At 48.4% G+C, this 112884-nt stretch overlaps 1 protein-coding gene across 1 annotated transcript; it reads left to right on the top strand.

Moving 5' to 3' along the window:
- Positions 1–7488: 7488 nt before the first annotated feature.
- LOC138994643 (myosin-13) lies at positions 7489–56597 on the top strand. Its single transcript, XM_070394661.1, has 37 exons — positions 7489–7700; positions 9581–9724; positions 9807–9963; positions 11679–11706; positions 11793–11904; positions 13186–13278; positions 15179–15242; positions 15333–15431; positions 15549–15652; positions 17995–18133; positions 20500–20618; positions 21323–21472; positions 21589–21759; positions 22553–22862; positions 24672–24745; positions 24838–24925; positions 32200–32317; positions 32706–32829; positions 34170–34306; positions 35913–36168; positions 37824–38066; positions 39809–39985; positions 41556–41701; positions 41801–41891; positions 42967–43356; positions 46145–46271; positions 46355–46473; positions 48133–48329; positions 48911–49094; positions 49461–49626; positions 50364–50488; positions 51402–51710; positions 51799–52002; positions 53349–53474; positions 53766–53936; positions 56168–56272; positions 56349–56597. The coding sequence occupies exons 1-37, from the start codon at positions 7497–7499 to the stop codon at positions 56595–56597; spliced, it is 5820 nt and encodes a 1939-aa protein (XP_070250762.1). The 5' UTR covers positions 7489–7496.
- The last annotated feature ends 56287 nt before the right edge of the window (positions 56598–112884 follow it).

The following is a 112884-nucleotide window of genomic DNA, read 5'->3' on the forward strand; positions in this document are numbered from 1 at the left end:
ACCTTGGCTAGAAGTGGTCTCTCTAAGTCCCCAGAGCACTTCATTTAGACTCTTACAGAATTAGCTTATTCTTTCTTGTTTGAAGATTTACTTGAGCATTTTTCTTAATTAACCCTTATTAATTCTTTTTTCATTTCAGTAGGGCAGATACTGTCTTTTTTCTACTTTGTATCCCCTTAAGAAGTTGACACCCTATGTTGCACACACAGAAGATATTTAAATAAGCATTAATCAAATGTTGTAATTGATCAATTTATTTAAAGAATGAGGATTTAACCAAAGGGGAAATTGGCAAATTTTTTCCAACCCATACCATCTACTGTGTACCTACCTAAATGTAGCTAAACTTGGAACAAGTAGTTTCTATACTTATTTAAACTCTTTGTAATTCATTTGTTCTTTGTTTTTGTTTGTTTTTATCTGAAATAACCCCCAGAAGACGCTTCATTCCTGAAGGACACTGATCATCACTTTGGGAAGGAAGAAGGTAAGAGTTAATTCAACTTGCTTGGGAATACAGTAATTGAAATGAGCAAGCATTGTTTTACAGTCTCATTCTTGCTGCACTCATAAGATGCTGAAGTTGATGGAATGGAAACCAATTACTCAAGTATTGCTAAGGGCAGATTATAAAATATGCAGGTTTTACCCAGAGAAGAATGATTCCTTAGCTTTGCTCATTACACTAATAAGTATTAAATACAGTGCAGGACTTTGAGATGCAAGCTCCAGGTCAATATAGTGAGTTGGGCCAGAACATGATGCTCATAAAGGCAGGATTCGGTCTTCACACACAGGCTAACTTTGCTGTTCCTCAAGCAGAATCTGCACCCCTGAATACACCCAGTTGTGTTCCTAAGAGAATAAAGAGAAATCAGTTCAGCCCAGCTGGACCTGGCTCAGTGACTGAGTATCGACCTATGAACCAGGAGGTCATTGTTCAATTCCCATTCAGGGCATATGCCCGGGTTGCGGGCTCGATCCCCAGTAGGAGGCATGCAGAAGGCAGCCAATCAATGTTCTCTATCTTCATTGATGTTTCTTTCTTTTCCTCTCTGAAGTCAATAAAAAATTTTTTTAAAAAGAGAATTGATTCAAGCCCAGTCCCACTACCCCTTCAACCACAAAATCTGTGTTTATTAGAGGCAATTCTAGATGAATTAGGACCAAGAAAAAAAATTATGATTGAGTCATAACAACACCACTCTTACAAGATACAGTAGCTGAGAAATTTCCAGGAGAGGGTTGAAAGTCAAGAGCAGTGTCATGATGCACTGACAACAGACAGAGTCAGGGAGAGCACACAGAAGGGAGTGATGGAGATTAAGTGACTGGTATGGCCCTCAAGTAGAAGACCCTAAAGACAGTGGTAGAGTTGGTAGTTGAAAGGACATGGCTATGTAGGGTTGGAAGCAGGTCAAGGTCTCAGAACAGAGAAGAGGCTAATTAGGGGACTTTCTGGGAGTGGCATACAAGGTCACCATAAGCCAGACCTAATAAGTGCTTTCACCCTTGGGTCCCAGAACACAGTTGCATAAATATGGGGAGAAGATCTGACTTAGCAACCGCACACCCACAGAGGATTGAGGGGCTTTGCTCACCAGTGAATGGTGAGTCAGCAGTGTGGTGAGGCTGCCAAAAGGCAGTCACCACCTCAGGCATGACACCTAGGTCAAGAGAGGTGAGGGCAAATGCTGATGGAAGACGACATGTGGTTTGGATGTCACACCTTAACAGATTAACAGGAATGGGTTCACCGTGATAGTAAAGATTCAGAAGCACATCACAGAAGAAGCAGTTGAAGATGGAGCTGGGGCTATTTAACATGGAGGAGATAAAATGAAGGAGAACACAGAGCAGCCATCAAAGGGGTGAAGGGGTGTCTCATGGGAAGAAGATTTGAACTCTTCCTGCTGTTACCAAGAGCTGGAATAAGGATTAGTCATCCTGAAGTTACTATGGAAAGCCATATTTTAGTTTAAAGCAAAAAGAATATTTTGCCTATGAAACCTGCTCAGAAGAAATTGTGAAGGTATTGAGTAGGCTGAAAAGCACTTTTGCAAGAATATTGCTGAGACAATTCTTGCAACATCTATGTAGTAAAATTAAAAGATCCAGTATTCTCCCCTGGCTGCTGTGACTCGGTTGGTTGGAGCATCATCCCACACACCAAAAGCTCATGGGTTTGCTTCCTGGTCGGGGCACATGGCCAGGTTTCAGGTTTGATCCCATCAGAAACCTATCGATGTTTCTCTCTTTCTCATCCTCTCCCTGCCTTTCTCTCTAAAACCAATAAAAACATATTCTCAGGTGAAGATTGGAAAAAGAAAAGATAAAGAATTCTGAGTCACTATTGGAGTCATGAGTGAAAGGAGAAAATATTTCCACCTCAAAACTGGTAGTGACTTGAAACCCAGGTGGAAAGTTTTCCTAGGATGCCTAAAAATACAGTTTGACTGTGAGCTACTGTAGTCTTTCCCAAACTTCAGGCTTTCTTCTAATACTATCATCTCAGAATTTGCAGTATTCATCTTAACACCAGTGTTATTAATTCACTTAGTATTTTTAATTACATTGATTCCTTTTTTTCCTTAGATGTGTTGCTTGCTATGAAAGTGGAGCATCAGCATCTGCTAGGCATTTGTTAGATATTCACAAGTTCAAACACTACCCCATACCTGCTGGGTCAGAATATTATTTCAACAAGACTCTGAGTTGAATGTAGATGCACAGTAAAGTTAGAAAAAAAAGTGTCTTATACCAACCAATAGTATAACACTATAACACACTCTCAGGATGGGAGGCCTATATTGCCTATTTTATCTATTTTAATTTTCTTCACATTAAAAAAAATCTATCTCTGAACTGGAGATGCATCTTACAATCAATGGAGGGACTATTGTAATTAGCTATGTTTTTTTATCCTTTACTTTCTGGAACACAACATTGTCTGTCTTACACTCGATGTCATCTTAGATTTTGATAAATAAGGTAATAGACTTTGAAATAAACATATAATTATTAAAATTAAAGAATATTTGCCTAAAATCATGTTGTGTATGACCAATAGGACCATGGTTTTGAACAGAAAGGCTTTAGGAAAGCAAAATAATGCTTCAAACCAGGGGTTCCCAAACATCACTGTGTTTGAGGCCCTTGGGAAAATGGCAGATTCCTAGGTCCCATCCACGGATAGTTTTGATATGTTTCATCTTCCCACACTTTGGGTACCATGCTTAACATTAAGTCAAGGTAAATAATATAAGGTTGTAAACCTGTAATCTAACAAGATTCCCTCATGCTAACCTGCAACTGTTCTTAAAGTGTGGCCCATTGATCCTTGGAGAGCACTAAGAACTGTTCAGGAGACACATGAGGTCAAAACACTTGTCATAGCACTACCCAGATGCTAGTCACCTTTTTCACCATGTTGACCTAATAATGCAAAAGCCAGATGTGTAGACATCTGGTTATTATAATTGAAGGTATGGCACCCAACTGTACTACTAGTCATTGTATACTTCATGCCATACACTAGCCCTGAAAAAAAATGTTTAATTTAAAAAGCCAGCATCATTTAAAAATGACTTAAATTTTGTAGCAAGCAGTAAAATGTATTGATTTTATTACAGTTGATCTTTGAACAACACAGTATGAACTATGCAGATCCACTTATATGCAGATTTTTTAAAATAAATGCATTTTCTCTTCCTGATTATTTTCTTAATATTTTCTTTTTTCTAGCTTACTTTATTGTAAGAATACAGTGTATCATATATACTTATTAATAGCCTTCTGGTCCACAGTAGGCTATTAGTAATTAAGTTTGGGGAGAGTCAAAGTTACCTGCGGAGATTTTACTTCATGGGGGTCGGTACCCACAACCCCTCGTTGCTCAAGGGTTGGCTCTATATGTCAATTCTTGCACATCCATCTTCATAACTTTCTATATAATGAGATAAGGTACCCCTGCCGCCTCTGGTGTGCGGGCGGTTGTCTCGAGATAAAGCACATGCACAGATGTTTGAGTTGCACCATGCACTCACCAATCCTATAAAATAAAAGGCTAATATGCAAATCAACCAAATGACGGAATGACCAGTAGCTATGACATGCACTGACCACCAGGGAGCAGACACTCAATGCAGGAGCTGCCTCCTGGTGGTCAGTGTGCTCCCACAGGTGGAGTGCCCCTCAACCAGAAGCCGGGCTCATGGCTGGCGAGTGCAGCTGCAGTGGTGGGAGCCTCTCCCACTTCTGCAGCAGCCTAAGCCATCAGTCAGACATCCCCCAAGGGCTCCAGGACTGCGAGAGGGTGCAGGCCAGGCTGAGGGGACCCCTTACCCCCAAGTGCACAAATTTCATGCACTGGGCCTCTAATTTATTTATGAAGCACAATTCTTATTTGAAAACATGACAAGTGGACAAACTATAGTTATTAAGACTTGGCTACTTAGCAGACATTTTCTCAAAATGGAATTAAGTATACTTGCCACTTTGAAAGAAAAAGACTTGCAGTGTGTGTTACTAATGATTTATTTGAGTTTTCAAACAAAAACTTGAATTTTTGAAAACATACCACTAGCTTAACAACTTCCTAATATTTGCAGAATCTCTAATGAAGTCAGTGCTGATATTAATGATTGTAATTGCTTTATATTCTATAATGAAATGTGTCAACATTGGAAAGTTCTACAGTGAAGCAATATTTTTCAAATGACTAAGATATGATGTTTCTACATGGGAAAAAGATCCATTCAAAGCTCAAATACAGACCAATGGATTTTAATGTAGTAGAGTACACAATTGTGGATATAATTTCAGATTCCACATTCAACTAGTCTTAAGAATCTACCACTTGTCAAGTTTTGGCATAATATTTAAGAAAAATATCCACAATTACTGGAAATACTCTTTCTTTTTTCAAATTACATAACTTTGTAAGGACGATTTTTCTTTCTTGTTTTAAAGAAAGAGAGGACAGGAGAGAGAGAGAAAAAACAACACATTGAAGTGAGAGGTTAACATTGATCAGTTGCCTCTCTCACACACCCCAACCAGGGATCGAACCTATAACCTTTTAGGTATAGTGGACTAGGCTTCAACTAACTGAGCCACTCTGGCCTGGCCAAGGCTGATTTTCTATAATTACTTCAACAACAAAAACAATGAAAAATAACAACAGACTGAATACAGAAGCAAGACATGAAAACCCAGCTGTCTTTTCTATAACAGATGTTTAAAAAGTTGCAAAAATGGAAAATAATGCTATTCTCATTCATTTTTTTCAGTTTGGGAAAATAGCCATGTTCATAAAAACATGTTATTTGTTTTAACGTAATAGATGATGTAGTAATTTTAAATGAATTAATATTTTAAAATTTTCTCCCTTTTAATTTCTAATATAGTCAAGATCAGTAGCTATGACCTACATAAAGCAAAGCTGGTTGTGTTCTCATTTTTAAGAGTGTGAGGGGTTCCGAGAACACAAAGTTTGAGAACCGCACTTAAAAAACAATGCTAGCGACCCCTTCAGAGAGCGGAAATTGGGATGGGTGAATCCTCCCTCTTCCCCCAGGTGGTAACTGAGAAAATGCCAACCAGCGTGAGGGCTGCAGGCAGGGACCTCGTTGTGCTGCTGCCCTGAAGACTAGTCTCTTACTATGAAAGCCACAAGTCACACAGGGTCCCGCAGAGCCACTGGCGAAGTCGAACTAAAACACAATGCATCCGAATAAAGCTGAAGATAAGCAGTGCGTCCCTTTCTGTGGGAAGGGGCCGGCAGGACTGCAGGAAGGGGTACTGAAGCAGCAGTTACCATGATGAGCCATTTCATACAACGGGAGGGTGGCTGCCAAGGGGGAACTGTAAGATGTTCAACTTCCCACTTTTAATAGGGAACACGAAAGGCCTTATTCAAAAAATATAAACTTCTCTTAAGAGACGTGTGGGTGGGCGGGTGGGTGTAAAATGCAACTCTTTTTATGGTCAGTATGCAGATGAGGACAAGGAATCATAAGGCCACACAACCCGAGGGACCTTGGAGATACCCTAGGGCCGTGGTCGGCAAACTGCGGCTCGCGAGCCACATGCGGCTCTTTGGCCCCTTGAGTGTGGCTCTTCCTAAGCCTTAGGAGTACCCTAATTAAGTTAATAACAATGTACCTACCTATATAGTTTCAGTTTAAAAAATGGCTCTCAAAAGAAATTTTAATCGTTGCACTGTTGATATTTGGTTCTGTTGATTAATGAGTTTGCTGACCGCTGCCCTAGGGCCTAGGCTTTCTTCTTCCTTTTAAGTGGAAATAGATAGGGGGCTGGAGAAGTTAAGTGCTTTGACAGAATTCAGTGCTCTGACGTTAAGCCACGTTTTAGAGAAGGGTGATGAATGGGGATGATTTGGAGAGAGAGAGAGTGATAGGAAGGATGAGTGGGAGGTTGGGGGAGAGAGACACTTAATACCACACACACACACACACACACACACACACACACACTGGGCAGTGAGTTGCAAGGCAGCTATTAATCTAATTAAACACTGGTTGTCACACTCGGGCACAGCTACACACACCTAAAGTTTGGAGACCACCGCAGTAGGCCCAGTGCTTTGAACTCTGCAAGGCATGGAAATATCTGGAGATCTTGTTAAAAGGCAGATTCTGATTCTGTAACCCGGGGTGAGTCTGGGATTCTGAATTTCTAACCAGCTTCCTGGTGACGCTGAGTCAACAGGTTCGAGGACCACACTTGCAGTAGGAGGCTCCGTGCCGCCAGTCCTCAGCGTGTGGCCCCTGGCCAGGCAGCAGCAGCACTGCCTAGGAACACTCTGGAAGTGCAGGTTCTCAGGCCCCGCGGGGCCTGATGAATAAAAAACTCTGGGGTCGAGGCCTATAACCTGTCTTAACAAGCCCTCCAGGTAATTTGGTGCATGTGAAAATGTGGAGCCATTGCCCTAGGTCACAGTGCCTGCCCTCACCTGGTTGCCTGTAATTAGCTACCTACGTGTAGCAATACTGGATGTGCAACTCATTCTTTCCACTGGGTTGTCTGAAGTTTCTACTAGGAATTTCAACATTCCTCTAATTCTTTCCAGACACCCTTCAGGTTTGGTGATGACACCAAGTTGCCGGGGCTTGAGCGTGATGCATAATTAAGAAAGGCCACCTTTATTGGCTCTCCCTGACGTCCTCTAATTGGGTCACAATTCCAGGCACGGGGCTGAACTAAGAGAGGTTCCCAACATCAGCACTCAGAAACAGAAACAGCTCCTCAAACTTTTCTTTTAGAGTGAAATATCCCCTGGGCTCATTCACCCTGCTTGCCCGCTCTACACCCCTAATCTGGTCCCGGATTCCCCAGGACCTAGGTTAATCTGGGACCTTGTGAATCTGGCTGTCTGTCTGAATGGAGATAACAGTGGGGAGCCCTTCAGGTTCAGCTGCCCCCCAGACTCCAGACTCAGAGTCCACCTCTGGCCTTCCCAGCCCCCCGCAGTCATGAGCTCTGATGCGGAAATGGCCGTTTTTGGAGAAGCCGCCCCCTATCTGCGGAAACCAGAGAAGGAGAGAATTGAAGCGCAGAACCGCCCATTTGATTCTAAGAAATCCTGCTTTGCAGTGGATGATAAGGAATTATACGTGAAAGGTATGATTCAGAGCAGAGAAGATGACAAAGTCACGGTCAAGACCTTCGATGACCGGGTGAGTGCTGGTGTCAGATGTCCTTGATAATCAAGGCATTCTCATTTTCCTTGGGGAGGAATACTGGAAATCGCATGTGGGTCCTTAGGAATCTGGCGTTTATCAATCCTGCAGGGAAGCAGCAGGGGGAGTTGCCGCTGCACACACCTTTGTTCCTGCTTCTTTCCTTCTCTGAGGTCTTGGGCTTTGAGAGCTTTTGTGATGTTTGCTTTGGAGAAAGGGGAAGGTGAGGGTGGAAGAGCTTGGACTGTTTAAGAAAGAGATTGGTGCTGATTGCTACTGGGTAGGCTGAGCAAATATAGCTCTTTAGGTTCCAGAGTAACTCACAGAGGAAGCTTCGGAGGCAATGCCTAGTTTAATGTAGAGAATTATAGTGCACCATTCAGTTCAATACTTACTGGGCGCCCACCACCTCTAGGTTACAGCGTCTCTTCCCAAATGTAATCAAATCTCAGCACCTGCCTCCCCAACGTTTATCACCTAGTGTAGAAGTCAAGATGGACATGGCAGGTGTCAGTCTCAGGCCACAAACTCGGACATACGAGACAGATCTTGTTTTTCTTTAAATTATTGAACTTAATCTCTGACTTCAATCTCTTTTCACTGGGAAATTATAATTTAAAAAATAAATGCTCTTCAATCATTGTTGGTGCCCCCCCTCCCAGGCTTGTGCCACATTTTCACAACCTTACCCAGAACCATACTGGGGCCTCACTGCCTCCCTGAAGGACCTGAAAAGAAACAAGTCCAGAGCCTGCACCTTGGGGTTCACAGACATTCCATCTCCCCTTGTGCTCCCTTGGGTGTCTCTCTCATCGAGGGCAGAGGGTAGGGGAGTGGAATTGTCTTCTTTCTTCAAGAGAATTGATCTATGTCAACAAATCCCCTTTCTTTTCTCTTTTCAGTAAAAACTTCAACTTTCTTCTAGCGACTTAGGCTTTTGGAAAGCAAAAGCCAAAAAGCCTTATAGGCTTTTTTCTGCCCTATTTTTTTATCTCTTCCTTGTACTGGAGTGCAGAACCAGTGGTGTGCTTGACTGGGGGGCAAAGTTGGGAAAAACACAGAAAGGAGAAAATTAAGTAATAGCCTCAAAATACTGTTCAGTCGTGGACTACGATGCAAGTCCAAAGGTTTTAACTACTGGAGCAGAGGTGCAAACATTGTGAGAGCCTAACCCTGGTGACTCCGTTGGTTGGAGCATCGTCTCAGGCACCGAAATGATTGTGGGTTCAATCCCTTGTCAGGGTGTGCACGGCAGACAACTGATCGATGTTTCTCACATCAGTGTATCTCTCTCCCTTCCTCTCTTTCTAAAAATCAATAAGCATATCTTGGGTGAGGATTTTAAAAAATTACAAAAGCCTTGAAAAGGCAGGGGAGAGAGGAAACACGTTATGGAGAGATGGTACTTGAGCTGAACTCTGAGATTTTCTAGACCTCATTTCAATAGACATTCCAGACAAAGAGCCCACGTGAGTGGAGGTACTGAGGTGGAGATGCGCAGAATACATTGGAGTCATTCTTTCCAGCCTTCCGACCTTTGTCTCACCCCAGCGCTCACAGCAAATGGGGTAAACAGAGGCTACTGCCCTGGCCCTGGCTGTCCTAAGTCCTACCTGGGCCCTGAGGGCCAAAGGACTCTACAGCTCTGCACACCTGTCACCTGCTCCTGACACATGGAATGGCATGCTGACTGGGGGCAGCAGACCAGAATTGATTATGCATTTTGACCAGAATTAGGTTAATCAAGGATAGTTATTTGTGGATCATCTCTGAGCCTGGAAATGCACTGCAGTCTCTCACTGCTTCCTCCATACCAGCTGATTGGGGTACGAGTCATCCGCTCCACTCTCATCATTGTTCTTCCTCTCAATATCCAGACTCTCACTCTGAACAGTGACCAGGTCTTCCCTATGAACCCTCCCAAATTTGACAAGATCGAGGACATGGCCATGATGACCCATCTGCACGAGCCTGCTGTCCTGTACAACCTCAAAGAGCGCTATGCAGCCTGGATGATCTATGTGAGCGCCCTTCTAATCTGTTTATTGTTTATCTCTCTGAGTAAAAACATGACCTGCATGTTGCATTTTCTGCTTTTCTCAGACCTACTCGGGCCTCTTCTGTGTTACTGTCAACCCTTACAAGTGGCTGCCGGTGTATAACCCCGAGGTGGTGGCTGCCTACCGAGGCAAAAAGCGTCAGGAGGCCCCGCCCCACATCTTCTCCATCTCTGACAACGCCTATCAGTTCATGCTGACTGGTGAGTACTTTCTTCAATCCATATTCTAAAAACTAGTTTATAGTTAATTATTTGAGCCCTTCACAGGCCTCAGTCATCTGAATGGTTCAATGATCAAAGTGACCTTAGGAGACAGATGATTTCATGATGGAAAGCCAGGATGCAGTGTCTTCCACAAACACAGGCTTATTTGGGGGAATGTGGAACACCGGAGGAGCCCTGCTCCCACCTCCAAAGAACCCCCAACATGGGCACACATGAAAGAGAGACTATGTTGGTAGCCACTTAGGAATGCAAAGGGCACAGCAATGTCCCTTCACCTGTCTTCCTCCCAATTCCAGGCTCCTCCTTCTGTTCACTAAACTTCCAGAATGGCACAAGAAACAGAGACGTGATAATACCATCACACCGTCATGCCTAATATCACTTCTGTCTGTCCAACGTTTACCTGCCTTGCCGTGGTACAGATACAAGTAGAAGCAAGCATCTGGGGTCTGATGACACTTAAGAGTCATCTACTAAAATGCTGTCCAAACGCCAGTCATTCCCATGTCACATTCTCAATCGTAGTCATTTCTGCATGCTTAATAGTCTTCTTCAAATTGCCTAAAGCTAGGAAGGATTAGTATCACTACTTGTAATAGCTTCCTAGGGGTTGCTGTAATAAAGTACCATGGACTGGGACTAACAACAGAAATACCTTGCTCTGGGGGCTGGAAGCCTGAGATCAAGGTGTGGGCAGAGCTGGTTCCTTCTGACTCTCCTGGAGCTTCGGGTGGCTTGCTGGCAATAGCCAGCGCTCCTTGGCCTGTAGAAGTGCTACCCTGATCTCTGCCTTCCTGTTCACGTGGCGTTCTCCCTGTGTGCATCTGTCTCCAAATTTCCTCTTTTTATAGTAAGGACACCTGTCATATTGGATTGAGTATCCACCTACTCTCTGTATGACCTCACCTTAACTAATTGCATCTACAGTGACCCGATTTCCAAATCAGCTCAGATCCCGAGGTACTGGGGGTTAGGACTTCACCATATGAGTTGGGGAGGAGGGAGAGACACAGTTCCAACCCTAACACTATTGTAAATGGAAAACCATCACTTTCCACAAGGAGAAGGTAAAGGTAAAAGAAAAATGCGATCTCAACCCATCAGTGTCCACACATTCTAATCTAATTCAAAGATGTGGCTTCTCACAGCTCTGAGTCTGAGACTTCCTTTGTTAAAAAGGGAGATGAGGCCCTGGCTGGTTTGGCTCACTGGATAGAGCGTCGGCCTGGGGACTGAAGGGTCCCAGGTTCGATTCCGGTCAGGGGCATGTGCCTTGGTTGCGGGCACATCCCCAGTGGGGGGTGTGCAGGAGGCGGCTGATTGATGCTTCTCTCTCATCGGTGTTTCTGGCTCTCTGTCCCTCTCCCTTCCTCTCTGTAAAAAATCAATAAAATATATATTTAAAAAAAAAAGGGAGATGAGGAAGTACCACTGAAGAATTAAGATCTATGAACACAAGCCTCACAGGTCTTAATTGAACTGTGGGATTCACCGTTCACTTCCCATGCTGCCCGTATGACATGTTTGGGAAATCTGCACAAATTATCTCAAAGAAGTTTACACATGTCCAGATCATCACACTTCTAGTTCGTGGCAAAGCCAGACTCTAACCACCCCCAATGTTGCCCAACTTCTATAGTCTCTGTTTTTATTGTTTATGCATTTTGTTTTGCTTCCCTATGTCTTTCTAGATCGAGACAACCAGTCTATTCTCATCACGTGAGTAACCTGGGTTTGCACCATGATCACTGGGAGCCAGCGCCACCCTCTCCACTCCTTCACGTCACTTACTTTTAAATCAACAGCGGAGAATCTGGTGCGGGGAAGACGGTGAACACCAAGCGTGTCATCCAGTACTTTGCAACAATTGCAGTTACTGGGGACAAGAAGAAGGAACAGCAGCCAGGCAAAATGCAGGTGAGCAGCTTCCTCCACCCCAGGCTCGCTGGGTGGGCGCCACGTGTATGCAGAGCTCTGTGCTCAGCAGAGATGCACAGCACAAGGTCTAGCCCCAGCGGTGGTTATGGGGTCCCCCTAGTGGACTCAGGCTCTTGCACCAGCTCCATCAGTAACAGCCCAGTGACCTCGAGCAGCTGCACATCCTCCACTGGAGAAGGAATGGTGTGGGCCAGTGGTTCTCAAACTGGAGCACACGTCAATCACCAAGAGGGCTTGTTAATACCAAGGCTGAGCCCAGGCCCAGAATTCCTGATAGAAATTTCTATCTCACATTCACAATCCTGATATTTTGCATTTCTAACATATTCCCACTGTTTGTACTATTGGTCCGGGGGATCACACTTTGAGAACCACTGAGATGGACAGTAGTTTCCAAACCTCTCTGGAGCCAGAACAATAAGTAATCATAGAGGGGGTGAGGGTAAACACTCTATTTTTATAAGTGGACTTCTGAGGAATCAGTCTCATGAAATATTTTTTGGTACGTAAGGGCCGCGGGTTCGAGTCCCAGTAAGGGGCATGTACCTGGGTTGCAGGTTCCATCCTGCCTTGGTGCGGTAGACAACCAATCTCTCTCTCCTCTCCTCTCCTTTCCTCTTCTCTCCTCTCCTCTCCTCTTCTCTCTTCTTCTCTTCTCTCCTTTCCTCTCCTCTCCTCTCCTTTCCTCTTCTCTCTTCTTCTCTCCTCTCCTCTCCTCTCCTCTCCTCTCCTCTCCTCTCCTCTCCTCTCCTTCCCTTTCTCTTCTATATAAAGCAATGTAAAAAATGTCCTTGAATGAAGCTTTTAAAAAATTATTTTTAAGTTTTTTGAGAAGCACTGTTTCTATTATGTGATCTCTTAGGTCATTTCATGGGTTCTATTTATCCTTCTGAACCCAAGTGTCTATATTGGATGGGTCATGACGCTTGCAGTAACAGAGGCATATATTCTAAAAAAAAAATCTATGATTTATAATGAGATGTTATCAGAGAAGAGAGGCAGCCAGGGAAATCAGGATGGAACTTGGACTCTGCTGTGGCAGAAGCCACTTGCTGTACAAATAAAAACCCCTCCAGGGTGGGATCTGGAAGCCTCCTCGGGTGGGGTGGGGCTGTGGGTACACTTTGAACTGGCCACCACGTGGGCTGGTCAACATCTCTCCCTGGACCCTGCCCAGAGCATCCACATGTTTGAGTTACCAAGAGGCTACTTCAGAAGACGTCTAACGTCCTCTCTTTTCTTCTTCCTGTTTATTACCAGGGGACCCTGGAGGATCAGATCATCCAGGCCAACCCCCTGCTGGAGGCCTTTGGAAATGCCAAGACCGTGAGGAATGACAACTCCTCGAGATTTGTAAGACTCAGTCCAGTTTTCAACCCTCCCCCAAACCAGGCCCCTTCTTCCAGTGCCGGCTATGAAAATTGCCACATAAACCAGAACGTAGCTGGCCTTATTCTACCCCATGTGATTATGGTCAATCTACCCAACCAGGATATTCTCATACATTTTGAAGACAGTGTTGGCTTGTTCCTGGCAGAGGGACGATTTAACTGTTCTTTCCTAACTAGTCAGCATCACCTCAGAGCATCCTGAAGCCACGTGATTCAAATTCCACAAGAGGAGAGCGATTCCTTTATGCTCAAGTTGGTGTCTCCCAGTGGAAACATTTTAAAGCACGGAAGTCCATTTAGCAATATCCATGGACTTGTTAGCCACAGAAACCTTAGTGTGAATGAAGTTAGCAGATTAGAACTCCTCCGAGTCAGGAGGTATTGGGAGTAGGGAAAACCTGCTGAAGGCAAAAGAGCTCAAAAATTGGGAAGAAGTTGATATTGAAGATATTGAAGGATATGTTCATCCATCAACATTTCACGTAGGATTAGCTCCCCCAAGGATGCATTTACTTCCACATTGGCAAAAAAAATAAACAAGCCGAAACCGGTTTGGCTCAGTGGATAGAGCATCGGCCTGCGGACTGAAAGGTCCCAGGTTCGATTCCTGGCAAGGGCATGTACCTGGGTTGCGGGCACATCCCCAGTAGGAGATGTGCAGGAGGCAGCTGATCGATGTTTCTCTCTCATCGATGTTTCTAACTCTCTATCTCTCTCCCTTCCTCTCTGTAAAAAATCAATAAAATATATTTTTTAAAAAATAATAAAAAAATAAACAAAATCACAACCAAAAACAAACAAAATCCAGCCCTCTAACTAATTTCACTGGCTAGTGGAGCAAGAACCCTAAGGGAAAGCCTTCATTTATGCCTGTATTTGCAAAAGTGCATCAAAACGTCACACACGTCGATAGCAGAATGATCTCTAGCTTGCATTTTATTGCTACCTCTCCAAGATAAACTCATATTTGATGGGAAGGTAGGTGCATGAATTAAAGACTGCGGCTCCAAGCCCTGGCCTCTTTTTCCTTTGCTTGGTCCTCTGTGCATTGCCCATTTGCACATCTATCTTCCCAGTGCACAACGAAACTCTTCCTTGTAAGGGACGTGTTGCACAGCAGAGATGTGTTACACATACCTGGACCCATTAGACATTGCACTAACCTGGCACCAGCTTCAAATGGAAGACGATGCTTTCAGGCACTCCCCATCCTCACTCCCATTTATGTTGTCCAAGGCCACTTCTCTTGGCCCTGACCCAGAAGTCGCAATCATTCCGGTTATTCTGTCCACCTCTAACCCTCCAAACAAACACGTGCAGGCAAATTTTCCATCATCTTCCATTCAGCAGGTAACAATACTGAAGACCCAACACTTAAAATTCAAACATACCTCTACTGACCCTTCACTAACTCCACTTAAGCTTTATTCAGAAAATATTGAGAATATTTTTTAGTACCAACTACATGCCAGATTGTGGGTAAACAGGGAAGGCAACATTTTCACCCTCAAATTTGCTCACAGTGTAGTAGAGAGGACTCTAGCAAATTAAGTAAGAAGGGAACACACACACACACACACACATACACACAATTTTACCTCTTCCTTCCCCCAAAATGGAGAATTCAGACTTTGAGTAGGTTTTTTTGGGAGCCAGAGAGCCTGGCTGGAGCCTGGGAGATAGGTTTGCCTATAGTAAGCAGTAAGGAAAACTGAGGCAAGAAATCTCAGAATTAACAGCCCAAAGCAAAAAATAAGTCAGACAGATGGTCCAATCAGACTGTCAAAAGTTTTATGAAGAGTTTGAAAATTTGACCAAGGAAGTAAAATTACTGTGGTGTTTGTCCACTTGCCATTGGACAGGGGAAGTTCATTCGGATTCATTTTGGAGCCACAGGAAAGCTGGCATCGGCAGACATTGAAACCTGTGAGTCTAAACACTCTATTTTGGTACCTTGGTATTTGGCCACAAAGGCATCTCTGGGGAACCTGAAATCACATTATTTTTGTTACTTAGATCTCTTAGAGAAATCCAGAGTGACGTTTCAGTTATCCAGTGAGAGGAGCTATCATATTTTTTACCAAATCATGTCAAACAAGAAGCCAGAACTAATTGGTAAGTTCTTAGACTACTGTTCTCATCCTCCAAATCAGTCACATTGAAAAAACAAACAAACAAAAATGCCATCATAAGTTGTGCCTGAGAGGCTAAATGGATCTTTGTCTTTCGCAGACCTGCTTCTGATCTCAACCAACCCCTTTGACTTCCCCTTCGTGAGCCAAGGAGAGGTCACCGTGGCCAGCATCGATGATAGCGAAGAACTGTTGGCAACTGATGTAAGCATTGTGCCACTTATTGCTTTAAGCTTGGATTATTGTGTTCATGAACTGAGAGGCACCTTAGAGATCTAATGAGAAAACTGAGATCCAGGGCTGCTGGGCGATTATACCCAAGAGCTCAGGGAATTAGCACTCTCCCCGCTGAGCTCCACTTCAGAATGGGAGTGCGGAGAGTTCTCCAAAGCAGCCTTCGTTCATTCGCTAGCATTTTAGAGTACATTTCTGCATGTGCCAGGTTTTTAAAGGTTTTGTTGGATGTTTTCAGGTTACAAATCCACCTAGTGGTTCTTTAAGAACAGTTAGAAAATGCAGAAAAGTATAAAGCAGGAAGAGACAACCCCAGTCTGTAGCAGCCGCTCCATCCCTCCTGCTGCCACCACCTCAAGTTCCTGTCAGGCCTCTAGGTCTCAGCAGGCCCCTCAGGTCTCTGCCTGCTGCTTGGGGGAGTATCTACAGGGTAAATAACTACAATAACAATGACAACCAATTGAGCACTTGCGTGAGCTAGGACCTGAGATGAGAGCCTGTGGCTGCATGGCCTCAGTTTAGCCTCAACACCCCTTCTGGGATAGGTACCACCACGGCCCCCACCTCACAAAGGTGGAAACAGAATCTTAGAAAAATACAAATTTGCTTGAAGGCGCGGAGTTTTTTAAATGACAGAGAAAGTGTCTGAACCCAGGTCTGCTCAACTACAGAATTTACATTTTTAACTAAAATACACCATCCCTGAGCAATCCATCTCCACCCTGCTGGCCGTGTCCGCACAGAAGCTACAAGAGCTGTGGAAAGGGGTTTGTCCGGCACCCTAGGAGCACTGCCCAGGGCCCAGCTTCTTGGCCTTCATTTTGTGAGGTTCCCAGGTGATGCTAATTGTTCTAAAGCAGGTAGATAATGCTCCTGATCAAATACACTTCAGTTAACCTCAGTCGAGCCATTGCACCATTTTAACCAGGTTTTGCCAGCCTTTACCGACTGAAGGTACAGAAAGGGCAGGTTAGTAACCGATGCAAGGCCTGCAGCCCCTGAGAAAGGCCTCCCACATGATTCTGAGGGTCTCAGGTTCTCCCCGGAAGTGGCCTGCTGTCAGGGGCTGCTGTTGCACGCCGCCCCCCCCCCACCCCCTCCCCCCGCCCGGGCTTCTCCTGAGCAATGGTTTTTGGCCAAGGAGAGGGGTCGTTCCCTCTGAGGGATGGCTTTCTCCAAGAGGCTCCCCGGCAGCAATGCCTTCACCTGGCTCCCTTCAGTTTAGCGAGTTCTTTCTCCTTTGGCCTCAGAGGCCCCTCTCCAGGACACACATGCATCTGCTGGGGTGGGATGTGGAATCACAGGGTGGGGGCGTCAGAATCTCTCCTCCTTCATCACCTCCTGGTGGGAACTCTCCCTCCACCCAAGGGGGCACCACAGCAAGAGATCCTCGCTCTGCAATACCGTCCTGCTGACACTGACCTCCTGGTCTGTCCCACCAGCTCCCCGGGCATGTCCAGAGACATTTCAACTCCACCAGTGGCATTGACTAGGCTCAGCCTGCAAACCTGGTTATGTAACCAATATGTATCCCCCCCAGAGAAGACTTTTCTAGTTTAAATTTTTGTAGTAGAAGATGGGCCAAGTGGTTATAAAACCGAGTCAGCAATTCCTATAAGCTTTGAAATGACCCAGTGCTATCTCCAGTCCCCGTCTTCTCGCATCCTGCCCATTACTCACCCTGCTTAGAACCTCTGTTCTTCACCTGGACATTTGGAAAAATCTGTACACCTGTGAGATTCTCTCAGGGGCATAAGGAGAGAACATGGATGGTGCCTAACTCCATGCCTAATACACAGAAGGTTCTGCAAAGTTAGTACTTTCTCATTTGAAAAATTAGGGTTTTCTCTTTAATGAGCTTCCCTTCCAGTTCTCAACTATTCTTGGTTCTGGACAGTGTTGGAATTCCTGGACTGCAATGTCAACCTCTCAAGCTGTTGGACACTATTTCTCAGGCACTAACCATTAGACTTCCTTCTCCCTGCTTCACACAATGGCTCCCAATGGCCTTATTCAGAAAATATCCTCCCCAAATCTATGTACAGTGGGAAAGGACTAAAGTCAGTCCCTGTTGAATGAAACAAAACTTGTTCACATTTCCTTCCCATAATCTCCACCCACCCACACAAACATGTTAAATGAAAGAAACAGTTTTAACCCCTAACTTACTATAGCCCACCTGTCATCCACGTATGTGGGCAAGGGCTGCCTCGCGTGCTGCACAGAGAGGCTGAGTGAGGTCTTTGCCAGAGAAAAGCTGCATTGGCATCCCTGAGTCCCACTGCGACCGCTGTCCTTTCTTCAATTCCCAGAATGCCATTGACATCCTGGGCTTCAGCTCCGAGGAGAAGGTTGGGATCTACAAGCTCACGGGCGCCGTGATGCACTACGGGAACATGAAGTTCAAGCAGAAGCAGCGGGAGGAGCAGGCGGAGCCCGACGGCACGGAAGGTAACCGCATCTGGGACGGGGGCTGGAATGGACTCTCGACCGGCGTGCCCATGTGAGACAAACGCTGAGTTCATCTCAGGGGCTGCTCTTGGGAAACTGTACAAACTGAATGTGAGGAGTCCAGAGCTCATTGTGCACATGCTGGGGGAGCTGATTCACTCCTCAAGGAGCCCTATGGCGGTGAATCCTGGACAAACAAAAAGCCTAATTCTCATGTGGATAATCACCATCCACGCTGCTCTCTCTCACCAGCAGTTTCCCTATTACCTTAAGGGGGGCATTGGCGAGAGGAGTTGGTACAGCAAACTTCCCCTTCTCTCTGTGCCTATCATTATTAATATCCAGAACACTTTCCTAATCACCGGACCTAAGACGAAGCCGTTAGTAAGGTGGCAGCTGGGTTTCACTCTCCCATCACTTTCTCCTCCACTCTGACATCTGTTGAACTTGAGCCTGAACCAAGGGCCGGTGTACAAATCTTCCTGCCCAGGACTCTCCTGTGGAGGATCTCACCACTCCCCTCAGCCTCATTAAAGGCCAGGAATATATATATGTCACTGATCATAAAGGTCCACCTGATTAGGTTAGATTTGTCCAAGACAATCTCTTTTTAGTAACTCAAAGTCAGCTGATTAGTAACCTCATCACAGAAATAATATCCTATCACATTCACAGGTTTCACCCACATGCAAATAGAAGGGATTATATAGGGAACGTCCAGCAGGGGGTGCAAATCTTGGGCACCATCTTGGAATCCTGCCTATCACAATGGTACACATGGGGTGGTAACAGGAGAGAAACTGTGTGTCAGAGCAGGAAGCACTTCTGATTGGGTGTAATCAGGGAAGGCTTCCTGGAGGAGGGGGCACTAACATTGACTTTGAAGGATGGGCGGGATTCTGAAAGGTGAGGGTGAGAGGGCAGTCTAGTCGGAAGGAATATCATGAGCCAGGGGCAGAGGAAGGAATGTGATGGGACTGAGGAGCAGCGAGTGGTCCACTTGGGCTACAGAAGAGGATATGTGTAGTGGATTTATAAGAGGTGAAAGTTAAAGGTGATTGTTTTGGCATCAGTTTGGGAAGGCCTTGGGTGCCAGGATAAATGGTTTAGAGAATGTATGTGGTAGGCACCAGAAGCCATGGATATCCCAGGTAGCGCAGACATATGTGGGACAACCTGGAATTAATCTGTAAGCAGTCAGACTCACCAAGAGTGTGGGAGCCTGGAAAAAATGTATCAGGCTCCTCAGCAAGAGCAGACCATATTGCCACATATGACAGCAGGGTCCCTGCCCTCTCCCAGCCCTGGTATCTGTGTGCTCAGTGTTCAAGGTCAGGAAGAGCCTAGAACGGGGAAAGGGGGGCTGTCGGGGGGGGGGGGGGGGAGGTGAGCTCTCATGGTGGTAGCAATCTCAGTTAATATTCACAGAGTGGTCACCATGCACCAGGTCTGCATCACAACAGCCCAGCCACTGTGCCAATGACAAAACTGAGGCATAAGGCAGCACAGACAATGTTTGAACCAGGCAGACTGACACTAGAGCTCAGGCTCTCTGTCACCATACTGTGCCCAACCACAACGCTTGGAAACAACGGAGATGCCAGCTTTTTTGAAGGTGAAATGGGCAGGATTTGGTGCCTGTTTGAACATAGGCATGCCATTAGTGAGACGGGAGGACCCCAAGCTTTCAAGATTAAGTGACTAGAAGGATAATGGTCCCAAACACCAAAATGGACACAGCAGAAAAAAAACGATCGTTTGAACAAGGAGTAAAAGCATGCATTTGGCCTCTTATCAAATAGTTAACAAATACTGTGCTGACTTTTATTAACTCCCCAACCAGCAATGAGGAGATGGTCTCCACCAAGGAGGAGCTGTCCCTGGGGAGCAGCATTTTTCCATCTTCTCCAAGAGCGTAATGCCAGGAGCTAACTGAACTCCCAATGAACTATAAGTTACCAAGAGTCAACTGCTTTTGACCATCTCCCAACACTTAAAGACTGGGTCAGGTTTCATACTTCTCTCTCAGCTCTTAGTACAGTGTCTTGTACAAATTAGAAAGGCACTTAACCTTCTGTTGTACTAGCAGACTCCAATATGTAACTGTATTTTTAAATAAAATTTAAATATCAGTAGAGCAAGATCAACCTATAATTAAAGATTGTGTCTAGAAGACAAATTGAAAAAAATTTTAAAACCTGGAGCCCTGGACTATGGAATTTAAGCTTTACTGGACAAGGCCAGGCCTGGCGCACATAGAACATAAAAACATCAAGAAGGATTATAGAAAACATTTCTGGGAGGACCCGATTGGACACTGCAGCATCTGCTGTTTTTGTGTGATGCCATTTCTCCTCTTCCTTCAGTGGCTGACAAAGCTGGATACCTGATGGGTCTGAATTCTGCAGAAATGCTGAAAGGCCTGTGCTGTCCGAGGGTGAAGGTCGGGAACGAGTATGTCACTAAAGGGCAAAATGTCCAGCAGGTAATGGGGATGCTCTGAATCTAGTTGACTCGGGTATTTTGCTGTTTTCACCATCATCTTAAAGTTGGTTGGGCTGCAGGTATCAGAAATACATATGAAACTGGCTTCAACATTGGGGTTCATCAAGGGATGCAAATCAAGGCGTGCCCATTGGGTCTCCGGGGAGCCTGGAGCCAGGGACTGAAGAGCCCTCCAGAGGCAGGCACCCTCTCTCCAGCTCCTTCTCTGGGGCTCCCTGGGCTGCCATTGCTCTTCTTTTCTGTTGTGCCCTCACTAGGCAGATACATTTTCTCAACCTCTCCTGCCCACAGCCGCCCTGCAGCTCCCACATTGGTATCTCCATGGTTCTACCTCCCCCTGCGACTGAGACCAGTGTCATTTGATCCCAATTCCAAATTCTCAGGAAAGAACATTCTTTTTAACCCAACTTGGATCAAATATCCATGTCTGGTTCAATTAAGTATGGCCAAGGGCTAGAGTCAAGTGTTACCACCAGAGTGGTTAGAAAACGAAATGTAGAAACGGGATAGTTCTCAGGAAAGGAGAAACATTATGAGCTGGGCAAAGCCTCAAGAAATAGTTAGTATTGGGTTGAACTATATAAAATTGTCATTTCCAACTGTTTTTAATCGTCAAGATGTCAACTTAACACAACCATAATAAACACACTAATTTGAGGGTTGAGTGGGTGATCCTTCCTCAAGGTGACCAACTCTGTGGGTGCTCTGGCCAAATCCATCTACGAGAAGATGTTCCTGTGGATGGTCACCCGCATCAACCAGCAGCTGGACACCAAGCAGCCCAGGCAGTACTTCATCGGGGTGTTGGACATCGCTGGCTTTGAGATCTTCGATGTGAGTTGTTGAGTGGATGACTGGCCTAAAAAGGCCCTCCCACTCCGTGTCTGCTTTACTGGATCTCCACTGAATTTCCAAACTCCCTCAAACTGTTTTTTATTTGAAACACCCAGTACAACAGCCTGGAGCAGCTGTGCATCAACTTCACCAACGAGAAACTGCAACAGTTTTTCAACCACCACATGTTCGTGCTGGAGCAGGAGGAGTACAAGAAGGAAGGCATCGAGTGGGAGTTCATTGACTTCGGGATGGACCTGGCTGCCTGCATTGAGCTCATCGAGAAGGTAAAGAAATAAATGCTACTCCCCAGGGATAGCTCCTCTTTACGTGGGGCCATCACCTTTTGCTCTAACTCTTTCCTGCTAATACACTGCTGCCCGTAAGCCCACTGGCCCAGGCTGTAAGCCCTCTGATTGTAGAATCCCCTTGTGCATAAAGGCTAAGTGTTTGGAAAGCACCTAGAGAAGTTCCTGGGTGGTTAAGACCCCAGGGCTCAGTTATCCCCAAGAATATGATGGGAGCCCAGCAGGGACTGTGGCATTTCATACCCTTCTGGTTTGTCCAAAGACCCATGGAGGAGGGACCATGGAGCAGTGGGGTTCAATGTCACTGTGAAAACACAGATAACATTAACTTTAAAAAAAATGTTTTCCATAATGTTTTGAGCGCTGGTCATGTTGGAAAGAGGTGAATGCTGATCAATCCAGATGATTGTTTAAAATATTACTCACATTTTAAAAAATAAAATAAAATATTACTCATATTACATGATGTCTATGTACATAACTACATTGTTGGTAAACCTATTGCTAAAAGTGGGCTACATTTGTATACACATAATTTCATTCCATGTACTGTTGTTCAACAAATATTAATTAAGCACATACCATACGTCTAGCACTGCTCTGTCATTGCACCGAACAGACCAAGAGCCTTGTTCTCACAGCACTTACAGTCCAGTGTTCTAGTAACAGAGCGGCAGCACCAAAAATGTTGGCTTTGGCTCCTGCAGACAATGGAGTCATTGGAATAGACTGGTACTGAATACTGAGGTACAGCCTGTTATGCTCCTTCTAGCCCATGGGCATCTTCTCCATCCTGGAGGAGGAGTGCATGTTCCCCAAGGCCACAGACACCTCCTTCAAGAACAAGCTGTATGACCAGCACCTGGGCAAGTCCAACAACTTCCAGAAGCCCAAGGTCGTCAAAGGCAAGGCCGAGGCCCACTTCTCGCTGGTGCACTACGCGGGCACCGTGGACTACAACATTGCCGGCTGGCTTGACAAGAACAAGGACCCCCTGAACGAGACCGTGGTTGGGCTGTACCAGAAGTCTTCCCTGAAGCTGCTGTCTTTCCTTTTCTCCAACTATGCTGGTGCAGAAGCAGGTGAAATTCTTTTATCTCTAGACCTGTGGAAATCTCTGTGTACTTACTCATAACCCAAAGCTGCTTTTGAAGAAGCAGTAGTGAAACACAAGCTTCCAGTTGAGCTTGCTTTATTTGTTGTCTCTGGTCTCCATTTTCCTTTCTCCTCCTCTTCCTCTCCCTTATGAGGTGGAGCTCTATGGAGCTAGACAGACCTCTCAGTAGACATGACAGCCAATACCGCACTCTTTAATAGTTTTTTATTGAGATATAATTCAGAAAGCATGAAATTCATCCTTTAAAGATGTAGTGATTTTTAATATACTGACAGGATTGTAAAACCATCACATTATCTAATTCAAGGACATTATCATCACCTTTGTAACCCGTTAGCAGTTGCTTCCCACTCCTCACATCCCCACCTGCTAACAACGACTATTCTACTTTCTATCTCTATGGATTTGTCTGTTCTGGATATTTTGCGAATGAAATCATACACTCTGTGGTCTTTTGTGTCTGGCTTCTTTCACTTAGTCTAGTGTTTTCAAGGTTGTTCATGTTGTTGTATGTATCAGTACTTCTCTGCTTTTTATGGACGAATAATATTCCTTTGTATGTATATATACATTTTGTCCATCTACTCACTGATTTATGGACACTTGGGTTGTCTCCACTTCTTGGATATTGTGAATAATGCTGCTATGACCATTTGTGTACAAGTTCTAATGTGGAAATATGCTGTCAATTTTCCTGGGTATATACCCAGGAGTGGAGTCACTGAGTCATATGGTAACTCCATGCTTAACTTCTTTGAGTAACTTCTAGACTGTTTTCCAAAGTAGCTGTACAGCCAGTATCACTTTGTAAGGTTATTCATATATGCATTTCTAAAATAATTGCCAAAATAGCGCTTAAAAATCATAAATTATCTTAAACACATAAATTTGACAAATTTATTTTTAATTTGAAAAGATATGCAATATAATCATTAATGCTATAATTAGACAATTCAAAAAATTAATTGGCACAAGTTTCAACTTGAACAATTAACATCAGCTTCCTTTAATCTAATCAGAGTTCTCTGGAACGGTATTGAATAACATCACTTAGAGATACACCAGGACTCTAAATATAAGACCCCCGGTGGGTGTGGATCTGGGGAGATGGTTTCCTGCTTCTCTTCCCCCAACCAAAAAATGAATCCATGATGGACCCTGGACAGGAGAGTGGAGTGAGGGGAGTACAGGGGAAACTAAGACATGACATTTCCCACGTGAATCTTGATGACATATCAGAGACTAAATCGGAAATTGAGCCATTTAGGAAAAGTAGACCTGGTATCACTGACTCCAAATCAAATTTCTGTTTTTCAGAAAAGAATATTCTCAAGAGTATTCTACAACTCATTCCTTGTACAAAATTCTTGAGAATGTTCAGTTGCATTACTTCCGGTTACTTCCTCACTCAGAGATGAACAGGGCTCAAGCACAGAAGGAGGAAACCTCATGAAAGGAAGGTCAATCCTCAAGAAAGGTGTCTCCATCTTGCCAGCGACTTGGCTGGGCGTCAGGTCTGACTTCTGAGGGAAAAGATTCTCCTTGGGTGCTGAGGACCTCAGTTATATCCCAGTTAATGCCGTCCACACCCCACTCCACCCCATTCCCAGTGACAAAGGTGCACATGCCCAAATCTAAGTGGTTTGGAGGCACATTAAAAAACACACGTAGAAACCCTCAGGTCTCTTCTATCACGAGAAAACCAAAACCTTCAGGGCTGGGGAGAGTGATGTCCTCAGAGCTCCTCTGACACCCCCTCTGTGTCTGTCTCCAGGTGACTCCGGGGGGAGCAAGAAAGGAGGGAAGAAGAAGGGCTCCTCCTTCCAGACCGTGTCCGCGGTGTTCAGGGTGCGTGCTCGGCCCCTCCCACGCTCAGCTGCGGTTGTTTTGCCCAGTGAAGCATTTGCTAAGGTAACTGCTTGTTCTGGTTTGTGCCCCAGGAAAACCTAAACAAACTGATGACCAACCTAAGGAGCACTCACCCTCACTTTGTACGCTGTCTGATTCCCAATGAAACCAAGACTCCTGGTGAGTGCGAATCCCCCAGAGCAGAGCTCCCTGAAACGTATGCAAAATTCTGGGGGTGTGAGCGCACACATGCATGCATGTGTGTGTGTGTGTGTGTGTGTGTGTGTGTGTTCAAATGCACCGCTGTGTCCCTGAGGAAAGCTCTCTAGCCTTCATCACTTCTCTAGACAATCTATGAAACAGCTGCCAGATTTAGCAAATAAAAGCACCAGACACCCCTTGAAATTTGAACTCAGATAAACAATGAGAAGTGTCTTAGTATAGCGATGACTTATGCGATATTGGGAAATACTTATACTAAAAATATATTCCCTGCTTATCTGAAATTCAATTTCAGCTGGGCACCTTGTATGATTTATTGGGCACTCCTACTATGAAATCACATCCAAAGTATTGGATATACATACATAGATACATGAAATCCATAACATTCATAAGGTTCTTCAAGGGCTCCGTTGTTACCTTTCCCCGAGAATGAAGAACCACCAGAACTGACAAGTAATTCTCTTAGGTATCCCATAATAAAATCAACATCAATCACAGCTGTTTCTTTTTTTTTAAATATATTTTATTGATTTTTTACAGAGAGGAAGGGAGAGAGATAGAGTTAGAAACATCAATGAGAGAGAAACATCGATCAGCTGCCTCCTGCACATCTCCTACTGGGGATGTGCCTGCAACCCAGGTACATGCCCTTTGACCGGAATCGAACCTGGGACCTTTCAGTCCGCAGGCCAACGCTCTATCCACTGAGCCAAACCGGTTTCGGCCACAGCTGTTTCTTGAGCCTAGACCAGTGGTCCACAAACTCATTAGTCAACAGAGCCAAATATCAACAGTACTTCTTCAAAATAGACTCGCCCAGGCCGAAAACTGACTTCTGCGCATGGGCCACGAAGTTTCAATCGCACTGTACGCGCGCCGCACGTGGTATTTTGTGGAAGAGCCACACTCAAGGGGCCAAAGAGCCGCATGTGGCTCTCGAGCCGCAGTTTGCCGACCCCGGGCCTAGACTATATGTCAGCCACTTCATTACATTGCCTCTACTGCTTACCACAGTTCTCTGCAAGAGGAGTAATGATCTCCATCTTACAGAAGAGGAAACTGAGGATGAGACCACGTGTACAGGGGACACTGTGCAGCCCAGCAGACCCTCCACCACACCCAACCCTGGAGTCACAAATATTCCCATAGTACAGCTGTGTTTCAGGGTCGTTTGTCACAAAGGGAAAAGGAACCGTCACATGGAGCTGTGGCTATAAGGTAGCTCACTCCTCAAACTGTTCTATCCAGAACATGGGTTTCTGGCACATGAGTAACCTCCCTGCCTTGGCAACATTGCAAGTGAGCAGAGGAATTAGATGGTGGAGAAAAGAAATCCCAGCTCCATCTGCCCATGGGACCCTAAGCCAAGTAACTAACCTTCTGCTCTATAAAGCAAGCAGAAAACCTGTGCTCATTCGTCTGTTTATTAAGTTAGTTCTTCATTCATTCCTTTATGTCATGAACACTTATAAAATGTTGACTCACTTTGTAAATATTAACTCATTCAACCCACCTCAGAGGGTGGTGAAGAGTAAATGAATGAGTACAAGGCAAGCATTTAAAATAGGACCAATCACATTGTGAACACTCAGTAAATGTTGGCTGTCAATTATAATAATGATAATTATCATAGGGTAATAATATGTAAAATGATAAAAATTATGAGAAATTATTATTATGAGAATAATATTATTTATAATAATGATAATATGGGAATTATTATTACTATTACTTAAAATCAAAAACTTTAATTCCCCAAACTACCTGGTCTACTATATTTAGTGGAATTTATTTTCCATGGAAGTTCTGTTCTGAAGTCTAAGTTAAAGGCACCGTATTGGGGGCAAGCTGCACCCCTCCCTGACAGCCCAGCACAGCCAGTTCCCTCCAGTGTAGAAACAGAACTGTTTCTCTGGTTGAGCATCAAATGAAATTGTTGGCTTGTATTGTCCTAAAGAAAATCAAGTTCCATTGTTGTTGAATATGTATTTGTACCTGTGCCATGACTCTTCTATAAGGCACATGGCCTGCAAGTGTCAGGTAACGGGAAATAGACTGACCGCCTGTGGGTTTAAACTGCATCTTAGGGGCCCCAAGGGCTCGGTAATCTATTGAGTTAGTATTCCTTCTGGAAGGTAGACTTTAGCGAAACCTCTGTCCCATCCTCTCTGTTGTCGTCCCCTTTGCTCTGGCACTCTGTTTCCTATCCCCTTCCCTGGGGGTAGACTAACACTCGGATACCGGAACCTGGGGGTAGACTAACCCTCGGATACCGGAGCCTGGGGGTAGACTAACATGCGGATACCGGAGCCTGGGGGTAGACTAACACTCGGATACCGGAGCCTGGGGGTAGACTAACACTCGGATACCGGAGCCTGGGGGTAGACTAACACTCGGATACCGGAGCGTGGGGGTAGACTAACATGCGGATACCGGAGCCTGGGGGTAGACTAACACGCGGATACCGGAGCCTGGGGGTAGACTAACACTCGGATACCGGAGCCTGGGGGTAGACTAACATGCGGATACCGGAGCCTGGGGGTAGACTAACACGCGGATACCGGAGCCTGGGGGTAGACTAACACTCGGATACCGGAGCCTGGGGGTAGACTAACACTCGGATACCGGAGCCTGGGGGTAGACTAACATGCGGATACCGGAGCCTGGGGGTAGACTAACACGCGGATACCGGAGCCTGGGGGTAGACTAACACTCGGATACCGGAGCCTGGGGGTAGACTAACACTCGGATACCGGAACCTGGGGGTAGACTAACCCTCGGATACCGGAGCCTGGGGGTAGACTAACATGCGGATACCGGAGCCTGGGGGTAGACTAACACTCGGATACCGGAGCCTGGGGGTAGACTAACACTCGGATACCGGAGCCTGGGGGTAGACTAACATGCGGATACCGGAGCCTGGGGGTAGACTAACACGCGGATACCGGAGCCTGGGGGTAGACTAACACTCGGATACCGGAGCCTGGGGGTAGACTAACACTCGGATACCGGAGCCTGGGGGTAGACTAACATGCGGATACCGGAGCCTGGGGGTAGACTAACATGCGGATACTGGAGCCTGGGGGTAGACTAACACGCGGATACCGGAGCCTGGGGGTAGACTAACACTCGGATACCGGAGCCTGGGGGTAGACTAACATGCGGATACCGGAGCCTGGGGGTAGACTAACACGCGGATACCGGAGCCTGGGGGTAGACTAACACGCGGATACCGGAGCCTGGGGGTAGACTAACACTCGGATACCGGAGCCTGGGGGTAGACTAACACGCGGATACCGGAGCCTGGGGGTAGACTAACACGTGGATACCAGGAGCCTGAGGGTAGACTAACACGGGGATACCGGAGCCTGGGGGTAGACTAACACGCGGATACCGGAGCCTGGGGGTAGACTAACACTCGGATACTGGAGCCTGGGGGTAGACTAACACTCGGATACCGGAACCTGGGGGTAGACTAACACTCGGATACCGGAGCCTGGGGGTAGACTAACACGCGGATACCGGAGCCTGGGGGTAGACTAACACTCGGATACCGGAGCCTGGGGGTAGACTAACACGCGGATACCGGAGCCTGGGGGTAGACTAACACGGGGATACCAGAGCCTGGGGGTAGACTAACATGCGGATACCGGAGCCTGGGGGTAGACTAACACTCGGATACCGGAGCCTGGGGGTAGACTAACACTCGGATACCGGAGCCTGGGGGTAGACTAACACTCGGATACCGGAGCCTGGGGGTAGACTAACACTCGGATACCGGAGCCTGGGGGTAGACTAACACGCGGATACCGGAGCCTGGGGGTAGACTAACACGCGGATACCGGAGCCTGGGGGTAGACTAACACTCGGATACCAGGAGCCTGGGGGTAGACTAACACGCGGATACCGGAGCCTGGGGGTAGACTAACACGCGGATACCGGAGCCTGGCGGTAGACTAACACGCGGATACCAGGAGCCTGGGGGTAGACTAACACGGGGATACCGGAGCCTGGGGGTAGACTAACACGCGGATACCGGAGCCTGGGGGTAGACTAACACTCGGATACCGGAGCCTGGCGGTAGACTAACACTCGGATACCGGAACCTGGGGGTAGACTAACACTCGGATACCGGAGCCTGGGGGTAGACTAACACGCGGATACCGGAGCCTAGGGGTAGACTAACACTCGGATACCGGAGCCTGGGGGTAGACTAACACGCGGATACCGGAGCCTGGGGGTAGACTAACACGCGGATACCAGGAGCCTGGGGGTAGACTAACACGGGGATACCGGAGCCTGGGGGTAGACTAACATGCGGATACCGGAGCCTGGGGGTAGACTAACACAGGGATACCGGAGCCTGGGGGTAGACTAACACGTGGATACAGGAGCCTGGGGGTAGACTAACACGCGGATACAGGAGCCTGGGGGTAGACTAACACTCGGATACCGGAGCCTGGGCAACACTCCGGAAAGCACCTGCATGGCTGCTCCTATTCCAGGAGAGGAAAGTGGGAACACGCAGATTTCAATGCCTTACCCCAGGCGCCCAGACCTGGGGCTGGAGCCCTTGATCCAATCGCAAGCCCCCCTCCCATCCACGGGCACCCTTGGTACTTTGTAGCCGTCCTCACTGTCCTCCAGGGCTCAGGGATACAGCCTGTCTCACCAGCTGGAGCTGGAGCCCCTCGGAACCGGGCTCGGGGCTCAGGCCTCGCGCTTGCTCTGTGGCCAACCTGGATCCCGCCAAGTGTGTGCTGTGCCCTGGCCGTGGGTGACTCACTGCTGCTCTAATGTAGGTTCTGTCCTTACTCAGGCGGGAGGCCAGCAGACCAGCAGGCGACTGCACTGAAAACACAGTTATTCACAGTGCCCACGAGGAAAAGGCTGCCACACCACACAGGGCCCCTCGGGGACCACCGGGTCAGGCAGGAGGAAGGGGAGTGAGGGGAGCCCCGGGCAGAGCCTTTATTGTGGTTTCCACGGGGAGACAAGGGCGAGGCAGGGGGACAGGCTTGGGATTGGCTGCTTCGAATACCTTCAGTGGGCTCTGGGGGTAGAGGCTGTCCTCAGGTGTGGGGCACCTGACCCTCGGGGAGCAGGGCCTGGGAATACAGGCCCTGAGGGTGAGAGGCCGATACAGGTAGTGGTTGGGGGCGATGGGCTCTGCATTGGATGGCTTGCCTATGAACTATGTGTCCGTAGGGGAGTAATTTGCCACCTCTAGGAATTGGCTGGTTCTGGGAAAAGCAGTCTCTCTTGGGCCAACATGGCGCCAAGATGTCAGAGTATCATAGAACACAGAAAGTAAAACACACAATTAGTACAACTGCCCGTGAACGCTGAAGTAGCTGGAGGAAGGAGTGGGGCCGAAGGAATAACTAAGGGGGGAATAAAGAGGAAAATATCCTGCAGCAGACGTAACAGGACAGAGATGAGGCAGTAGCTTGGGGACCTTCACAGGAGCTTTGCATGCTGGTACAAAGGCAAAGGCGGGGGGGGGGGGGGGGGGCGGGGGAGAGTATGGACCTTCTATAAACTGCCTCAGCCTGGGTTGAGGGGGACATAGTGAGGGATCTAAGAGAACTCAACCCCGAATTCTGAGCCTGAACGAATAGAGGGGCCCTTGAGGGGGGGGGGGGCGGGGGGGGCGTCAAGGCTCAGACCTGTTATTACCTTGCGAGGCACTTCACCTCTCCGGGCCCAGCCTCCCTCGGCATCCTCCCGCCTTATAGAGCGGCTCTGTGGGAACTAGCAACAGTCCCCGCTCCGAGTGGACACGGTTGGCAAGCGGAGTGGCGCTCTGGCCTCCCAGCATAAATGATGGCGTTTACATTTTCTTCTGCCAGAAAGGGTTGTCTACGCTTTCTCTCTGCTCCTGGCTCTGGTGGAGAGGAGCCCGCCACATCATGAATGGAGCCTGGTGCTCAAACAAAGCGCAACAGCGAGTAGCTCATGCGCCCCTTTCGGTGTGGCCAGGGCTGTTCTAAACTCTTCACTCATGTGAACTCACTTCGTCCTCACAACGGCCTTATGAGGTGGATACCGTCGCTATTATTTATGTTGCAGATGAGGAAACTGTGGCATAAGAAGTACAAGGTCACACGGCTAGTAAACAAGTTCCCAGGTTAGAATCCTCAGTGGAGAAATGATGGGGTTGGACTGGATGATTTCCATGGTTCTCTCTCGTCAGAGATTCTCTGAGTTTCTGACACATTTCCTCCTTGCTCTTAACCACTTCTTCCCCGAGAATCGCTCTCCACTAGGACTTCTGGGAATGAAGGAGAAGTTGTCTATCTGAGTTGCCCAGGCTGGTTAAATGTCATGTGGCTAATACTTGGTGCAACTAAGACAGTGGTTCTTTCATTTAAATTAACTTTGAATTTAAATGTAAATAGCCACGTGTGGCCAAAGACTACTGGGTCAGACAGTGGTACAGCTCTAGAAGAATCTTGACAATTGTATAAATGTGTAATCATCTCTCCTCACAGCAGCCAGGGGAACTTTTGAGCATTCTAGAAGTTTCCATAAGGTTAGGCCCAAACCAGCTTTTGCCCTTGCCTAGAAACTTAGGGAGCTCACAACTAAAAGCCATTATGTAGCCATGTACCTCTCCTCTAACCCCTCTCAGAGCCTCAAGGCAGAATTTTCTGAGTCCCCGTTTGTTTGTGCCTGACCCAGGCTGGTGCCAAGAGTGACCACGTTGCCTCCCCACACGGTCTGGTCCCTCTGGCTCCCCTTCTCGCCCCCTCCCTTGCAGGTGCCCAATGTTTAACAGACGATCGCCCTGTGTGCCGCTCCCTCCGCCCCTGCCACAGCCCCCCTGGTTCTCTCTGGTTTTCTTCTCCCACTGAACGCACAGCCTGCACATTTACATCCCTGTCCTTGAGTAGAGACCTCAGGGCACCTCAGGTTTCACTGGGAGGCCCAGAGGGTCCGCTCCACCCATCTGCCTCCCTTGGGGCCTCGCTACAGGGTGAAGGGCCATGAGCAGGGTAAACATCAATACTTGATATTGACTCTTGCTCCCATGGTGATGGGATGTGGAGTCTACCCAATAAATCAGGTTTGTTTCTACTGAGACCTTAGGCAAGCTCCAGCCACCCCCACCCTGGAGCGGGCACCAACCCTCTCCTCTCAAGTCTGGGTGTCGGAGTGGCTCATGGTGTCCAAAGCGCCAGAGGAAATGACGAGGCCACCGATGGCCTCCGCACCTCTCTCCGCAGGCGTGATGGACCACCACCTGGTCATGCACCAGCTGCGCTGCAACGGGGTCCTCGAGGGCATCCGCATCTGCCGGAAAGGCTTCCCCAGCCGGCTCCTCTATGCCGACTTCAAGCAGCGGTAGGTGGTCTCGCCGTTGCCCTCTCGCTCTCGGGCGCCTTTGCCTTCCCCCAGGGTGCTTCTTGGGCTGGGTGTGGGGTGGGCCCACAAGCCCCCCACCCCAGGGTGTCCATGGCTCTGTCTTTTTCTTGGGGGAGAGGGAGAGGTCCTCTGCCCAGGGACAGTCGACACCACTCCTTTTCCAACCTTACCCATGGAGGGGGGGGAGGGTTGGGGGCCACGGCCTCGCTGTCCTGGACCTCGGAGGGCTCTGTGGCCCCTGGAGCAGCGAGGAGCAGGGTGCAGCCCTCAGGAGAGCTGTGTGGCCAGAAGCCCTCCCCCCTGAGATCGTCCACCCCAGCTGCCACAGCCAGCAGTCCCGGGACAGGCCTGTGTCCTCCCTCCCCAGCTACCGGCTCCTCAACGCCAGCGCCATCCCAGAAGGGCAGTTCATTGACAGTAAAAATGCCTCCGAGAAGCTTCTGAACTCCATCGACGTGGACCGGGGGCAGTACCGGTTTGGCCACACCAAGGTGAGAGCAGGGGGAGCTGGACATCCCTTCTCTCCTCCCTGTGTAACCACAGCCCTGGGCTGCTTGCTAGCTGAGCAGAAGAAAAGGGTCTCTTTCCCCATCTGCTGAGCCTGACCGCCCCCTGCCCAGTGGCCCAGGAAGAGGGAGGCCTAGGGCTGGGTACAGAGGTCTCCATCTCGGTGCTGGCTGTTCAGAGTCTAGAGCAGTAGTTCTCAACCTTCTGGCCCTTTAAATACAGTTCCTCATGTTGTGACCCAACCATAAAATTATTTTCGTTGCTACTTCATAACTGCAATGTTGCTACTGTTATGAATCGTAATGTAAATATCTGATATGCAGGATGGTCTTAGGCGACCCCTGTGAAAGGGTCATTCGACCGCCAAAGGGGTCGCGACCCACAGGTTGAGAACCGCTGCTCTAGAGGCTAATTTGGAAGTGGGAGCCCCAGCAGCTGCCGAAGAAAGAGATGGGAGCTCGGGTGTCCTTAAGGGAGCAGAGTAAAGACACTCCAATGGAGATGAAGGAGCCCGAGGGAGAGAATGTGGAAAGAATTCCAGGGGCCATGAGGACTTGAGAAGAGCTATCACCCACAGAAATGACCGCCATTTATTGAGCTCGTGTGCACTGAGGGAGCCCGCAACACGTCCTCTGCGCATGTTTTATTGTGCCTCCCAAGAATCTGGCGGCGATGGAGGTGGTCCTGACCTCAGGGGGCTGATGGGAGGATGAGAAAACGTAGGTTTCCAGAGGCAAGAAACTTGCTCACAGTCACCTGGATGCTGCATGGCAAAGGCCGGCTTCAACCCTGGCCCAAGCCCAGCGCTCCAGTCCCAGAGGGACAGGTGGGACTAGAGCATCCACCCCGCCAGGGAGGAGCCTGCTGCCCCCCAAGGGTGCCCTGCTTCTTGGAACATCATGGAGGCCGAAGGAGCTCTGCCCATGTGGGCCAGGGGTGAATGGGCCCGAGGTGGGGCCAGCCTTCTCAGATGGGCAGAGAGAGAGGGAGGCGAGGAGGTAGAAGTCTGGATCTCTCTCAGTCTGGACACAGCTGAGAGCGGAGGTCACTTTCTGGACTCATCTTTGCCTACTGTGTGTGTGAGCTTTGTCAGGATCTGTCCATGTGGGTTGGTGGGGCCTGGAATGTGCTTTGGGACAAGACACAGGAGGGGCTGCTGAGGAGACCGGGGCCCCTGAGACTTGAGACCGGGGAGCCAGCTGGCTGAGGTCCCCACTCAGGCCTCGGATGTCGAGGGCTGGGGTCGGACAGGAAGAGGTTCTCCTGAGGCGGAGGGCTGCTCCCCTGCTGAGAACAGAGCAGGGCTGTCTCTCCTTTAACACAGGTGTTTTTCAAGGCTGGGCTCCTGGGACTTCTGGAGGAGATGAGGGATGAGAAGCTGGTGATCCTGATGACGCGCACGCAGGCCCTGTGCCGAGGGTACCTGATGCGGGTGGAGTTCAAGAAGATGATGGAGAGGAGGTGACCAGACCCTCACCCCCTCCTTACCCTGCCCGCCCTCCTTAGGAGCAGATGATCACTTCCTGCTTTTAGTCTCAGGACTTTCATGTACTTGTTCATCTACTCAACCAACATTCACTGAGCAGGAATTCATTATTGGGGTCTATGCTCAGCCCTGGGGACACAGAAAGGAACCCTGGCCTCCAGGAGCTCCCATGGGTGGGAAGCAGACAGGGGCGCGGCTAATTTTAATGCCAGCATTCTATTCAGGAGCGAGGGGGACTTGAGAATAGGTCCCCAACCTTGCTGGAGGTGGGATTGGCATGAAAGGGTCAGTGAGAAGGAAGGACTTTCTGAAATCAGCTCTGCCTGGCCTGAGAGGGCGGCCGGGAGGGAGCCCAACAAGCCGGTCACATTGGGAGCAAGGGTGAGGTGCAGGGAGTGAAGGTGCCCCATGTTAATGAGCCCACACGGGCCCATCTGGTCAGTGGGGAGCCATGGAAGGTGTGTAAGGAGATAAGTGAGAGGCCCCAGCCTGCAGCTCACACCTCTGGCAGCTCCAAGGAGAATGGGACCTAGAGGCCAGGAGTGACCAACACCAGTCCAAATAACAGTTGGCATGGACCTAAGTGAGGAAATGGCCCGTGGGTAAGCGGGAGGAATAGCAGCAACGGTAGCTGGTCATGAGTGGGAATCCCAGGAAGGGGGGCCTTTGCAGGGAAGCCCACCCTCCCAGGTGCCCTGACCATCGGTTCTCAACCTGTGGGTCGCAACCCCTGAAAATACATCCTTCATATCAGATATTTACATGACGATTCATAACAGTAGCAAAATTACAGTTATGAAGTAGCAACGAAAATAATTTTATGGTTGGGGGTCACCACAACATGAGGAGCTGTATTAAAGGGTCACGGCATTAGGAAGGTTGAGAACCACTGCCTGATGCCCTGTGTCGCTCAGGCATTGTCACTGCCGTCTGGGCCATCAACATGTACTAGTCAAGAACATCTCCCAGGCACCCGGCTTGGTGAAGCGAAGGAAAGCCAGTGCAGAAATTAAAAACATCCCAAGGGAGGGTACAGTTTAAAGGAAAGAAAACATGAGCTATGTGATAGGAAGCTGCGGAGGGTGATGAGTAGGAGACAGTGTGGGTGTCGAAATTAGGAAAATGGATCAATTCAACGAGGGCAGGAGTCCGGGAGACGACCAGTGGACTGAAGGCAGGCCTGGGTGTACGCCAATATTTAAGCATAAAAACGGAGTCTACATGGCAAATAATTAGCTCTCAGAGTTTCAAAAGGTGAGAGCTAACTAATCAAATGTGGGAAAAAGACCTAATAAACAGGAGGCACCAGCATGCTTAGGCAGAGTACTTCCAGGAGGGAGCTGGTGAATGGGAGACCCTCCAGTGGTCCATGCCCCCTCTTGCTTCCCAACTTTTGCACATTCTGTTTCCTCTGCCCTCCCCACTTTTAAGACTCTACTCTGGAGTCCGTAGGCTCTGCTCAGCTTGGCTGTACTTCCTTCCCACCCAGCCGGAGCGGTGCAGGTCCTGGGGCCCACAGGGTAGGTGGGTGGAGACAAGACCTCGCTGTGGTCCATTAACCCCGTCCTAACGGATGTACAGGGACTCCATCTTCTGCATCCAGTACAACATCCGCTCTTTTATGAACGTCAAGCACTGGCCCTGGATGAACCTGTTCTTCAAGATCAAGCCCCTCCTCAAGAGTGCGGAGGCGGAGAAGGAGATGGCCACCATGAAGGAAGACTTCCAGAAGACCAAGGAGGAACTGGCCAGGTCTGAGGCTCGCCGGAAGGAGCTGGAGGAGAAAATGGTGTCCCTGCTGCAGGAAAAGAATGACCTCCAGTTGCAGGTCCAGTCTGTAAGTACCTTCTTCAGAGAAAAGGGGGAGCAACCTTGAGGCCCCAACGGGTGTCTATTCGAGGGACATTGGTGCCACCTCGTGGTCATATCAAGTATCGCAGCAACCACACTCCTGTCAAAGGAGGCGGGCCCTGGCTTAGGGAAAGCAGAGCCTGTGGAACACACACTGAGAGGTGAATCCCTGCCCGCCTGTCTTCCACGGGGGAGTTAGACCTGCCTTGCTGTGGCTATGTGTCATCATAATAAACGTTGTCAGGAGTGTAACAGGTATTTTAAATGTTTGTAAATAAGCCCTGGCCAGTTCGCTCAGTGATTAGAGTGTCAGCCCTGGTCAAGGGTTCGTACCTCAGTTGCAGGCTCCATCCCTGCCCGTCTGGACCAGTGTAGGAGGCAGCCAATCGCTGTGTCTCTCTCCGTCGATGTTTCTCCGTCTCTTTCTCTCTCTTCCACTCTCTCTGAATATCAGTGGAGAAAATATCCTTGGGTGAGAATTTTAAAAAAAGGTTTGTAAATAAAAATTAAAATTAAAAGTAGAAAGAGTAATTTTCTATACATGATTTTCGATAATATAGTTATAGTAAAAATACTTTAAAGATCCGCATTTTTATCAAGGAAATAGGGGAGACATGGCCATGTACACAGTGACACTCTGACCATGTAATTGCACCATCTCACAGAGTTAAGGCGTTTATCGTTTGTCCTTTTTTAAATTCCCAAATACCTTTTGCCTTCCGTGAAAAGCATCTTCCCTTCCCCTTTTCACGTTCCCAGTCCATAAATGTGGTTATTAGGTGTGCGTTACCAAGCATAGTGGCAAGAGGACAAGGTTTGGAACCAGCCTGCTGGGTTTGCATCCCAGGTCCTCCATATGACAGCTGTGTGGCCTCAGGCAAGATACTCATCCACTTTGTGCCTCAGTATTCTTATCTGTAAGATGGGCATAGTAATATACCCACCTCATAGGGTTGCTGGAAGGATCAGATGAGTCCATAGATGTAAAATGCCCAGCACAGAGCACAAGTTCAGTAAACACAGACTCTTACTCTTTGCCAGTCTGTTTTCATTCACAACCTTGGAAGGTGTGTCCAGTCCTTACAATACTCTTGTGTGAGAAGCTATGGCCCAATTAAGCTTAAGAACTAATATGGTCTGTCCTAGAGACCCATGGCAGGTGTTCTGGGACGTGTACTTATTTAATCACTTACCCCTGTCTGTTTTGAATTTTCGGTTCTGTAGCTCAAGGAGGCAAGGCTAAGGAGACATAGCCAGAACTTTCCTGTTAAAAGGCAGTGACATTTTGAAAATATTCGTTAGTTTGTGATAACATATGGATTAGTTACCTTTTAGCTGGTGGTAGTGGGCAGAGTGAGATGGTTGGGTGTCCAGAATTAGCAGAGGCTTTATCAACTCCATGAATGCCTTGGCTTGAAATTATTTGAGGTGAGTTTTTGTGAAGTGGATGATGCCCACAGTGGTTTAAAAATGAAGCATGTGGATGCTATATGCACGTGAGGGTGTGTGCGTGTGTGTGCGTGTGTGTGTGTGAGTGTGACCACTCCTTAGCACTAGTTAATGGGCTTGGGGAGGGCAAAGCCCTTCCTTCCCAGGGTCTGTCAGGAGCCTGAGCAACACATAACGCCCCGGTCCCTTCAGGAAACGGAAAACCTGATGGACGCCGAGGAGCGGTGTGAGGGGCTCATCAAATGCAAGATTCAACTGGAAGCAAAGGTCAAGGAGCTGAATGAGAGGCTGGAAGAGGAGGAAGAAACGAACTCTGAGCTTGTTGCCAAGAAGAGGAACCTGGAGGATAAGTGCTCCTCTCTCAAAAGAGACATCGACGACCTGGAGCTGACCCTGACCAAAGTGGAGAAGGAGAAGCATGCCACGGAGAACAAGGTGGGCGAGCCCCAGGGACCCCGCAGTTTCTTGGCTGGTCCTGACTCCTCTCTGTAAGGAAGAGGCAGGCAGGCGGGACCCCCACTAACCCAGCATTGCCTGGAGTGGAGGCAGGAGGAGTAGAGGGTGGTTGGAGTCCACCTCATTCTATGCTCAGCCTTGTTCTCTACCCTGCAGGCTTCTCAGGCCTCCCTAGGGGTACCAGACTCCCAGCCCCACCACTTCCTCCACAGAGCAGGAGGTCTGGAGTCCTGTTCATCTTTGTTTTCACTTCCATTGACACAGGAAGAGCAAACAAGAATGCCCCCAGGGCCAGGCAGATAATGAGGGAGGCAGGCCCTTAAGGAGGCAGAAAACTGGATAATGGCAGGGAGGCACTATTGGTATAGACCAGCGGTTCTCAACCTGTGGGTCGCGACCCCTTTGGCGGTCGAACGACCCTTACACAGGGGTCACCTAAGACCATCCTGCATATCAGATATTTACATTACGATTCATAACAGTAGCAACATTACAGTTATGAAGTAGCAACGAAAATAATTTTATGGTTGGGTCACAACATGAGGAACTGTATTTAAAGGGCCAGAGGGTTGAGAACCGCTGGTATAGACTGATGCACGCAGCCTTCAGGAAAGCCATCTGGAAATATTTCGTTGAATTCAGAATCCACACATCCTCAACCCAGTGTTTTTGCTCCTCGGTGTAGAGACCAGGGAAATTTCCCTCCAGATCGTACCGGGACATGTGTGAGGATGTTCGTGGCAGCATTGCCTGTGGTGGGGGGGGGGGGGGGGGGGGGCGGGGTCGAGCTGGAGGCAGCATCAGGGCCCCTGCTGGGGAATGGAGAGGTGAGACATGGAGGATGCTCACAGGGCAACAAGATGGATATAAAAGAACTAGTGCTGAGTGGAGGAAAGTAGGAAAATGAAAGACAGCATGATGCCATGTGTAGGCTAAAATTACATGCACACAAAAGAGTAAATATTTCACAGAACTAAATGAAGAGCGCACAGTACATGATTCGTTTCACAATGGCTGCCAATGAATAGAACATAGGATGATGATGGCCAGGTGTGGGATGACTCAGTCAGCACTGGGTGGACAACTGGATGTAGTGGAGAGACAATAGGGAGCGGTGGAGATTGTGGCAAACTGGAGAGCATTGACTCTGTCCACGAGTGGCAGCCATGACAGCGCCAGCCAGCGTTGCCAGGTGGGAATGAGAACCCGGCATTGCCAGGGCTTCCAACTTTCGGTAAGAGACCAGAAACCCAGATTTTATGTGACATCTCAAGTTTTTCAATGTTGGTAACTTATTCAAAGTTGGTAACTTATTCAAAGAAAAGATGTCTGTGGTTGGATTCGGCCTACGGACCAGGAGTTAGTGCTCTGTGATCTGGAAGAATGTTGCACATGGGGCTACGTTTAATTTAATGCTTTAAAGTTCTGTGTTCGGTGCCCTTGTCCTGCTTCCGGACAACTTAGGACCCCCATTCCGGATTATCCTTCCCCTTCCTGCCTCATTCTAAACCCCAATCAGCCAACCTAATAAGCAAGTTCCCGTGATGCGTCAGGTGGATAGAGATTGGCGTGTTCCCTTCAGAGGCAGCATATTCGCATTGAACAGTGTCCTTCAATAGAAGGACACCATTTAGCCAAGTCCTTCAATAAGAGAGTCAGTAGCCTTTGCTGGACGCTCTGGTTTAACTGTTTGACTTGAACTGGTGTTGACTTTGTCCCAGGTAAAGAACCTTTCCGAGGAAATGACGGCCCTTGAAGAAAGCATCTCCAAGCTGACCAGGGAGAAGAAGGCCCTGCAGGAGGCCCACCAGCAGACACTGGATGACCTGCAGGTTGAAGAGGACAAAGTCAATGGTCTCATCAAAGTCAACGTCAAGCTGGAGCAGCAGGCAGATGACGTGAGGGCGTTTCTCTGCTGGGCTCTCACACGCGGCGCCTGCAGATGCTCAGGAAAAGCGGGGTCTAGGCAGGATGCAGGGGTCTAGGCAGGATGCAGGGGTCTAGGCAGGATACAGGCAGGCAGAATGCAGGGCTCTAGGAAGGATGCAGGGGTCTAGGCGGGATGCAGGGTTCTAGGCAGGATGCAGAAGCCTAGGCAGGATGCAGGGGCCTAGACAGGATGCAGGGGTCTAGACAGGATGCAGGGGCCTAGGCAGGATGCAGGGGTCTAGACAGGATGCAGGGTTCTAGGCAGGATGCAGAAGCCTAGACAGGATGCAGGGGTCTAGGCAGGATGCAGGGGCCTAGATGGGATGCAGGGGTCTAGGCGGGATGCAGGGGCCTAGATGGGATGCAGGGGCTGAGCTTCAGACTCTGGAATCAGAGTTGCTGAGTTGTGATCTCAGCCCTTTCCAAGCACCTCTGGAGGCTGAGCAAGCACTTAGACTCCGAGGCCTCAGTTTCCACCTTGTGAAACGGGGACACAACTAGCTCCACCTCAGAGGGTGTCCAAGGAAAGCTCAGCACGTAGTGTTAGTGAACGATGAGCTAATGTCATCATCATCATCATCACCATCATCATCATCATCACTGGCATTTATTTCTAGGTCTTTGGGCTGCAAAAGCTTCAATTTTGTTCTAACATTGCTAAAAATGAGTTCTATTTGTGACCATGAAAATGGTCATTTCTCCCACCGCGTTACATTTGTTCCTGAGCTAAGAGCCAGGTTCAGTGTCTCCGGGTTTCACTCACAACTGTGGCTAGAACTTGACCAGATGTCCCTGAGGCCAGAGAAGGTGTGCACCACCCGTACACTCCCCCCCCACACCCACAGGTGCCCACATGCGTGTGTGTGCACAGACACACACACACACACACACACACACACACACGCACACACTCTGCCTAGGGCTCCCCGCAGTGCATGGTGTAAGTGGGGAGGGGGACAGTGAGCATCTAGAGCAGCCGTGGGCAAACTACGGCCCGCGGGCCGGATCCAGCCCATTTGAAATGAATAAAACTAAAAAAAAAAAGAAAAAAGACCGTACCCTTTTATGTAATGATGTTTACTTTGAATTTATATTAGTTCACACAAACACTCCATCCATGCTTTTGTTCCGGCCCTCCGGTCCAGTTTAAGAACCCATTGTGGCCCTCGAGTCAAAGAGTTTGCCCACCCCTGACCTAGACCCTCGGGCATGGCTGTGGCAGTGCCCATCCCCAGAGCCCCGTTTGTTCCTGTCTGGGCAAGAGCACGACCCTGTGGGCACCATGTTTCTACAGGGAACCTGGCCCAGGACAGGCCACCTGGGAATCGGGAATCGGCTGAAAGAGGCACCACGGGAGCCTCTGAGGTGCCAGCCCCTGGGGGGGGAGGGGGGGCCTCTGCTGGAGGAGGAAAGGCAAACCTGCTCCCTCCGAGCCCGAAGCCACAGTCACACCCCAGGGAGCCCAGGACGGCCTGGTGTCTGGCTAAGGGGCACATTCACTCTCCCGGCAGGGCCTCAGCCTTCCCCCTTTCTTCCTAGCTCGAGGGCTGCCTGGAGCAGGAGAAGAAGCTGCGGGCCGACCTGGAGAGAGTGAAGAGGAAGCTGGAAGGAGACCTGAAGATGGCCCAGGAAGCCATCATGGATCTGGAGAACGACAGGCAGCAAGTAGAGGAGAAACTGAAAAAGTAGCTGTTTCATCTGGGACTCTGTGTGCGAGCACGAAAGCCAGCTTCCCCTTTAACAGGCTTCTCTTTCATGCGAAATGCATGTGTATCTATTTGCAGGAAGGAGTTTGAAATCAGTCAGTTACAGAGCAAGATGGACGACGAGCAAGTCCACAGTCTTCAGTTACAGAAGAAGATTAAAGAGCTGCAGGTGAGGCCGGGAGCCCCTGACAGCACCCTGGGCTGCGCCACCCTGCCCCGCCGTCCCCTCTGCTTCCGTCGCTGCTTCTTTCCTCCCTCTCCTTGCAGCTGGAGACAATTTCCTTCCTTCCCTTTATTTACCGAAGTTAATATTTCAATTTTCCAAGTCCCACATCAATGGATGTCCTTGGACATAACTAACCTCTTACCAATGAGGCAGGACATTGCTCTGCTCGCCACTCTGAGCCCAGTGCCCTCGCGGTCTTCTCAGAGGTCACCACCAGTGCCATTTGGAGGTGCATCCTTCTGGATGCTTCCCTATGGATTTATGTGCATAAGACCTCAAAATATATCTATATATGTAAAAGCCTAAGCAACCACATGACCAAACAACCGAACTACTGAACGACCAGTCACTGTGACGCACACTGACCACCAGGGGGCAGATGCTCAATGCAGGAGCTGCCCCCTGGTGGTCAGCGTGCTCCCACAGCCAACCTCCCACCGCCAGCCAACCTCCTGTGGCCCCTCCCCAACCCCCCAGCTGGCCTCCCACAGTCCCTACCCTCCCCAACCAGCCAGCCCGCCCTGATCAGCCCTGATGGCCCTGATCGCTGGCCAGGCTGAGGGACCCCACCTGTGCACGAATTCATGCACCAGGCCTCTAGTGCTATATTATACTAGTATATACAACACACCCATAAGCTTATAAATATGCATAAAAATATAAGGGAACAAGAACATTATTATATATGTATGTGTACATAAATATATACAACATATATAAAATATACATATAAATATCATGCTGAGACTATCATTCTGCAAGTTGCTCAATTTGTCCTGCAGAACTGTCCATGGTGGCCGTGGGCCAGCTGCTGTGGATGCCCAGAGGGCACGGCTCCCTCACGGTGGACCTGACCACCTCCCTACTGGGGGACAGTTGAATTGTTGCTGAGTTTTTGATACTAATTTAGTCTTATAGTGTGTTCTTCAGTTCATGCTGTCTGCGCTCTATCCCGCACCATCCTGCCCTCCCCACGCGGCTGCTGCCCCCACAGCAGTGCTGACACAGGCCCTTGCAGGCCCGCACCGAGGAGCTGGAGGAAGAAATGGAAGCAGAACGCACGCTCAGAGGCAGGATTGAGAAGCAGCGCTCGGACCTCTCCCGGGAGCTGGAGGAGATCAGCGAGCGGCTGGAGGAAGCCAGCGGCGCAACCTCAGTCCAGGTCGAGATGAACAAGAAGCGGGAGGCCGAGTTCCAGAAGCTGCGCAGGGACCTGGAGGAGGCCACCCTGCAGCACGAAGTCACGGCGGCCGCCCTGAGGAAGAAGCACGCGGACAGTGTGGCTGAACTTGGGGAGCAGATAGACAACCTGCAGAGGGTCAAGCAGAAGCTGGAGAAGGAGAAGAGTGAGATGAAGATGGAGATCGATGACATGGCCAGCAACATCGAGAGCGTCTCCAAGTCGAAGGTACCTGCCTCTCTGCTCTTGGCAGACGCCAGGCTGCCCTAGCCACTGCCCAGTGGGCAGGTGTCAGGAAATGCCCTAACTCACTGCACGTTCTAACCCGAATCCCTCTCCCCACACTGCCTGCTCCCAAGTCCCCAAATCAATTCAAGTCAGTCAAGCTTGACCCAATGACCTAATACAGTGGTTCTCAACCTTCCTAATGCCGCGACCCTTTCATACAGCTCCTCATGTTGTGGTGACCCCCAACCATAAAATTATTCTCGTTGCTACTTCATAACTGTAATGTTGCTACTGTTATGAATCGTCATGTAAATATCTGATATGCAGGATGTATTTTCATTGTTACAAATTGAACATAATTAAAGCATAGTGATTAATCACAAAAACAATATGTAATTAGATATTCAATATGTGTTTTCTGATGGTCTTAGGCGACCCCGGTGAAAGGGTCGTTCGACCCCCAAAGGGGTCGCAACCCACAGGTTGAGAACCGCTGACCTAATACAACTCCAGCCCTCATCTTCTTCCCAGAGTTTTCCACGAAGTTTCTGATCCATCCAGCATTTTCTAGAATGAAACCTGTGGGTGGATTGCACCGAGGGGCCTTGCTAGGTGAGCTTATCTGAGCCCACAGCACTAGTCCCTGGGAAGCAGAGCCCTGGGAGGCCAAGGGCAGGCCCAGATTTTGCAGCACTAAAAGCATAGAAAACTCAGGAGGGGAGGGGCCTTTAAGGAAAATGTACATAAAATACAAACACAAAGTTAAGCATGTAAGTAAATATTTATTTAGAATGAGAAATAAGTCACAGATTACTGGCTCCGTGGAGAATGAGGCCCCTGTCTGCTCAGGCCTCCTCGGGCCATTGTCAGAAATGCCCGCCCAGGAGAACATTCTTGCTTGTGCCTGGACTCCCCCGGCCCCCGCCCCACCTGGGACCACAGCTCCCTACAGTCGGGGCCCACACGAGTGAGGGCTCGGAGCCTAAACGTCGCCAGCTTCATGGAAAACTGGCCTCTGTGTGTGGCCAAAGCAAAGAGGTCCCCGGAGAGGAGCCGTGGGCTCCTAGATTCAAGAGGTGCCCTGGCCGGTGAGGCTCAGTTGGTGCACTGAAGGGTCTCGGGTTCGATCCCCAGTCAGGGCACATATGCAGATTGTGGGTTCCATCCCCAGTCAGGCTCCAGCAGGAAGCCACTGATTGGTGTTTCTATTTCTCTCCCTCTCCCTTCCTTTCTCTCTAAAATCAATGAAAGCATGTCCTCGGGTGAGGATTTAAAAATAATGAGCTCAGAGTTGTTCTTGGGGCTGCTCGGCTGGGTTAGAAGATGGGGTGACCCCAGACTGGGGCTGTGGACCTCCTGCAGAGGGCTGCCCAGAGGTCGGGGTGCCTGTGGAGGGAAGGAATGGAGAGAGGATCAGAGAATTAGGGTGGCCTCCTTGGTGCCTCTTGCTGCCTTTATTGAGCTTCTGGGTTCACACTGCTCGTCCAACCCTTTTATTTCTTCCTCACTGCAACTCCTTTCTCTTTCCCTCTCTCCTTGTAACTTAGCCATTTTCCCCACATGTGTCGTTTTTTCCCCCTTCCCTTGAGAAGTGTGTCTGTATGTATTCTCTTTCTATTTCTCCCTCCCGCCCTGCCCCGTCCCCTCCCGCCCCCAGCAAGCCAAGCCAAGCCAAGCCAGGTTTCAGGATGGGTGAGTTACAGGAAACTCCAGCATCATCCACCTGCTGTGCCTATAACCAGACCCACCCTACTGCCTCCCTATCATAGCACCATGCTCTCAGTTCTCACTTTTAATATTCAGTGGAAGAAGCACTTTATAGTGCCTTATTTTTAAAATATATTTTTATTGATTTCAGAGAGGAAGGGAGAGGGAGAGAGGGAGATAGAAAGATCAATGATGAGAGAGAATCATCAACTGGCTGCCTCCTGCACGCCCCCTACTGCGTATTGAGCTGCAACCCGGGCATGTGCCCTGACAGGGAAGCAAACCGTGACCTCCTGGTTCATAGGTCAATGCTCAACCACTGAGCCACACAGGCTGGGCTATTGCCTTGTATTTTTTACGTTGTTCAATCCTTTGATTTTTCTCTTTGTGAGCCCCCATCCCTTTTTTGACTGCCCCCGAGTTAATGATTTCACACGCATAAGTCATCTCCTCAAAGATGCCCTGAGCTCCTCGAGGTCTTCTTCTGAATCTAATGTCCCTGCCTCTCCTGCTGTCATCTCACACTTTGCAGCCTAAGGACAAATACATGCTCAATATATTTATTTTATGTTTATGAGGTGGGAGGGGAGGGAAGAGGTCTACAGCATATACAAGGTTTTTAAACAAACTTCACAAAAAGACAGGACAGCCAGCGGCTGCGGGAGGGGCTCTGGCGAGCCGCCGCCACCGCAGGAAACTTTTTGTGTAATTAATGAGATGCTCAGCACTCCTATCTGATTAGCTGTTGCAAACAGACACATCAGGAGGTCATGTTATTGACATGGGGATAGAACTGCTTATGTTGTAAGGAGTTCCCGGGGCTCCTTTGAGTGGCATTTTCTCAAAGGTCTGTTCACAAATCACTAAATACTTGTCTGCCAGGGCAGGCTGCTCCCAGCTACTGGTGATTAAGCAGCAAGCACAAATAAAAACACAGCACAGATGAAACGACTTTTTAAAACTTCCCTCTGTGCGCTCTCTGTGTTTTCATTTAACCTAACAAGAAACTAATCTATCAGACAGCCCGGGCCACTCTGGACACCAGGGACCCATTTCCCACTCACGTTGGCTTGTTTTTAAGAGTAACATGGAGAGACTGTGCCGGACTGTGGAAGACCAGTTTAATGAAATCAAAGCCAAGGACGACCAGCAGACACAGTTAATCCACGATCTGAACATGCAGAAGGCGAGACTGCAGACCCAAAACGGTGAGCCCGGGCGGGTCGCTGCGGTGCCGCGGGCCACGGGGGAGGCAGGCGCAAGGCTGACCGCGGCCATGTCCGTGCGTTAGGGGAGCTGAGCCACCAAGTGGAGGAGAAGGAGGTGCTGGTTTCACAGCTCACCAAAGGCAAGCAGGCCCTCACCCAGCAGCTGGAGGAGCTGAAGAGGCAACTGGACGAAGAAACTAAGGTAAGGACCACCGTTCCTGGGATGGCAGCGCCGGATAGCACCTGAGAGCCGGGAGGCCTGGGAGCTGGTGGGAGGCCGGTGCCGCAGGCCTGTCCTCTGCCTGCAGTGTGACAGGAGCCGGGTCTGCAAGGTGAGGGGACCTTGGCATCGGATCTCCTTCCTCAGCCCTAGAAAACTCTTCCAGGTGCTCCATCCTCTGGGGTCCTCTGTCCCCCGAGGGGGTTCTGATGCACTTCCCTCTCCAGCTAGGGGCGTCCCCTTCCAGCCCTCCCCACACACACCGCCCTGGCTTGACCATCCCTGCCTTTGTGTATTCTTTCACGCTGCCCAGCAATTCATCCGGCCCCTCGAGATGGCCTCTTCTTTCTTCATCGCACTTTGTGCAGCCCCTGCTGCAATACCCAATTTTAAGCTGCCCTCCTCCAAACAGGCGACATGATTGTAGAGGCTCCCCTGGGACATCTGCATAAACATGAACAGCATCATCGTGTTCTTGATGCCAATATCCAGCCGTTTGTGTTCATATTGCAGGTCTCCCACTGATCTGTCAACTCCTAGAGGGCAGGAATAATTCCCCACTGTAGTTGTAAGCAGCAGGTACAGTGCACAGTAGGACAGAGCACACAGCAGGTGCTTCGTGAAGCTGTTCCTTAGAGTGAGAATCCAGGAGTCCACAAACGTGTGTGATTCTAATTCTGAGGGCCGCGTGCACCGGCGGTGACTTATGGAGCCATCTTTTGGCAATCTCTCACGCTCTATCTGAAAAGGAGTCAGTGCTACATTTGTCTCCGTCTTTCTGTTGTATGGAAAGGGCCGGGGAGCATGAGAACCGGAGCCTGATGGAGTCACGAGAAGGTCCGCTAACGGAGCGCGCTGTCCTCCAGCCAGGATACCGTAGTCGCTAAGTTCTCCTCAGCAAAGTCTTGTTGTTTATTTGTGTCTTTAAAAGGATGCCGATGTATACATTGCTGCATTTGGTGGTACCACAAAGTGTTAGTGACTGGGATGGTGAGCGCTAAACCATCCGTGGTCCTGCCCAGACAGGGATGCGTGTGGAGGCCTCTGGGCATGTCCTCCTCGCAGGAGGAGGAGGCGGAGCGTGGAAATGGCACAGATCAGGTGCACGGGGGTGGGACAGCAGCCCACGGTGGCACCAAAGATGCCTTTGGTTGTTCATGGTCGCAGGGCTCCACTGCATTGTATCGACTTTTGTTTCAATTCTTCTGATCACATGAGGATGCAGTCTCGGCTTGGGGACCATCTCTCTAGCACTTATTGATTTACTGACCAGCACCTAGGGGGCAGGCCCCGGGCACAGAGCCACAGCGGCCAAGTACCTATCCATGTAGAAGGCGATGACGCTGCTCTACCGCCATTGGTTGATTCTTAGGGACGCCTTCTCATCCTGGCACATATTAATGGTGTTCCATCTGCTGTAGTGCGACAGTTTACTTTTAAATCAAATATAATTAAATATAACAAAGGAGTCAGCTTTCTAAAAATTAAGTACATAAAATAGGCGATGCGCTGTTACAGCCAAGTTTGGGAAGGCAGCAAGGAAATGATTCGACTTGGGGAAATGCTGGTTTACGTGAAAATACCTCACCTTGGGAAATGGCCAGATATTTTTTGCCATTTGTCACCCCTGTGATTCCCCAGGCCAAGAACGCCCTGGCCCACGCCCTGCAGTCCTCCCGCCACGACTGTGACCTGCTGCGGGAACAGTATGAGGAGGAGCAGGAAGCCAAGGCCGAGCTGCAGAGGGCGCTGTCCAAGGCCAACAGCGAGGTTGCCCAGTGGAGGACCAAATACGAGACGGACGCCATCCAGCGCACGGAGGAGCTGGAGGAGGCCAAGTACGGCCCAGGTTACGTAGGAGAGGTGACCCCAAGGCACAGGCGACGGATCAGAGGACCGACCCTTCCTGGAGCACCCCTCCTCCCAGGCCTTGGGTTTTCTGAGCATTCACATAGGTGCTCCTGTCCCTCCTGTGGGGACCGTCCATTCCACCTGGCTCCCCGGGGGCCCCCTCAGTGATGTGTGTGGCCACCAAGCTCTTTGGGATCCTTCTGATGTTACTTAAATCCTCTCTATTCATCAAACTCTAGGTCATGCTCTTGTCAAGTTCCAGTCCCTGTAGACCAGTGGGTCTCAACCTTCTGGCCCTTTAAATACAGTTCCTCATGTTGTGACCCAACCATAAAATTATTTTCGTTGCTACTTCATAACTGTAATGTTGCTACTGTTATGAATCGTAATGTAAATATCTGATATGCTGGATGGTCTTAGGCGACCCCTGTGAAAGGGTCGTTCGACCGCCGAAGGGGTCGCGACCCACAGGTTGAGAACCACTGCTGTAGACTGTTTGTTTCTCTTCCGATGTAGCCCTTCTGAAATTGTACACCTTTGCCAAGGGAGAAACATCTGGTTCTCTTAGGAAAAAGTTGGCCCAGAGGCTCCAGGAAGCGGAGGAAAACACGGAGGCGGTGAGCGCCAAGTGCGCCTCCCTGGAGAAAACCAAGCAGCGGCTCCAGGGGGAAGTGGACGACCTGATGCTGGGTCTGGAGCGAGCCAACGCTGCCTGCGCCACCCTGGACAAGAAGCAGAGGAACTTCGACAAGGTCCTTCCTCCCGCGCGCTGGCGGCGGCGATGAGAGCGACGGCCCTCACGCCCACGTGTGAGATGCTCACACAACCTGCCGAGCATGGAGGCCCCGGCCGGGGAGCTTGCGGATTGGGGGTGTCTCTTTACTTGGGTGACGGTCCCTCGAAAGGGAATTCTCTTCTTAGTCAAAGCTAATTCTGTTTCCTTTGAGATGAAAACATCTTCAAGAACACAGTGGATCGCGGTGAGGGTATCAGAACGTGGAGTCTCTGCTCTAGAAGGGGGCCCTGTCTCCCTAGTCCTAAGGATGGAGGGGTGAACCCCGGTGTTGCTGACGGTCCCCCGCCCTTCCTGCTCCTCACATGCCCTGCGTCACCCCCAGGTCCTGGCAGAGTGGAAGCAGAAGCTGGATGAGGGCCAAGCTGAGTTGGAAGCAGCTCAGAAAGAGTCCCGGTCGCTGAGCACCGAAATCTTCAAGATGCGGAACGCCTACGAGGAGGTGGTGGATCAGCTGGAGACGCTGAGGCGGGAGAATAAAAATCTGCAAGGTGAGCCCTGGCTGGTGCGGCGCAGCTGGTTGTTGCGTCGTCGGGTACAACACAAGGTGGCAGGTTCAATTCCCAGTCCAGGCACATATCTCGGTCGTGGGTTCCATCCCCAGTTGGGGTGCATGTGGGAGGCAGCCAATCGATGTTTCTCTTTTTCTCTACAAAAAAAAATAAAATAAAAATAAAATAAAAATTAAAAAATCTGCAAGATGAGCTCTCTGCCCACCACAGATGCGTAATAGTCCTCCTTCTCGTCCAGCCACCCCTCCCCCATGTGTCATAGCCACCCCCGGACGCCTCCTCCCTCCCAATGCCCACCCAATCCGCACATGTGCTCAGTTTACCATGAGGCCTGAGGCCTCCTGTGAAAGGCACAGTGGCAATAAGTCGGCAGGGGGCACAGTGGGGTGCTAAGGTCCCTGTGGGAGAACATTTCCCGGATTCCGTCTCAGTGTGGCATGTGGTCTTGTGCATGTCGCCCACACTTCTCCCCTCGGTCCTCTGGGCCGCTGCAGAGCTTTGGGGAGTTTGGGGCCACACGCTGCTCTTTCACTCGCTCTCTGCACAGCTCAGGTGCGGCAACCCACCCCCTCTGCTCACACCTCACCCCCAGGGCTCCACCTGCTCTCTCCCGCCTAAATGTCCTGAGTGAGTCGCCCGCCCTAAGCTGCCTGGCCAAGGCCTGCGCTGTCCCTCGGAGCCTGTCGCGCAGCCTCAGTCAGGCCTGTCCTTTGCAGAGGAGATTTCCGACCTAACCGAGCAGATGGCAGAAAATGGCAAGCACCTGCAGGAGGTGGAGAAGACCAAGAAGCAAGTGGAGCAGGAAAAGTCGGACCTCCAGGCTGCCCTCGAGGAGGTGGAGGCAAGTTCTGGGACGCAGCACATGGGAGCTCAAGAGGGCAGGCGCTGAAGGAGGGGCCAGCGCACCCCTGGGGGCCCCTCCTGCAGGGAGGCCCCGGGAGACAGCTGCGCTCCGCTGCGTCCTCTGGGGTCCTCCTGCCTCCCCTTTTGAAGATAAATACATTTGTTTGTTATGTCCTCAATGTTTCCTCTTGGGAAGCAAGAAATCCTTCACCAAACATCCGAGAGCCAGCTCTGAAGCCCTCGTTTTTAACCGTTGCACATGATCACCTCTGGCTACTGGGAGTCCTGCACTGACCACAGTGCCGCGGGCTGAGCTCATACTCAGCTGTGGCCAGTGCAGGGCGGCGCTCAGGAAGTTTCTAGGGAAATTTGTGTAAATTTGTAAAGTTTCACAGGATAAAGGGAGAGCAATTGCCCTGACATTTTAGAGAATAGGTTGGCTCCCGACTTATAGCCTTACTAAATAGACCCATTCAATAAAATGTTCACTAATTCAAAGGGATGCACTGTCCCCCTCAAAACCTGGTTGTTAATAACAAAGTGTTAGTTCCAGTTTCATTACTAGAAGGGACGTTCAGGAGCAAGTCATTTGAGCTTCTTGAGTGTTGTTCTACTCATCTGTAAAATGGGTGTTATTATCATACCCATCCTATATAATAAAGGGCTAATATGCCAATTGTCCCCTTGGGAGTACAACCTACCGGAGTTTGACTGCTCGCTATGACATGCACTGACCACCAGGGGGCGGTGCAGAACAAAGGAAGGCCCCGATTGGCCCTGATCACTGGCCAGGCCTGGGGACCCTACCCGTGCATGACTTTCGTGCACTGGGCCTCTAGTTTGATAATAACAGTGGAAAATACCCATTCAAGTGCCCACAGCACCTCCAATCGCTCCTGTGTTTTTATCAGGGCTCCTTGGAACATGAAGAGAGCAAGATTTTGCGTGTCCAGCTAGAGCTGAGCCAGGTAAGATCCGAGCTTGACCGCAAAGTCACGGAGAAGGACGAAGAAATCGAGCAGCTAAAGAGAAACAGCCAGCGGGCGGCAGAGGCCATGCAGACCATGCTGGATGCGGAGATCCAGAGCCGGAACGACGCCCTGCGGCTGAAGAAGAAGATGGAGGGAGACCTCAATGAGATGGAGATCCAGCTGGGCCACTCCAACCGCCAGCTGGCGGAGACCCAGAAGCACCTGCGCACAGTCCAGGGCCAGCTCAAGGTGACCGTGGGGCCTTTGGGGGAGGGCGAGGGGGGTGGCTGGGCCCTCAGCCTGTGGGCTCCGGCCTCACCCCTGCTTCCCCCTGCAGGACTCCCAGCTGCAGCTGGACGACGCCCTGCGAAGCAACGAGGACCTCAAGGAGCAGCTGGCCATCACGGAGCGCAGGAGCGGCCTGCTGCTGGAGGAGCTGGAGGAGATGAAGGTGGCCCTGGAGCAGACCGAGCGGACCCGCAGGCTGTCCGAGCAGGAGCTGCTGGACGCCAGCGACCGGGTGCAGCTGCTGCACTCCCAGGTAGCAGCTGCACCCGGGGCCCTTTCCTCCTCTGAACATAGAAGGGCATGCGTGTTGGGGGAAGTCAGAGCAAGGAAGGGTGAATGACTGCATGAAGGGGCTGGAGAAGGCCTCGCGGTAGAAGCCATAATCTTAGAAAGTTAGGATTGTCGTTCAAAATAATTATTTTTGTCATTTTTGTGAAAAGTTTTTAAAAATTCCTTTTTATAAACAGATAGAAAATACAAGCAAGGGAACAGAAGAAAAGTGCTAACCATAATGTTAACATTTTAAGACTTTACATGCTAAGCCCTGTTTATGTCCATAAATATTATATTTTTTGTAAAAATGTGATCAAACTTTTTGCAACTTATTTTCATTTAGCAATGTGTCATGAACATGTGTCTACATCTTTAGAGAGTTTTCTATGACTGTTTTTAATGGCAGAAAGGTAGTCCATTTTAGTCGTGTATTATGGCATTTTTATCTAACTAATTCTCTATGATTAGATGTTTTATATCATTCCCCCCCCCAAAAAAAAAACTTACTATTAGAAAGACTGCTATGATGAACTTCTTTATAACTAAGTTTTCACATATATCCATTATTATTATTATTTTCCTAATATTCCTAGAAGTAAATAAATTCCTAGAAGTAAAACTTCACAGTCCAAACAGTAAAGACATTTGTAATATACTGTAAACTGATCTTCAATTAAGTCGTCTCAATTTTTATTACCCATTGGGAGCTCCTTCCTATAAATTCTCAAAGACCGTACCTATTATTTTTTAAACTTGACCAATTTTATTGTTGAAAATATTTCTTTTTTTAAAATTCTTATTTCTTTGATTACTGAGGCAGAACATTTCATCATATTTTTTGCCACTTGGATTTCTTCTGTTGTGTCTTACCTATTTATGCTTCTTGCCCTTTTTGCTTATCTATTTGTTTTACGTTAAGACAGGGAATATTTTTCAGTAATAATCATTGCATATGTATTCCAGTTTGTCCTCACTTTTGCAATTCCATTTATGGTATATTTTGATCATTAGAACTATTTTTTATTTTATGCAGCTATGTCAACAAATCATTTCCTTCTTCCAACACCTTTTTGAATAATCTCTTCTTCCCCAAATATTTGAAAGTCCACTTTTATCATTTATTCAATTATTTCACGTGCAAGTCTTGGGTCTGTCCTGGGACTTTCTGTTTGGTCAAGACCAAAACAGTGTCTAGCAAACCCCGTGTGACAATGAGGAACGGAACCTGACCATGGTTTACGTCCTCCCCCACCGAGCCCTCTCCCTCCCAACTGTTTGACGTGTCCAAGCATAACCTACCCTTCTGGTATCTGATTTTCCTTGTAGAACACAAGCCTGATAAACATCAAGAAGAAACTGGAAGCTGACATAGCCCAGTGCCAGGCAGAGGTGGAGAACTCTATCCAGGAATCCAGAAACGCAGAGGAGAAGGCCAAGAAAGCCATCACGGATGTGAGCGCCGTTCTTTCTCTTAAGAGATGCCCTTGGGAGAGAGGGAAGGGGCTTCTAAGCCCGGGCGTGACACGCAGGTTCCATCTCCTTAAGACCTAAGTCCGTCAGGGGTGGCTCCCTGAAGAGATGGCCTAGCAAAGTGGGGGAGGGAGTGCAATGCACACTCCGTGGCGGCTGAGGGAGGGAGGCACGCATCAGCACACACAGCACCAACCTTAGCATCTTGCACGTGCTCCGGGCAGGGATGGGATGGGCGGATGGCCCACGGATGTTTTCTGTGAACTTACCCAGGCGGCCATGATGGCCGAGGAGCTGAAGAAGGAGCAGGACACCAGTGCCCACCTGGAGCGGATGAAGAAGAACCTGGAGCAGACGGTGAAGGACCTGCAGCACCGTCTGGATGAGGCTGAGCAGCTGGCCCTGAAGGGCGGGAAGAAGCAGATCCAGAAGCTGGAGAACCGGGTAGCTGGCCCGAGGGGACTCCCCGCAAAGTGATGCCCAGTTCCAGGGCAGAACCACCGTCTGGAAACGTGGGTGGTGGGAAGGTGGCCGCTGACTGAGCAGACTGCAGACTTAGCTTGAGGACCTCTTGCAAAACTCCCTGTGAGCCAAATATCCCACCAATTTCCTTTCCGCCGATCCCTCCACCCCAACTCACGCAAATCCACTGCGGAATGCTTCTGCCTCGCTAACTGCAGGGCGATGACATTTGTGAATGTTCACATTCTGGTTTTATAGAGTTTCAGACCCACACAAATGGGGGGAGGTACACTTTACAATTTAAAAGTACACCTTTTAGTGGGATTTAAATTTTGGACCAACCTCCACTTTGATACATAGTGGCCCATCCTGTGTAAAATCTGGAGTCTCCCTTGGTCTCCCACTCCTGGATCACTCCCTCCCCTGACTTCCCCATCTCCGAAGGCATCTGGGGCATCCTGGGGAGGGCAGTTGGCGCCTCCTGGGCCAGCACATCATGTCAGTGCCCCACACAGGGCAGCCCTGCGCTCTGCCCTCTGGGACTATACTTTGTGGTTGTTTAGTTTCTTCGCTGATCGGCCCCTTTGTTGCTTGCTTCCCTTTAGGCCTGTGATGGTTTATTTAATGTGTTTTTAAAATGGGCTCCACTACCAGTTAATATTTTGAAGAAGGGCTGTGAGGAGGAGGCTGTCAGATGCCTCTTGTCCCCAGGAGAAAGGAAATGAGAGAGTGGGAGGGGAAGAGGAGGAGGAGGCGACAGAGAGGAGACCACTTATCCCAGCAGGAAAGACCCAAATCCAGTCATTCTCCCGGCCAGCCTCCCCCGGAGGTGGTCCCAGCACAGGCACACTTGGAATGTGAAAGGGTTTTTTGGTTGGAAACGACACAGCATGAGTAGCGAAAGTCAACACCGGGGAAGCTGGGGCTTCCAAAAAATATCTTTCCATGTTGTTTTTAATTATTTCCAGTCCTATTCTATTAACACAGCTCAGGCCTGCCCTTCTCGTGGCTCCTCCCTCGATCCCTTGCCACCCTCTGATTCTGTGATTCCTGGGTTGGCAGGGGTCCCTCAGCCAGCCTCCACCCTCCACCCTCCCTCACCCCGCAGGATGAGGAACCTTCAAAACCCTCCCATTGCCAGCTGCCCAGTTACCTTGGTTTCATAAACCTTAAAGAGGCCTGGAGAGCTCCCCCCCCCCCCCCCACCTCCCCTCCTCCTCCTGGGGAAAGAAAGTTTTGTAGAACCTGAAGGAAGACAGCTCCCAGGACCCACAGGGTATGGGAAGGGGTGGGATCTTGTTTGGAGAGGTGGCCTTTTCCACTGGTAGATTACAAAGCTGACCTGGGGAGTCTGCAAGCCCAGAGCCGCCCCTGTCTGTGGCAGCGGGATTCCCAATGGCTGGCCGCCACCCCACGCCCCCTTTGGGTTCTCTCTGAGCACGGACTTGGGGCCACAGTTGGTGACCTGAGTTCAGGATAGCTGTCCTCTGCCGTCAAGACTTCAGGAAAGGTGGGCACAGCTATGAAATTAACACCATCCGTGTAGCGCCATATCGTCTAAAAAGTACTTCCACGCCTTTTGTGTAATCTGATCCCCACACTGGACGTAGCCCGGGCAGGAATGACCATCTCCACCCCAAATACACAAAACCTCATTCCCAGTGAGGAGCTGCCTTGCTTTGGCTCACTCAGCGGACCCGGACTTGTGCCCCTGGACTGCTCCTGGCTCCGGTTCTGGCCGGGACCCCCGCTGCCTCGCTCGGTCAGGAGCCGGGCCACCTGGAGCAGCCTGCAGCCTTCCCCTGAGCTTGCGGGGCAAGTCGGGCTGAGGCACAGCTCTCGCCAGGCTGCGTGGCGCCAGGGGAGTCGGCTTCCTTGCAAAGCCGGACCCGGCAGCTGAGCTGTGGGTGCCTCTTCCCTGTGCTGGTCATTGGCTCACAGATGCCGCTACTTTAACCAGAACCCGTGGTTCTAGGCTCCAGGAGAAAAGCAAGGGGCCAGGGGCCACACATCTTATCCCTCCCATCCCTCCCTGTGGCCAGAGGTGCCTCATTCTCATTTGCACAAAGCCTGCCGCAGGCAGGAGTGGTGGCCTCGGGAATACACGTGGCTTCTGAGTCCTCGGAGGAGACAGTGAGATCACCCTGCAGGACAAGCACCGGGTCCATGAGAGAGCCTGGCGGTCCGGCCTGAATCCGAGTTCTCTTTCCCAGGTGAGGGAGCTGGAAAACGAGCTGGATGCTGAGCAGAAGAGGGGAGCCGAAGCTCTGAAGGGGACACACAAATACGAGCGAAAAGTCAAGGAGATGACTTACCAGGTAGAGGCTGGAACCTGGGTGAGTGCTCGGACGGGAGGCGGCGGCGGCCGGGCCTGGAAGGACGCTCTGTTCGCAGGCCGAGGAGGACCGCAAGAACATCCTGAGGCTCCAGGACCTGGTGGACAAGCTGCAGGCCAAAGTGAAGGCGTACAAGAGGCAGGCCGAGGAGGCCGTGAGTGGGGGAGCTCCCGGGGGCCCACGCCGGCCTGAGTGGCCCCCAGCCCTGCTGGGAGTGTTCCTGTTTCCTACAGTCCACAGAGCTCGGGCGGTTTTCACAGGCCATAAAGCAAGGACACCTGTACCCTCCCTCCCCCGGTCCGTGTAACACATCCCACCCACCTCCTCCTCTGTGCCCTTGCCTCACCCCGTGTGACCAGCTCCCTCCATCCTTTCACTGGGCCTCGCCCAGCGCACACTCTCCCACCCACCCCAGGGCGTCTTAGCCCACCTGCTGGCCTCTCTTCACCCTGACTCCCTAACCACCTCAGCCCACCCCACCACCCCACCAGCCCTCCTGCCCCGTGACCTGACCTTAGACACTTCATCCCCCTCCCCGCCCTCGTCCCCATCCTCCGCACCACCACTCCTGCTCTCCCAGAGGTCCCCCCACCTCCTCCTGCCTGGCCCTCCCTGATGCCCATCTCCCCAGTCCTTCCTTTTTGATCTGCCCTCGATCAAACAGGGAAGAAATGAAATGGGCTGAAACCGGCATTTCCCAAAGTATCTCCTGGGGACATTGGGTCTGAGGGGTGTCAACAGCAGGAAGTTGGGGCTGGAGTGGGGGGCAGGGGTGGGCGTGGTTTCTTTTATAGAAAAGAAATCGATTGGAAATGCTGGGTTTAAAAACATTGAACCGGTTGCTTTACTTCAAGGATTTCTTGGATTTTGTAGGTCCTATGTAATTGACTCTGCAAAGTGGAAGAGGCATTCTAGAATGTAGCATTTCCCACCCTTCATGGGCCTGGGCACCTGGTTCTCATATGCAGAGCTCCCCACAGGACCCGTGTTCAGAGGAACAAAACCAGGGGACCCTGCCCTCGATAAACGCCTGAGCATGTGGCTTCTCTCCTTGTCCTTTCTCTTCCCTGCCCAGGGGGCTGGTTGGTTCTGTCTTGACATCAAAGGGACAGATCTGTGTTGGTTACATAGCAGGGAGACGCGTGCTTCTCGCATTAGAACAGTGGCAGCGGGACTGGCCAGCCTGGACGGGCCCAGAAGGCCACCTTTGTCAGAAACCCCTGGCTAATGCTGAAATAGACCCAGTCAAGGGCCTGGCCATAGGCAGATGATGCTGGGAGCAAGAACAAGGCAATGGGGACCTGGGCCATTGGTCTGTGACACCTCCAGGTGCCAGGGGAGGACTCTGGACTTGGGTCTCTTTCAAAAAGCTGCTGTGGGAGAGACGGCATAGAAAAGGGGTGCAGGGACACAGGGGTGCAGGGTGCATCCTCACTCCTGGATTGCTCAGCTTTCTCTTCCCCTGGCATCAGTGAAGCCGGGACCCAAGCTGTCCTGGTTCCCCAGTTCCCCAGAGGCCTGCAGGGACTGGGGGCCTCAGAGCCAGAATAAGGGGCTGCCTTGGCCTCCCACCCCTCTGTCTTCCGCTCAGGAGGAGCAGGCCAACACGCAGCTGTCCAGATGCCGGAGGGCCCAGCACGAGCTGGAGGAGGCCGAGGAGCGGGCAGACATCGCCGAGTCCCAGGTCAACAAACTGAGGGCCAAGAGCCGAGATGTTGGGGGCCAGGTGAGAGCAGATGTCTTCCCTAGACGTGCTGAGCCCCAGGGAGGGTTCAGAGGGGATCTGTGGGTGCCTCTTCCCTGTGCTGGTCGTTGGCTCACAGATGCCGCTACTTTAGCCAGAACCCGTGGTTCTAGGCTCCAGGAGAAAAGCAAGGGGCCAGGGTCCACACATCTTATCCCTCCCATCCCTCCCTGTGGCCAGAGGCCCTGCTTTCCAGGGGGCGGGCTCCTTCCCCGGGGCTTGAAGGCCTTGCTTTGGTCATGCATCTGTAATATTTGTCTAAGGTTCCAGCCCTTGCAGCCGCCCCACTTGCAGACGACACTCAGCCTCGCCTTCGGTTTGACTCATATCCTGTGTACGATTCTTTTCTCCCACAGAAGATGGAAGAATGAGGCCCTCCTGATGCCGGTTGCCATGGGCACCTCCAGGCGAGTGGAGGGAAGATATTGTGAGAAATAAATTCTCCTAACCACTCAGACACTCGGCTCCTCTGTGCTTATTACCGCGGCCCATTGCTCTCCCGTGGGCTGCCTTTTAGATCCTCGCTTGATCTCTCCTTCATATAAAGACAGTAAGGAATGTGAAAGGGGAGGCTCCTTGCCCCCAGTAGAAAGGGGAAGTCCAGCCCATTGCCAGATAAGTCACTGGCCTCCATAGCATCTCAAAATAAAGACCTTTTCCGGGAACTATAGCACATGTTCTTCCTGGAACTCATGATTCTTTCCAATTCAGCTCCCCATTTCTCCCTAAATTTACAGATAGGGAAACGGGGGCCGGAATGGATGTAGTCCTCTGACTGTAGTTGTTCAGGGCAGGGTGGAGCGTAGACCCAAAGATCACAGACTCTACCCAGGGCTCTTTCCTCCAAGCAAGTCTGCTTCCCTTCCCATCCCTCCTGGGACCATGTCACCCTCCTCTCAGACCCACCCACAGCTCCCAGGCAGCGGAGAGGTAGTAGGTGCTCTCAAATGCTCCACTCCCGGGAAGACAGGTGCTTTGGAAGACTGGACAGGGGCCTGTCTTGCAAGCTTTGCTCCTTCCTCTGGCTGGGGTCACTCCTCTCAACCTGGCTGGATTCCCCTCACGATGCTCAGGGCCCCCGGTGAAGGGAGCAGGTGGGCCCCAGGAGCCACTGACTTCCAGACCCGGGCCTGAGGCTGAGACCAGGCACCAATAAAGGAGCTACTGCTGGTTTTAGGGCTCCCTCCCACGCCCAGGGGTCCCAAGGATTCTGATTATGTTAATTTGCTTACCTTGAAGGAGCAGGGTTAGGAGCCGACACTACATTTGAGTCCCAGCCTGACCACTTCATGCCTGTAGCTGTGTGGCCTGGGGTTGGTTACACCTGTTCTCTGAGCCTGAAGTGCCTCCCAATGTGGTCAGAGCACGGGCTGTGGGTTCCAGCAAACCTGGATGGAATGCTGATGCTGTCACATCCCAACTGTGAGGCCTTGGGCAAGTTAGTCTCTTCCCTGAGCCCCAGTGTGCTGACTGTGTAAGGCAGAGGTCATAGAAATCGCAGCTGCACTGGGACATTGGGTGGGCGGCAGGGGGCAGGGCTTCTTTTAGAGCCAACAAAAATGTTTCACAATGGATTGCTTGATGGTTGTATAACTGTGAACTGTGTCTCACTAAAGCCATTAACTGATAGTAAGTACTGGGTTACTATGTCCCAGGCAATGAGACTAGCATCCTTCAATGTCTTAGACTAATCCTTCTAGAACCTCCTTCCCATCTCATCACCAGCCCACCCCTGCCTGACTTTGACACAGCAGGGCTGGGAGCTGAGGGCTGGCAGCAGGGTGGTAACAGGAAATGATTCTGAGGTCAGGTGACCTCAGATGTCTGACATCACCATTATCACTATCATCAGCATCCTCCCTATTGTCATCATCATCATCATCATCACTGTCACTGCTATCACCATCATCATTTCTATCCTTACCACTGCCACCACTGTCATCACCATGGTCACCACCATCATCATCATCGTTGCTGAATATTAGGAATGAAACAATGATCTCTTTTTTCTCCTCAATTTTAAAGGCAAGGAAACAGGCCATTCTCAAAGTCCGGGTACCAGTCGCTAGGTCAGCCCTCCTGCCACCCCACCACATCGCCTTCCCCATAAGAGCGATGATACCATATCATATACACAGATCGATTTTGTGTGATGCTAACTGTTCACATGCCCATTTTTTCCGTTCCAGTCTCCCAACAAGCCCATCAGGATATGAGGCGGTATCAACACCCTCATTTTTTAGAGCCGTTGCAGACCGGGTAGGGTGCCCAGTGTTGAGCCGGAAAAGAGAGGGCAGCTCTTCAGACTCACACACAGAGTCTCTGGAGTTTTCCCATGTGTGATGATGCTGTAGTGGTAAGAGCCCTGGGTGCCAGCCCCTGGGCCCCAGCCCTGGCCCACCACTCACTAGCTTTGTGATTTGGGGCCAATTCCTTCATGACTTAAGTGTCACCTTCCTCACGTGTAAAACGGGTATAACAATGGACTCCACAGGGTTGTTTTGAGAGGTGAATAAGAATATTCAACAAGTGCCCTTAGTCTAGAGCCTGGCCTACAGTTAGCACTGGTAACCTGTCATCATGATGAGGAGGGGGAGACATGCCTGGGGACACAGTGGAGTGTAAGACAGGGTCCAGATGGACAACAGTCTGCGGCTTGGGCTGTGTCTCTTAGGAGCATCCTCTGGTTTGAGGAGTTAATACTCCATGCAGTTGGAGGTCATCTACCAAAATTCCTATGGTGTTCCTCCTCCCTGGCACCCAAAAAAAGCAGGTCTAACTTCCATCTGCTCAAGTACTCCCCCGTTCACCCGGGGCTCCCCAGGAGGAAGCCACCCCCAAGTGTCTTTGCACTTACTTGGCCTTAACACCTCAGCTCCCAGCCCCCAGACCTCTGAGTTACAAGAGAAAGAACATTTCTACATCCTTCATAGTACATAACAGTGTCTTATACTATAGAAGAATCCCAATTATTGAATGGAGAGATGAATGAATGAATGAATGAATGAATGAACGAACGAGAAACTTTCCTACCCAGGCGCCAAGTATGCCCTGGCAATGATAAAATAAAGATTTTAAAACTTTTCTGAGAACTGGAAGAAAGAGGAGGGGATGAACATGGGGTTCCTGTGCTGAGTGTTCTACCCCAGCACCCCCATGGCAACCGGAAACCAAATTCAGGCCCTGGGTCTTGGGCTGGGTACCCCTGGGGTGTTTGAGGAAGAGACTTTACAAAGATGGGGGCAGGTGGAGGGGAGTCACAGGGACACAGCAGCACTCCAGGTCTGCTGAAGAGGGAAGGAGAGGGGACTTGCACATGGTGAGACAGGGCACAGGAGGAAAGCTTGGGCTTCTGTCTTGGCACCTCCTACTTTTCAGGAGACCTGGGTAAGTCAGAGAATGTCTATCAGCCTCAACATGGGCTGAAAGCCCAGCACTTCCTACCTGCACGATGGTGGTGTTGAAAGACCCCTATGGGACACTGGGCAGGTTTCCTCCACTATATAGCACCACCCAAATCGGAGAGGGCATTGTGGCTGTTTTACTAACAACAGAGATAATAATAATGATGCTGTTGTTGTTGTTACTATTATTATTATCATTACTATTCAGCAGTGAGGCCTAGCCACCAAACCTGGACTCTGAGCCCTGGGCCTGGGAGAGCAGCGCCTACCCTGCCCTACGGGCCCCTTCAAAACAGAGCTTTGCTGCCACCTCCTGGCTGTGGAAAGACAGGCTTCATTATGCAAAGGACCCTGAGAGGACGCTCCTAAAGCCTTGACATTAGACCAGGGGTGGGCAAACTTTTTGACTCGAGGGCCACAATGGGTTCTTAAACTGGACCGGAGGGCCAGAACAAAAGCATGGATGGAGTGTTTGTGTGAACTAATATAAATTCAAAGTAAACATCATTACATAAAAGGGTACGGTCTTTTTTTTTTTTTTTTTTAGTTTTATTCATTTCAAACGGGCTGGATCCGGCCCGCGGGCCGTAGTTTGCCCACGGCTGCATTAGACAGAGGTCTTCCTGGGAATCATGCTCACCTGGCCCAGACCCCTGGTCTGGCAGATGAGAACATTCAGGTTAATGATAAGGTCAGGTAACTCCTCAGGATATAGTTGGAAGGAGATACCCAGGTCTCCCAAGCTCCCAGGCTCCCCAACCGAGTTTCCACAGAAGAGGACTCTGCAGGATCTCAGATGGAGGCTAGGGCTGGCTGGGCAGAGAGAGCATGCCCTGGTGACGGCCCTGCAGGTGGAGGGTGAAACCGTGCCCAGGGTCTGCTCCCCAGCCCTCCTTCTCCTGCCCCGGGAACTTCTACCAGGCGGGACGAGAAGGCAGTGCACCTCCATGGATGCCCCTGCCCCCAGCAGGGCAGGTGACCAGGCCTGAATGTTTCTGGGGGGAAGGCGGTCCATGGCAGTTCCAGGAGGCCCAAGACAAAGGATCAGGGTGTCCGCTTCCAGGCGAGGTACCCAAGCTACCTGTGCCATTGGACCCTGCAGAGCGCATCTACCTTTTCCAGTGGCCCAAGACTGGCACAACAGGCTTCCTTGCCCTCTGGCTTTTTGGGTGAGTCCAGCCAATGGGAAGCTGGGATAGAAGAAGCAGAGGAAGGAGAGGGAGGTCAAGGGTGTTTATTTCCTGAGTCCCTCCTGAAGTCAAAGGTCCCAGCTCCTGTCAAGTGTCCCACTCCCCCAGCCCTCTCTCTCCATCTCAGTAACTGGTCCCCTCACCCCTGCTTGCACCTCAGGCCTAAGGAAGGTAACAGAGAGGGCCCTGAGCTATTGGACCTGGAGTGCTGTGTCACTGTGGCTCCCCTCCACCTGCCCCCATCTTTGTAAGGTCTCTTCCTCCAACACCCCTCGCATGATGCTAATCTGAGAGTGCCATCTATTTCCTGCTGGAGCCTAACTTCTGCAGGACCCCTGCCCGGCACAGCTAGTTCACTCCCCATGCCTCGTTCTGTGGAGCAGGACCAGCTGACCATGCAACGGAGGCGTATTCCCGCCCTGCAGCCCGGGGACATCTCCGGGTCATGAATCGCAGTCAAGTTAACAACACATGCAGTCTCACTGCGCGTTTCAGACGGGCACAGTCCTTCACCAAAATCAAGTTTTAGGGCTGCTTCCAGGCCCCCTACTTTGTTGAAACAGCTCTCGAGCCCACGAACAAGCAGCCGTTTCCTCTGGGAGCTGAGCAGCACCATGGTGCCCTGGGACCAGCTCCACCCAGCCCAGAGGAGCCAAAGCGTTCTTAAGGAATTTTGTGAGTCAGTTTTTATGACCAGACATTATTAAGAGCTAAGTCACATAAACTTACAATGAGATAAATTATATGAAACACAAAGGTAATAAAAATTCAAAACTCATAAGTCCCGAATTATGTACTACATTTTATCATCATCTATGCTCTGGAGGATAGTTACAACGAGTAAGCCCGGTGGTGGAAATGCCACCGCGGCTGTGCCACTCTCACCGAGTCCCCTCTCCACACTCCCTGATGTCATGGGGGTAGCTTGAAACAGGCCAGGGTGGAAACATCACATCACAGAAACTGGCAAACACCATGAAACCGGGCTTTTTATTTGTTTGGTTGTTAAACATTTACCAGCACGTCACTAAAGGGAGCCAATGGAATCCAAATAAAAACAAACCTGCGATTCTGCATGTAGAGATATTGGAGCGTGCAGGGCCGAGCCCACCCCCACTCCCCACCATCCCACTAGATGGCTTATTCCAGGCAGTGCGCTGAGAGGGCTGCTCGGGGCTGGGTGTGCATCCTTAGGAGTGTGGGCAAGTGGGGGGACCAAGCAAAGGGAGGGAAGGTGCCCTCTAAGTCCCCCCACAGCTGTGCCCTGTTCAGAGGAACTCATTAGCTGTAGCAGAAAGCGAGCTGCCACCCTCTAGGCATGAGAGACGATTTGTGGGTTCACCCAAGTGAAAATCTGAGGGCAGTCCATCTTCAGGCTGCATGGATCCGCAGATACGTGGTTTGATCTACATTTTCAGATGATTTCTTTTTCTCTCGTTCTTTCCTCTCAGTTCTACTTTCCTTTAAATAAATTCATTCCCAGGAAGCTGCTCCCCTTAGAATTATGAAAGGCCAGCTCGTATCCTGTATCTTAAAGTCTGATGGGAGCAGCCTAAACTAAAGAGCTTCTCTTTCGCCCTGACCAGCATGTTCAGTGGTTAGAGCGTCAGCCTGTGCACCAGAGGGTCTTGTGTTCGCTTCCTGGTCAAGGGCATGTACCTGGGTGGCAGGTTTGATCCCTGCCCCCAGTTGGGAAGCCTGTGGGAGGCAACCAATGGATGGGTCTCTCTCACATCGATGTTTCTCTCTCTGCTCCTCCCCACACTCCTTTCCACTCTCTGAAAATCAATAGAAAAAATATATTCACTCCTCCAGTGAAGATTTTTTTAAAAATTTATTTTTTTAAAAAAAGAGTAAAGAGCTCTCCTTGGAGTTCCAGCAAAAGCTCCAGTTTCTAACTGGCCCTGATGGCCCGGATGGCCAGGCCCCTGGTCAGGAGGTGGTGGGAGGTTTGGAACTTTGATAGGTCAGCTCTGAGTCATGGGGCCCAACTCCACCCAAACCCGTGAACTGAGTGTGAGGAGGGCTGTCTCCTCCTCCTCCCAGGAGAGGCAGGGCAGGTGGGGGAAGCACCAACTGCTCCCTGCGAGGGCCCAGGCGCTCTGTGCTGTGGACGTGCTGTGCCCCTCGCTGTGGACCTGGGCAGGCCATGCCCTCCCACAGGTCCGAGTGTGGGCAAATCCATCCAGTGTCTGGAAACCTCTGGCACAAAGTGGCTACCTAGGAACGCCGGTGGCCAGTTCCCTTTCTTCCAAACGTATCCTCACTGTCTCTTTCCCATGAGACAGACAACACTGTAAATAAATGATTCTAAGGCATAAAACAGTGGTTCTCAACCTTCTGGCCCTTTAAATACAGTTCCTCATGTTGTGACCCAACCATAAAATTATTTTCATTGCTACTTCATAACTGTAATTTTGTAATTTTGTTATGAATCGTAATGTAAATATCTGATATGCAGGATGGTCTTAGGTGACCCCTGTGAAAGGGTCGTTCGACTGCCAAAGGTTGAGAACCGCTGGCACAGGATGTGTGGGGTGTTTTTCTCCATGGCCTGCTGAACCAGCGGGCACTCAGACCCTGCAGAAACCCCCTGTCGTCCAGCACTCCCTAGTCCAATTCTCACACATAACATCATTTCCTCCCCTTCCCTGACCCAGATTCCATGCGGGTCTCACTGCTGACAGGAGCAGAGACTGCTGCTCAGAGGCGCTGCCTGCAGGCAGGCGTTTCCTGTCCTGACTCAGGAAGGAGAGGTCTGGGTGGAGCCAGACAAAACATCTGGACCAGATCAGGACATGGCTGGGACCTGAACCAGGGCTGGCCCACAGCGGGCTGGTGGCACTGCCGGGGCCTGGCTCCCTCTGGGGAGCAGGCAGGCAAGCCACCCATCCAACAGCGAAGTGACTGAGGGCCCGTGACATGCAGGAGCAGCTCTGAGCAGGGGGAGCACAGCAGTGACAGAAATAACAAGAGATAGCAGTGCCTTCCTCTCAAAGCTATTCCAGCTTCATCTCAAATGTCATCCGCTCCTCCGAGTGGTTCCAGATTCTCACCTGCCTAGCGGGTTCTCTCCATCCCTCTGCGAACACACGCTTCTCCTCCGGGCCTTTGATTATTGTAATCATTCATTTCCCGGTTTCTCTCCGGTGTTAAACTGCCAGCCTCATCCAGGGCACTCTCTTTATCATCTTGGAACCCTCTAGCACAGATGAGGCAGTCCCTGGAGGTTTCTGGAAAGCATCAATGTTCATCACAGAATTTTGATAATGAAATAATTTCAAATAGCCAAAAATGCTTAGTAATAAAGGATTGCCTGGGTGCCTAATGGTAATAACAATGACAGCTAACATTAATGGAGCATGTCTTATGAGCTAAATGCTGTTTTTAGAACTTCACATGATCATTGCAGTTAATTCTCACAAAACCTCTATGCTGTAAGGTCTTATAGTGCCCTCATTTTACAGGTGTGGCTCAGAGAGGTTAAGAATTTGCCTTCTGTCACACAGCTGGTAAGCGGTGGGGCCTGATCTTGCAACCGCCAGGCTAGTCTAGGATTACTTGAAGGGTTTGTATACCTGGTGGGTTATGCATACTTTAAAAGGCAAAAGCACAAACAACATTCGGCTGCATCCAGATGTGTATATTAATGTATTCACTAAAAGACGTTAAGTGAAAGAAGCTTATTTTAATATATATGCACTGATCACAGCCATGTGAAGATGCATGGATGTCAGCCAAGCCCATGATCTGGGTAACGAAATGGAGTTTCTAATATCTTTGAGTCTTCATTTCCCTGTGAAGCTCTGTATAATTTTTTAAAGTTACCTACCTCTGAGTTTTATGCCCCAGGGGCTGGACAACTACTCACCATTTTGACAGATGAACCGTTGCTGCGATGCTAAGGTACAAGATGGGCTCAATTCTGCTGCTTCCCAGCAAACACATCTTCCAGGGATCTTCTGAAGCAACGCCTTGGCTGGAATCTGGCCTTGGGGGAGAGGGGTGGGCTCGGGGAAGTCCTGAGGGTGGAGGAGGAGACTTTGGGGTGGTGGGGATGGGGGACCCTTGTGAAGAGTGTCACAAAAGTGTCAACTTTGTCACAAAAGCTGCTTTGTCGTGGCTGGCTCAGAGACACCTCTTCGCAGCCAAGGAAGGACCCCTCTCTGCTCTGTGCCATCCTCCCCGCCCCTCAAATGCCCAGGGTGGCCTTAAGGGGTGATGGTTACTGAGGTTGAACTGAGGTGACCTCAGACAGGGGCGGGAGTGTGTGGAGAGGGGCGGTGGGAGAGCAGGAGGCTCACCAGGGCTGTGTCCGGGCTGGACAGATGCACGTGGCACTGTCCGGCTCTGTGTGATTTCCCTCCCACAGCCCGAAGAGCTTCCCAGAAGCATGAGTGATCTGAAAATCCCCCAGGGACAGGAGCCAGCTCAGGAAATACTGAAAGAAATAGCTCCAAATGGCAGGAGGACGCGAAAGAGGTTGACGAGAGGAGAGAAGATGTGGACTGAGGTGCAGGGAATGGATAGTATGCATAAGGGCAGGCTGGATTGGGGGTTAGTGGTGTGGAAACATTGCTTCCCAAAGAGCAGTCCAGGGAACTGGTCATATTTAGCCGTGAGAAGAAGCCTGGGAATGGGAACACAATTGCATCGGTTCTCAAAGTGTGGTCTATGGACCTCTGGAAGCTCTGAAGTCCCTTTCAGGGGTCTGCGAGGTCAAAACCATTTTCGTTATATTTCCAAGATGTCATTTCCTTTTTCACTGTGTTGACATTGGCACTGAGGGTATACAAGCAGTGGTAAATGATTGCTGCCTTAGCCCAGACCAGGGGTCCTCAAACTTTTTAAACAGGGGGCCAGTTCACTGTCCCTCAGACCGTTGGAGGGCCGGACTATAGTTTTAAAAAAAAAAACTACGAACAAATTCCTATGCACACTGCACATATATTATTTTGAAGTAAAAAAACAAAACGGGAACAAATACAATATTTGTATTTGCATGTGGCCTGCGGGCCGTAGTTTGAGGACCCCTGGCCCAGACCAATCCAGTAGCACCAAAGTGTGCTAGCCATCATCTGTTCCTCCCTGCCAGGTACTCTCAAAAAATACAAAACCCACTTTTACTTAAGTATACTCTTAATGGAGCAACACAAATAATTACTTTCATTAAACCACGGCCCTTGAATACATTTTAAAAACTATTCTGTGTGATGAAATGGGAAGAATACAAAAGCACTTCTGCAAACCGAAGTAGAATGATTATCTTGAGGGAAAACACCTGTGCAATTGAGTTACCAGCTGCACTAGCCACCTGTTCATGAAACATCACCTTCACTTCAAGTACGAGGCTGGATTTTACAAACCCTGAGTGTATGTCAGACAATGCTTGGAAGTGGATGAAGTATGTTTATCACAAGGAAAAAAAAGACAAATGATATTTGACAAAAAAAAAAAAACCAGAATATTTGTGGTCAATGATAAAATTTGAGCTTTCCAATAAAAAATTAGAATTTTTGAAAACTTGAGCTTGATAACTTTCCAATACTGAAAGACATTTCTGAGAAGAATGGCATGGTATTCATAAAGATGCTTTTACATTGTACTGTCTAACAAAATACGTTAACATTTGGAATGTCTGCATAACTCAGTGAACCAATGTTTCTCCAGTGACCAATGCCCGATGTTAAAGAATCATCCACGAATACAAGATCCATTCAAAGTGCAAGACAGCCCAGCAGCGTGGCTCATTGGTTGAGTGTTGACCTGTGAACCAAGAGGTCATGGTTCGATTCCAAGCCAGGGCACATACTTGGTCCCCAGTGTGGGGCGTGTAGGAGGCAGCCAATCCATGATACTCTCTCGTTGATGTTTCTATCTCTCTCCTCCTCTTCCTTCCTCTCTGAAATCAATAGAAATATATTTAAAACAAAACAAAACATGCAAGACAGACCAATGGACTCTAACATAGCAGAGTATGAAAAGTTGATGACATAGTTTTAGCTTTCACATTGCACCTAACTTTTAGGAAATTACCAATTGTCAAGTTTTGGTGAACAATCAAAAAGGAATATCCACAATTATTTGAGAAATCTATTAAAATATTCCTTCTTTTATAACCACATATAATTAGAATTTTCTTTATATACTTTAGCAAAAAAAAAATTTTATTTTAAGTTTATTGCAGTGGATTTACTACAGAAGCAGACAGGAGAATCAAGTCAGAAATTAAAGGGATTTGCAAAATTTAAAACAATGCTACTCTTCTCATTAATTTTGTTTGATTTTGGAGAATACAGTATGTTCATTTCAGTGGATTCGTTGTTTTTTTTTAAAATACATGAAACATTTTCAAGTTTTCGGTTTTATTTTTCTAGTTGGCAAATATCAGTCGGCAGGCTCCACAGGAACTAAAGTCCTTTGGGGTCCTCGATCTCTTTTTAAAGCGTAAGGGGGTCTGGAGAACAAAACTTTTGAGGATCACGAACATGGACTTTCAGCCTTGCAGGGCTCAGCTGCTGCGGCTTCCACTCCTGGCCCAGCACCACCTCAGCCTGCCCAGAGCGGCAGGCATCCCGGGTCCCGTGGAGGGAAAGGGAAAAGGAAACCGTTCCTCACTTCCTTTCTTGGAATCTGCCCGGACGGCCTCCCTTCGAGTGCCACACCCTGTCCTCCCAAACAAATGGCTGTGGAGGCTTTCCCATCACGGAAAACGCTAAAAATGCCTCTGCCAGCCAGTGGGGGGGGGCGGCGGGGAGGCCAGGATTAGAGACCAGGACCACTGCTTGTCATGCACACCTCTGCGCTGATTCTCCTTCCAGCGATCCTCTCGTGAATAGCTTTGGGGTGGAGGTGAATGTAGCCACTGCACTGGGTGCTTCTACAGTCCTCCACCTCCTCCTCCCCTGAGAAAACAACCACGCAGCCCACAGCTTACAAAAATGACCTTTCTGCTCAGCTTAGGGAGAGACTGGCGTAAGTCACTGTGGTTGCCCCCTGCTTCCAGCATATGGAGCCCAGAGAGAACGTGGCAGGTCCACTCTGCTCCTCTCAGTGAAGGGGTGGTATGTACAGGATGCACCGAGGCTCTGGAAAGTAGTGTGGGAAACACGGCTCTGAGACACCAAGTCAGGACCCCACACTTCGCTGTAGAGACTCAAGGGATTGAAACGTTTAAGGAAGAAATAATTCCAAGCTTACCCAAACTCTTCCAGAGAACAAACAACAAATAAGAAGGTATATTCCCTCCCCAGCTCATTTTGTAAGGCCAGGGTAACCTTTCATATAGAAAATAAATTGTAGGTCAATCTCAACTATGAACGTGGACATAAATGCAAAATATTCTAAAAAATATGTTAGGAAATAGACTCTATCAATATAAGGCATAAGAAGGATAATATATCCTGGATAAGGTTGGGTTCGTTTCAGAATTGTAAAATTGATTTACCATTAGAAAATCAATACTCTGCATAAACAGATTAAAAGAGAAAGGTCATATGATCACCTCCATTCAATGAATACAGAAAAAAAATGTTTGATAAAATTCAGTACCCTTTCCCCACTTAAAAAAAATGTTCCTTCTTAAAGTAGGAATAAAAGGGAATTTCCATGACCTGATAAAAAGTCTCTGCAAAAGGGTTTACAAAAAACAGACTGAATGTTGAAATCTTTTCCTTGGAGATTGGAACTAAGACATGCATACCCACCATTATTATTTCTATTCATCAGAGTCTTACTTCACATACTGCAGCAAGGGAAAAATGAAAATACAAGAATTGGGGAGGAGGAGGCAAACTTCCATTATTTGCTGGTTGTATACATACAATTTTCCAAGGAATAAACATATAAATATTAGAATTGATAGGGGGGCTTAGCAAGGCAGTGATTGTCAAAAATCAAAATACACTAAATGCCATGGGGTACCCTTGAGTATACCTTGGGGGGAAAAGACACTGCTGGAAAAATGGGTGATGTCCAACTAAAATCTGGAGTTTATTTGTTAATAATGTATCAATGTTGATTTCTTAGTTTTGATAGAAGATGTTAGCATTAAGGAAACCTGGGTGAGGGGACCCTCTGTATTATCTTCCCAGCTTTTTTGTAAAGCTAAAATTAACCCAAACTAAAAAGTCTGTTTTTAAATTTTTTAAAATTAAAATACTAAACCCAATTGTGTGTGTATGCCAGCATCAAACAGGTAGAAACTGATTTTTAAAATTATACTACTTATAATTGAATATAAAAAATCAAATTTCACCTAGCTGGCATGGCTCAGTGTTTGAGCATCAACTGACCTATTAACCAGGAGGTCACGGTTTGATTCCAGGTCAGGCACATGCCTGGGTTGTGGGGGCTTGATCCCCAGTAGGGGGTGTGCAGGAGGCAGCCTATTAATGGTTCTCTCTCATCATTAATGTATCTATCTCTCCCTCTCTGAAATCAATAAAAATATATTTAATAAATAAAAAATAATCAAGTTTCTAGCAGCAAATAAAACAAAACATGTATAAGAGAAAATAAAAAACTTATCCTTAGAGCTATTTAAGAAGACCTAAAACAAAGATATAGCATGTTTATTGATCATAATACCCAATAGTATAAAGGTATCAATTTCTCCCAAATTGATTTATAGATTCAGCACAGTCCAAGTTAAAAACTTCAACAGCCTTTTAAACTTTTTCCTTACAAGAATAACTAAGGCATTTTTGAAGAAGAACATGGTGGAAATTTTTGTTATCCCAAAAAGAGACCCATGGGGGTACTAGGAAGAGTATGTTTTTTAAAAAGAAGCAATTTACTTTTAAAAAAACAATATGCTACAGAAAATAATGGATATTTATTAAGTGCTTACATGTGCCAGGCACTGGTTCTAAGTCTTTCTATCCTGTATACTAGTATACCCATTCAGTCCTCTCAACATTTCAAAGAGGTAGCTACCTTTATTGCCCAGTTTAACGTCTTTAGAGCAGCAGGCAAAGCTAAGGATTATCAATGAGAACAAGGCCAAAGCCCATAGTGGAATCCCTGGTCCCCAGAGGATTCTGGCTGCCAACATAATCCAGAGAAATTTAGATGCACGCTGAGCTCCCCATTTGAGCTCACCTGCTCTACAAATGTTATCTCCTGAGGTGAGCCCAAGGGAATGCTTGTTTCATGCTAAAATCAGTCCCTCGCACTGGCCAAGTTCAAGAAATGTTAGGAAGAGGGCTGGCGGGTAGAGGGGATGGGGGTGCAAAACTTCCCAGGTCATTAGGATTCCTACTGGTGCCAAGAACAAATTGGGAATTCCCAGAATATTTCCTTTTGTTTTTTCCTCTTTAGCATCCTTGCCCTTCACCAGACCCCTGGCATCTAACAAAAGGTGCCAAAATAAAGTTTTGGAATGTTATGCAAATCAACGTTCCCCCTTCCCGTCCCCACCCCCCCTATCTCTCCATCCCCCTCCTGTCCGCTCCTGCTCCTGCCTCCTCTGTGGGAGCAGTGAGTTGGGAAGAGGAGGCTGCCCTGATGGGCAGAGCCCATAGGCAGCATGTCAAGGTCATGGCGACAAGGGCTTGGGAAGCTGCACAGTGTCTCCTCATAATGAAGTACAACCTGGGGGCGGGGGCAGCTTCAGCACAGACCCCGGGGCTGTTAGAATTCAGGAGAGGAGGGACCCCTTGGGCTTGTTTGTTTCCAGGCTTAGCTCACTACCCAGGGCCACACCCCCTGGGAGACTAGCTCCTACCACCCAGGGCAAAGGAGGAAGGAGGTAACAGCAGAGGGAGAGGCCTGGGACTTTCTTATAAGGTTTGTCCTAGACTTCCTCCTGTACTGAAAAGTCTTGTTTGCCCTTGAAACTAAGGAACAAAGGGAAATGGTATATTCCAAAGAGTGTGTGCCCTTCCCCTGCCAAACAACTCCCAGGAGCAATCTACACTAATAAAAGAGAAACATGGTAATTGGCGTACGACCGCTACCCTTCCCATTGGCTAATCAGCATATCCTTATGCAAATTAACTGTCAGCCAAGATGGCGGCCGGCAGCCAGGCAGCTTGAAGCGAACATGAGGCTTGCTTCCTCCAGGGACTGCAGACTCCAACGTTCCCCGCCTCACTTGCCGGACTCTCAACTGCAACTCTAAGCAACTATTACTATGTTGCAAATAAGAAGCTAAACAAAACCGGCTTTCAGTCAGCCCCAGACCGCAACATTGTATCCATGTTTTCAGCAGCGAGGCCTCAGAGCTAAAGCTGGCCCAGAATAAAAAAAAAAAAAGAAAACAAGGAGCGGTTGGGAGCTTTTAGTCAACTGCCAGCGGGAAAACAGCCCTCAGCCCCTCAGCCAGCCTGGCCAGGTACCCCAGTGGGGACCCCCACCCTGATCCAGGACACCCTTCAGGGCAAACCAGCCAGCCCCCACCCATGCACCAGGCCTCTATCCTATATAGTAAAAGGGTAATATGCCTCCCAGCACCGGGATCAGCATGACAGGGGGCAGCGCCCAAACCCCCTGATCAGCCCTGCTCTGTGCCTGATAAGGGGGAGCTCCCCAATCCCCCGATTGCCCTGTGGCTCTGTGTGTGACAGGGTGCAGTGCACCAACCCCCTGATCGGCCCTGCTCTGTGTGTGACAGGGTAGAACCATAACCTCTCCATTGGCCCTGCCCTGAGTGTGACAGGGTACAGCGCCCCAACCCCCTGATCTGCCCTGCTCTGTGTGTGACAGGGGGTGGTGCCCCAACTCCCCTATCAGCCCTACTCTGTGAGTGACAGGGGGGAGCTCCTCAACCCCCTGATGGGCCCTGCTCTGTGCATGACAGGGGGTGGCGCCACAACCTCCCCATCGACCCTGCCTTGAGTGTAACAGGGGGCGGTGCCCCAACCCCCCAATCGGCCCTACCCTGAGCGTGACTGAGGGTGGCATCATAACCTCCCGATCCGCCCTGCTCTGTGCATGACGGGGCAGCGCCCCAACTCCCCAATCGGCCCTGCTCTGAGCCTGACCAGGGGCTGCACCTAGGGATTGGGCCTGCCCTCTGCCACCCGGGAGCAGGCCTAAGCCAGCAGATCGTTATCTCCCAAGGGGTCCCAGACTGCGAGAGGGCACAGGCTGGGCTGGGGGACCCCCCACCCCCCACGAGTGCACAAATTTTTGTGCACCAGGCCTCTAGTAATAATAATAATAATAATAATAATAATAGCTATTATTTATATGTATTAAGTGCTTACTATGTTCTACAACCTGTTAAGCTTTCACTCCCCCTAGAATCCCATGAGAATGACACTAATGTGCCCATTTGTAGATGCAGAAATAGAGGTTAACATTTGCTCAACACTACCCTGTAGAAAGGGAGGGAGCCTGGATTTGACCTGGGGTGATGAGAGCCCACACTTTCAGCACCTCATGACTCTGCCCCTCTAACAGCGGGCATGGCAAGAAAGGCAGGAGGTCCCAGCCTGGCGTTCTCTGTGCCCCCCGGGCTTGGCCTGAGCCAGAACATAGGACCCACACAGCCTTTGGGGTCCCTCAGGGCAGCTTGGGTGTCATGTTCACCAGTTCTCTGTCTTACCCAGTGACCCTTGGGGCAGATTCTCGGGGCTGCAGTCAGTCCCTGTTTCTCCCTGTCACATCCACACTCCCATTTGGCAGGCTCTAGGACCCTGGAGCAAGAGCCTGATGCCCCACCGCTGGTCCAACAGGGTTGTGCTGGCTCACAGAATGGCCTGTGCTCTGGCTCAGGCACAGTGACATTGAACCCTCTACCCCAAGCCTGGCTTCATCATGGACTTCCCATGGGGGCAGTTCCAGTCCCCTACTCAGGCAGGTGCAAGGTGCAGAAGAGATATTAACAATCATTCTGGATTTGGGGTTAGAGAATGCCTCCCACCACTCCATCTATCATCTATCTATCTATCTATCTATCTATCTATCTATCTATCTATCTATCTATATTACACACGCACACACAATCATACAATCATCTGGATTTGGGGTTAGAGAATGCCTCCCACCACTCCATCTATCATCTATCTATCTATCTATCTATCTATCTATCTATCTATCTATTTATATTACACACACACACACAATCATACAATCATCTGGATTTGGGGTTAGAGAATGCCTCTCACCACTCAATCTCTCTCTCTCTCTGTCTCTGTCTCTCTCTCTCTCTCTCTCTCTCTCTCACACACACACACACACACACACACACACACAATCATCTGGATTTGGGGTTAGAGAATGCCTCTCACCACTAATCTCTCTCTCTGTCTCTCTCTGTCTCTCTCTCTCACACACACACACACACAATCATCTGGCCTCTCACCATTCTATTATCTATCTATCTGTCTATCTACATATCTCTCATTCTCTCTCTCTCTCTCTCTCTCTCTCTCTCTCACACACACACACACACACACACAATCACACAATCATTCTAGATTTGGGGTTAGAGAATGCCTCTCACCTCTCTCTCTCTCTCTCTCTCTCTCTCTCACACACACACACACACACACACACACACACACACACGAGCTGCGTGTTTCCTGCAGACCACAATGACTTTCCTTATCCAACAGAAGAATGAAGCCTTTTCAAGCCTTCACCTGTACAATCATCGCCGGCCTATTTCCAGGCACTTGTGAGAATCCCTTTCATTACCGCTGGCTCTTTCTGCCCTCACAGGGTTTAAGGCTTTTCTTTTACCACCCCTTCCTCTCCCTGCAGCTCGGATGCAAGCTCCTCAGACCCCTGCCACTCTTCTGCTTTGCTCTCCCCTCTTGTTCTTCCTTTCATGGTTAAGATTGATCTCTGCCTCGTACTTTTGTGAAATCTCCTGCTATAGTTCTTTCATCTTCAGCTGGCCTCATCTGTGGCATTTTAATAGTAGCACCTGCGGTAGGGTCCGTTCCCATCTCACTCTCCAGACCAGAAAGTTCCTTTCTGACGTGCCAGGCCTGCCCAATTGCTACAAATATAGGTCCATCGATTTCTTTACTTCTTTGTTGACTTTACCAGCCCTGGGATCAGACTGTCAACTCTGTGAGGACAGGTACCCTTCCCTTCAATATTATATCTTGTTATCTAGGGCAGTGCCAAGCACACAGGTATGGCTCAGTAAATACCTGCAGGATTGGCTACATTCACCAACTGAACATTCTTAACAATTCAAGTCACATCCTAACATCAGTGCAATCCCAGGGGAAGTGTAATGGGTTGACTGAGACAGCAGGATGTGAGTGCTGGCTCTGCTACTCACTAGCTGGATGACCTCAAGCCAGACACGTAGCCCCCCTGTGCCTTAATTTTCCCAGCTCTAGAATGGTGTTATCAGTAGTGCCTACCTCAAGGTTATTGGGAAGAGTACATGAGTCAATACATGTGAAACAGCTAAAACTGTGTATGGCATGAGGTGAGTTTCAGTAAACGTTATCTATGATCTTCATTAGCCACGTTACAAGCCCAGTGTCTACTCAGAGCGAAAAGATGGGAAGGACCTAATCCTGACACGTGAGTTAGCCAGACAAGCTGTTATCAAAGAGGCAGGAGTGAGGGGTTGTAAGATCCCCGGGGTCAGAGCTGCTCTCCCCACTAGGAGGAGTGGGGTGGGAAAGGCCTTACTGGGTCTTGAGGGTCAGGTGGGGAAGGGCCTTGCACCGTGTGACTGACGTGTGAGGAGGGAGGCAGCAGTAATGCTGGAAGGGTGGTTTAGGACCAAACTGTTCAAGACTAAATACATTATATTTCACGTACAATTAAAATAAAATGAAAGAAGCCTTCTGCGTGTGCTATTCCTCAACATATTTCTAAACTAGGCTTTCCCTTTCTTAGAATACTTTCAAGTCCAGTAGAATTTCCTCTTTTCCAAAGTAGAGCTGGAAGGTCACAAGGGAATGGTCACTTTTTCTGAGCCTGTTCTCCAAACTTGGTACCTTTTCTATTAATTTTAAAGTATATATTGACATGAGAGACCTTCAGACTATTATGAAAAAGACCTTAGAGGAAGCAGAGTGAAGTCTGCAGTCACGCCTTCTTCTTTGCAAACTAACAATAGCCTCTTCAGGGAAAGTCTCAATAATACACTCATTTGAAAATATTTAATGAGCATCTACTATGTGGTAGGCCTTGTTCTGAACCTTGGGAATAAACCACTGAACAAAAGATCCAGAAACCCACACCTTTGTGGAGCTTGACTCGACGGGGAGGTACATTTTAACCGCTACTGATATAAGTATATGTGGGGTTTTGCAACCGCATCTTGGATTTCTTATAAAGGGATTTAAGCATTAAAACTCAAGTCAAGAGGCATAGGGAACCCTGGCCAGTGTGGTTCAGTTGATTGAGCACCGTCCCATGTACTGAGAGGTCACCAGTTCCATTTCCTATTAGAGCACATGCCTGGGTGGCCAGCTTGATCCCCAGTAGGGGGTGTGCAAGAAGCAGCCAATCTATGTTTCTCTCATTGATGTTTCACTATCTCCTTCTCTATCCCTCTCTCTCTACAAAGAAAAAAAGATCAATGAAAACATCCCTTTTTTTTTAAAATGAGGTATTTAGGGTAGGAAAAAAAAATGGGAAAACTCAAGTAGGGAGATGGCCAGAAGAATGCTCCCATCAACCCCTTCCCCAGGTTTCTGGCTTCCCAAACCCTTGGTTCTTTCCAAGGTCAGTCTCTAAGACCCATATTCCCACATTTTTGTTCCTCACCACTATCCTTCAGCCAAGCACTGGCAGACCACATCCAGCTGCGAGTATTGAAGAACTCTGCAATAAAGGTCTAAACATGCAACACTTTCGGAAGTAGCCTCGCTGTCTGGCAGCACAACTGTGTCCTCCTGGCTCTTTCTATCTTTCTGTTCTTCCACCCTTAGTGTGCGGGCTTTTATTCCACGTGAGCGTGCCATTACGGCCCCAGGATGGCTGCCCCAGCTCTACATGTCCCTTCAGTGTGTGAGGCTGCATTCAAGATGGGCAAAGGCGACACCAGTGAGTTCTCAACGAGTCTCAAGCAGAAAAGAAAAATCTTCCCAGAAACCCCAAGTAGACTTCCTCTTCTTATCATTGGCCCAAACCAGGTCACATGGTCACACCTAGCCTGAGGGAGACTGGGAAATTCTGTATTTGGATTTTCAGTTTCCATAATTGGAGGCAACGAGAGAGAAGGAGGCCCGGAATGGCTCTTGTCAGCACACAGCAGTGTCTGCCAGGAAAGCCTTCACAGAGAAACCACGAGGCATCAACTGATGGTTGCTCAAGCCCTTTTAGACTGGGAAATTTAAAAAAAACTGAGAAGAAAGGGCCTATTTCAGGCTGAACCCACACCTCTTTAGCATTGCCCTTGAAACTAGTTAGACCAGAGCCAGGCCCATCTTAGGAAAAACCCGAGGCCGGAGAGCCCCTCTGTGGAGGGGCAGGACTCGGGCTCTGCGGTGCAGCCAGAAACTCGGCACCAGGAGCCCAGAAGGTGGGTTATACTGTGCCGTGGGCAGAAATTGAAGTTATGTTGATAATATGGCATCATCAGTTATTAGGGATTCATAGCTAAAGGAGAGGGCAAATTCTACCTCATGTTGATCACATAAGCCCATCAAATCAAGACATGATTTTGTCAGGAATAAGAATGGGACTAAGGAGTCAAGTCCACTTTCCCATTAAGAATATCCTTTTCCCTAACCAGCTGAACTGCATCCTTGGCCCAAGTTACGTAAACACTTGCTAGCACCATAATTATGGGTCCAAGTGGCTCGTTTGTGCCGACTGCAGGGCTTTGGGCTCCCACACATGGGAAGCTGGAAAGTGATGGTTCAGTCAAAACAGAAGTTTGGCATGATACAGGAAAAAAGGAAAGAAAAACCCCAAACAAAGTTTTGTGTGTGTCTCTGCACATGTGTTTGTGAGGAAACACACCCACACATAATGTTAAAGGCCACACTGGCCTGATTCCATCCCAAGCCCAGGCCTGTCCTTGCATCTCTGACCACATTCAAATGTTTTAATTCAACAAGTGATTCGGGCTATCCGCAGTGCCTTGCTCTCATCTGGGCAAGCTCAACCAAGTCACTTTGTGAAGAGAATACAAGTTATCACCATGCTGCTGTGTTTGGAGACGTTCTCAGTAAAATGAGCCCCAGCTTCTGCAAAATGTGGTTTATCCATCTATTCATCTATCCAACCATCCACCCATCTACCATCCACCTGTCTTTCCAAATCATCTATCTATTTATCTGCCCAACCACACCCCCATCCATCCATCCATCCGTCCACCCAACACTCCTTCATTTCCCTAGGGTCTCACTGTGCTCCCTCTCTGTTGCCAGGCAGAGATGCACTTCCACCCTGTTAAGCCTTCCCTTTCCACAGGGAATGCCTTTCTCCCTTTTTCATTCTGTAAAATCCCATTGATTCTTAGAATCCAGGTTCAATTCTCTTTTGGAAGATCTTTCATGGACCTTCACTGTAAACTCACAACATTATCTTCCATCTTAACTGTTCTGGTACTTAGATTTTGTGTCCCTCTTTTGTTATGTAATAAACTAGAGGCCTGGTGCATGAATCTGTGCATGGATGGGGTCTGGCTGGCCCGCCCCGATGGGGGCCAGTTGGGAGCTGGGCCAGCTGAAGGGAGGGTCTGAGGGAGGTTTGGGGGGAGAGGGGCCGATCAGGGCCCCAATTGGGCCAGTAGTGTGCATCAGAGTGACCGGTTGTTCTGGTCGCTCGGCTTTTATATACATACTAGAGGCCCGGTGCACAAAAATTTGTGCACTCGGGGGGGAAGGGGGGGTCCCTCAGCCCAGCCTGTGCCCTCTCGCAGTCTGGGACCCCTCGGGAGATAACGACATGCTGGCTTAGGCCTGCTCCCGGGTGGCAGAGGGCAGGCCCAATCCTTAGGTGCAGCCCCTGGTCGGGCTCAGAGCAGGGCTGATTGGGGAGTTGGGGCACCGCCCCCTGTCATGCACAGAGCAGGGTGGATTGGGAGGTTGTGATGCCACCCTCAGTCACGCTCAGGGTAGGGCTGATTGGGGGGTTGAGGCACCTCCCCCTATCACACTCAAGGCAGGGTCAATGGGGAGGTTGCGGCACCACCCCCTGTCACGCACAGAGCAGGGCCAATCAGGGGGTTGGGGTGCTGCCCCCTGTCACTCACAGAGCAGGGCCAATCAGGGGGTTGGAGCACTGCCCCCCCCCCCCCCGTCACACACAGAGCAGGGCCCATCAGGGGGTTGGGGAGCTCCCCCGTCACGCACAGAGTAGGGCCGATAGTGGAGTTAGGGCACCGCCTCCTGTCACACACAGAGCAGGGTGGATCAGGGGGTTGGGGTGCCACCACTGTCACACTCAGGGCAGGGCCGATGGGGAGGTTATGGCTCTACCCTGTCACACACAGAGCAGGGCCCGTGGTGGGGGGGGTTGGGGTGCCGCCCTCTATCACCCACAGAGCAGGGCCAATCAGGGGCTTGGGGCACTGCACCCTGTCACACACAGAGCAGGGCCGATCAGGGGGTTGGGATGCCACACCCTGTCACACACAGAGCCGCAGGGTGATCAGGGGGTTTGGGCGCTGCACCCTGTCATGCTGATCTGGTGCCAGGAGACCTCTCGGCTCTGCTGATCCCGGTGCTGGGAGGCATATTACCCTTTTACTATGTAGGATAGAGGCCTGGGGGCCGGCTGGTTTGCCCTGAAGGGTGTCCTGGATCAGGGTGGGGGTCCCCACTGGGGTGCCTGGCCAGTCTGGGTGAGGGGATGATGGCTGTTTGCAGCTGGTCACACACCCTTCAGGGTGGGGGTCCCCACTGGGGTGCCTGGCCAGTCTGGGTGAGGGGCTGAGGGCTGCCTTAAGGCTTGCGATTGATTGAAGCCCCCAACCGCTCCTTTTTTTCTTTTTTCTTTTTTCTTCTGGGCCAGCTTTAGCTCTGGCTCTAGCTCTGAGGCTTCCGCTGCTGGTTTGTTTCGGTTCTATAATCGAAACAATGTATAACTTCAGCTCTGAGATCCCCGCCTTCTATATTTGTTAGAATGTTTCAAACTGCCAGCTTAGAGGTCGGCAAGTCAAGTCAGGCGGGGAACGTTGGAGTCTGCAGTCCCTGGAGCAAGCAAGCCTCATGTTCGCTTCCAGCTGCCTGGCTGCCGGCCGCCATCTTGGCTGACAGTTAATTTGCATAAGGATATGCTGATTAGCCAATGTGAAGGGTAGCGGTCGTACGCCAATTACCATGTTTCTCTTTTATTAGTGTAGATAAATTATTGCCTTTAACACTTCTTTACTGTTACATTACATTGCTCTTGTCTCTTGAGATTTAGATATTCTGCATTATTTCTGATCTCCCCAAAGAAATAGTAAACTTTGTGAGGAGATTACAGTTTTTTACTTCTTTGCAACTTCCCTCCACAGCTGGCCTTTTGGATAACAGTATGCAAATTGTAGACACTTAACAAACATACTTGGATTGGGTGCATAGTGTCCTAGTCTGTGGAGTGGGGATAATATTGGTATTATAGGAGTATTGTGATGATTAACTGAGATGGTGTAAATCAAAGAGCTTCTTAAACTGCAGAGTCCTCAAGACATTATTATTGTTGATAATATTGCTTTATTTTTAACAAAAATAAATAAAAGTGATAGCCATAGGCTAGGTTGCCTACAATCTTGGTGAACAATTTTATACTCAATAAACATTTCATTAATACCTCATTAATACCTACAGAATGCTTGGGTCCCATGCAACATACCAGAGCTACAAGGTGGATGGAACACAGTCCTTGCCTTTTTATTTTAACAAAGAAGCAGACACATAAGTGCCTGTGATTCTGTGTGAGGCTGCAGAAAGCGCCATAACACAGACACAGAGTGCTCAGAGACACTTAAGGGACTCCTTCCTTCTGCCTGGCGGGTAGGAATGACTTTAAAGAAGAGTTGTCATTTCAGCTCACCCTGAAAGGTGGATGGAAGTCCAGTAGATGGAGAAAGAGGAAAAGAACATTCTAGAGAAGAAACAGCATAGAAGTGCAGTGTGTCTGGGGAAGAGGAAGCAGGATTGGTGATCAACCTAAGGATTTGTGATCCCTGTAAGGACTATAGACTGATTCCAAAGGCAGTGCACAACCACAGAGGAGGGAAATGATTAGATTTGTATTTCAACTAAATGGTTATCAGTGGCAATGCTTTCCATTGCAAGTAACAACAACACAAAAAATTAAAACCGACTTAAACAATAAAGACATTTATTATCTCACTTAACTGCATATTCAGGGGTAGGCAGTATAATTGTCCCCCTGAAGATCCATGACCTTTACATATCTCCATTCTGCAAACGACAATTGCTTTAAAATTGGGGTGGTTGTAAAATGACAGTTACAGAAATATATCCAGGCCTTATCAAACCCTAAAGCACCCTCCCCACAGATGGCCCATTTCACGTCTTGCTGGGTCACATGGCCCTGTCTGAGGGGCATCAGCCATGGCTGGCTGAGAGCGATCCTCTGAGACGGGATGATATTGGAGAGTCAACCATGATGTCTACCACAAAGCCCTGGCTGCCAGCATGCAGATGGGCTCCAGGGGGAGACTGGGGATGAGAAGATAGTGCAGGATTACTGGCATAAAGTAAGCAAATTGGACCAGAGATGTGGCAACGGGCATGAAGGAGGAGGAGAAATCGAAGACATCTTGCATGTGAAAAAGGACTTGGCAGCTCATCATCTGTAGAGTGAGAAACCGGGAGCTGAGAATGCGCCAAGCTTTTCATCTTGGGTGACAATGTGGTTACTGTCTTGTTGCCCAAGGTGGGTGTCTGGGTGACTGGGCATGCCCGCCCAAGGCCTGCCTGACAAAGACTGAAACATGAGAAAGGGAGGATTCGCCCAACTTCTCTCTTTCCCCAAGAACCAGTACAGTGTATCAGTTGAAGGGCCAACTCTGATGTCATGCTACCTGCTTCCCATCACTTAGGAGCTGAGAACGCTGAGGAAACTTCTATTCCTCGTTTGTGAAATGGGTATAACAATGCCTCGCTCATAGGGTTGTTGTGTCAAGGGCTACATGTAGCACCTGGCACATAAGAGCCATCCGATGTAATAGATAAGTCCAGTTACAGAACCTCAGCTTACTCAACTGTAAGATGGGGGAAATACCTGCTCATGGGATGCTAAGAGAATTAGATTAGGAAAATACACCAAGAGCTAATGTGGAGCTTTGGTATTTGATGGGAGAGCCCTGCTTAACTAGGGAGCAGGAAGTCCCCATCCTCCTCCTCAGCCTCCTGTGCATCTCAGGCTGGCCAGGGACTCAGACTCCAGCAGGCAGATGCACACACGCCCAGGCTTTGCATGAGGGTGGTGAGGGGAATCGGAGCGAGGAAAGAGGAATGGGGTGGGTTCAGGTGACAGTGAGGAGCAAGCGGTGATGGTGCCAGCCCGGATCCAGTGTCCAGGCCCGAGGACTCAGTTGTGCGAGCTCTGGCCTCTGGAATCGAACAGTGCAGCAGGGTTTTTGTTTTGGTTTTTACTGAGCTGGTTCTGTGGCAGGCTTTTTGTTGTCCTCTCACTGCAAAGCCCCATTTTGTTCCTGCCTATTTGCTCCGTCTGATTATCTAATCTTTCTGAGAATTCTGTAGACGACCTAATAGCCTCAAATTTCTTTCTGCTTTAATCTGCCGGAGTCATTTTCTGTGATTATAACTAGGAGTCCTGACTACACAACTGGCGTGGAGTGGGATTGCCCTATTGGTTCCTTCCCTCTTTGGCTCCTTACTCTCAATGTCTGTCTACTCACCCGAGTCTTGTTCGAACTACATGATGCTCTGATCACTGGGAGGAAACCATGGAGTCACTCCATTGCATGGCCATCTGATCCACTGTTTCCCATGAGAGATCCTTCCACAGGACAGCAAACCTGGGGTGGAGGGGTGAGTAGCACAGCAATTTTTAAAATTGCCCTCAATTTTAAAAACAAAAGGAGTAGTTTTGAGGGCAAACATAAACTTGTTCAGCAAACCCCAAAACATGATGCTGGGGAACATCTGTGAGTGCTTAGGAGCAGAATTCAGAGGACTGAGAAACAGAAGTACTCATTTACATGGTAATGGTCTTTTTGATTTCTTAAACTGATGGACCTAATTAAGTACCCAGAAGAGGCAGAGTACAATAAAATATAGAGGTTCGGGAAAGGTTTGGTATTGATGGGCAAGGAAAGCATGTCAGATGGTGAAGAGGACCCTGAGGAGTTTTAAGAAGTACATCCTCAATATTCTTGGATGAAAATTCCCACTGGCTGCTGCTGCAAATCACCCTATGTATGGCTTGGAGATAAAATATTGGGCCGGCTGGGTTACTGAGAGACCACAGAGCTCATTTAGCTCACAACTCCCACCACAATCCAATGTAGGGATCCCCCTCGCCCCCCCCCTCCCCCCCCCCCCCCCCCCGCCTCCCCACACACACACACTGCTATCTAAGCAGATAGTTATCAGTCATTGGCCATTCAGCCTCTGCTTAAAGTCCTTCAGTGATGAAGCAAATGGTTGGCCTAGTAGAATGATGTATTTGCATTGGTTGTTTTTGTCCCTAGGATTCATTCTCCTTTCTTATAGATCTCTCTCTCTCTCTCTCTCTCTCTCTCCCTCCCTCCCTCCCTCCCCCACTCTCATCCATTGCATGAGGTCTTACTGTCACGGAGGATGTCCTGCCTTCTCTTGGCCAAGCTAGGCTCATCCAGCTCTCAGTCCATGACCTTTAGATATTGGGTGTAGTAGTGCCAAGACCTTTAAAAGGAAGGGGGTGTGATTTATTCCAACAGTGTCATCTTGCTGAGCTCTTTCTTCCGTTTAGGATCCCAGACATCTCCTGCTTCTTTCATTTTTTCCAAGCCTGCTTCCTCCCCAGCCTTATCTCTCAGAGGCTTCCCCAAATCTCCAATAATTTTTTTCTGCTTATGGTAAGTGGAGTCTGATTGCAACCGAAAAACCCCACTGATTTATGACATCAGTAACAATCCTGAGTTGTTAGAAAGTCCTTACACACAGCAAGCTCAACTCTTCTTTCATGTAACTAACTTCTATTCCTTTTCTGTTTTCTGGAGCAACTAATTTCTGGAGCAACTTGGAGCCAATGTTCTCTATATGATGGACATTCAAACATTTGAGAACAATATACCTTCTCTTAGTCATCTATTTTCTGGGCTAAATAGCTGTGACATCTCAACAGTTACTTGTAGAACATAATTTCCAAATCGGTCAACGTCATAAGTTCTCTGAACACTTAAAATGTGTTCCCCAGAGCCCTGGCAGTCTGGCTCAGTTGGTTGAATGTGTTCCCGCTCCCTGAAGGGTCACCAGTTAGATTTCTGGTCAGGGCATATACCCGGGTTTTATGTTCGATCCCGGAGGGTGCACGCTGGTGGTAGCTGATCAATGTTTCTCTCTCATCAACGTTTTTCTCTCTCTCTCAAATCAAAAAACACATTTTTAAAAATGTGTTCCCCAGGGGAAAACAAAGAGTATAATGGGCTCATTTTTCTCAATTTACTCCTTAATTACATAAATAGCCATTACTTTTTTAGCAGGAACATTACATTGTTGGATTATATTAGATGTGTTGTCAACTAAAACTAATTTAAAATGCATTGCTTCTTCATCATATAAGCAACACTATCTTTGTAAATTAGAAATACAAATAAATAACAGATTTTTTTTTTAAAAACTCTCATAACCCATCACCCAGTGATAATCACTAAAACATATTTTTGTAAAACCTTCCAAACTATTTTCTATGCTTATTTATATTGTCTTTCCTATTGGTTATATAATATTTCAATGTATGTTTTATATTTAAACCATTCCCTGGATAGATCCTTTACAGTTTCATTTTTGCTAATATAAACAATGTTTTGATAAATATTCTTATATACCCATTTTTGTACTATATTTCTCTTTTTTTCCAGATTTATTGAAATATAATGACATATAACATTGTGTAAGTTTAAGGTGTACAAATCATTGATTTGGTAAATTTATATATTCCAAAATGATTACCACCATAACATTAGCTAACACCTCCATCTCATCACAGACTAGTAATTACCACTTCTTTTTTTACGGTGTGGGCATTTAAGGCCTACTCTCTTAGCATCTTTCAGGAATGTAACACAGTATTGCTAGCTATAATCATGGTGCTATGCATTAGATCCACGGAATGCGTTAATCTTATAACGAAGTTTGTACCCTTTGACCAATACCTCCCCCTTTTCACCACCCCCCGGGGCCCTGGTAAACAACACTCTACTCTCTGTTTTCCTGAGTTTGGCTTTTTAAGATTCCACATATAAGTGAGATGATACAGGTTTTGTCTTTCTCTGTCTGACTTATTTCACTTAATTTATATGACGATTTCTTTTTTTAATTGAGTTTAGAGAGTGAGGAAGGGAGAGGGAGTGAGAGAAACATCATTGTGAGAAAGAAACATCGATCGGTTGCCTTGTGTATGCACCCCAATCGGGGATCAAACCCAAAACCTAAGCATGTGTCCTGACCGGGAATTGAACCCGAGACCTTTCCGTGTATGGGGCAATGCCCAACCAACTGAGACACACAGGCCAGGGCTATGATGATTTAATAATGTCTAGACGTTGACTTGCTATGTCAAAAGATATGTTTCCTTGTCAGGCTTTTCATGATCTATCCCCAAATTACCCTCCAGAAACCAATTTACACTCCCAGTGGCAGATTATAAAAGGGTTTAAGGCACGTGAAGTTTTCACATGAGAGCCTGCCTAGCCAGGTGTCTCCATCCTACAGTAGAATAATTGATTTTTAGCTATACTTCCTCAATTTTATTTAATTGGCTCTCGTGTCTGTTTTCCACCTCTTGAGATTATTACATGAGAGACTCCGTCTTGACTCTTGAGAGTCAAGTATGAGCTTGAGTCTGAGATGCGGTGAGTATGGAATGACTCGTTCATTCTGGTTTTGCATCACTGCAAATCTGACTCATGTCCCGGCTATGTTTTCATTCAAATTACAGATAACATTGTTGAGAATGGAGCCAAGAGCTGGGCCCATGGCCATGACGAGGCGTGTTCAGCCTGAGAGGCAGGTAGTCATCTCCACACCCACCTAACAGCTCTGCTGCAGGTTACCTGCTCAAGGACCCACCCACAATCTAGCAACTAATGAGGTGGTGGCTGGCACTGGAGGATGGAACTCCCACACTGGTCCGTGTCCTTTCTGGCTGGTCAATACCTAGGGTGTGTCAGTGAGAAAGAATGATCAATATTATCCTTGTATCCATGAGCCCACTGCCAAGATGAAATAGATGTTAGCAGTTTTCCATATTTGTCTCAGATATCTTTTGATTTTTTTTTTTTTGCAATAAGATGTCTCAAATATAGTTAAGTCTCACTCCCATACCCCTCCCACCCTGATAAGAAAGAGTATGTAATTCCTTTGCATTTTTGTACTCTTAGCACACTTATATATATTCATAAACAATGCACATTACTGATTTTTATTTGAAATTTTTACATAAGTAGCATTACATATATGCATCTTCCGAAGACTCCTCAATACTGTTTTTTGTAGTGTATCCATATTGATATATATAGATATAATTTATTCATTTTAACGGCTTTATAACCTCCCATTTACAAAAAAAAAAAAAAAGAGTCCTGGCTGAAGGACAATTAGACTATTTCCACAAAGATCATTGCGAAGAATATCCTTGCGCACAGTCCCTGGTGCACATCAAAAGCCCCTCCAAGGCAGCCATGTAGCGGAGCTGCTGCCCCACAGGGTCTGAGCATCTTCAACTTCGGGGAACCAACTGCTCTACAAGGCAGCTAGTTTCCATGTGTCTTCCTCCAGCGCTGTGTGAACTCCTTTTCCCCACGTCCTCACCGACTTTTGGGATCGTCAGACTTACTAACAGTTGCCAAACCTTGGGGTATAAAATGGTTCCTCAATATTTAAACTTATATTTCCCTGGATATTAGTGACACTGGGCATCTTTTCCTAAGTCCATTGGTTATTTTGAGTTTCTTCCTCTATGAGTTGTGTATTCATATCTGTGGTAGCCAGCTTCCCAGACACCACCCAGTAATCTCTGCATCCTGCTGTTTGTACCTGGTGGTGTCCCCTCCCACATTGTACGGGGGAAGGGAGCGGGGTCGCCGAGGCTGATGGAATAGGCAGAAGAAATGATATGTCACTTCTGAGATTAGGTTATCAAAGACAATGCAGCTTCTAGCTTGGCTTTTCTCTTTCTCCTGGATCACTTGGTCTGGGGAAAACCAACTGGATGCTGTGAGCAGCCCTACGGGAAGCCCACGTGGCAAGAAACCAGGGCCTCCTGCCGACAGCTAGCAAGAAATGGAGGCCTCCGGAAAACAGCCACATTTGGAAGTGAATACAAATGAGTGCAGCCTCGGGGACATCTTGAGTGCTAGGACTATCCTGCTAGCAAGCTCCTGAATTCCTGACTCTGAAGATAATAAATGTTTGTTGTTTTAAACTTCTAAGTTTGGGGTAATTTGTATGCAGCAACCGATAACTAAAAAATGTTTGGGGGACATTTTTCTATTGGGTTGTTTTTCTCTTTCTTATTAACTTACAGAAAATTTTTAAATATTCTAGGCAATACTCTTCTGTTAGTTATACGAGTACAAATGTCTTCTCTCAAACTTTGGCTTGTCTTTTTGCATTATGGTGATTTTTGATAACAAAGGTTTAACATTTAATATAATTAAATTCCCCATTTTTTTCTATTACAGTTTATGCCTTTTGTATTTGATTTTTAAAAATCTTGCCCTAACTGATTTGGCTCAGTGGATAGAGCATCAGGCCTGCGGACTGAAAGGTCCCAGGTTTGATTCCGGTCAAGGGCATGTGCCTTGGTTGTGGGCACATCCCCAGTGGGAGGTGTGCAGGAGGCAGCTGATCGATGTTTCTCTCTCATCGATGTTTCTAGCTCTCTATCCCTCTCCCTTCCCCTCTGTAAAAAATCAATAAAAAATATACATATATATTAAAAAATCTTCACTGCCTCCATGATAAAAAGATAGTCTTCTACGTCTTTATCTAAATATTTTAAATATTATATTTCTACGTTTAAAGTTACTTAGTCAGAATGGAAACAGTGGTTGAATTGGCCAAAACCTCTTTCCTAATACTTTTGTTTGTAATTTCTTTTTAAACAATTTGTTGTGCGTTTTTCATTTTGAAGATTGGCTCTTGGTTCTGACAAAGACCAGAGCAAAATATTTATCAAGTAACACTGCTGTCCATGTGGTCACCTTTTGATGCAGTAACCTTATCCCTGCGTCTCCGATTGCTCCAAACATTGGATAGGCTGTAGGCACCAGTCCTACCTTTTGGTGGGTCAGCATTTGGGCCCTTTCTCTATGTCTTGAGAACTCCTCACCCCATAAGTCTTGGTACAAAGCAGAGCTGACGTGGCTGACACCGGTTTCCCAGCTCTCCTGCCACAAGGATGTGGACACATATCACCGAGGATCTGCCAATCAGATGCATTCCTCTTGGACCCTGAATGCAAAGCCTCATCCGTGATGCTGGAGCAGTGCTTTTCAAACCTTAATGCCCTTAGGAATCACCTTGAAGGCTTGTGGAAATGTGAATGGCTGACGCTGTAGGTCTGAGGTGAGGTGTGAGTACTTGTAACACCTTCCAGGCGATGCTGAGGCTGCTGATTCCGGACCACACTTTGAGTAGCACTTTGAGTAGAGCAACCACTCAGGTGATGATTGTGGTCGCCAGGGGTGAGCTCTGGTTGCTGGGGCTGCAGAGGTGGCACTGCACCGGGTGTCCGCAGGGGAGGCTGGGCAGTTCTGTGAAGGGGTTGGAGCATTGTTTCTCACTGGGGAGCTGCTGCCATTGGTCCTCCAGCCCCTCTGACCATTCTGTGAGCTACCCTGTAGCTTAAATCAGCCAGAGTTACTTTCTGTTGCTTGCAGGCTAACCAAGGAGCCATTCCTTGCCTTTTAAAACTTCCTTTGAGCCCTACACCATTTTAGCTCTAGCCTTCCTGACATTACTCTTCTAGATTTGCACTTCTGTATTACATCCCTGGGATGTACGCCACGTAATTCATCTTCGGTATAAGCCTGTTAAAAATTATGGCTCTTTCTTATTTCAAGAATAATATATGCTTATTATAAACATATCTGGAAAATACAAAGAAGCTCAAAGAAGCAAATTCGCCATCATCTTTAATCCCACCACCACAATCATATGAATGTTTTGTTATATTACTTTCAGTTCTTCTCTACATTCACACTTTTTATGTATTTGAGATTATGCTGTACATACTGTTTTGTAACCATTTTTTTTCATTCCAACAATATAAACATTTCTCCCTCAAAAAGTATTGCACAATATGATGTGTAATAAGGACACAGCATTCCAGCATCTGATGTGCTGTAATTTATTCAAATAACCCCTGCTATGTGACACGTAGGTTGATTCAAATTGTTTGCTATTGTAAATTACACTGCCAACTTCTGATTCAAAATGGCACATGGTGAGCAATCCCAGCTATAGCCTCTTCAAATTCTCAAAAATGCATTCATCCAACCAATATTTCTTGTGTGTCTACCATTTGTCATACATTGTTCTAAATGCTAAGGATAAAGGGATGAACAAATTAGACCAAAATTCCTACCTTCGTTGTAGCTTACATTTCAGTGGGGTGAATAATAATACAACTACATGTCCCCCCCCCCCCCCCCCCACACACACACAAGCATACGGTATACAAATAATATACCAATAATGAAATAATAATGATGGCAGCTACCACTTAATAAATACTTGCCATCTGTCTGGCATTATGCTGAGCCCTTTCTGTGTAATTAATCCTCAGCCATTATCATCCCCATTTTTTGGAAAAGGCCGCCGATGCTTTAATGCTCTCCTGCCCCAGCGGTTAATTCAGGCGGGCCTGTATTGAATGGGTTCAATCTGACCCCACCCCAAAGCCTATGGAGGGAGCGAGAGGAAGATGCCACTCCCAGAGCAGTGAAATCGCAAGTGAAAATGGGTTTTAATCAAGGAAGTGGACCAGGGCCTGTGCGTATGCAGCCTCAGTTCCGCTGTAGACAAGGAAGGAAATAGAATTCTGCCCCGATGAGACGGCAGGCAATTTGCCTTTTACCTGTTGACAAGCATCAGATCATGTTTTGTTCAAGAGCAAATTAAGAGAACAAAACCGGCATGAAATCTACGAAAAAGTACAGAAGGGAGGAAAAAACAGATGCCTGATTAGAAGGCCTAGAGAAAGAGCAAACCATGGATAAGCATCCATTGCCGGGTATGTAGGATGATGTCAGGAAATTTTTTCATGTATACAGGGTACAAGAACATGGGGCCTTTCTGAAATATAAAATCATAAGGAGAAAACAGACTCAGGAGAAAAAGCAACAGCTGAGATAAATAAAGGCGGCATTAAAAGGGTGATAAAGGAGGAGCGGAGGGAGACTAACAGCAAAAGCAGATTAAAATTCACAACTCCCTTCACAAACAGTAGAATCGATGTCACAAAACAAATTGAATCAGACAATACCATATATCGCTGAAGATCTGAAGCAATAAGCAACTGGAACGCTTGCACATTCCTTATGGGGAACAATTTAACAACATCCAGTACAATTAAAGACCCACATACCCACTCCCACTCCACATACTCTAGGACAATGGCTGCAAATGTTGTTGAACATTAGAATGACCTATTTTCTAAAGTCCAGACACCCAAGTCAGACTCTGTACCAATTAAATCAGAATGTCTCCGGGGCGGGACCCACCCACCAGTAGTTTTTAAAGATCTCTTCGTGACTCCAATGTGCAGCCAAGTTTGGGGACGACTTAGAGACATCGCTGTGTGTGTGCCCTGTGTGGGTGACATCTACTGGAAGGTGCACAGCACATTGTGTGTAATTTGGAGAACCCAGAAATTTCCATTGTCCAAAGGCAGAATGCAATGTGGTGCATTAACACAATGAAATACTACAGCACAATGAAAATGCATTGCAACCACACCCATCAATATGAATGAATTTCACAAACATAATGTTGGGGAGGGAGGAGGAGCAATGCCACTCTATTGCATTCTCATACGGGGAAAATTGCATAACTAGACCAAGGCATTGTATAAGAACACATCGTTTGTTGTAAGACTACCAAGAAATGCAGGGAATGGGCAGCACAACCTGCAGGACAGTGGTTAACAGGGAGGAGGAGGTAGCTTAGATATTGGTGTTGCTTGACTTTTTAAACTAGTGGTGGTTGTTTATATCTTACCCATATGTTATTAATATTTTTCGTATGCTTTAATTATGTAATTAAATATTTTTTTAAAAAATTAAAAAGTAGAGATTGCCCTGGCCGGTGTGGCTCAGTTGTTTGGGCGTCATCCGTGCACCAGGAGATTGCCCGTCAAGGGCACATGCCCAGGTTTGGGGCTTGATCCCTGTGGAGAGCATGCAGGAGGCAGCTGGTCCATGTTCTGCTCTCACATCGATGATGTTTCTCTCTCTCCCTCTCCTTACCTCTCTCTCGAAAAATCAATAAACTAGTCTTTCAAAAGAATAATAATCAAGTGAAGATTTAGGTGTAGGAGCCAATCTGAAAAATTCGTCCAAAATTCAGAGAAAAGGAACAAGGAACAAAAAAAGAAGAAGGAAAAATGAAGCTACGGAGGACACTGAAAGGCCATAATTTTCCGATTATAATGCAAAAAAAAAAAAAAATAGAAACAATTTTTAAATCCCGCTGCTTAAATATTAATGTATGTAATCTTAGGAGAGGATAAGAACTTCTGGAACCAGAAACCATACAGAAAAAGATTTCTAAATCAAAAATAGAGACAAATCTAAAACAACATCAAGGTTATTGGGTAATGTGTTGGATTAAATTCATTGAAGCTAATTCTTTGTGCATGGCCTTGAATATTTCCCTAAGTAAATTCTTGGAAGTAGAAATGCTGACACATAATAGATGTTCAAAAATAACTGTTAAAAAGCATGAGTGAACAGAGAAAGTTCTGTAAAAGTAAACATTCATGCAGAGATTCTTTTATAAAACAGCAATGTCACAGCTTACTTTTGAATGGTGGACATAAGATGATTTTTATCTTCCTTTTCACTTGTCTGTGTTTTTCCTTTTCTGTAATTAACACATGTTACTTGTGTAATAAAGACAAAATGTAATTTTATAAGTAGGTGTATGGAAGGCAATTGCAGCAAAGATACTTCCTGGGTCTTGCCTGGGAATTTTCATGCATGGTGAAAACGACTTGGCTAAATTCTAAAGGATTAAGTTGAAAGAGAACTTGATTCCCAGCCAGAGCCCCACAATCCAGGAGCCTCGTCACAACAGCCAGCCTCCATCCGCCCCTGGGATCCTTGCCTCCTGGGATTCTTGCCCTCATGTGGTTCCTATCCCACATCTCAGAAGAGTTGGTCTGTGAGACCAACATAATATGACAGAAGAGGGGGCATGTCACTTCTGAGATTAGGTTATCAGAGACACTTTCATCTTGGTCGTTCTTCATGTTTGGATCAGTTGCTCTGGGGAGAGCCAGCTGCCAGGTTGTGGGCCCTATGAAGAAGCCCAGGTAGCAAGGAACTGAAGCCTCTTGCCACAGGCACGTGGGTGCACCATCTGGACGTAGCGCCTCCAGCCCCAGTTGGATCTTCGGATGATGCAGCCCAGCTGAGATCCCCACTGAAACCAGTGAGACCTGGAGCCAGAACCTCCCAGTGAGGCCACACCTTGATTCTGACCCTCAGAAACTGGATGAGAGAGTAACAGTTTGTTTCAAGCTGCTAAGTTCTGGGGTAACTGGATCTGCTGCAATAGGTAAATCATACGCTTTTCTAAACTGGGTTATGGCTTTTAGCACCAGGAAGAGGCAAGGGAAGGGCAGGGGGACAAAGGGGAACAAGAGGACATCTCTGAGAAGGAGCAGAGTTCCTTATGAAGTGAGTATGTCTTTAACCATCACTCCTTTCCATGCAATATGGACACTCCTGATCGGTCTCCCCAAGTGGGAGATTCCAAGGAAATACCTGTCAGGTAGAAAAATGACCCCAGAACCTGGGGTATGTACCCCCTTCCTTCCTGGAGTTCCTGGCAGTTGGCAAGCCATGGGGGGCAGGAGGGAGGCCCCAACAGGTGCTGTTGTGAACTGTTGTGAAGTGGCACACCTGGACACAGAGTGGGTGGTGGCTCGACCCTGGGATTTCATAGGAGGAGGCCCAGGAAGGTCCCACCATCTGGGGTAAACGCAGGCTGACCCAGGAGAGCCATCCCAGTTGACCGTGCGTCCTGCTGGGGGTGGAGTGGCTGAGGGTCTGAGAGCTTGACCACCTGCCTCTGGGGGTCCCACCCAGCCTAGGACCTTGGACAGAGGCACGCTGCCTGGGCCATCACCTCTATGCCAAATCCGACCTGGGGCTCCACATAGGTGGGTCCAGCCAAGTGCATGGCTATCGCAGGACACTGAGCGCTGGTCAAATAGGGCAGGGGGCCTCCTTCTCCTCCTCCCACAGGGGAGGGACTCTCTAGGAGCAAGCAGGGAGCTGCAAGCAGAAAGGGAGGGGCATCAATAGACAGTGGGGTCTTCTGCTTTTCAAGCCCAGGGCAGAGGCTCTGAACCAGACTCTGGCAGAAAGCAACCATGTCTGAATGGGATGGGATGTTTCCTCGAAATGGAACTATTTTAACCTGGAAATGGCTGGACACAGATTATATTTATACGATTGCGCTACCTTCAGTTTTTCCACTGCTGAGCATAAATGGGGAGGTGGGTGGAGAAAAGGAAGGAAGTTATAAAACTAAAGTAGAGCCGCTCTGGGCACATGGCTGAGTGGGGTCTGTGCAATGGAGCAACGAGGCCTGAGGCCCGTATTCTCCTTCCTCTTGAAGGTTAAGCTGGCGGTCTCCCATGCAGGCACCTTGCACTACTTCAAGACCTCCCACATGGTAAATGCAGGTTTTTAAAAAAGGTCCATTTTATTTTAATGAATTCCATGATTTTTAAATCCTCACTCAAGGATATGTTTATTGTTTTGAGAGAGAGAGGGGGAGACAGAGCGAGAGAGAGAGAGAGAGACATCAAGGGGTTGCCTCCCGCACATGCCCTGACAGGGGATTGAACCCAAGACCCTTGGGTGCACAGGACAATGCCCCAACCAACTGAGCCACCCAGCTGGGCGAATTCCATGGCTTTTAAATGCTTTTTGTCCCTTTCACAGAGGACAGGTAAAGCTGTCCCAGTATCCAAAAATTCCAATCTCCTTCTCTTCATGGGACTGGGTGGATGGGCTTCGGTCAGCGAGTCTCCTGGGTGCTGGGACACTGGCAGATGCTCCTGAAGCCCTTCCTGGGTCAAAAGTCCCTGCCTCCAGGAGCTCCTGATCACTTCCGTCCTCCACAAGGGACATCTGGACTAGATCCTAGACCTGCTGCTGCTTTGGGGCCTTGGAGATGGAATCAGTGGCTTCTGTCATTTCGGAAAAACTGGGCTCAGAATCCTAGCTCCCCCAGAACTGTAACCTTCTCTTGGGTCAGGGCCAAAGGCGGTGGGCAGTCGTGCCTCTTGCCACCAGGCAGTGGGTGCCCATGGAGCTTGGCTGTCCCATGCGGGCACCTGTCCTCGGCACCCCCGTATCAGCACCAGTGGGCTCCTGAAGATCTCGGCGAACACCACCAGGTGGGCCGAGGGGAAGGTGATGGACACACAGCTGCCGCGGGCCTCTCTGTAGCTGGACCCGCTGGCACAGGCCCTCTGGGTCGGCCAGGAGGTGCAGCCGTGGATGCAGATGTGCGGCGCCTGCTCCTTAAGCTCTTCAGTAACTGCATCCAGAACCACCTTGTGGTGTGCAAACACCAGGAGCTTCTCTCTCCCACTTCCCGCAGGTCCAGGGTATAGCCAGTGACACGCGGGATTTGGCTGCAGCTGTTCTGTTGAAGAGTGATGAGGGCTTCTTCCTTTAGATGGCTGTCCTTGAGATTGTCCTTGGTGGTCCTTTCCTTGGCCACAGCCTCCAGGGGCGCTCTGGCCTTGGCACTCACCTGGTCTGGGGCCACCACTGCTGTCTTGCTTGTTAGTCTGGACCTTGGAAAGGACATCAGAAGGGGGGCACCGCCGCTTGGCCACTTCCTCCAGCAGAAGCACCAGCTCTCCCAGGGCCGGGGACCTGGAATGACTTGTCCCCAGGGATGCCGCTTGGCACCACAGTAGCCAAGTCCAAGGGCAAGAGGCTGAGGGAACAATGCTGGCTGATGGTGATGCCACATGTGCACAGCTCTGCTGTCGCACGTGGCTGGTGTGCCCACAGTAAGATCAGGCGCTTGGCAAACTTGAGAAAGGACATTGTGGGAAGCCATCCATTGTCAATACTATCATGAGAGTGCACCAAGGAACTCTGAAGGCTGATGCACGTTGAGCTTTAGCAGGGCTAAAGCTATGCACCGATAGTTTCTTGTTGAGATAGCAATGGCTCAAAGCAATTTCCTGACCTGATAGCCTCAAAGTAAATGTTTATCTTTATTGACCTTTGAGACGGTCTGTCTGCTACCTGTTTGCCGTGCTTTACTGAGGGCAAGATGTGTATCTAAAACTGAATAAAAAGTGGACCGGCCAGAGTTTTGGTGTGCTCTTCATGAAAGAGACACCCCTGGCCCCCAGTGCCTTCTAAATTCATATTTCTTGTATAGCATTTTCATTTGTGCACGGCCCCTTCTTCAGATCCTGAACCCTAGCTGTTAAAGATGGCGGCAGGGCATAGCTACACGAGGGCGGGTCTTAATGTTTTTGAGAAGGTGAGCTTCATCTAAAAGCCAGTCGTGGTCAGGAGTCCTGTCCCAGGCCGGTATCTTCCTTGACTAAATGCAGGTATTTTTTGAATAGTTTAGCATCTGCTCCTTGTAAATACTATTCCTTCTTAGACTCTGGACCAGCTGCCCAACGGAATGTTCTGCGGTGAAAGAGAAGTCCTATGTCTGCACTGCCCAACATAATAGCCGCAAACCACACTAGACTACTACTAGACTGGCTACTACACACTTGGCAGATGGCCGGTGCAACTGAGGGATGACTGTTATAACCTATTAAATTTCAATTGTTTAAGTGTAATAGCCATATATTAGTGCTACCGCATTTGACAATGCAGATTTGACCATGGAGCTGTACATCTTTCCTTCTGCCACACTTTTGGAAATCTGGTTTCCTGTCTTTGGGGGCATCTTTGTCTGGTTGTTTCCTGTTGCAAACTCCAACACAACAGGGCCACTTCAGCTCGCGGTTTCTATCACCCCACACCACCCACCAGTTCTTCCTGGTGTGTCCTCAGAACCGAACTTAGAATAGCATTTACAATAATGTGTACATGGAGAAAATGTGAGCACAGACTGGATATCTGACAACATTAGGAATTCCTTAAATTGCACACTGAAATGTTTACAGATAGGATGGCAAAGGGTCTGCAAGTTTGCTTTAGAAATGGAGATGCCCGGCCGGTTTGGCTCAGGGATTGAGCTTCGACCTGTGAACCAGGAGTTCGATTCCCAGTTGGGGCACATGCCTGGGTTGTGGCCTGGACCCCCAGTGTGGGGCATGCAGGAGGGAGCCGATCAATGATTCTCTCTCATCATTGATGTTTCTATCTCTCTCTCCCTCTCCCTTCCTCTCTGAAATCAATAAAAATATATTTAAAAAAAGAAATGGAGGAGGGATCAGCTGGAGGAGATCAGATGATGACTGCTAAAGCCATGTGGTGGGTTCATAGACGCCTCTCCGATGAGTCTTTCTACTGTACATGTGTACACATTTTTAATCAAAAAATGAGTTTTTAACAAAATTGGAAAATGCTCAGATTACAATATCAGGTGGGAGGGGAAAGCGAGTTACAAAATGATAAAGATACAATAAAGTGAGGAAATTATAGGAGTGGAAGAAAATATGTAATGTGTGGTGTTCAGGATTTAGGTGGCTGAGCTCAAATTCTAGCTATAACACTGACCTGGCTCAGGAATTTATTATTATAATTATTATTATTATTATTATTAATATTTTGCTTTGCTAAACCTCAGTCTCCTCATCTACCAAAAGAGGATCATACTAGAGTGTATCTCTTCAAATTGCTGCGGAGCTTAAATGGTTTAGCCAGCATCTGGCACACAATACAAGACCCAATTTATATCTGGGCAATAGATGTATAAGTGGTTGCTGTCGCACCTTCATATTATCCAGTTTTCCACAAAAGTGATGTCCTTCTTTTACATTCACGGAGGAAAATTATTTTTTTAATAAAATAACAGCTTCTTCCATTGCTACTTCGGTGTTATGAGAAGCTGTTAGCAAAGGAAGTTAATAGTTTATCAGATGTTCCAGACTTTAGCAAAAGAGCATTTCAGCTGATGTCTGGATGAGTGGAATTCCCCCTGAAAACCCAGTCTCATGGCCTTTGTGATCTGTATCAGGAAAACCTCCTCGGACACTTCCTCTGGCCTGGCGGGCAGATGGAGAGGGGTTGGGGGGGGCGAGGAGGGGAATCCTTATTGCGATGATTCTCCTCATTATTCGGGACCGAAAGCTCTCCACTGTCCACTGATGGACAGACCTTCTTGGCTGATGATGCCACACCACTTTCCCTTTCTTTAAATTTGCATCTTTAAACAAGGTGTGTCCTTCCATGGTCACTTTTTAGTTATGAACTGCCTCCAAGTGACAGTGATGCTTATGACATTATAGTTTTCTTCCTTCGGTAACAGGAAAATCTTGCCTCTCCTATTCCTACCCCCTTTGTGTTGGGAGGTAGACGTGTAAGGCCATAAATAAGGTTCTGGTCCAAGTGTCTGTATTTGAGTTGGAGGATAATGGCACTGTCTCTGTTATCCTGTTTCTGCCTCCATCACAAAGGCTTCTTTCCACTTTCTCCTCGACCATCAGTGGAGTAAATCAACTCAAATTACACTAAACCGGAGAGACAGCAAGTGAGGAAGGGACAAGGGAGGAGGATGTCGGTTCCCATAACTGCAAAGTCCAAGGGGTAGGGTTAGCGTTTAGACATGGCTAAATCCAGGTGCTCTGATGTTTTCACAAATCTTTCTCTCTTCATCATTAGGCTCAGCTTTCTGCTGTGTCAGCTTCGTTCTCAGGGCGGCATTCAGCAGCTCCAAGCTTATAATCTACCACTTAGCCTCTCTAGTAGAGAAAGGAAATAGACTTCATTTCCTTTCTTCATTCCCAAGTCACTTGGGCCCAGGCCTAGACGCAGCTCTCATTGGTCCAGATTGGGTCACGTGGCCACCTCTGAACCAGTCATTGAGATTTTGATAGATTTTCTGAAGCCAAAGGATGGCATCAACCCTTTTTAGTGACATAGACTGTGAGTAGAAGATGGATAGCTTCCCTTCAAAGATAAGAGGCTGTTAAAAGCAGATAGCAAATGAACGTGGAGCAGAAAAAAACACAACAGCTGTCCACTCTGCATCCCGTAACAATCTTTCTAACGCCCTTTGATGTTATTTGGGAAATATCCTGCCAAACGCATTCTTCCCTGTCGCTGTGGCAGGCTCTGTCCTTTGCCAGTAACCTCATGGTCGAGTATCTTGAACTCCTGCCGAGGAAATGAAATCCTCTTCAACGCCATCCACATCACCAGCTCTTCACTCCCTGTCTCCTCTCCTTTCTCTTCCAAGGTCACGGCCATTACCCAGATGAAAATATGAAACACCACCTGTATCTTCAAATGTTTCAAAGTCCTTCTCACAACCTTAAAACCGTCCGGAGACACAGCTCAGATTTCTTTGGACAGTGCCATTTAGCAGCACCTGAATCAGAAGTAGGCAATGGCTGGAGATTCCATAAAATGTTCCCTTATACCTTGTATCTGTGCTCCAGAAACGCAGTGCCCTCCAAGCACACCACACCTGTTCTCGGAAGGGAGTCACCTCATTCTGGAAATGCACAAGTTTTGGAGTTTTTTTCCCACCCAGTTGTGGCTGTTTCTTCCACGTGTACACTGCAGTACCTGGCACACTGCTAAGGGTACACTAGATGTTCAATAATACATGTCCTGTCTCCATTCTTGCCGTATCTAGGTGGCCTTTAAAAAAACAATTCAAAAAATAAAAATACTAAGCTGAAGATGCACTCTAGAAAGGAATAATTACCAGGGACTTTGTAATGTATTTATTAAGCTAGGTGGTGGGTACCTGAGTGCTCATTGTATTTCTGAAACACTTCATAAATTTTAAAAAATTGCAGGTTACCACTCAAACTGACAAAGCAAAAAGCCAATCTGATTTTGTCGCTCCCCAGCTTGGTTCCCCATAGCAGACAAGGTGACATTCAAGCTCCTTGCCTTCACACAAGGCCCAAGATGTGGCCCAGTCTTCCTTCTTCCCACCCTATGCCCAAAATTTATATGTGGAGGTTATTTTTGGAGGTGGGGCCTTTGGAAGGTGAGTAGCCTTAAATGAGGTCAGGAGCCCCATGATGGGATTAGTGCTCCTCTAAGAAGAGGAAGAGAGACCAGAGCTTCCTCTCTCTGCCTTGAGAGGACACAGTGAGAAAGTGGCATCTGCAAGCCAGTAAGAGAGCTCTCACCAGGAACCTTGATCCTAGACTTTCCATCCTCCAGAACCGAGACACATAAGTGCCTATTGTTTAAGCCACCTGGTCTAAGGTATTTTGTTATAGCAACCTGAGCTGACTAAAAGACACCACCCTCCCTCCCACATCCATCACTTCAGGCATCTTGAACTACTCCCAGCTCCCTGAATGTGTCATCTTCTCTCGTACTGAGTGCTTTGGAGTCTGTCTTTTCTCCCTTTTGTCACGGGTTAACGTCTGTTTACTCATTGTATTGGGCAGAGTAGGCTAACAAAGGCATCCCAGAATTCAGCGCTTTTTGCTCATGTAACAGTTCTGGGATGAGCAGTCCAGACGACTGGGGAATTCTGCTCTAGTGGTTATTCAGAAACCCAGGTTCCTTCCAGTCATTGTCCTGCAGCCTCCAGGCCTTTCGTCATCTGCATGATTGAAGCTGGGTCACGACCACATGCTTGTAGTGATAGTGACACTGGGATATTTTGAAGTCCAGACTCAAATTGGCCCACATCTTTTCCACTCATTCTATTGGTAATAACTTAGTCATATGATCACAGCTAAATGTTGGGGATGCTGGGAAATGTAGTCCCCAGTTAAGCAGCTATGTACCTTTCTATAGTTCTTTTATAATGGAAGAATGAATTTCAAAAAACAATTGAAGTTCAGACTTTGATTCCCGTGAATAGCCTTCTCTGTCCCCTAACTTCTCTGTCTAGGTTAGATGTCCCTTTGCAAACACTTAGTGTCCTACATAGCAGTTATCTAAGTAGTTGCTTCTCTCTCAGCTTCACCCACCTCCCTGGCCCAGCTAGACTATGAGCATGTTGGGTGTGGCTCTATGTCCTTAATGCCTAGACATTGAATACAGTTTGAGTAATACAGTCTGAGGATCAGCTACTTAATTTGCAGGGCCCAGTGCAAAATAAAAATGTGGAACTCCTTGTTCAAAAATGATGAAGAATTTGTAGATGACAAAAGAGCATTAAACCAAACATGGGGTCCTTCTGAGTGCAGGTCCCCATGCACCTGCACAGGTTCACATGCCCATGAAGCAAGCACTGAAAGTGGGAATAAGTAAGTAAATTGAATAGCTGAAGTCACCCTCCATAAGAAAGGTCACATCTCTGTTGTGCACTCTTATGCCAGGAGTAAAGAGAAATCAAATCATGCTTGTGAATATTTAGGAAGGAAATCTTTGCTGTCCCTACAGGCTAAACTTAATAGAGGTCATCTCAGTGAGGGTGTATCCCATTTCCCATTGCTTTGTCATTGGGGGATTGGGGTGACACAGAAACTTGTGGGCTTCTAGCTCCTAACAATCCAGATGCTCGGCGTCTCGCCTTTCTCTCACCTCCTACAGGGTCTCCTTTCAGCAAGTCATCTCAGCAGCAGTAGTCAGCACGGTAGTTCTCTTACCGCCTCAGAGACTTCTGGGATTGGAAGACCTTAGACGTCATTGCCAAGCAGTTCTCCAGCATCTGCTCCAACACCTCCAGGGACAGGGAACTTCCTACCTCCCGAGCAGCCCTTCTGTTTCTGACAGCTCTGCGGATGGAGTTCTTCCTCAAGTTGAGCCCAAACTTCCTTCCTTGTGACTTCCCCTGCCAGCTCTGAGCCACACAGAGGGATTGAAATACTTCTCCCGTGCCCTCCAGGTGTGTGAAGGGCTCTGATGTTCACCTGAAAGCAGAAGTTGCCAACAAGCAGCACAGGATGGAATGTAGGCCACAGGTGTACTGTGCTTGGCCCAGGCAAGGCTAAATATTTTCATTGGTGGGTTGCCAGCCCTGAAAAATCTGGCGGGCACGTATAAAATGCAGAACTCAAGTTTCTAAACCTTGGAAGCTCTGGCAACACTGGGCTCATGATCACATTAAGCCTACCGGCCACGAAGGATCCTAAAGAATGAATATTGGCCCAGCCGGCAAGGCTCAGTGGTTGAATGTCGACTTATGAACTACTACCAGGTCACGGTTCAATTCCTGGTCAGGGCACATGCTCAGGTTGCAGGCTTGATCCTCAGTGTGGGGTGTGCAGGAGGCAGCCTATCAATGATTCTCTGTCATCATTGATGTTTCTACCTTTCTCTCCCTCTCTGCAATCAATAAAAAAAATACATATTAAAAAAAGAATGAATATTAGGTGGGCAACTGCCACTACCCCCACAACCTCGTGGATATCACGTCTACACACTTAGCTTACTGTCACAACCCCCAAATGACGGGAATGTTAATGAGCTCAGCCTCCCTACCATAGAAGTAGCCAGAGTTGTAACCCCAAGTTTTTTAAATTGATTTCTGGGAAAGTTGTTTAAAGAGGAATGACTCCCTTTTTACCTTTTTTTCTTCCTGCTCAGAATGCAGAGGTGTTGGTGGGTGTTCCAGCAGCTACCTTGTGACCATGAGGCAGCCTTGAGGATAGATGCCACTTACTAGTATATAAATGCTAAAACAGATAGCAGAATTCTGGTTCTTACATATCACACAAAGAGCATAACTAATAAAAAATAAATAAATTGGACTTCAAAATTAAAAACTTTGTGCTTCAAACAATACCTTCAAGAAAGTGAAAATACAGCCATGGCCAGATTCAGTTGGTTGGAGCGTTGTCCCATACATCAAAAGATTTTGGGTTCAATTCCTATTTAGGTTCGATCTCCAGTCGGTGCTGGTACGGGAGGCAACAAATCGATGTTTCTCTCTCACATTGGTGTTTCTCTCTCGTCCTTCCTCTCTCTCTCTAAAAATCAATAAAACACATATCCTCAGGTGAGGATTTTTTTTAAAAAAAGTGAAAAGACAACCCACAAAATGGGGGGAAATATTTGCAAATCATTTTCTTGATAAGGGATTTATACCCAGAACACATAAAGACGTATTACAAATCAATTAAAAGTGTTTTTTAAAACCCAATTTTAAAAATGTGTGAAGGATTTTAATAGACATTTCCCCAAAGAAGATATACAAAGGCCCAATAAGCACATGAAAAGATGTTCAACACCACTAGCCATCAGGGAAATGCAAATCAAAACTACAATGTGATACCACTTCACACCCACTGGGATGCCTAGAATCAAAAATAACAAGTGTTGGAAAGGATGCAGGAAAATTGGCGCCCTCGTGCATCGCTGGTGGGGATGTAAAATGGTGCAGCTGCTATGGGAACAGTTTGGCAGATCCTCAAAAAGTTAAACACAGAATTAGCATATGATCCAGCAATGCCACTTTTAGGTGTACATCCAATAGACTTGAAAGTAGAGACTCAAACAGAGACTTTCATACCAATGTTCCTAGAAGCATTATTCACAATAGCCAAAAGGTAGAGGCAACCCAAGTTCCCATCAACAGATAACTGGATAAACAGACTGTGATATGTATATTCAAATAATGCAATGCTATTCAACAACAAAAGGGAATGAAGTGCCAACACATGATACAACATAGATGAATCTAGAGAACACAATATTAAGTGGAAGAAGCCAGTCATGAAAGACCACATATTGCATGATTCTGTTTCTATGAAATGTCCAGGAGAGGCAAGTCCATAGAGATGGAATGGGGATGACTGGTTGCCAGGGGCTGAGAAGAGACGGAAAGGGAAGTGACTGCTAATGGAACAGGGGGTTTCTTTAGGCGTTGATGAAAGTGTTCTAAATTTAGATTGTGGTGGTGCCTCAATTCTATAAAATACTAAAAATCATTAGATTGTACAGTTTAAGGAGAAGGATTTAACTGTATGTAAATTATACCTCAATAAATCTGTTTTGAAAATAGACAGAGTAGTAAAAGACTTGCATTTATCTGTTCCTCCTTCAACAACTATTACCTTGAGGCCAATTTCTTTTATCTATACTCCCATGTGCTCTTCCCCTACTCCCATGTTATTTTGAAGCAGACCCTAGATGTCTCCTAATACAGAATTAAAACCAGCAAATTTTTGCCTGGCCAGTGTGGCTCAGTTGGTTGGGTGTCGTCCCTGTACCAAAAGGTTGCCAGTTTGATTCCTGGTCAGGGCACATGCCTGGGTTTCGGGCTTGATCTCCGGTAGGGGTCATGCAGGTGGCAGCCAATCAATGCTACCCTCTCACATCAATGTTTCTTTCTCTCTCCCTCTCCCTTCTTCTTTCTAAAAATCAATAAACTATTCTTTAAAAAAAAGAAAAAGAAACAAATGGAAAAGGCCTACAGTCTGGTTAGCTGGCTGCATTGCTCCTGGTGCGTGACATCCAAGTTTGATTCTTTAGTCTTCATGGGCATGTTGTGAATGTCATAATGTCCTACAGTAAATCTTTTTCTGCTTAAATTTTTCTGCAACTAAGAACCTCAAATCTTGGATCCACAATTGACATTGACCTTTGGTGTGTAATCATCCACAGATGGCGTTCTGATAGAGTCATGGCATCTAACCACCGTGTAAGAGTACTTTTTTATCCTTAACGGAAACCTCCTGGCAAGCCCAGGAGCCTTCTGGAGACCATGTGTAAATTTCAGTCTGTTGGTACGTGAGGATGGCTTGCAGGAGAGGGCATCCCTTCCCGGGGGAAACCCCAATAATGAAGAATAGTTGCCTATGAATAAGGTTGAACAGGGCTCTCTACTATCTTGGGTTCTGACTCTGGTTCCCCAAAGAGGAGCCTTCCTTCTTCCCCGAAAGGTCATGGTTGTAAACATCATCCCCCTCTTGAGATGAGTTGGCAGACACATCTCTTCTTGTCATATTGTCTAGAATGGACTCCACCACCAGCTCCTCCCTGCACCTGAGGAAGCTAGGCAGGCTCTGGTTTAACATCGGTACCCAACCGGGTTTTTCATGTAAACTAGGAAGCCCTGGGCTCAAGCCCCAAGGGGCCTGTGTTCAATCCCCACTACAACTTCTCCTGTGAGCTGCCTGGCCTTCAGCAGCACACTCAGACTTTCTGGAGCTTTGTTGCTTGATCTGTGAAATGGGAATAATAATCTTATCGGATATGTGGGTTGAAAGGATGACACAAAGGTAGACTTATAAGGCACCTAGCTCAACGTCTGAGACATGAAATAGCCATTTGACAACCCTGGGTCCCATCCTACCTACCACCATTTTCTAGTAAATATGAAATCGGGTTAAATCTGGAATTGGCATCTGCTCAACAAGAGAAGATTAGGCTCTTTTTGTTGCTGTTATTTTGATTTTAAGAAATGGATTCATGTTCTTTTCTAAATGGATTGCTTTTATTCTATATAATAAAAGGCTAATACGCAAATTGTCCACTCCATCAGGAGTTCAACCCAGAGTTCAACCAGGAGGCGGTGCCAGCCGGCCAACCACCCATGGCCCCTCCCCCAGGCCGGCCTGGCCCAATTGGCCCCATCAGGCAGGCCAGGTGGACCCCTCCTGTGCATGAATTTGTGCATTGAGCCTCTTGAATAATAATAATAATTAATAATAATAATAATAATAATGACCAAGAATGGAATATTTGCTCTGCAGCAGACACTATAGGAAAGGCTTTCTGCATCTTGTTTCACCCTGTCAGCCTCACTGTGAGGTAAGTATTGTCCCAGAGAGGAAGAAATTCAGGTTTGAGGTGAATTTACTCGCCCAAGGTCCTGCAACCACTCGATGCCTGGGCTGAGACGCTAAGCCCAGCTGCCCGGTTCCAGAGCTGAGCTGCTTCCCCATCTGTTCTGAGCTCTGCTTCTCTGCTGCCCAATTTTCCCCCTTCTTAAGGAGACTCATGCCCCCACCTTCAGGCCCTGGGCCCACCAAAATCTGGGGGCCATCTTTATCAGGGAGGCCTCTTGGCTGGGAAGTTATCATCGAGTTTAGACACTTCCTGCTGCCCTGGGCCATTCCTGCTGCCTGGGCTGCTTGGCCAGGGGACACCCCCAGGGTCCGGGCCGCCTTCCAGGCTTGACCTGACAGCTTGCTTGGAATTTTGACCACTGCAGATGCCTGTCTCTGCGCCACCCCCTGGTCCTGGCCATGGCTTTGCCTTAATGACAGGTCCCCGCTTGCAGGATCGCCGACCATCCACTTTACCTAGACCACCATGGCCTGACTTCTCTGACCTGTATGTTCCCGAGTTCAGCTTTACCCTGCAATGGGCAGTTTCTGAATGGCTCCCCTAGAGCCTGCCTCCTGGAACCCACCCAGGGACTCCTAAAGGATAGCACGCTGAGAGAGTGATGGGCGGCACTCCAGGGACAGGTCACAAAAGACAGCAACTTCTGTCTTGCTTACACACTCTCTCTCCCTTTGCCCTCTTCCTCTGTCTCCTTCCTCCTTCCTCTCACTCCCTCTTCCTTCCTCTTTCTTTCCCATCTCTATCTCTCTGTCTCTCTCTTTCTCTCTCCCTCGCCCTTCCTCTTTCTCTCCCCTCTCTGTCTGTCGGTCTTTCTTCCTGCCCTCTCCTCTTTTTCTTCCTCTCATTCTACACACACACACACACACACACACACACACACACACACAATGATGAAGAAAGCTCCCTGTTAAAAGATGTCCTATGGAAAGGCACATATAGCAAGGAACTGGGGGGAGGAGGGAACGACTCCAGACAGCAGCCATCGAGGAACTAAGGTCCTTAGTGCAACAGCCTATAAAGAACAGAAACCTGCTGCTCCATGAATGAGCTTGGAAGTGGGTCCTTTCCCAACTGAACCTGAGATGGCTTCGGCCCTGGTCCACATTTTGGTTGAAGCCAGTGGGACACCCTGAGCCAGAGGACCCAGCTCCCCATCAGGGGATTCTGACCCACAGAAACTGAAAGATAGTGCATGTCTTAAGTCACTGCACTTCAGGGTAATTGTTATGAGCAGTAGATGCAACCACTTCCAGAAGTTAGGGACCTGCTCCTCCTGGGGGTGCTCTTGGCGCCCTGCTCCTCCCCCAGCATGGCACTTAGCACACTGGCTTAATTTCCTTTTTGTTTGTCAGTAGATCTGCAGAGGGCAGGACTGAGTCAACGCAGGCCTGGCCACAGAAGGAAACGAAAGAAAGGCCTTCGTCCGCAGCTGGGGGCGAGCCTTTGGCTGTCTCTGCCCAGGCTCTGGAGACTCCGTTTGCGCCAGTGGCCCTGCCACACCAGGTGCCACCCCAGGCGGCTCTCTTCCGGTCTTCCTGGAACACCGGCTTGCTTTCCACCTCCAGGTGGGTTTGGGAAAGAGCTTCTCCTCTCACTGGCCTGGGTTCATACAAAGTTAGGGATGCTCTTTGTGGTCCACACAGGACCCTCTTCCTCAGGGAAGAGTCCCCCTGCTGCACCCTGAAACTCCAGGCCTAGTGGCTGAGCCTGAGTCCCCATGCCCGACTCAAATTCTCCCCCAGGGCCCCGAGGACTGCGCTGAGGGTCTGCCCTCCGGTGGCGTGCCTACCCAGTTTACAAGACTCTCCTGGGCAAAGCTAAACTCCACTTGAGATCATGTCTCAACTGCCATGTAAAGCAGCGGTTCTCAACCTGTGGGTGGCGACCCCTTTGGCGGTCGAACGACCTTTCACAGGGGTCACCTAAGACCGTCCTGCATATCAGATATTTACATTACGATTCATCACAGTAGCAACATTACAGTTATGGAGTAGCAACGAAAATAATTTTATGGTTGGGTCACAACATGAGGAACTGTATTTAAAGGGCCAGAAGGTTGAGAACCACTGATAAAGTGATGGTTGCAAATTAATCATAGCACGTGTCTGGGCCGCTGACCTCGCAGAACCAGTGAATCTGACCTTGAGACCCTCCCTCGCCAACGACCACTACAATTTGAACATGTACATTCCAGACCATTTAAAAGAGCTCATCACTTGATGGTGATGCTTCACGAACATGTTCATCACTAAGATAGACAGATAAATATAGGGAGATATGCTAACAACTACCTGACAACTCAAACCCGCTTGAACTTGTGGTGAGAATCAGGACGAGCAGCAAGATCTCAGAGGTGAACTGAGCATCCACCTTTGTCCTGATGTGAAGACTCAATGCTGTGACTCAGATCGAATATCCTGGCCCCAACACTCACTGTTTGTGTAGCCTGGGACAAGTTTGTTAACTTTCTGTGCCTCAATATCCACTTCCATAAGACAAGGGCAATAGTAGCACCTCCTCTTAGGGTTGTTGAGATGATAGAATGAGGTGATCACATGCAAAACACTTGAAATGATGTCTAGCATATAGGAAGTACTCAATAACTGTTACCGCCATGGGTCCTATCGTGGTAAATGCTCTCACATACACCACAGTGGCAGGCCCTCTGTGTTTCCCACCCAAAGTCATTCTCCTCTCCCTTCTTCCTTGCTTCCCATGTTAGCTTTTCGAAAAGCTAGAAATTCATTTCCCCAGACTTCCACCCAGCAAGAGACAGCCATGGGCCAGCTCTGGCCAATGACATGTAAAGGGAAATCTGTGCAAGGTGGCTAAGAAATGTTTCTTCCTTGATGGGAGAGATATGCCAAAAGTCCCTCTCTTTTCATGCTTTGGGTGCTCTGGTATAAAGACGTGAAGCTCGGAGCTGACGCAGCCATCTTGCCACCATGAGGGAAGAGTCAGATTAATTGATTTAGACTCAAAGCTTATTTCTCTGATCACTGATATCATTGATCGTACCTTGAAACCACCATCCACTTGCCTTCTCTTAACTAGGACAATTCAATACCTTTAGTTTTGAAGCAACTATAAGAATTACTTTCTGTTACTTACAACCAAAAGTATCTTACGTGTCTTAAACATATTTTAAGAAATACCGTAAGCTAAGGAATCCTTACAACATAATATAACTCTGACAGAGTATTGTTTCAATGTCACAGGTGACAAAGCTGAGAGCAATGTGGCAGGAATTTTGAAGGTATGGTACTTAATATAATCCTCCTAAAAACTGGGAGGCAGTTTTTATCTTCTTGTACACGTTTCTTCACAAATTGAGAAGGTTCAACAATGCCCATTTGACACAATTAATAAATGGAAGAGTCAGCGCTTAAGCCCAGATCTCCCAAATCTAAATACAGCATTCTTCCTAATCTTCTTTGGTATTATTTCTAAGCACCAAAACCATTTTGCACATGTTAGTCCACTGCCAATGTTGAATACGTTAAAATTTGGTAACCCCAATGCAGGTCATGTCAACCTGAACATAATTATGTTCATTGCCTAGAAAGTGCATTTGCTCACTAAATATTAGCCGTGATAAAAAAGAATGGTGGGGACAGCTGGGTGAACTTCACAGTCCGAGACCCATGTGCCAATGTATATTTCTGTCTCTAGGCTCTCGGAGAATTTATATTCCCGATCCACGCTTCAGCTGGTAATTGCCCAGCGTCTGTTCTTTTTAAATCTTTATTACTCTTTATTCTCTCCCAGATGTTGGGTTGAGCTGCACTGATTTCAGGATTTCAGTGAGAGATCCAGCTGCCGGGTTTGGGAAGTGTCCATGTTTTTGTTTTGTATCTTTTCAATCCTTCGACTTGAATTTATGATGAGGTTTTGATGAATAGCACCCTTTTCCCAGCCGGCCCTCTTTGTATGTGTCTGAGTCTGCGGTATCCTCCGTCTCATTATGCGGATGTGTCTCTTGTTGGAAAATTTATGTGATAAGTGTTGCCAAGAGCCAGGAGCCAAGACCCGGGATTTGTAGTCTAAACATCCTTGACTCCACTCTCTGCAGTAGATCCAACGTGACGTCCGGGAGACCAGGTAGCTTGTTAATTCAGGCCCCTGGCAGGTTGAGAGTTTGAGAAAGTGTCAGCCCTGCTGTGAATTGCAGGCATACGATGGGAATCAAGGATGTGGAGGGACAGTCAAGACTATGGGCAGAGGAAGGGGGCAGGTATAGGAATGGACGGGGGAGGGAAGATGGGACATAGAGATCTGGGCCTTTGTCACCCTGAGGCTGTTATAATAAACTTGGGTAAGTTCACTCACTTCTCGGCTTTCAATCTGATTTAAAGTTCCTTGAAGTAAGAGCTATTCTAGTGATGTCTTGCCATATGACAAGTCACTCCAATTTCAGAGGCCTGATGTGAGGGGCAGTGGCCAGGTTTGGAGTGCAGGCTCAGAGAGGACGCGGCCTGAGAAGGTGGGGTGGAGTGGGGTGGGGGCAGAGACAGGGACCACAGCAGCCCACCGGGCCCCTGATCACATGCTTGGTGGTGGCCACGGAGGACAGCTCACGGCTTCCTGCCCTCTGGCCACACCTGGTCACCCTCCACCCCTGGGAGGAAAGGCATTGCTGCCGGTTCACAGGGAGGCACACCTGGTGTGACAGGCAAAGTGGCCTAAGGCTCTGGGGTCGTGCGGCCAGGTCTCAGCAGACCTCTCTTGGGATTTCTCTCGTGCCCTTCCTCCCTGTACTGGAATTTTTCTGGCTCCTCTGGTTCGATTCCTTCCTGGAAAACTTTGGGTGCCCAGATGTGCCTGGGCTGTGTCCACCTGCAAAAGCGAAGCAGGAGCAAGGCGAGACCAGGGCTGGGAGGAAGGGACGGGAAGGCTCAAGCTGGAACGATGACCAGAAGCTTCGGTGCGCACACCGGGGAGCTTGAATATCTGCCCCGTGACCCAGCAGGACAAGCCGCTTGCCAAGAGTGGCTGGAAGGGGAACCTACCCCAATGTCCTTCTGGCTCATGCGGGAGGTGGCATCTCCATTTCTGTAGACGAGGACAAGAGATCCAGAGGCGTGACAAAGCCGAGGCCGCTCAGCTGTGAGGGGTGGGGTTTGACTCAAAGCAGGGATGTCTAATGACGGGGCCCACTTTCCGTCCACCCCACGGCTCCACCCACAAGGGCTGTGTAAGTGAACAAAGAATCAGAGTCGCAGGACCAGAAGGCCCTTTAGAGTCACGTTCAAGCTCTTTATAAATTTCATTTCGACACGGCTCCTTATTGCTTCTATGGGTCAGCAGTGGAAACCCGCAAGGCGTCCTCCCTGCGTCTGCGCCCGGCTCCGATTGAGCGCTGTCTCTGAGCCCTGGCCCAGCCTCATAATGACCTCTCCTCTTTCCTGGAGGTCTGGGCGGTGTTTGACTGAAGACCTCATTGCAGGAGAGAAGTTCCCTGTCTCCTCTAACAGCACCTGCATCTTTCCCTTAAAAGGACCCCAATGAGGGGTTAGGGTCAAGACCCTCCTGGGGTTTGGAGCAGGACCAGTCGGAAGCAGGAGCTCGGTGTGAAAACAATGGGGTCCATTACTGTGGAGCCGAGGCAACATTTCTCATTCACCCTCGTGAGCCCTGCGAGGAGCTGGGGGCATTGCACACCCTCCCTGCCAAGGTTCTAGGGCTTGGCTCTGAGACAGAGCTGGCCACTCCCGGCGCCCTCTTCCACCAGCTGCAGAGCGGCATCCCCTCTTCCAGGGCATCCGGCTCCTTAGCTCTGCTCCCTCTGCTCACTGACCGGAGTGGCTGGAACCAGAGCAACCACAGGCCTGTGCAGATGTGCGAGGGCGGGAGGGGCATGGGGGTGGCAGAGGCCTGTCTGACCCAAAGGATGGAGACAGACCCCTCTGTCCACCGGCCTCACTGGCGCACTTGAACTCGCCGTGCTGAATGACAGGAGGTCAGTTGATAAACTCTCCTTCCAGACCAGCTCCCAGGAGGAAGCGCGGGCTGTGCATCCGACTGAGCGAGTGGTTACAGCACCTTTCCCTGAAATGCGACGAGCCCATTCCTAATCTACTCCTCGTGCAAGAAGCAAATGTCTTCAGTGATTTCGTAAGAAAAACACATTAGCCTACTTACAGATCTCCTGCTTCCTCCTGAAACCATGAATAATGTCAGTTCCCTTTGATAAATGGACCCGTTTGAAAATCAAAAAGAATTACTTCGTTTAGTAACATTCGGTGATTAACAGTTGAACAGCAATTTAAGTCAATACAGTGCACATCTGAGCTGGGACCCAAGGCAGTGATCGGGATGGAGCAAAGCAGTGCCCACTGGCCTGGGCAATGTAAAGTCATGTTTTCTGGGGTGGCTGTCTATTGCCACCTTATGTGCCAGTGACTCGAGCCATATCCAAGAACCTCAAGTTACGGCGAGTGAATGGGTTAGGTTACCCCAAAATATCTCTTCTGGAAAGGCAGCAGGGCCCTGGGGACAATTGTGCTTCCCCCATACATCCCACCCCTCCAGCGCCTTCAGTGAGAGGGAGGTGGGCGCAGAGAGCAGAGTCCCCTCCCCGCCAGCAGGTGGCTGCCCTGGGTTCTTCCAAACTTCCCGTGCTACTGCCCAAGGCTGAATAGTCCCCCCACAAACAGGTCTCTGCTGATGTGATGAAGTGAAGAATCTTGAGATGGGGAGACCATCCCGGTGGGCCCTACCTGCCGTCACTCGTACCCTTAGAAAAGGGAGGCAGAGGGAGGTTTTACTGCAGAAAAGGGAGAAGCAGTGTGACCAGAGGTGCAGAGAGTAGAGTGGTGTGGTTGTAAGCCAGGATGATGGACAGCCCGCAGAGAAGCTGGGAGGGCCAAGGACAGACTCTCCCACAGCCTTGGTGGGAGCCCGCCTGCCTGCGCTGCCTTTAGCCCCATGAAACCGACTTAGGGCTTCTGATCACAACTGTAAGAGAAGAAACGTGTTCCCATCAGCCACTGAGCTTGTAGTAATTTGTTATGGCAGCCACGGGAAGCTAACAGAGTCACCTTCCTGACTGTGGCCAGCTCTGCCCACCAATAGCATGACTGTTTAGA

The sequence above is a fragment of the Myotis yumanensis genome, unplaced genomic scaffold (genome assembly GCF_028538775.1).
Source record: "Myotis yumanensis isolate MYYU_CA2020_CCGP unplaced genomic scaffold, mMyoYum1.0.hap1 SCAF_16, whole genome shotgun sequence".
Classification (NCBI taxonomy): Eukaryota; Metazoa; Chordata; class Mammalia; order Chiroptera; family Vespertilionidae; genus Myotis; species Myotis yumanensis.

Coding starts and splice junctions, on each gene's coding strand:
- LOC138994643 (XM_070394661.1), top strand. CDS start 7,497: ATGAGCTCTGATGCGGAAATGGCCGTTTTTGGAGAAGCCGCCCCCTAT. Junction 38,067..39,808: donor AGCATGCCACGGAGAACAAG/GTGGGCGAGCCC, acceptor ACTTTGTCCCAG/GTAAAGAACCTTTCCGAGGA. Junction 52,003..53,348: donor TGCAGCTGCTGCACTCCCAG/GTAGCAGCTGCA, acceptor TTTTCCTTGTAG/AACACAAGCCTGATAAACAT.